Source organism: Vigna umbellata, chromosome 8, assembly GCF_029865625.1.
Source record: "Vigna umbellata cultivar VRB3 chromosome 8, Vumbellata_1.0, whole genome shotgun sequence".
Taxonomy (NCBI): Eukaryota; Viridiplantae; Streptophyta; class Magnoliopsida; order Fabales; family Fabaceae; genus Vigna; species Vigna umbellata.
Genome location: NC_142172.1, coordinates 40,636,778 through 40,770,351, shown reverse-complemented (window position 1 = coordinate 40,770,351; position 133,574 = coordinate 40,636,778). Strand labels below are relative to the sequence as shown.

The window sequence follows — 133,574 nt, the reverse complement described above, 5'->3', positions numbered from 1 at the left end:
ACTTTTTAACTCCATTTAGACGTCTGATCCCGCGAATCCGACTTCTACAGTCATATAGACGTATGATGTGGGGAAACCGACTTCTATATGGCTGCATTAAAACACCGCGAACGTGAGACAACAATTACACGCACTTAATGTTCATCATCTTCCTCGCGTTTTCTCTTTACGGGTTACATTTTTCAGGTTCGTTTTCTCACTTTTGCACCGTTTTAAATTAAGTTTACTTCGATTACATCACTCTTTGATGCATTATCTTTCATTCGAACCGATTAAAATGCATTTTCGTTGGGTTTTGGTGCAGTTTTTCTCGTGTCCTTGGGCGGCGATTTCTTGTATTTTGCACTCCTCCAATTCTCTCCACTACGTTTTTAAAACCATCCAATACAAAAAAAAACGTACAATACATTCTCTTCAACTAAAATATAAAGTTGAAAACTCGAATCACCATGAGTCAGGAGAAACCCGAGAGGCCTCAAGCAGAAAAAGATGCAATCAAATACGACAACGTTTTAGACGTCTGATCTATAGTGTCAAACGTCTATATAGACGTCTGACCTATTGGGTCCCACGTCTCATTAATGTCACCCATATAGACGTCAGACAAAGATCAGACGTTAAAAGCCCAAAATAACATACGTCTAAAGTTCTTTCTGCACTAGTGTGGGTCGGGTCAGGTCGGGTTACTCGTTTTGACAACTCTACATCAAAGAAATTAGTAATTGACCTGGAAAAAAAAATCAGAAACACTCGTCATTAAACCATTTCTTACAAAAAATGATTTTATAATGAATTTTCATTTTATAATTTTTGTCTTATCTAATTTTATCTAATTTTCACAAGCACAATAACATCCGAAGAAATTGGTAATTGGCCTAAAGAGTTTTTTTTAGAGATGATAATTCAATATATGTAGATGATGAAATTAGAGAGGTTAGTGAAGATGATGAAATTGAAGAGATCATGAATGAACCTTTGCGTGAAGGTGAATATGTCAATGACTCAATTCTTTACAAAGACAAATTGTTTAACCGTGAGTGTTTCTGATTGATTTTTTCACTTGGGACTACCGTAGGGATGATAGAGAAAATGTTAGAATGAGAGAGATAAAAGAGAAATGGTGAAGAGAAATAAGGGAGGTAAGTAAGAGTTTCAGGGTTTCTTGTTTTTTCTTTTAGTTTTGGGAATAAAATTATTCAAATACTAACCTTAAAACTTAGAATCCATAATATATGAGAGTATTTTTGTCTACTAAAACCTGGTACACATTGCTAAAATGTACCAACTTAAAAACAGGCGTACAAAGTTAGCAAACCCATATATATATATATATATATATATATATATATATATATATATATATATATATATATATATATATATATATATATATATATATATATATATATATATATATATATATATATATATATAATAAATATTTAAAATAAAATTACAAAAAGAAATATGAAATAAATTAAAATTTAATTTAATAAAATATAATTTAATTTTAATTTTAATTAAACTTAATTTAATAAAATATAAATTAAATTTTAAAATTTATCGAAGATAAAAAATTTTTTGAATCGTATTACTTGCGTTATTAATAATTATGTATATGATGTATATGTTTAAACGAACAAAAAAATAATATAAATCAATCGTATTTGTTATCATTCTCCTTATGTATTATTTCTCTTCTCTCCTGAAAATAGTGAACTGAAAAAAGAAAAGTTGGAAAGGAAGATTTGACTTTTATATGACGTTACACCTGTTTCTTCTGTTTTGCATAGTTATTTAAAATCAAGTTTAGGAATTTTGTATAAATTATATTTATTAATTAAGATGAAGAAATTATTGCTTGTTTCATATATTTTTTAAAACTTTATCTATTAATCATTTCTTAAATTTAAATAGTTATTTAAGATATAAAAAGTTACTTTTTAATACTTTTTTTTATGAATTTAAATAATTTTTAATAAAAAATATTTAAATAGTAGAAAAGTGTACAAATTACTTATTTGTATGATTATTTTAATTAAACAAAAATTAATTTATAATTTAATAAATTTTTTATACAATAAAAAATTGATATACATGCATTTTTTCTAGTTATATATAATAATATAATAATGATAGATAATAATACATAGAGATAAAAGAGTAGATAATAGGAAAAAAATTATAAGAACAACAATTTAGAAATAAAATAATTAAATAAGTTAGTTGTTGTTATTATTATAATAAGATAATAAATTAATTCATTTAATTATTGCAAAAATAAAACTTGAACAGATGCAAGATTGTATAATTATAATAATAATATTTTTGTAATTTTAAATCACAATTTTAATTTTATTTCAACATCTTTTTTACTATTTATATTTAATTTTATAATCCATTTATCCTTAAATGTAAAATAGTAATTATCTAATTTTATTAATTAAAATATTTTTTAACTTATTATACTCCTATACGCAAACTTTTATAAACTTTTTTTTGAATTATTTCATTTATGTCTTGAAATTTCTTAATCCAAATAATACCACAATCTCCTTTTTATCCCTTCAAATCTATTTATTCGATCTCGTTCAAATTTTTTTTCTAATTCAAACACTACCTAAATTTATTTAATTATCTTCGTCTTCTACAAAGGTAGAATTAATTATTCCAAACCAAATCCAAAATCATGTAACTTTGTATAATAATTATCTTTAAAAGTTGTTTACTAATTAATTGAGATTATGAGAAAATTCATTGAGAATGTATTAAAATTAAAATGCATTCATTGTCCTAGCATATTCCTTTTAAACGTTGAACTTAGGCATTAGAATTCACTAACAAATAGTAATGATACCAAGACACACTTTTACATTCATTTAACACATACTACAAGGGTAAAATGATCCTAAAAGTGTAAACTTTTGTATTGTCTCAAGAAAGAAAGAATAAAAAGTAAATAAGGATAATGTCAAATGAATGAAAAATATTTAGGTGTGTCAAAGAATCTTTACCCGTCCACAAAACATTTGATGTCAGAACTTGTTCTCCAACTTCGTTTCCAGCTGTATCCAGACCAGTTCGAACATGATTTCTTAGTATTTCTTTGACTAAAATTGGAAATCCAAAGAAAATACAACAACAACTCCTAATGAAACCTTTGAAATGGTTTGGTTTTGGAGTTTGAGATAACTTTGTCATCCTTATTTACCTAAGAGTTTGAAGGGAACCGAAACAAGATAAAATCATGCACTAATTAGTATATTCCACTTAATTGTAATTTAATCAAGTATCAAGAGTTTAAGCTTATTCAGAAGGAGGAATCAAATGTGACTGCGTAAACAGTATTTACAATGTGTTATGATAAGACTGAATCAGATAACAAAATAACTGATCCAAAGGCTGACACCCTCATTGGTACTAAGGCGTACCCATAACTCATCCATATGTTGAACTAACTAACAAAATGCTACACAACATAATTATTAGATTATTATATACAGGAGTCATGTCCCTTCCAAGTATTTTCACGATCCAACTAATCCCTTATTGCGAGCATAGGCTGTAATTATGACAAACATCACAGCAGAAAGTACTCCTGAGACAATAACTACCTGCAACAAACCATAATCGTTTTTATTCCTTAATCACACATCAACTCCAAAATGTTACATGCTCTTAAAAAGAAATAGGTATCTGATAGCAAACTCCACAAGTATTCACTAACATATACTTCCTTGCTTTTTTAACATGTATTTTAAGATAACCTTGATTGCAACTTGCTAATAAATTCTTTTTCTAAGAAAACAAATAGCTGCAATTTAGCAAATTCCATATTATATATAGGCACATGTTCAATGAGTAATCATTTGCATACCCATTTGAACATGTAATCATGGTTGTCGTTCCAAGTGTATGGGATATTCATGCCAAATATAGCAGTCACCAAAGAGTAGAAAGATAGGCAAACAGTTCCAGAACTAAGAAAGAGTTCTAACTGCATAAGAGTTGAAGACCATTTAGCAATTTCACTAACAAAAACATAACAGAATACTGGCAGATATTTCATGCAAGTGCAGAAATACGGAAAGCACCTGAATGAGCTGATTACGATGGTTGTCAAGCTGCCAAATGGAAAATTGTCATTTGAATTTTCGTGTCATTAAACATATACTCAGATATCTTCAGTAAATTGATAGCTACTTACTTGAATATTAATATAATCTTCAGTATCATCAATGTACTCTCGCAGCTTTAAATGAAAAAAGAGAAGAAATAGTTAGGTAAAAGTAAAGCTATCCTAAACAGCACATTCAGAGTTTGAGTAAAATTAGACAAGTAAATAACACAGGCTTTTAAAGAGACCAAACAAATATGAAAACAGTAAACTAGTTTTCAGTCCGGTTTTAGAAAAGTCTAATCTAATTCGCTTAGAGTCTCTTAAATCATCACCCCACAAAATTCAGGAATCTTGACAACGTGAACTAGGCATAGAATCAGAATTATCATAATATTTAATTTCAAAGGCAAAACTGGTACAGCAAAGACCCAAGTATGGTCTACTTAAACCAAAAGGAAAAATAGCACAAATCACTCAATCTCACTCAAGAAGTAATCCAACAAAGACTACATCTCACAAGTTCTTAAAACTAATGTGGAGAATTTTAAAAATTTGCACAAAATACTTCCAAATCAAGATTTTGAACATAAACCACAAAGTTCAACTTTAAAACAGCAGCAGATGGAAGAAGGAAGAGAGCAAAATGAAAATCCGTTTTGTTAATGAAAAATTTCCCAAACTGTTGTATTTGCCAAACATTAACAAGCTTACTAGTATGGAACTAAAAGTCTCTACCCAAAGGGCAAGGCCATGAGTTAACTGTCTAATAATTAGAAGACTAAACAAATAATGGGTTATAAATTAATAAGAAACAAATTTTTTTTTTTATATATTTACAAAGAAACAATCTTCCCAAACACTTTCTATCTAACATGTACCCTCTATGTCTGAAATTTAACATTTACGGCTCCTTACTGCACATGTTTTACACATACGTGATACTTACTGTGGTTAATTTGTTCAACGTATGATCAATTTCACTAAAATAAGCCTGCAAAATGGATAAACACCATTAATAACAACTTTTCCTCATTAAAATAATGGAATATTTTTTCCTACTATTCTTTAAAGCAAGTACAGTTTATAACCTCAAGTAACATTTCAAGCTCTTCCACATCATTTTCATCTAAACGGACTGTTGCTAGACTTGCTCTACTTGCCCTAGATATCCTTGATCCTAAGGTGGGGGAGGAAGCAAACCAATTTGAAGCACCTATTCCACTGACTGGTGATGATGAACCAGCTTTTCTTGACAGGTATAGGTCAGCCATATCATCATCATCATCCAGCAATTGTTCCAGCTCATCTCTGACCTGTTCCAGATATCAAGAATTGGTGATGGAAGAGGAAAAAGGGATGTAAGTGAAATTTTTTCAAAGGCTTAACAGAAAAACTTGACTTACCTTTTGTACTCTAGCCGTCAGCCTTGTCATTGCGCTCTTCAGTTTACGAACTCTGTCCAAATTACGACTACTAATCTGCAGATTACAATAATCCAAGGTTCATGACAAAACCAAAAAAGTCAAGAAATAAAAGGGAGACAGGGAAGTAGAGTATCCACATTTCAAGTCAGACAGAAAAAGAAAATCATTTAAAAATCAGGCATAACTAGAAAAAACACCTCAGCATGATAAGTTATAACAAATGAAAAGGATAGTAACTAAAATGAAGGAAATAAATTTTCCCTTAGCCACTTTCAAGCAGCTTCATAATGTGTTAGCTTATGTTATATATAATGCATCAAGAAATAGACTTTAAACTTAACTCAATCTTAGAAAACCAGTTCTTAAGGTGAAGATTGTCTTTTCCAATATAATGAAAGGATACGTAAACATGAAGAGAAAAAATTAAATGATATATATACCTTGGAGGTAAGTTCATCTAGTGCAGGATAAGCAGCCATCTCCAATTCTGTTGTACGTGCAGCAAGAAAACTGCAAATGGCTTCTAAAGCAACTTCCAGGGCCCGGAATTCAAAGGGTGACTCTACATTGCATAATTTAGATCACTCAGATAACAAGGGCAAGAGATAATGCAAATAAAAAGACATATTTATAAGAATAGATGCAATCATTGAGTTTACTGATTACTTATGGTTCACCATTAGTATAGCATACCATCATCTTCAGCTGCTTCAGCATCATTTTGGCCACCAAGATACTCTTTACCTTGAAGACCGGCACTTGATTGAGGCAACCGCCTTTGCAGTTCCTCGACAACAGGGATCACATTTTCATCTGTTGGATCTCTCAACAATACCTATACCATAATTTAGATACAATCAAGAATTCAGGATGCGGAAGCAATGCCATTGCAATTTCTAGAAACAATTAAGCACTCTACGAAGGACCAAAGGTTTGATACAGGAATTCACAAATATGAAAACCACGTTAGAGAGATAGTTAATGAACCTATTGAGGCTGCTTCTGCAATATTCTACTTATATGAGAAAATGTCCTGTGCTGAGATATTCTTGTAGAAGCCATGTAAGGTATATTCTTTCGCAAGTCATTTAAGGTATATTCTTGTACAAGAGCCACTACGTTAATTAAGCACGGAAAAAGAAGCCAACAAGTAGTTTATTGTCTTCCTACCCATTTTATTCAATGAACTTGACAATAAAAAAAAAAAATTCAATCCATCCTCAGATTAGCCATGACATTAAATACAAGAACGGGATAAAATGCTCAGAGAACAAACCCCCTCTTATCATCCCTCCTATTCTCTTATCTCAATCAGTCAAATGTCAAATGTTAAATCTTGTTCCCAAAACCAGTTTCATGTTCTAATTCATGTTCTCTATTTCCGCCCTCGAGAGATAGAAGTATTGAAGGATAGAAAGTTGACTAACCTCTTCAGCGGTGATAATTGCCTTGATATGCTAAAACACGGAATCAGAAAAAACAAAAAACAAAATTAGAAACAAATTGTAACAAAACATTAAACAATCAAAACTGAGTATATGGCGGACCTCCAAGTTAAGAACAATGGCCTTCTCACGACCGAGAATAGTGGAAGGGTAAGAAAGCAAGGGATCAAGGATTCTGAGATCACGCGCATGAATCTGAACCCGATGCATGATTGCATATTTGTCCGCGTCGAGCAATGAACCCTGCCCTGTAGCATCAAACATAATCCAACTTCTCGACGACTGTGTCTTCTTCTTCACAACTGCCTGCGGATCCGCAGGGACGACGCTCCCATCCCGCGCCATCCCTTACCCGTTTCCACCTCCAACTCCAATCACATGCCCCGATACCAGACTCAATTCAATTCAACAATACCCACCCATGACACCACAATCAAATTTTCTCACACCCCTCTTGCACATTTGATCAACACACCAACTCTCAATTTTTTTTTTTCAAAACCACTCTGAAGAATCAGATTCCCAGAAGAAACAAATATAAGATACCACAAAAAAGGAACTTTTGCCTCTTTTTTTTCCTTCTCCTGGAAAGGTGAAACAGACAAAACTATGTTTGTTAGTTAATTTGTATTAATTTGCGTCTGTCTTTAATGATCTGTGGTTTATACGAAGAGGCGTGAGAAGGCATGAAATACGGGTGAAGAAATAACTGAAATAAGCTGAGAGGAGAATTGAACCACTTCAAAAAACAAACAGCTCCGTTTATATAGAATGTGGTGAGGGCCCACGCCGATGAGGTGACATCAGGGAAAATGTTGTAGAGACATTCCTCTTGGAATATTGTTAAAAAAATAATCCTCTTACTTTAATTAAAATCAATATTAAAATGATTTCATTTATAATGTTATGTTTTAAAAGAATTTATATAAACCTACAAAATTATTTCAAAACTGTTTTAATTCAAAATTAATTTTGAATTAAGAATCAATTTTTCAATATATTAATGTTAATATGTAAATATTTAAAAATCATATGAACTAATATGTCAAAATAAACTAAACAATATTAGTCTTGTTTCCACATTTGAATTGTATTTTTATTTCATTTTAAACTTTAATAATAAAAATTAGAAAAAATACGTGGTTCAATATTCAGAATTTTTCATTTTACTATTTCTTATAATAAAAATATCATATTAACTAATATGTCAAAATAAACTAAACAATATTAGCCTTGTTTCCACATTTGAATTGTATTTTTATTTCATTTTAAACTTTAATAATAAAAATTAGAAAAAATACGTGGTTCAATAAAAATATTGTAACATAACGGAAATAATAATGCAAACGTTGTATTCTTTAAAATAAATTTTCTAAGTAAAATAACTACAGAAAAATAAAAGTTTAAATAAATTATTAAAAGTATTTATTATGAATTATAAATAAAACATTTGTTAAAAGTGGATTTCTGGACACTTGAATGTAAAAGTTCATTATCTATATTAAATATTAGTGAAAAACATATGTATCCATTTTTCTTTTACTACAACTTAACTTTTAATTATTGAAATAAAGTATACTAATAAATTATAAAATACTTTTTGTAACATCCGAGATATATAGTAGCATATAATATAGTAAGTCCACATTATAATAAAGGAGAACAATGAGAGTAGACTGTAAATAAAGTCGATAAGCTTACAGTCATCCCAAATATGGTCGGAATTTAAAACTTTAACATATTAGGGTATTTCAAAATACAGGAAGGAACTAAGAAAGTCCTATGAAGACTAAGTAGCGGCATCATCTTCTTCCAAGGCTTGCTCCAGAGGCACCTCATCCATCTCTGCTCACATCCAAGTGGATGATCATTGCAAAAGAAAGCATACCCAAGCAAACACAAATACACAAACAAGGGTGAGCTAGATATAAAAAAATCATGTTATACCAATCACACACAATATGCAATTAAAGGCAGATATAATAGACCACGCAACATAACTTCTTACACTTTACACTTGACTCGTCTGGACTAGAATGATTGCCGAGCTACGGCGGGTTATGCACTCGTGGTGGTCTCTACTGCTTTGCAAAGCCATTGCCAATGGGTTTCACCCTACCACACTCACGAGGTTAGTCCGTTATCACTCACCTTGGGCCATACTGGAAGCACCCAAGACTAGGACCTCCTGTTACTCCTTACCACATGGATCAATCCTCTCTACTTGAGAATGAAAGACCATTGGAGCGTCAGGAAAACCCCCAAAACTGAGCTACCATGCAATCATTCCAAACACAGAGGGCACCACCATGAATCCTCACCTTGAGGCCATGGAATTACGTCCATTACACATAGGACACCACCATGTGACCTCCCTTGAGATCCATGAAATTACGTCCATTACACATACTTGTTACATTCAACCACCAAACATGTCTCACACATTCACATACTTTCAGTATAATAACATTACCACGATCATACTATGCATCTCAATCATCCCACACACTTAATTCAACCCAAAACAAGAGCAAAAGAGACTGGAACCGAACACTATGAGCTTTGGCCGAACGCTTAGGGCCTTGACCGAACACCTAGAGCCTTGGCCGAACGCTATCAAGACCACCACTAAGACCGAACGTTACCAAGACCACCCACTAAGACCAAACGTTACCAAGACCACCCACTAAGACCGAACGTTACCAAGACCACCCACTAAGACCGAACGTTACCAAGACCACCCATTAAGACTGAATGTTACCAAGACCACCCACTAAGACCAAACGTTACCAAGATCGAGCACCATCAAGACCGAACGCTCAACTGCAGCGTTCTGCATAATTCTGCAGAATCATGACAAAACTTCCCTTGACCATTTTTATCAACTTCTAACACCCTTAATTCTTGTTTTAGACTTAATTAAACTTATCCAAATGATTTTAAACATTCCTACTCCCATTTTCAAGTGATTAAAGTTCAATTTTAACTCTAAAACACTAATTTCAACAACTTATGGACCCAAATCCGATTCTACTACTTGGCACATGTTTTAGACCACTTTTATGCTTCTAACAAGTCACAATGAACTTGTCTAGGCTGCCCCAACAGTCCAAGAACACTGCAGCCCTCATTTACTCAAAATCACTACCTCACTTCCTCTCAAAATGACCTAAAAACTACTAAAACCCCAAATTTTCTACCCAATTAAAGTATACCATATTTTCACACTTAAATCACTTCGAATTGGTCAATTATAGCAATTCAAACCCATCCAAATCAATTCCAAACAACTCAACACAGTTTCATGGATTTCACATATCAACACATACAATACAACATACTCAATACGCAAAAACACAACTCCAAACAGAGCACAAAGTCAAAATCCAATATACATACACTTCATGTAAGAAATTTAAAGAAGTATTCTACCTCCCCTTACCTTAGGGTTTCATAGCTAAGCTCACAACTTGATTCAAGAGTGCCCAACTCAAAGAGAACCCAATCAAACCCTACAAACCACCCAATGGGTGATGGAACAACTCTTTAGAGCTAAGTTTGACAAAAATATGAAGGAAAAGGCTTCTAGGCACATGCCCTAAGTTCCCAAAAGAGGAGGAAAAAGGGGAAACAACTTACCCGTTGAAGAACGAGAATCTAATCGAATGGTTACGAAGCTCTCAACTCCATGAACGAAAGAACACCATCTATTTATCAATGCAACTGTTGAAATTTGTGTAAGGGTAGAAAGAAGGTAGAGCAAGGTTAGGGAAAATAAGAGTTCTATAAAGAGAAGGGAAAATTGGCTACTGAATTCAGATTTTTGAAAGGTCCTGTTTAAGGTCATGATGTCCTTAGTTTCATGGGTCAGACTGCTTCAACATAAGGCCTAACTGCCCTATATTCTTAGGCCCTTACAGTTTTTATAATTATAAAAATAAATAACTTTTATAATTTTATTATAAGTTTTTTTTGTGTAAACAATTTTTTAATTATGAGTAATTATTTAAATTCAAAATAATAATATTTAAAAAATAAAAGTAAAAAATGTTTTTTAATAATTATTTAAATTAAAAAACAGTTACTAAAAAAGTAAAATTATAAGTAAATTGTGTAAAACAAATGAATATCAATATTGATAAATCAGTTTAGAAAAAATGTAAGCAAATCTTATTATATGATATGTTCCAATAATTATTAGTTAATAGTATAAAAAGTCTGTAAGATGGCAGCATGTAACAATCCAGAGTATCCGAATTTCCAGAGTTTCTAGTAATGGCGGCTCTCGCAAAGACCTACAAGATGGAGGTGGTGGAGTGATAAGAAACAAATCTTTTTCAAAAAGTTGAGTATGGGTAAAAAGATACCACCACAGAAGATAAACTTAACCATCGTCCATGTTTATAATTATTATTATCATATTGACCTTTATAATTATTATTATTAATCGTCAAATAATTTTGGCTATAAAAAAAATATTGTAAAGTATTATTATTCTTTTGTACAGTATCTGTAGGGATGCAAAAGATTGATAGAACCCTTTGGTTGGTGATGACAAACCAACCAATTTTCGAAAACCAATAACCAAGAAAAGTTCAGGGAACGTAAGAATCAAAGAAAGATGAATGATAAAAAGTATGACAAGACAGAAAGCAATGACACATGGGTATAGGAAGGCCTTTTTCACAACAGAGAATCAAGCCTCAAAGCCATCCAATGAAAATGAATACTCAACATATTAGTTCAGTAGAAACTTATTGGAGGATCAATATGCACTGATGGTGCCTTGTTCATGTGTCTTTTTATTTTCCTGTTAAGAATTGAGAAATTCTGGAAGGAGTTGGATCATTTACAAAGGGCATTTCTTATTGCATGAACGGTAGAATGACCATATGGTCAACAGCAAATTGATGATAGGAAATTAAGATTTTTCATGATTTGCACACACATTTAAATTGCATAGAGATCTCACTGGAACCCTTGTCTACATCTAATCCAACTTCTCTCCATTTCAATATTTTTTTTAACCTAAACTCCACCTTTGTAGGTTCAATTCGTTTTTTTGTAATCTACAGGAGTTTATGAATTAATCAGTTATTATTTTATGGAAGTATCAATTTATTTCAAATTTTAATTTTGTTATGGGAGTAATGTTTTTCTTTTCTTTTTGGTATATATATCATATTCCTTTAGTTTAACTTAAAATTTAATATTATCCAACAAAACAAATTCCTACAAATATTTAAAACATTAACCACTCCAATTTTATACATTATTGTTCTAACTCATTTATGTGAAAGGCTACTTGTCCCAGGAAAGAAAAAACATGATTCAGAGTAGAGACAATTATAGAAATGTTGAATCTGATGTGAAAATCGTCAATATATTGGACAGTATCTATAGGCAATTTTCTTTATTTCTTTTCAAAAACTTTCCTACCAGTTTAGCTGTTAATTTCTAACTCGCCATAAGTTATTATATAAATCCCAAGTTAGACCTTCATTAATCACTATTGTCGTTGTCCATCAGAAAAAGAAAAGCTGATAAGTAAATATCTTATTGAGGTGAAGTGACTATCAAGTTAAGGCTTATCTAGTTTAGGTGAGATGGTTGTCATGTCAAGATATTTAAGGAGGGACTTGACAATGAATATAACCATTGGTCTGGACAATAAATCGACATCTATTAAGAAATGACCTATTGATCCATATAATCATCTGAACAAAGATAATTTCATACACATGACTGCACAGTTACAGTCTAAATTAAAGATATGGATACTCCTGCAATTAACAAAAGAATAGGTAACTTTCCTCTGATTCTGACATTTCAACTTTATAATTAGTTACAGCTACAGTGTTATACAGAGGAAAAAAATTCAATTTTTTAAGAAAGTACAAGTCTGCAGTTACTGCTAGAAGAACGACATCGTCCACCCGACAGTAGCGTTGACAGAAGTTGTGATCTCCAAACTAAATCTACTACAGTACTAAAGTAATTTAATTTTGTCTTCTGGTATTACCATATCTGTTCAGAGATTATCCCAAACCTTTTTTAATTTCCTGCAATTATGAAACAAAGTAAATGCCGGAGGGTAAGCCTCATGGCAATCCACTCACATTTGCAAGAACATACCACATGAGAGTCTTACATGCCTTTGGTTCATGAACACCATTGCTATGTTGTCTCACCAGAAATCCCCTTATATTTGTTTTCTGACCTATTATAAAAATAATTATTAACATTTCTGAGTAACTACAAAAAGTGAGAGAAAGATAGAGGTTATGCAACTAGAGGTGACCTTCATTCTTCTCTTGTTACCTGATAAACTTAACCAGAGATAACAGTCTCGGGAGACAAAACACTAACTTCTTAACAGTTAAAGGATTTTGCAACCCTAAGTATTACTTCATGCCTGCTCAAGTCCCAATACAAATGTTCAAAAATCAAAAGGAAAGAGTGTTAAATGCTTGCTTGCCTGTCCCCATGTTGCACTAAAACAAGGTAAGCAGGATCTTGAGCAGATATCTGAAACAGCTGCCGTGCGATGTAGAAGCAAGTAGTAATGCTGAAAATTTTGGAAAGTGAATCAAATGTCAACCACAAAATTTATCCGTCTATATGCATGCGTTGTTAACTGGCATAAACACTAACTCTGCTCTTGCAAGTAAGAAGTAATCAGTTCTACCATAATCTTAACAAGAAAAATATAAATCAATCTTTTCTTATTCTGTGTATTTTCTGGAATATCCCAGTAATAAGCTTTAACACAGTGTACAATCACATTTCTGTTAAAATATATAAATTATACATAATTTTCTCTAAAAGACTAAATTTGATATCCAAATCAATGTATAATTAAAAACTAAACAGTTGTTCATTGGCAACTGGAATCTGTCATAAAACTATAGCTAGTCAAAGTTCTTGAAAGGTATTTCCTGATTATAACTAGTTTTAATCACCAACCAATGAACAAAATTAAAATTGTGAGAACAAACCTGCCAAAACATATTAATAGAATTATCCAGAAGACTGCAGAAACCCAACTAGATTCTTTGTAGGCAACCCAGACCTGATATTGCATGAATAGTTAGGAATAGGATACCTAAACTGATCCAAAACAATATTAATGAAATTAAACTTCAGCATTATAGAATTGAACATAACTTTGCATGAAAAAACATTTTGACGTTGATTATCTCAACATTTTTAGAGGCTCAAATAGATCATTTTCACAACTATTGCCAATGAAAACTACTATTCCTTGACTTAATAAAGTCTTTCTGCTATAGCTCCAAAACGCAATTGGTAGCACAAACATCTAGACGGCTGGCTTCTCTGGTAGGCATTAAATGACCCAAATAGAAACCCCATTGCAGGTAATTTTATATAATCAAATGGCCTCAAATTAGGAAATCAAAACAAATTTCTTTCCCCACAATTAACTTATGGTTTCTGGAAGAAAAGAACCACTTCCTTTCATTCTCTTGAATCTTGTCCCATCTTACTACGACAAACAGCATGCAGAAAATCAAATAACGAGTTGGGAACGTTTGATAATTAAATGCTCAGCATGGATAAAACCAATTAACTAGAATACGTCTAACAGAATGTAACACCAATACGATGCCTTGAATGTGAAAGTAATTAAGAGTCATTTAAAAGATCTTTTAGACTAATTCTCTAGAACAACATTTTTTTAATCAGTTAACAAAGAAAATACACCTACTTTAACTTTAGAGGGGCATAAATGCTTCTAACCAACAAGAATTTTATAAGTGACATGTGATTTTAGTAACAGGGAGGCCAAACATCTATTTTTTCAACAATAAATTTTTTCATATAGAATTTTAGACTTTTACATTATAAAATATGTGATTCCAAGCATATCGATATAAATATTATTAAAAATTGTTTTGCCATTGAATCTTAATCATCCATTTTATGAAATAAGTTTACATTTGTATGATTTAGAGCTGCTAAGATAAAAAAAGTAGACATACTGCTAGAGCCACCACATTGATGTAGAAGTCAATTAGTGTTGCTATCAACCACCTGCAAACATTTTGGAGTTTATCATATTCACTTAAACGAAAAATAACTGGGGTAAGCTGAAATTTCAAAGAAAACTTTCTAACATGAGCGTGCAAATGCACAAAATGTAAATACCTTCTTGAATGAAACGCAGCAAGTACAAGCATTGGTCTTGGTGAATATTTAACTTCGGAAAATGAAGGCTAAAAGTACATGCTAGATTTGCATAATTTAAAATAATGTAGTCCGCACTACACTCTTTGCACAAGAGTTAAAATGTTTATCAACAGATACATTGCTTACTACATGAGCAAGTAAATTATTAGTGCTTTATTATCAGTATTTGGATTGTGCTGAGATCAAGTTAACACTGATAGCTGCGCATTTGGGCACTAAACTCAAATAATGAAGATTGCCACACATCAAGAAATATATCTTCAGCTTCTTCAAAAACTGTTTTTTCTAAGGCTTGACAAGGTTCTTGTTGCATGACCATAAACTTTCTTTAATTTGAAGCCATTACATTAAAATTGAAAACAAAATAACTTGGTCAATGCAGAAGATAACACAAATAAAGTGATAGGTAATAAGGTAATCCACTTTTTCCTAATTAAATAAGTAAAATAAATGAAAAAAAGAATGTTCCATCTGGCGACAAATACAGAAAATTGATACATATCTCATCTATGCAGCTTGAGCTTATATAGGAAGGTTCAATCGTTCTTGTGTTGACAACAAGGATAGTAACAGCAAATAATGCTAATAATAACAAGTATGGAGATCTTACGGAGTAAAAACCTCCATTCGGAAAGGAGAACCATCAGTGACAAGAGTGTACACCAAAGTTCCAAGCATGACAACCCCCAAAATGCTGAAAAGTATTCTTAGGGTCATGACCGAAAAATGCTTTCTCTGTGGTGTTGTGCCATTCCTATATAAATGTGAGTCAATTAGAACCGATGTTGAAAATGTAGAGATTATACACAAAAATCACACAGCTAAGGAGACCGTAAAACTGGATTCTATATATATATCATCCAGTCCCTTTTATTCATATGTCTATTGATATTATTCATATGTATATGGATAGTTTACGCGGCATGGAACAATTTACTTTAGCAACAGGAAAAAAAAGAAAAACCTGTATCGTTTTTTTGACTTTCCAAACTGTTAATCAAACTCAAGAAAGCTGACTATCCGCACATTGATTAAAGGAAGAAAATGAATATATTATTTTCAGAATTAAAAGACTATCCAAGAAGATTGATTGTTCAGAAATTATAAGCATAAGCTGGATGACAGTAGACTTAGAGTGACACCATTAAGCATTGATCAAGAAAATATAGAAGATTTTAGAAAGAATGAAAAATATTGAGAGAACACGACTCTGTAGTAGTGATTCTGTAGATTTACTTGTTCGGATGTCGCAACAGAACATAATACATTGGATCCTGTGAAGATTCTTGAGATGACAGCTTCAAAAATTGCACGACAATATAGGCAGATGTAGCGATGCTGATGAAACAATAGAAAAACATACCAGAAAAACAGTGAAATAAATTAGCACTTCTGAGATTCTTTTGAACGATCATAAACAAGATACAAGATAAGAAACAACTCAAACTAATAATTAATCTGAGATTTTATACATAGGAAAGGAACCCTTACATTTTATATGTAATATGAAATCAGAGTATTGTTGCCAGCTTTCTCCATAGGTGTAATAAATGATAGGAAAACATAAAAAGAAAAAAATTGAATCTAGTAGACAATCCTTCTATCCTCAGGAAGAAATTAAGAAATGTGAAGAGATAACTACAATGTGACTTACTATCAGTTTAGCACAAATAACCAAGATTAACTATAATCTTTACAGGAGTCATGAGAAAAAAGTTATGACGCATTAGGTAATTTCATTTCAAAGATCAAAAAATTTGCTTTATCTATCAGATCCTTAAACCACTTGTTCCACACACAATTATAAGGCACTGAGAGCTATATTTAAAAAAGTAAGAAACAATGACATCTAATTGGATTTTTATTTTGTGTGACACATATAGCTGAACAAGGTAATAGAGTTGGGAAAAAATCATAGAAAAAGTAGAGATCATCTTGTTCAAAAGTTTTTGTTCATAGCTCCGGTAATATGATCTACATATTAATACTTGCCTCGATAAATTAATATTACATATAATCATTCAATCAAAATAACATCAAATAATGAATAACATCAAATAATGACAGAAAACTATACCTTCCAAGGCAAACAAGCAAAATAATCCACAGAATTGAGCTAATCAAGTTTGATTCCTTGTAAGCAACCCAGATCTGATGATGTGATCGACAATGCATGTCAGAGCTTATGAAACTTCGCTCGAGAAGTGATTGTAACATAATATCAAAATTAGGCAATATTCTTTTAAGTATTACCCATGTATTAGAGTGATTTTAAGTCCACATTTGGTTCACCGTATTTTAGAGAAACGATCATAGACTTTTGTCAACTTTATGAGACATTTTGAAAACTAAGTGATCATTTCTCCAAAAACAACCCAACACATGCACATAATTTGAAAATTGCAAGTCAGTTGTTGTACACATAAGTAACATAATATACAAAAAAGAAGTAGGAAAGGAATTATAAAGGTCTCCTCAACTTGACTTGTATTCCTATGAAAAATTATAAGGGCACACAGCACAAGAGATGAGTTTCCAGTGGAATACTGCACTGAAATTTTCAGAGGAAGTTGTGCAATTGAAATTTCACATTAGAACAATTAAACCAAGACAAGAAGTGTCAACTTTATTTCTCACTCCAAGATACGACAAAGATCAGTCTACTGACAAATCCAGTGCAGCACGTGTATTTTAATGTAGAATCTAATAACTTTTCTTTCAAAAAGCTTATCATTGATCATGTCCCTTTCTCTATCTAAAACTGATGTCGGTATCTTAGCATCACTAAATATATTTGTTTATTCTGTCACTAATCACATAAAATAATGTATAGATTCCCCATGAGATAAAATATCACAAGTTTCAATTAAAATTATAAATGCAATACGAGTTGTCACCAGCAGTCTATATAAAATACTGAAGCAATTAACGAAGTCAAGTAGTATGTTGACTTACACCCAAAGCTACAACGTTGATATAGAAATCAACCAAAGTTGCTCCCATCCACCTGAACCAAATAAAATTTGGGAAAAATTTGTTTATGGCGAGAGAAAGCAGTGAACTAAAATACAGAAAAAAAGTACAGATTGGATAACCTTTCCCACTGACACTCACAACAAAAAGTAAAATTAAACAAACTCCGTCTAATTCTAAAAAACTAAGATTCATAAATTGATTTTAATTTATCATGAAAAAATAAGTCTATGATGACGTAAGTGAGACTGAATGCAGTAAGAGATAGAGAGAAGTTACGGTGTGAGAAGTTCTTTACGAAACGGAAGACCATCGGTGAAGAGAGTGTAAAGAAGGGTAGCAAGCATGAGAAGTCCCACAACAGTGAAGAGAGTTCTCAAAGCGGTTGCCACTGAAATTTTCGCCATTGAGATTGAGAGAAAGAAGCAATAGCAAATTGCAGTGAAGAAAATTAAGAACAATGATGCAGTTTGTGGTTTATATGTGACCACCAACACAGGCGTGAAGACACAGTAAAGTTATATCAGTTGAATTTGACTCGTGTAATGTGGATGGAAATTTATGAATATTTTAAATTATAAAAATATAATATAATGAATACGGAAGTGTAATGAAAATTGTCTTCGTTGTTAATATTAAAATAAATCTGAAAATTTGAATTTATCTAAGAAAATTCAGGTGATTAGTTATTTGTAAAAGAAAAGTATGAAATAAATAAATATTTAAGCGATTTATTATAGATGAAAATAGGATGTTCAATCCTTAAATTCAATTAACTCAATTTGGTTTTAGCTTAGTGCGTTTACTTTTAGTACATCTATAACAGTTCCAAATTCATAAAATCAAATAAATTAAATAACATATAATAAAAACAATTCTTAATGATGAATAATTATTTTAATATCTAATTTTCTTATTCTGCGTGAGTAATTATAGAAAGTATCGAAACAATAATAGCTTATTCAATAAGTGGCAATATATTTTTTTTTTAGAATAACGATGTTTTCTGATAACATTTTTTTTATAATATTTTAAATCATACGTATCATTTTATTATTGGTTTATTTTTGTGTTTATATTTATTATTATTGATTTGGAATAATTTTGGATAATGTTAAGATATTGTCAAAAAATATTTTCAAAGTATATTTTTTTAATTTTAACATTTTTTCAATTACTTAATTGAATTATCAGTTGAATTAAAATCAGATGTGGTGTCTAAAGCAGTAAACTCAACCCAACTCTGAGAATCACGTAGGTTTGGATTGTGAATAGGAATAAATTCAACATAATTTGGAATTAATTTGTTAGCTAAAATCAATCTCATTTTTTATGTTCATTTTTCGTTCTTATAAATAGCTTTTTTCTTTACTGTTAGTGTTTTTAACGATGGTGGTGTTCGTTTTTCATTACCTTACAAATAGATTTTCCCTTCCTATTAGTATTGTTAATCATAGATCTTTCTAGAAGTTTTTATCACGAGTAATTCAATTTTTATATTGTTGTTTTTATTAAAAAAAAAACTTTTGATAGAAAAACTTTCGATATAGATAATCATCACATTTAAGAATTTTTTTCATATTATATTTGTCTGATCGATTTTAACATTAATATGCATTTTGCTTGAAACTCTTATTAGGAAAAAAATTTATAGAAAAAATCATTATATTATAAATCTTTATTTGTATTGTATTTATTTGAACTGGTTACTAAAAAAACATTATCAACTTTATCAATAATGTTGAGAATGTTTTATTAGAGAAATTAAACAGAAATTTCACACAAACTCAAATAACTTCAAACTCTATTGCGTTTCATTTTCTTTTATAACTCTCAATAGAGGTGTCAATTTAATCCATGGTCCCAGGCCAACTCAACCCATTATTGAAAAAGTCCAATTTTAAGAAGCTCCTCAAGTAGAGGGTAAAAAAAAAAGCATCAATCCCTAAAACTCCCTCTCAAGTGGGTTAGGATCAGAGTTAAAGTGGGTTCCTCACTGCATAACTTTAACTAAATTTTAGAAACAATATAATTTATATATACATAATTTATTGTAATTTTGTTCTCTCTCTTATATATTATATTATATATATTAAATATTGATATAAAAAATGAGGTTTTATGTAATAAACTTGTTGATATAAAAAATTAATATTGAAAATTTACATTTTAATCTTATAAACAGTCAGTACAGAAATATGTTAATTAATTATAAAAAATTCATTTAATGTCTATCAGTTTTTCATTAATAATTTTTAGTTTATTCTTACATTTTTACTTATTTCTAAACTACTCATACAACATGTTCTATTGGTGGTATTCTTTGACTAACGTGAATACTTATATATATACCTATAAAATAGAGAAGTAAATTTTTTTCATAAATTAAAATTAGCTTAAACGTTATTACATTATTAAATATATATTTTAATTAAAATAATTATCTTATTAATTTCGTTCGGTTGGTAATATTTTGTAAATTAAATGTTATTATTTATTTAATTATTTCTAAAACTTACTATTTTTTGATAAACTAAAATAATTATTTATAACAAAAAATTATTTACAAAATTAATAAAAATTATTTATATTCATTACAATATGAGTTTCATGGATGATAGATATAATTATTTTCTATAAATACATTTTTCTTATAGTAAATGATAAGTTGTAATTCAAATAAAGATCTCTAATATGAATTTGATGATTTCTAGTCTTAATTTGGCTTGTACAAATGCTTTTTTTATTTGCTTTGCTAATGATATAAGATAATTCTTATGACAATTTTTTTTTCTCGCAAAATATAAAATAAATTGAAAGAATTTAATTAGTAGTTACTTAAATTATTGGAGTTTTCTATTCATTTGCCTTTCAACATGAGTTTTCTTTGAATTTCTGTTTTTTTACGTTATCTTTCTTTATTCCTATTTCTTTGTCTTTCAAGGAGGACTAAAATGTACCTTACTTTGAAAGAGAGACTAAAAACAAATTCGCTTGATAGTTTAGGGACTAAAAACATATTTAACCCTTAATTATTTGTTTAACTTTTGCCAGAAGAAATCTAGATTATTATAGGTGTGAAGCAGTGTATGTGGAAAAATGGAATTGTTGTCGAAGATTAGAACTTCTAAAAAAATGAAATATTAAATCATAATTTAAATTCAATATATAGTTTATATATTGAATTTAAATTAGGTAATTTTGGTCTATCAAATATAATTAGATCAGTTTTAGAAATTATAACACTTATTGCAACAAATTAGAATTAATTACACTTTTCTTGTATTTAAAATGAAAAAAATTCTAAAAAAAAGACTTATGTGTAGGCCATAACCCACAGGGTTTTTATAGATATTTTGGTCCTATGGACTTTTTCTATGAAGGACTTTTTGCCCCTGTGAGCTTTTCTGACTCCAACCCACGTAGATCAAAACCAAACCATATTAGAGGAGCCAAATTCACGAGTCTAACTTTGAAGTTCTTTTCTCTCTCATATCTTAAATCTTTTTCAATTACTTATAGCTTCAAACTCCTTCAATCTTAAATTTTGATAAAAGTCACATAAAAAATATATATTTTAAATATATCAAAATTAATATACCTAACTATATAAAAACAATAAAAATTGTATACTATACAGCGGGTCATATAATTAATCAAAATAGGATAAACGTAATATCATTACTGAGAATTCATATTCAGAATATGCGTCTTGATCTAATGGCTAATATTTTTAATATATTTGGAATCACTAAAAACAGAAATAAATTAATTTGACTATATTTACTTTTAAAACGAAATAAATTTATAATCTTTAATAAAATATATTATCTGCATATTAAACTTGATAACTATAAAATTATATTAAAACACGTTTTCTATTACATGTACCATTTTGAGTGAGAATTTCTTATGACATATTTATCAAACTTCAAGTTTAGTTAATTATTTTTATCCTCGAGAACTTCGTTCAAGATAGTTCAACTTTTCTTATGCAACATAAAATTTAAATTACGAAATAGATTTAATATGAGAGTGATTTTAACATTTGTTGGATGATATAGTTATTATTTATGTCTTACAAATAGTGTTTGAATAGAGTTACAAATTGTTATTAATTTTTTATATATTTTTCTAATTTTCCGGAAATATAGTTAGAAAAACATTGTCAATTTACCACATAAAAAAAAAAGTTTTACTGAAAAAAAAGTGATTTTCAATAAGTTATTTAATGTAATAATGAATTAAAAAAGTTGTTTCAATAAGTTGGTGAAAATAGTTGTTTTTACCTTCTAAATAACGTGTATGGATATTTTAGTAATATTTTTACCAACGCGACAAAATTGAAAAAACATATGAACTCCATTGACAAGAAGAGTACACGTGATAATCCTTGCTAAATTATGCTTCAAGTGTCTAAGTCTCGGGAAAACACGCCATCTCATTCCTTTAAACCACTTTTTCACCAAATTTTGTTCTATGTATCTCATGTTCTGGTTAGGTAGGAAAGCAAGTTACTGTTATCTTATCCCCCTAGAACTGTTGGGTAATAATACTGGGTGTTGTCATCAAGCATTTTTGGTACAAGTGGATCTTTTAGATATGATCTAAAATAAAATTTTTAAAACTGCAGTGACCCTATTGAGTGTTACTGTTTTAATCTGATCATCTGTTGCTTTTTTTCAAATACAGACTCCGACCATTAAAATCTCTTCAAACAACTTACTCCTCTACCACCATTGTGCCGCTGTGGTGTTCCTCTCTGTTCCCCCGACCAAAGATCACCTCTGCCATGTCATGTGTCAACCATGTTCGACCTTCCGAACATAGCAAATTCTAAGCGTAATGGTAAGGGTGGAGATTAAATAATGCATGTTAATAACAAACATCGTATGCTCCAAACACAAGCCCGTTTTGCAAAGGAAACAAAAGCCACATCATTCAAACACAGTATAGACATTCGGAGGTCCATGCCACATCTCAATTTGACAATGAACGGGAAAAAAAAAGTTCAAAAATTATTTAAACATTCCATGGTTCATGCCGCATCTAGCAGGCTATAGTTTATCAACTGAACATGGTTTACCTGCAAGTGCAACACTCTGAAGCTCGTCCTTCCTAAAACAGGACTACAATAAATGATACAATGTATCAAAATGGCAACCTCAAGGTACACAGTTTACTCTCACAATCAAGGCATACAGTATGCACTGAATGACCAAAAAGAATTTGAAGAGTTTGAACTACAGCAACAAGGGGAGTTCAGAAAATTATTCAGTATCTCCATATCAGCATGCACATCCACTCCTCTGTTCATTTTCTGGAACTGCTGCCTCAGGAATCCCTTGAAAATATCTGCAATTGAAATTGAAATAAAATAGTTCGGAAATCAGTTAACAGCTATCTCCCAATAAATCAATCTGGAAATAAAAAAATGCCAAACAGAATATGGCATGGGACTCCAAAGAAGGATTAATATGCATATTCAAAATAGCCAATGAAGCGATGTAAAAAATAGAAAACGTAACTATGTTTTATGGGATCAGGAAAAGTGCATAAAAAAGTGGGTGGTGATATCTATCAGCAGATGCGAAGGAGGCTTTCTCACACTGGCTCTCACCACCGCTACCATCCCTGTTCCAACCTTGTAGTTCGGGAAATGGTCTAACAGTACAAAGCTTCCTTTCCATTATCCCCCAAAACAGAAACAATGCAGTAAGATATTCATCAACTTGTGTTAATATTTATATACTCGACCTCCTTGGCTAACAGTACTAGGCACTTTGCATGTATATATACATACTTACATGCCTTTTCCCTATAGTTAAAAATTATGAATATCACACTAAACTAAAGACTGTTGTTTTCGTTTTTCAAAATGGAAAAGCTAAATACATAAACAGGATGTGTAATATTGAGGAGCAAACTCCAACTATCTCCTACCCCTTTGTTCTATATGATTTTCATTTCAAACTGAATAAAAATATATATAACACTGACAATAACTCACAATCTATATAAAAGAAAATATTACTATAAGAATAAAGTTAAAAGCAGAATGTCATGCCCAAACATTCATAACATCTCATAAGAATACGGTTTTTTTAAGCATAATAAACTATTAGCTACAAAAGAAATATGTGAGAAATTCATATTTTTAACCAGACAAAGAAATCATGGAGCAGGAAAATGTTTGAAGACTCTCTACTAGACATTAAGACTCCATAAAAGACCTGATAATTTGGACAATCTATTTATCACAACATTAAAAATCTGTTTGCTTCAATAACTGAACATCGAACTCAAAATTGCATCTAGTAAATTGAACATCAAACTTCCTCAAGTATTAATTGAATTTAACATTTATTGACAATGGAAATTTGAACACCAAAAGAAGCTTTATTGAAATGAGTATCATTTCCATAGCAACAAGATAATTTCTTAGTTTAATTGTGCCTACGGCATTGATACAAAGTATTGTTAGTATGTTGGAAATGAACCAGTCATGATAGGTTAATATCAAGCGACAGCAGTGTGTCATCAAGATAAGTGAAAGGGATCAAATATTGACCGTTGGACATTATATGAACTGTCAAAGTTATAAGTTTACAACTTAAGGGTCAAATGTTCACGAGAAAAAGTTGCATGACTTTAACTTCTGATCTTAACCGCACATGTTCTTTTCCTAAAAACAATTTCGGAACAGAAGACCATGGCGGGATATAAATGGTGACCTGATTAGCTGCAATAAAAAATAGAGCCACCAAGAACATTTGGCTCCTATAAATGATTATCAAACAAGTATTGCATTTTTACATCTTGAAAGTGGAACATCTATCTTAAGCATCAACAGAACTGAACATTTACTTTATTTGTTTCAGAATCTTCATAACTTTTTATCGGTATTGACATTTGACAGCAGGTTTTAGGTTGCTTCTGCTTTAGATGAATCCTAGCATTTTCTTCATTGCGTTTTATCTTGAACAACTTCACTACCATTTTTTTGTAATAAGAGTCTTCCTCACAATTACTTTCTCTCTGAACACTAGACACATATGATTTGAATGAAAATTTACTGAAGATCATTGGGTTTTTTTCACAATAGCTATCATTCCATAAATGGGTTTCATGTCTTGAAATTAGTAATATCAATGACGTCAATGCTTCAATGAATACTTTGAATCTGTTCATCAACCTTTGTTTTTCAACCTCACCTTTTCTTCCAAACTCCAAAAATTTCAAAGTGGTGGTATATTACAATTTTTCATAGCTTTCACTAGAGACGGCAAAAACATGATGGAACCAACAAGTCAACTCATTTAATGCACCTTTTCTACCCCAGATTTGGAGGAAGGTGAAAACTCGTAACTTGGAACACAAGATGCTATGATTTGACCTAAAATGCAAAATTACACTTATATATAATATATATGAATAAAAACAACATAATTTGAGAACATTACCTCTACATCACAATATTTAAAACAAATTTAAATTGAAAAATCGTAATCATAATGTCATAATATCCAGATATATATTAATAATGTCATAATGTTCTAACAGTATAATCATAATGTCAAGTTAACCTATGTGGGTGACTCATCAATACAAAGGCAATACTTCTCATAATGCTCAAACACTTCTTCTCCTAGTTTCGTTTCCCAATACAAAGGCAATACAAGTTGATAGTTTAAGATGCAACTATATAGTTGCATGAATAAGATGCAGTTATTGGTTCACAAATTAAGAGTGCAAAAGAAAATGGGTAAAGGTCAAAAGCATTGAATTTTTCTATCCATTATTTCTACTAGTTTCAATACTACTACTTCAATATAAAATTTTCAATTAAAAAAAAGAAAAATGACATAATCTACTTTCAATTAGTATGATACACACAAGAAGAAATGTCATTGTCTTTAGCCAATTCCTTAACAAAGAATCTGCAACTAGAAGAGAATATCAAAGAGAACTAAGAATAAAAAAGATTATCAAGAGAAACGGCTTCCATTGCATATGCCAACAATGGAGGAGTTTGGACATTGCAGAAGCTATGCACAATAATAGCAACTCAAAACATGTCATCAACATGGAAGTTGTTGTGAAAAACTGAAATTCTAAAAGAGAAAGCCTTAGATGGAGATATTCTTTCCGATGCTCTAGGTTTTAATGTGGCTAATCAATTTCTCATGAGATCATTTATTGCCTTTAATGAACACAACCTTTTAAAGAAAATGGATGAGTTTAGATATTGCCTGCATCAATGCCAAAAGCAAATCTAAGATGTAGTCTTGTGATTGCCCATGAGCAATTAGGATTGACTTGTACAAATACAAGCCACTAATGTTTGGAAGAAGGGAGCAGATTTGGGAATTTCTTTATAAGAAACAGTAATAAAATTCACATTAAATAAAGAACTTAGGCCAAAAACAGAAATATGAGACATGAAACGCATACCAGTGAACCATTTTCTATTTCTATCACTTCATTGACATTCCAACAGTGATAGTCTGTAGATATGCCTTAATGCATAGTAATTGTATATTAAATCTTAAACTGCAAGTGGTACTAACATCATTGACAATAGTTGGTACATGTCCGGTACAGTTATATAGTAGTACAACCTATATTCATGTGTATCTGCATGACAATCGAGAGTGAAACTTACATGTCTTGTTCGTGCTCATTGGCAAGAGCAGCCTTGGCAATACACAGGAATGCAGCATCAACATTGAAATCTTCTTTTGCGGATGTTTCAAAGTAGGGAATATTCCCTTTTGAAGCACACCAATCCTTTGCTTTCTTCTCAGAAACCTGCATGTGAGATAAATAAACATTTTACACTCAGAGATAAAGTGAGAAAATGTCAAAGTGTAATAATATTTGCCTACCACTCGACTATTCCCGCCATCAATATCAATCTTGTTTCCAAGCAAAATAAATGGAAATGACCTTGGATCGGGTGGGTTTGCCTGCATCACAAAGATACAACGAGAACATAAATCTGAACAGAAAGCTTATCCAGCAAATTCCAACATTGGTAGGTTATAAATTAGGGTTAGACAATCTGTGAATGTTGTGAGGACACACTAGCTAATAGATGCATTTGTCCATGTGAAAAAACACCACACCCTAGACAATAGTCGAAGCAGCAAGAGATAAAGCATTTTGAAAAGGACAATAATTACCTGTTTGAGAAACTCCTCATGCCAGTTGTCAAGGGTATCGAAAGATTTCATCACATTAACATCATACGCAAGAACACAGCAATCCGCGCCTCTATAAAATGCAACCCCGAGACTTTGGAATCTCTCTTGCCCAGCAGTATCCCATATCTATCAATCAGACACAGAAAATAAACACATTGGAACACAACACAATCTTCACTACAAGCCTAAAACAGAAAAATTCAAAAGAACACTGAAATACCGTTGGAATAGGAAACGAAACCCACTTGTAGAGTGACAAGTCTGTCGTCAATCTGAAGCTCTTTAGTGACAAAATCAGCACCAATGGTAGCTTTGTATTGCTGACTAAACTTCTTGTGCACGTATCTAGACAGTTAGTTAAGGTCCACACAGCTAAATTCCAAAAAAAAAAATTAAGGGACGTAAAGAATTGTCAATAACTATAAAAAATATCATCAAAATAACCAAAAACACAAATCTGATAAACTTTACAGATGCACTGGCTATGATTACAATTACAATTATAATAAATCATTGTAAACCAAAGTGAATCCGAAAAGCGGTGAAAAAACTGCGACACGCGGCGCGTGAGGATACTGATTCATCAACGAGGTCTTTCCCACTCTGGCAATGGCAAAAAACGAATCAGATAAAGCGTTTTCAAAAGCGGTGTTGCGGGAAAAACACCAAGAACGTACCCGCTATCGCCGAGAACAATGACCTTGAGCAAGGTTCGCCTGCGCAACGACATAGCTGCTTACGGTGGGGGCGCAACGCACTCGATTGTTCCTTCCTTCGCTTCTTTATCGAGGGATTTGATTTAGAGGTCAACTACGAGCACAAAAGGGGAAAACAAACGCCATTTTCGATCGCTTTCTGCACTGTTCTTGTACTAGACAGATTTCGCCAAAAACAAAAAAAAAAAAGGAAAAAGGGAAAAAAGGGAAAATTAATTTTCCTTCAATGAATAAATTTCATGGACTAAAAAAATAACCGAAATAAAGTTTCTTCCTTACAGGATATTGGTATATCTCTCTTTATGTGGATGTTTAAAATTTAACTACGACAAGTTAATTATGGAATTTTTCTTATGGAAAGTTAATATATGGGGTGTCCTAAATTAAATTAAATAGATTAAAAAGGTAATTAAGTGAAAAATAATTCAAGTATAATTATAAGAGAGGTGTTGCGAGATAAAGTTACGAAGCGTGCATGAATGATGGCACATTGTGGGTGATCTATCAGATCCAATAATATCGCCCTGAGTTGTTTGGGAGAGAGAAGAAAAGGTATCATCAAAATACGATACACCTAGAAGATTCCATCCTAATTATTTACGTCAGAATTGAAATGGACTATTCAATCAAAAAATAATTAACAAATCCAGTATTTCAATTATTAAAATTACAAAATCGACTTCTCATTGAATTGATAAATCGGTGTAAATATTATTAAAAGCCACTTAAAAGTTATTTATAAATTTAAAAATTTATAAACATTAATATTTTCTTTAAAGTAAAAAATATATATTTTTTTATTGTTATATAGTACTGGACCTTCATGATGAGGTGAGTATAAAACAACATCGTCGTGGGCAAGCACACAAAACACATTATTATGCTAAGACAGCTTAAATAAAATTAATCAAGGATTAGCATATATAAGACTTAATCAACCAATGTCGATCCACGTAAGCCTTATTAACGTAAGTCACATTTCACAATATACACATGGTTCATTGATTATTATTCTATTTACAGTGTCCTGCGATACGTTTTGCTAATTTAACTTTGAAATGTTTTACAAACACTCTTAGTATCTTAACTTGAGGAGGACGAGTATCAAAAATGGTATTATCTTGGTTTTGAAACTAAGGATTACGAAAATAAATATATCATAAGTACATATTGACCCTCATAGAACAATTATATTTAATATATATATATATATATATATATATATATATATATATATATATATATATATATATATATATATATATATATTCGTCTTAATAAAAATAGTTCTCTCTTTTTTATGATCAATATATCACTCAAATAACTCATTATAAGTTTGACTAAGATAAACTGAAAAATAAGTTATGTTTTATTTAAATTCGTAGCTTGTGGACAATTTGTTGATAAAATATTTAAGTGAAATAATTTCTCATAATATTATGTTTTTGTTTAGTATGTTTTTGGAATAATATTGTTAAGTAATAACATCTCACTCATTATAGTATATTAAGTGATTTGATTTTGAGATATATATGGTAAATGTTAAAGATGTAAGAGTGAGTCGATGTAATTCATTAGGATTGGCTCACCACAAAATATTTAACTTAACCTGTTTATTTTTGGTAAATCAAAAATTTTGTAATTGAGCTGGATCCACTTGTTAGTTGATTGGTAAAACGGTGTGAATTAATGGATTGACCGAATATTTTGTTTTTTCAATTTATTTTATATATTTCGTTACATTAAAATTAAAGTTTTCACCTAATTTTTTAAATAATATAAAGATAAATTAAAATATCAATATATATAAATTGATAAACAAAAAAGTTTAAACATAAAAAACTATTCAAATATTATTGAATAATATTTGAGTACTTGAAATAATCAAATTGTAAACTTATATGATTAGAAGTAATAAATAATTTTAATAAAAAATAATAAATAAAAATACTAATAAAACAAAGTATTGTTGTTGATAAGTTATTGATAAATCTCTACATTCAATCTGACTTAAACTCATTTAATCTTCATTTAATCTTTAAGTTAAGTAAGTCAAACTACCTTAACCCACATAAAAAATTAATTATTTTTCAACCAACTCAACTCAAACTTATGATAAGTGGATGGTTTGCAAATTAAAACTCATTTTAAAAGGTTTAGTTAATGTTGAGTTAAAGATTTATTAACTGTAGTTTTATTAAAAGCAACATCATATAAATGATTAAATCAAGCAATAAAAAATTAATTAAAAAAATTGTTATATAGTTAAATGATGTGTGTTTTTTAATACACTTTATAAACCCAATAATGAATTACACATATCTAACTAATTTTGCCATAATAAAAAAGTGATAAATTTAATATTATATTAGAAAAGCGAATTTTAAGTTTAATACAGTCTAAAGAACATTCAGTGCTCATATCCAATACGTCCATTATAAGAATAAAGAAAAACCAATCAGTTAATAAACTTTTATCACGTCTCAAAATATTATTCTTATCTTAATAGATTTAAATTTAAGTTTAAACAAAAGTCACAAAATCATCTTAATATAAAATATGTATCTTTCTTATATTATGATTTTTGTCATATATTACTAAGGATATGTGAAATCATATTAATGACACATTATATATTGTATTAATAAAATTAAGATGGCGATCAGGTATTCAATCAAACTCTCTCACATTAAAAGTCCTGATTTATGTAAAATAAATTTAAAATATAAAAATTAAATATTCAATTAGACATTTTCACATTAGAATATAATAAATTTACATTAAAATCTGAATGAGATAAACTCATAAAATGAAAAAAAAAACGTGCTTAAAAGACAAAATAATTAGGAAATAATTAGAATTTCAAAACATAAAGTCGTTTTTAGTGGTAAGTTTTAACTATACGAGGTTATGCAATCCTTGTCTAGTTAATGGCATTTCTATGAAAATAATATGCAGAACTTTAAACAAGATTGAATATTTATTTAAAAGGTTTTGGAACATGGTAAAACATTTCATTGAAAATCTTATATCGATATTATTTTATCAATTAGTGTAATATAAAGAATAATTGATATTTTTCAACTACTTTTAAAAGAATTCACCATACAAATTAAAGTATTACAATACAAATACAGAAATTAAAACATAAATTATATTATAATTAATATAAAAACATTTCAATAACAATTTTCAAATAATATGTATAATATAAACTAGGTATGTAGGCAAATCGATGGTGTAAGACTCAAAGAATAAATATGGTCTTAAAAATAAAGTTTGATTATTTTATTGTCTCTCTAATATTATTTGTTTTTCTTTCACTTTTTCTTAAAATTACGGTGATCTACCACATTGTTTGATGATAAGAGAATATCATAGAACTTACGGTGTTGAGATTATAATTTTATTCGATTAATTTTTTAAGCAAAGTTAATATTTTGTCATTTTTTATGTGTAACATTTAAAGACTCATGATGAATATTTATTTAGTTAAAATTATTAGAATGTGACGGAATTTTTTGATCAGTTATAATGGTAACAAAATAGTTTGGTAAAAAAAGGTGTACCATTCATATTCTTTTGTTTGATAGAGGGTGTTGCTCCCTCCACCACCACATCTTTCTCCCTCCACCTTTCCAATTTATTTTAATTCCAATTATATCCTCAGATTAAAATTTTTTACTTTTACTATTTTAATTTATTTCAAATCTAGCTCTCCTACTTTACTCCTGCACCCAATCTTTCCATCTCTCATTTTCGTTTAATAATTTGTCTTTCGTTTTACTCTGCAATCCAATTTGTCTTCTCTGTTTCACTTCTCCTCCTCCGTTTCTTTCTTCTTCATTTTCTTTACATTATTAAAATACATTAAAAATATATTAAAAAATAATAAATCAAAACATTTAAGAATAAACTAATAAAAGAAACCCTAAAATAAAAAACGTAACTTTTAAACGGAGGTGACATCCTTCAACGGATGTCAACATTCGTTGAAGGAAAAACGGATGTCAACATCCGTTTAAGGTAAAACGGATGTCGACATCCGTTTTACCTTAAACGGACGTTGACATCCGTTGAAGGATTTTGACATCCGTTGAAGGATGTCTTAAAGATTACGTTTTTTATTTAGGGTTTTATTTGAAGGTTTATTTGAATACGCAGCTTGAGGAAGCAACACACTGCACCACTCCACACACTACACTACACTACCAGAGCGACACTGCACCACGAGAGAGACTGTTTGATCATTCTTTTCACCACCACCAACCTTTGCAACTTGTAAAAAAAAAAAGGAAGAAATATAATGTTAAAATGAAAGAAAAATATTTTACTCATGTACTAGAAAAGGTTATTAGTGGAATAGGTTGTAAATGGATAAAATTAAAAAATAATCCTAAAAATAAAATTTTACTTAAGGACAAAATAATAAATGGAAGGTGGAGGGAGAGAGGTGTGGTGGTGGAGGGAGCAACACCCTGTACATTATTGTTTAACCTAATCTAAAAATTCATTTTTGTAATACAAATTAGAAAAAAAAACGTTTCAATTCCTGATTAAAGGTATCGGTGAGTTTCATTTTTTCTTCTAAATCCAATGAACTATATTAATAATTATCGGTAACTTGTTTTAGAGACTAATTTATAAATTAATTATAATTTTAATTTTCAATAATGATTATTTTAATATTTAATAATTTTTAGTTATATAAATGGATATCTAATTTTTATAATGATTTTTGTCATATCTAAGGTTAGTTTTTTTCTTTTTGCAGTGAAATAACTCAAAACTAAATAAAACCTAATTATCTTGAATCGAATGGTATCGTAGGTTATTTTCCTAGAAAGGATTCCATTAATCGGATCATTAATCCACAATAAGCTCTGTAATTAATAAGTTAATATGTAGCACCGATTTGAGGTTTGAAAAACTGCACCGAACTGCAATACAGTGTTTGTTCGTGTCTTGACCATGGCGACTCAACCGAGCGATGCAGAACTCATAGTCAGCTTGCAAGCCAGGGTCAAGGTATTTTCCATTCAATTTCAGCCAATTGTCGATGTTTTTCTTTCTTAGCCTGTAGAGTTATTTTTATTTTCTGCTATTCGGTCTGCGTTTGCATCAATATATCCTAAATTGCTTTTGTTGTTGTTTGTCTGTTTCTGGAAGCTCAGATAATCTTGAATAGGAAAACCAGTCACAGTGTTTTGTTAGGTTTAGGTGGTTTTGTCTTGCATTGCACCTTTGACATGTTTTTTCCTACTGATTTGTGTTTCATACTATCAGGAGCTAGAAACTGAGAATGCAAAGCTGTTGGCTCAACTTGCTGATTGCCACAGTCATGAGGTTAGCTGGTAGACTATTTCATATTTTTGTTTGTATTTTATATTTTGACAATACTGGAGCACAGTTATTCTGGAAAAATTAACCATGAAAAGGAAAGATATACGGGGGGAAGCTGCTGTCTTCAATGAAATTTGTTTGAATCTGTGATGCAGATGGAGGAAAAATTACATGGCCCTGACGGGAAAGACAGGGAATCAAAAGAAGGCAACAGGAAATTCGAAAAGAAGATAGAGAAAAAAGAGTCAGGTTCCGTTCTGGACACTTTCTTTAGGGGAGTAGCTGTGGCACCTGTGACATGGGTCCTAAGAGATTTTTTTTTAATAAATAATGTCACGATAAATTTCTGTCTTTGCCCCCTTATGTTTTTTTGTCAAAATTATATTAAAATTTAAGTTATAAGTTCCACTTTCTGATCTTCAGTAGAATCTCTGTACTGTGTTTGATGGTTGTCTTAACTTCTTGATCTCAGTGGTTTTTTACGTGTATATCTTGTTTCTGTTTTTCAGTTCCAATGGTGTTTTACTTTTAAATTGTTTCTTACCTGTGTATACGTGTTTCCTTTCTTTGGTGTAGCTACTATTAATTTTGTAAAAAAGATCTACAAATTTAAATCAGCTTTTACATCATGAAACAGGTTATGACACAGGGTTTATGAGCCATCACAGCAAGAGACACGTAGCTTTAAAAGTCATGTACTTTGGAAAAAGGTATATGCTATCACTGTAATATTTGCCTATGTTTTCTGTCTTAACAATTTGCCTCATAGCTACCGTCTTAGCTGTCCAGAGGTTGAGAGTCAAACCTTTTTCACCTCAGCCTATATCCCCCACCGCACCCAGTTGGAGCTAGGAAAGGATTTGCTGTTGTTTTCCATCTTATCAATTTCTGCTGAGATGCTGATCTATATTGAATTTTTTTTTATTCCTTATTATTTTGCTTTTTCGGTTCTTTAAACTTCTGGTGTATATTGAATTAAATTCAACATTATAATTAATATCAAGGTCTTCTAACAACCTGTGGATTTCAGGTTTTATGGTTTTGCGTCAGAGGCACAAATGCAACCAACTGTTGAGGTTTGTTTTTTCAGAAACCCAAGCCAATAAATTTCAATCTGCATAAATTGATCATGCATACCACGAAGCTGAATTTTCAATGTAATCACATTATTATTTGTTCCGGAAGAAGTATTCTTGTTGTCAACTGTGGGGATAATTTGGTAAAACCATTGCATATGCTGTATGTGAATACCTCTGTTTATTTATCATTTGTCATTTTTCTTGCAGTCTGAACTTTTTAAAGCTTTTGAGAAAACAAGGCTATTAATTGGCAATAAGAAGGAGTCACAGTATTCAAGATGTGGTAGAACAGATAAAGGGGTTTCCTCTGTTGGACAAGTAAGTACAGGCGTGGAAGAGTAAAAAAGAATAGAAAGGAAGTGTTGTCTATTATGATACATAACTTGATTAGGAAAAGATAATACAACAAGTTGATCTTTTCCATTTCTGTATTAGGACATCCCCCAATAACAATCTTTGTGCTTCTTAAGAGTAAAGGCCTATATGGAAAATGCAATGCTAGAAAAGATAAGATACTTTTGTTGAGTGCCTCAACAGAGATAGAGAGGAAACTTCTAAACTAGTAAAAACATTATAATTATTATCGAGACTCTTTATCTTTGGGTAAGACCTATGTATGGGGATTTATACTTTGCTGATTCTCAATTGACTTTATTCCCTTCCACTCTATCACATGCAAGGTTCCATAATTTCTTGGGACCTTTATTTTTCTTGAAACCTGGATTAAGAGAAGTAACTGACTTGGAGTTTCTGTTATTGTTGCTAGACTCAATTCACTTGTATTCTTTAAATGGTAAAAATAGTTTGGAGCCTTTCTTCTGGGGTGTATATATGTAGGTTATTTATCCAATTTCCCATCAAGTCCCCAAACCATGAGAAGTTATCTTTAAATAACCCTTTGGAAATCTACACTTCCTTGAAAGGTTTAAAGTCTTGAAGCTGGACAGAATTTCTTAGTAAGACGAATAGTATACTGTATCACTGAAAGTATGTAGCAGCTTCATTGACTGAATTTGGATTTATCTACTAGTTAGTGTGGCTGTGCTATTGTGGGGTTGAAATGAAAAAGAAATATTTATGCCCATTGTAGAGTTCCCACTTCAAATAGAGATAAAACCATCATAGTCCTTATAAATATTGGGTAGTCCTCTCCTTACTAGCTGCATGTAGAGTTTAGTTAGGTCCAACTAAGCCTAAATTAGAGGAAGTTATTTAGGACCTCTTAATTTGGGGCCTCCTATTAGGTTATGGTTTGGAGAATATGTATTCTTCCTGTCTCTAGGAAATTGTGTTCATCTAACTAAAACAATAAAACCTGAAAACGACAATGTAAGTGTTCCACAATCCTTAATATATTATTGTTTATAATCTGTTCATAGTAAATCAATTACAAGGTTGTTTTGTTGTTTGAGGAAGTTGGAGGAAAGGGAGAGGGAGAGCAAGAAGGACATTTGAGGAATTTGTAAGAGGGATCTCATGGCAAACAATATCTCTTAATATTTAGCCTTTAACCAAGCTTAATGGTGTACATGACCTTAACACTTTTGTAGTTGTATTTATTGTACGAGGTCACTGACGTGTGTAGGTTAAAAGCTAGTGCCAAATTTCTAATTGTTATATTCCACTATTTTACTGTTGATAACTGGAACTTCGTATAATCTGCCAGTTCATTGTTTAATTGGTTCTGATGATAGCAACATCTTGAAGCAGGTGATAGCTCTTTTCCTAAGATCAAACCTCAAGTTATCTGCAATAAATAATGGAAATTCTGGAGAAGTTGTTTTGGATGAGAAACATGGTTAGTAGAATAACTTTTTAAAAACAAAAATTCTTTGTTGCTTCTGATTTTCATAATTTTTTAGTTGACTTAATCTCGTTTGATTTTCTTATTTTGTTCGCTTTTGCATCATAAAGTGAATCTGGTAGAGCATTGACACTTGGGTGATATAAGAGAAGAAAGGAGGGTGAACCCAGTGAGATTTGGGTAGGGGTGGAAGAGGCGGGATGGGGGGCGATGTGAAGGGCGTCACATGAGGGAAGAGGAGCCCAGAGAAAAGGTTATGGAAAAATTGTATAGGTTTTGAGGGTAGACCGCACCGCTGTATTGTCTTTTTTTTTTGTTGCTTCAAATGTTCTATTTCCAGTCCTTTAACTTTGTGTAAGGAGCCTTTTCTCTCTTTGTTTAGAGCTAACACTAAGAATTTTCAGTTTATATCAGAGTCACATTTAATCAATGAAGCGAGTTAATGCTTGTGAAATTAGATTTGTAATGTTGAATCTGATATTGCCATTAATAATTACTTTCTTAATTTTGCTACAAAATTTTATGTAATAAATTTACAACTAAAATTCAAGTGACCAAACACTATAAATATGTGTACGGTCAAGGGTAGTTTGTGTTGCTGTATTGGTGACTGGATTTTATTTCCTGCATTCTCTTTTCTCTCCTATGAAAGATTAAATTTATAAATAACACCAACACCAATTACTTATTCTGAATTCCACACCATCAGTAGGAATGTCCTTCTCTTACGTAATAATAATCATCTTTTTTCTTCCCCAGCTGGAGAAGGTTAATTCAGTGATGTAAGGAAAGTTGAGTTTTTCATGATATTTTAATCCTTATTTCTTGTAGTATTAGTTTTAAAGTTTTAGAACCCGACTTTAAGTAGAACAGGATGTGGGGATCTATGATTGATGGTCATCTATCTTACTATTATGAATTGAAAATGTCACGTAGAGGTTTATTAAGTTTTATTATATGGTAATGTTAGTGACAGCTATCATGTTTAGTACTGACCACTGACACCTTTTTTATGTAGAAGGGGAAATAGATTATGTTAGGGTGCTAAATCGAGTCCTTCCAAATGACATTCGAATTTTGGGCTGGTGTCCTGCTCCTGTTGATTTCCATGCAAGGTTTGTATCTATTCTTTAAAATTTTGGCTTCAATAGTTATTAGTTATTTATTTTATAATTATGTTTTGCTTGTTTTGAATTTTTTTTTTGTTTCTTAAAACTTAAAAGCAATGGATATATTTATGTTTTTTGATCAATTTATTATGTGGAATTTAAATTCAGATTAGTGTTTTGTTGCTATGTTTTAAGTTATGAAATAACACTTTGTTGAACTAAAATGAAGGTAATAGGTTTGAGTATCATTACCCAAGTAACCCATCAGGTATCGGAATGGATGCTAAAGTTAACATCCACATGCTTATGCTTTAACAAAAGGTTTTACCAGAATTAGATTACCGATCCCTTGCATAAGCACAGTGGGCAAAGATAAAGGGAAACAATTTCAATGCAAATATAATAATAAATCTAAAAGATAAAAGTAGGTGGGGAAAAATTAAAGCAGAGATGGGCACTTGTCTGGGTAGTTTTATTATATATTTGGATGGGCTGAATCAAACATGAACATTTTTCTTACGTTATTCCAGTTGATGTTGCAAATCAGCCTAGTGACAACTGAAGTTCATTTTAGTGATCTGTAACTATAACATTAGTGAGTTAGAATTTCCATTTTGGAGGGAGGAGGGTTGCGCTTTTTAATATTGTGGTGGTTAATATTGTATTTTGATAATAAATTATTTTCAAAAGCCCATAATCTTGTTCGGGACTGCCAGACAAATGCACTTGGAACTCGGCTCATTTTAGAGTTTTTCTTTCATGGGCAAGTGGATTATCTATTTTAATTAGATCAGAAATAGAGAATTTTTCATTTCACTTTACACCGTAAGTTGATACAGATGGGGAGGTGAGGTTTGCACCTCACTTATATATTATAATTTGACCTTATATCTAGTCGATGTGGGACTTCCAACACACCCCTTTACGCCGAGGTATAGACATCTCGAGCGTGAGAGTAGAATTAATGGGTGATCGATAGTGGCCCGACAACGGGTGGAACATAATACCCACATAGATCTCGCTAGGATAGGCTCCAACCTGGCTCTGATACCATATTGAAAATATGACTGATTTTATTATTCTCAATCATGAAAAATACATTCTCATATCCTCTATTTGTAATAATCTAATTCTCCTAAAAAGGGAAATAGGGAAACTAGGTAAACAAAATAAAATAGAAGATTATATATCTATTTTCTCTAATTAGGAAGATTCTAAAGATATCTTCTCTAATTACAACACTCCCCCTCAAGTTGGTAAGTGAATATCAATCATTCCCAACTTGCCTACAAGATTTTGAAATCTACTCGGAGGAAACCCTTTTGTAAAAATATCTGCTATTTGAAGTTTTGTAGGAACATGAGTTGTAATCACAAAGCCTATGTCAAGATTATCTTTGATGAAATGTCTGTCAATCTTAATGTGTTTGGTTCTGTCATGTTGACTGGATTATGGGCTATGCTCATAGCAAACTTATTGTCATAGTGTAGTTGCACCGGGTTCTCCACTTTGACTTTAAGATCATCCAAAATGATTTTCATCTAGAGTCCTTCATACATTCCTTGAGCAAGACCTCGAAATTCAGCTTCTGCACTAGAATGGGATACTCTATCTTGCTTTTTGCTTCTCCATGTTACCAGACTATCTCCAAGAAACACACAATACCCAGAAGTAGATTTTCTGTCAGTAATAGAACCTGCATAGTCAGCATCAGTATATATCTTCATAGTCAATGTGTCTTCCCTTTTGAATAATAGCCCCTTTCCTGGACTTGACTTCAAGTATTGGAGAATTTTGTCAACTGCTTGTATGTGTCTCTCTCTTGGATCATGCATAAATTGGCTCACTACACTAACTGCATAAGCAATGTCTAGTCTTGTGTGTGATAGATAAATCAATTTTCCTACCAATCTTTGATATTGGGTCTTCTCTACATGAGCACTTTCTTCACTTCCAATTCTGTGATTATGTTCTATAGGAACTGTTGAGGTTCTACATCCCAACTTTCCTGTTTCTTTGAGGAGATCAAGTACATATTTCCTTTGACCAATAGTATTGAGACAAATCTTACCTTTTATGGACAGAGTACATGATCCAGAGGGCTTACTCATTGATTCAACCATTGCTTTCAAGTGCTCGAGATCCTTTAATGAAAAAGTACTCTATAAATCATCCCATATTTCTTTTGCAGAAGAATGAAACATATAATTTCTACTTATCTTAGGAATCATGGATTGCCACATCCAAGTCATAATTAATGAATCTTCATTGTCCCAAATTGAAAAATGAGCGTCGTCTGGTCCTGGCCCTCCTCCATCTATGTGATCAAGTCTTGAATGACCCTTGAGAGCCCTTCAAATAAATTGGCTCCATTGTAAGAAATTCTGACCATCCAACCGACAGGTAGCCCCTATATTTGGTAGGTCATTAGGATCCAAAGGTATAATTTTTACTTCAGACATCCCGTAGAACGCAACCAGGAGTCTCCAGTGACCTTTTCCGAGACGACGGCGGCGTTTGGGTCACACTGAGAAAAGGAGCAAAACTTAAAACTCAGATCTACTCAAATATAGGCTGGGTCGTCACCGACCCTAGGAACAGACTCAGGAGGCTCCGACGACCCTATCTATTGCAGCGGCAGCAAGTGGGTCTTGTCAGAGGTGGGCGCGTGGGCTACACGAACTAGCGACGGTGGCGGCGCGTGACGGCTTCTCTCACGGAGTGTCTTCCGGTGTTGTGGTCGCAGTGTTGGGCGCATCTTTCTGCCCTATCAACGACCCCAATTGGCGACGGCGGCAGCGGCGGTGGTCAGACAGCTGCGGCAGCGCAACTGTGCAGCGGAACGGAGCTCCAAGATCGGGATCTCTGACACCAAGTTAAGAAGTGGGCTTTAAGCCTAACTCAAGCCCACAAAACCGGCTTGTAAGGTGAGGTTTGTACCTCACTTATATATTATAATTTGGCCTTATCTCTAGTCGATATGGGACTTCCAACAGGTAGGATTGTGACTCAGGCTGGATTGTCTTTATTTACTGACACTAACCTTCATCTTGTGAAGATCTTGCAATAAATAATTTAACTCTTTGCTTAATGAAGCTTCATATATTGAATTATTCTATTTCGTTTTCCTGTTCCATCCATGTGTGCTTTGTCAGGTTCAGTTGCTTAAGCAGGGAGTATAAATATTTCTTCTGGAAAGAAAAATTGAACATCCCGGTAGGAAATCAATTTTTCTATTCAATTCTCTAATTTCTTGAACCTTGTTTTGTTTTTCTTTTTCTGTTTTCTGTTTGCAATCATTTCAAAGATTTTAGAAGCACGTGAACTGTAACACTTCTCATCTATTCATGTCCCATTAGGCTATGGAGAGTGCTGGAAACAAACTTGTTGGAGAGCATGACTTTAGAAACTTCTGTAAAATGGATGCAGCAAATGTGCACAACTACAGGCGGCACATCACATTGTTTGAGATTTCTCCTACCGATGTGAGGTTAAGATTGGTAGACATTTTTCTTACTCTCATCCTTGTGTTTCTTCGGGTGCATTTTTACTGGCAAGAAGTATGTAGGAAACAACACTTAAAATTATATAAATTGGATGTTGCAAATGTGCACCACTGGTGTTAGCTTATCTTAATATTCAATATATTTTGTTAGGCTAAGATTAATGGAAATTTAACAAGGTTTTTTGATTGAAGTCAATGTTTTTTTCCCCATTTACCTGCAGGTACAATGGTAATCAACTTTGGGTGATTAAAATAAAAGGCAGTGCTTTTCTATGGCATCAGGTTCGCTGCATGGTTGCTGTTCTATTCATGGTTGGCAAAGGTCTTGAATCTCCAAATGTGTGTACTTGACACCCTCTTATATAAATCAATTTTAAAATTTTAGTTGTTTCTTTATTGATTCTGTAGAATTTAAAAGTGTAGATAATTTTGTTTGATTGTCACAATAATGAATCTTGGCTCTTCTAACATTATTGTAGATGAATGTGGCAATCAAACAAAACCATGTAATTCTGTTGTGTAAAACTAGAGTTGGTGTTAGGCATGTAAATAATGAGGAAGAGTGGAATAGGTATTATAGAAGGAATGATAAGATACGGAAGGTTTATTGTAGAAGGAAAAGTAAAAGGAAGCGGTGAATAAAGGAAGGAACAGAAAAGTGGATGCAGTGATGTCCGTTGGGAGTTGGTCTATTATAATTAGACCCATCATTCCCTTGGAGGGGAGGACGATAATTTTGTAGTTTGAGCTTTAGCTCTTTGTGAAGGAGAAACCCTTGGAGGAAAGGGTGATTTCCTATTTTGTGTTCTTTTCTGTCTATTCAATAAATAAAGAATATTACTCTTATTTTGGGTTCCCATCAAATTAGTCCGACCTACCAGATTCAAAAAGAAGGGGTAAGTTTGGAAAGTTTGGCCAGCAAGCAAGGAAGAGTTATGGCAGAGATGAAAACAAGTTTGTCTATTACCAAAGAGATCCTACCGGACTTGAGGGAGATTAAAGAACTTCTTCAAGATATCAAGAAAGAAAAGAAAAAGGTAAAGACTGGTTTGGGTATTGTGAAAGATGGCTTGCAGGAAATAAAAGAGATCAAAGATCTTCCTCCAGACGGAGGAGACAATTCAACCGAGCAGGAAAAGCAAAGAGCAGAGGATGCCTTTGACAATAATGGACTTAATAATGGTGAGAAAGAACCACTTTGCCCTGGGGTTTAAAGGGTGGAGTAGCCCACATTGGAAGGGAATGACCCCCAAGGTCAGATTGCAAGGACAGTGTTTTGGAAGTTCAAAAAAATCAAAGGATCAATAAAAGTACATCCAACCCTTATCAACATGGAAGAAAATGCAGTCCAGTGGATAATCTGGCAACAAAAAATCAAGAAATTTTCCAAATGTGGGGAGAATTCAGGGAATGTAGAAGAGAAGGAAGAACTGTGGCAAGATCTCAAGAAAAGCAAGAAACTATCCAAAGGGGGAGAAACTCAATTAATGTTGAAGAAAAGATGGAAGTAAGCTGTGTACATGGTAATAGATCAAATGAGGATGGAGAAAAAATGCTAAAGCCCTGGACTACAAGAGCCGAGAAATATTTTGAGGTTCAAAAGATCACCTCAAGGAAAAAACTGGGTTTGGCTTCCATCAGCATGGAGGAAAATGCAATGATAAATTTTGAGGGTGATGATAAAGTAGATAAGAACAAGGAACCAGAAGCAGGGGATGAATCACATGATTTATGTTTACCAAAAAGAAGTTCTGACTCGGGTGATAAATCTGATGATCAAGAATTTGAATTCTTTACCTGTAAGAAAAAAATTCATTGCAAGCATTTTGCCTTCTGAGATATATGAAGACGCTCTTGTAGGGGTTACTTATCAACATTCTGCAAATTTGACTCGTGTGGAGGCTGGTGGATATGGGTGATGGATATGGGTTTTTATAGGTAGTGAGTAAAGGTACTGATATTGAAGTATGTGAGTTTGGAAAAAAACTATTGTAGCACCTATGTTAACCTACTCGATGTTATCCTCAGTTCCTCAGTGTCACCTTGTCTCTTTAATATATATATATAAAGAGTCATTGCATTACATTGCAATATTAAATCCTAGGAAAATTTATCTCTACATATGGATTTCTTATTTTGCAGTTTAAGATAACAAGTTTCCATGCTTAAACTTGAAGGTGATTGATATGCTACTCGACACTACTAGGATCGTAAGGAAACCCCAGTATACTATGGCTTCAGAGGTTCCGTTGGTTCTTCAGTGCTGTGAATTTGATGACATTAAGTTTATATGTTCATCAGGTATTTCTGATTTGTAAGATTTGAATATGGTGGCTTATTGGTTGGTTGGATTCCTTTCCGCAGATTTTACACTACTTAGTTAACATATTAATGCCATAAACTTTGGTTGAATATATTTAATTGATTGCATATCTAGATGCTGGAGATGCTTTGCGGTCACACTTGGTGAATGAATGCCAAATTTACCAGCTTCAAACTACAATCTTTCACGAAGCTCTTCTTAACTGTGTGCCTCTTTCAAATGGTGCTGCAAATGCGTTAGCAAATTACTTTTTAATTTCTTTTATTTATCGTGAATCCATGATCTATTTTGCTTATAACCCTTCATTTTCCAGATCAAAGCTTGCTGCCTTTTCAGGCAACCAAGAAGAAAGTTTCCCATGTTCCTCTTATGTCACGTCCTACTGAGCGTGAGTTCTGTATCCTGAAATATTTTTTAAAATTATTTAAAAATTACTTAATGCATGTTATAAATGGAATATGAATGATTTGTTTTCTTCCAAGCTCCATACCAAATTTTTTTCACGAATATACTTCTTGGCTCCTCTGATCTGACTGCTTTCTTGTTTAATTAAATCTAGCATCATATGAAGAACGCCGTGCCAAACTCAACACAGTTGCATGAAGATTTCGTTGGTGAACTTTGTTATATAATGTGTTTGGGTGAGCATTTGCATACTTAATTTTGTATGGCTTTTTAATTTTGTAAAATTATTTTTTGGTTAAAACTTATAACTGAGTTTGAAGGGTGTAATTTTAGTATAATGTTATTTAATACTTTGGTAAAAATAATTTTTAGATGCGTAAATTGTCAAAAAAGGGTATCTATACACTATTAAAGTAATTATAATATTCAATTATGGGATTACTTTTATCCATGCAAGCACTATGGGATTTTTTCCACTGCAAAAGTAACAACGTGCTTCCATCAAAACCATGATTTGGAATGCTGAATTGATTCTGCACAATTTTATCGAACACGGCAAAATGAACAAGGTATATTTGCACGTGGTGAGTAAATTTTACGTTTTTCCAGGCTCGGATCTGGATCGTTCAAAGTGAGTAATTTACTGTTTTGTTTTATTCTTAGAGGGTAGAGTAAAAATTCTGCCCAATTGAGTGCTAAAACATTTTTTGAAATTTAAAATGACCTTGTAAAACGGGAATAAAACCGTTTATGCTCAATTTATAATGGGTCAAAGAAAAGTGTTTAATATGTTTCCATTTTTAAAAAAAAAAATCACTTTAAAGATTTTTTTTATTCTATATGTAAATATCTTATTCTTAATGACGATTGATACGTATTGTTGGAACTTAGACTCGTGTACTGTAGTATATTTGTCAGACCATATATAAGTGAACTAAAGAACTCATGTACAAGGTTAATCAAAACGTGAGTAGATTTTAATTAATTTTATTGTATTTAATGATATCTGTTCTAAAGTAATTTTCATTTAATTGATGTTTCAGTTTCTAAATTGCACGGATTTCTTCCTTTTGTTTTTCCAATTCTACTAAATGTGGTAGTAATATATGAATTTATTTTATTAAAGAGTAAAAATCAAATTTGGTACATGAAAAGCTGAGAAAAATGTAAATGGGTTTCTAATTAAATATTTCATGTAAATAGTTTTTTAAATATTATTTTTGTTTGCATGCTAGTCATTCTAATGGATGAATGATGTGTGTCAAGGAGCAAAGTTTTCTCTAACTTAAGTGACAACATATTACATCTAATTTAGTTATGTAAAAAAATCTGGGCTTTTAGAGTAAATACCTGATTGGGTGTCTGAAAAATTAAGGTAGTGACCAAGAGGTCTTTGAATAGGATTTGTAATATAAATGAGTTTTTGTATATTAACAATATTGACTCGTTAGTTGTTCCATTAATAAAAGAACAATTAATAGCACATAAATGGATGAAAGATCCGGCAAGGAAGAGAGTTTCTTTTTCTCTTATATGCTTGATGAACTCTTATATTAATGGAGTTTTTACATTTGTTGAAGTAAAAGTTCCTCTAGTTTATATGATCTAGTTTTACTAATACATGGTGTTTTTTACTAGAGATGGTTCTGAATCCAAGTGTAAGTCTAAGTCTCACATTAGATAAAAATGAGAAAGTAGAGCACCTTATAAAGGTGAAAGACCCATTAACTCATTGTCTTAAGGTTTTGGGTAAAGAGTGATGTCGATCCTTTATATAGTTGGTTTAGATGTTATTGGTGTTTATGTAACCTACAGGAAACTTATTTAAGTATGTAAGTAAAGAATTCTAACAAACTTATACTACAACAAATCAACAACAATAACGGTTAACTAAATAGACCATATAATGCGATGACCTCAAATTAATTATAATATTTAACACACCTTAATAATAGAAAATGATTTCAAAATCAAATTGAAAATCCATTTTTCCTTAATGCGTTTCACACATTTGTCATAGTTTGTGAAGCGAATTGAAAATGATATGATAGAGAAATTGGCATAATTGTGAGGTGAAAAAATAATTAGAATGGTTGTGGAGGTGGGATGACTTAGGTAAAACAGACAAAAGCTAGTTCCCAATAGTTTGCTTGTCCATGTCTCCAATGTTGGGTGCCTTCAAGCTAACTCCTAATCTGGCAATCACCATGTGGCAAACCCTTTTCATTCCACTTTCTCGCTGATGGCGGGTTAATCATGGCCCTATGCTTGCTATCAAATGGAAATCCATTATACCATTCTTTCAATAATGATTCCTCAGTGGAACCCATTTCCACCCTAAAGTTTCATATTACCGTCATTTCTAAAATACCTAAAGTCAATAACTTATCTTAACAAATTTCTTTACATCAATATGTTTATTAGCTTTCAATTTCGATTATATAAAATAAAATATGTATGTTCTATAGCCTTCAAACCAAGATACTCGTATTAGTATATTGGATTTCTTAAACAAATACTATATTTTTCGGTCCAGGTAAATATTTATAAGGAAATTATATTATATTATATTCTTTTGATGCAAGTAGAGAGAGAAGGGGATAGAGGAAAATTCGGATAATAATAAAAATAAAAAAGCGAAAACAAACTTAAAATCTCTTTACACGAATTGTCGCGGACTGTGATATGATATGCATGTTTGCGTTGTGTAAGGTCTGAATTTGAAAGAAGAGAGAGACATGGAAGCCGCGATGGGACTGATGCGGAGGATTCCGCCAAAACACACGGAAACTGCTCTCTCTGCACTTCTCAGCCTTATGCCTAACAACTCCTCCGATCTCCTCGCTCAAGTCGATCAGCCTCTCCAGGTCTCTCTCTCTTCAATCTTTATCCCAATTTCTGCAATTCACGAAATGCCATTTCTGGAACCATAAATAATTCAATTACGATATTTGCTCTTTCTTTAAATAGGGTTAAGGATATTTTTTGGGTGGAGTATGAATGTTGTGTCGCGATTTGCTTTCCCAACTTCTTTTTTTATTAAATTGTTGATGACAAAAGCAGGTTCTTTGCGATGTGGAATGCGGGAAGGAGTTCATTTTGTGTGAATACAACAGAGATGCAGACTCTTACAGGTTATTTTTTTCATAAACATCGCTATATCTGATTTCTGCTGGATTCAATATGCTTAGTGTGTGTTTTCAGGCATCTTTCTCTCTCTCTCTCTCTCTCTCTCTCTCTCTCTCTCTCTCTCTCTTTTGTGTGCGTGTGTGTCTACTTGATCGAGTAGCTTTTGTTTCCTCTGAAGCTAAATTGGGTGTGACCTTTATTTAGTCATTCTTTTGGTTGGACTCATAGCTAGGAGCTTGTACTGAGGGAATGTTACATCTAGTATGCCTCAACTTAGTTTGCTATAGCGTTTAAACATTTTTCTTTTAAAAGGGATTTAGCTCTATTTATGTCGATGTAAAGATATAGAAAATTGGTGGTGTCTGGAATCAGAGAACGAGAGGGGAAATGAAAGAAATTAATTTTCTTTCGTGAATGGTATATTGTTAATTTTGTGATTTTTTAAATATAAGGAAAAGACCATTGAATGCATTTACTGGCCTTTTGATGAATGTGGCTGTGTAGTAGAAAAACAACAGAATATTTTATGGAAAACTCGTTCTTCAAATGGAGACCGGTACAAATGTTTAATTGTGTGTTGCTAACTAGTTAAGTTCCTACCCCATAGACAGATCTGTAATTTATTTCTCTTGATTGTTCCCCCAAATTTTCCTTTTTAACGTGTTTACTATTTACGCACGGTTTAAACTTATTGTTGACTGAATGTCTCTACAGATCACCTTGGTCAAATATATACCATCCACCATTAGAAGATGGGTCCCTTCCTTCTTTAAGGCTGCGGGAGCTGGAAGTTGAAGCAAATGACATATTTGCAATATATCGTGACCAGTGAGGTCCTTTACTTACCTCATCTTTAGAGCTTATGTGCTGTTTTTAGATGTCTTTTTAAGAAATCTTTTGTCCGTAGTAACTTATTTCCTAAGTTTGTGTGTTCTTGCTGTCTATCTGAATACAATTATTTAGCTATTTTGTTTTAAAACAATATGCACCATTAATGGATAATGTCATAGGTATTATGAAGGAGGCATTTCGTCAGTTTACATGTGGGAAGATGATAATGAAGGTTTCGTAGCATGCTTTTTAATAAAGAAAGGTGGGCCTGTTATTTGAGTAAACTCTAATGGAAGACACTGCTTACACTTGTGACCTTGTTTCTGATGTGATTTTTTTGCAATTCCATGATTAAAGATGGCTCAAAGACTGGGCAGGGTAGACGGGGATATTTAGAGGAAGGAGCATGGGATGCTATACATGTTATAGAGGTAAAGTATCATTCCATCGAACACTAAGCACTGACAAATACAGCTGTATAACAACTTTTAATGCAATGAGGAACTATAACATCCCTATTTAGCTCTAAATTTTCAGAATATTTTCAGTAATTCTTAGCCCTACTTTTTTTGTTAATTTAGGTGGGACCAGAGGATGAAAACAACAATTATCGTTTGACCAGCACAGTTATGCTGACTCTGACTACAGATAACGAGTCATCTGGAACTTTCAGTTTATCTGGATCAATTAGACGTCAGGCATGTTCAATCAGAATTAGCTCGTGTTGCATGTTGGCAATTAGATCATTTAATTATCAGCTGTATGCTAATTTTCCTTTTTCCTTTCTTGAGAAGCCACGTCATGAACAATGTACCCTGATTGAATTACACGGTTTTTGTTTGATTAATGAAGAGTGCTAATATTCTTTCTTGCCATTAGCTCGAGTCATCTTTTTTTCTTTAGTTCTAATCCTAAATTAGTTCTCCTTATATTTAGATGAATATGAGACTATCAGTTGCCGATGGACATCTTTCTAACATGGGAAGGATGATTGAAGAAATGGAGAGTAAACTGAGGAACTCACTAGATCAGGTAATTTTTTTATTATAGAATTCAAGCCTCAACTGCATACTTGTATTTGAGATTTTCTTTTTCCTGTTCTGTTACTGTTCTTTGGTAGGGGAAGAAGGATTTGGGTATTTGTAAATTGCAGGTATCCGTATGTTAATAATACACGTTACAGGTGTACTTTGGGAAAACAAGAGAAATGGTTTGCACACTGAGACCACCTTCTGAAGTGTCCCAGATGAGAATGCCCGAGAGCTGATGTGCCGTTGCATGGTGTAACAGAGAGAAATTACTGTTTCCTTCGTATGTTTTGGGTTATTGGCTGGTAACTTGTGTCACAATATTTGCAGTAGGTAGTTTTACTACGGTTGGTGGTTCGGATGGCCATCTTTTTGTAGAGGTAGTTGTGTGTGTTGTTTGAGTGCCAATTGTTGCTTCTGTAGTGGATAAGCATCATGTTTGTTGTTGATACTTGAATGTTCAACGAAACAGTGAAATCCCCAAACTTGTTCTCACGAGAAATGCCCCATATGATGGATTATTTTATCATTGTTGGTATTATTAACCAGAAGTAACATATGACCGTGGGAATGAAAACGAATACCAGCCCGAGTAAGGTAACATCGTCCAGAATCATCATGGGCACGGCCAATTTTGATACCAATATATATTCAATAGATTTGTAATACTTAGATATACTAATTGCTTATATTCAAGTAGATGAAATGTGTTTTTTATTTTGTATTTTTCTTCAATGTTATCCGAATTAGAACAAATCGATTGGATTGACTAGGAATCAATCACTGGACTAACCTCCCTATTCGGTTATCTTGTAAAGAAGTGTAAAATCAGTTTGGTAGATTCCCATCTGGGCATAATTAGTTCTACTGGCTTAGTGGAAAAAAAAAATTATTTAAATTTAAGCCGTTTAACTGCTTTTACATTGTTTTCGTTGCATCGGTCGCCCATTTGAAAATCCTAACATTTTTATTAACTAATACTTCAGTAATATTTTTCATTCAATTAATTATAAAATTAATAAAGTTCGTTAATATATTTTAACTTTTTCTAAAGTTCTGTTTTAAACTATTTTATGCTAGAAAACCTCCTTATTCATCACATTTTAGCGGGATATCCATTAGAATTACATTTTTTCATCCATGATACTCAAATTTAAGTAATTTCTTAATATGATCAAGTTCAATATCACTTAATCAATTAATAGTTGGTCTTAAAAGTGTACTTGAGAGCATTTATGTGTCAAAGATTAATATATTTTTTTTAGAAGTAATATTAAAATATTTAATTTATTGATCTGTTCGATATTAAGACGAAAAGTAAAATATATTTATATTCTGAAAGTTGGGTTTTGCTCACTTAAAAGAAGAAACTTTAATTTTATTTCTTCTTCCTTCAGAGACTATTATCTTTCTATCCCTTACAATAAGGCGATAATAATTATTTCTAAACCTATTAACATAACTTCTCACTAGCATAAAAGGGAACAGATTGAATGTTCTTAACTAAAACAATTGCCGTCTACTTTTTGCTACAATTCTTATATATAATATATATACACTATAATATAGAAAAACAAATATATATAACAATCATATTATGATAATATAATAATATGAATTCACGATTCATCAATTAAAAGAAATTATGATAATTATATAATTAAAATAAGCTATATAGGTTTAATTTGCGAGGGAATTCGGTCCACCACGAGTTTGAGCTAGGTTGTGGTTGAAAAAAATGTAATGCTTTTCTGCGGATTAGTTTTCAACCCGACTCACTTAGAACCTGACTCACTTAGAATCCAACTCATTCTATAGTGAGTCGAGTTGGTCCACCAACCCACCTAATTTAATTTAATTTAATTATTTATTATTTTGTGTTTCAATATTATTAGTTGGCATTTTTTTTATTATATTGCACATGAGAAAAAAATGTTTCAAGAGAAAAAAAATATATCAGATTTATCTATTCAAAACTTTAATATTATGGATAGACAAGTGATACAAAAATTATCAATATTAAAAACTTATTTGTTCGCCTTTTGTGTTTGTTTTTATATTACGCTTGAATTGTATGATATTTTTTATTTATTTTGAATTATCTTTAGAGTTAGAGTGAAATTTATTTAGATTTAAATTAGAAAAAAATATAATTTAAAAAAACTTATAATTAAGTAAGTTAACCGTGGTTAGTCAGACCGGGTTCGAAGTTTTTCAGCTGATAAGTGAGCCGGATTGGGTTGGTTCACTAAGTTACCAACCCTTGATAGGCTGGATCGGATCAAGCCTAATTATCTATTTTGACAGCTCTAATTTATAGCTAGCAGGCTGATTTTATGGTATAAATAAGTAGAAAGTAAAATCAATGGAGGATTCAAAGCTTTGTGGATAAAAAAATAACCTATTAATAACACACATTGAATAATAAAATTTTATATTAGTGAGACCTGGTGGTGTTCATCTTTGACATTTCCTTTTGAATAAATGCATGTATTCATGCAAGCTACCTTATTATTGCTAAAACATCTACTGCATAAAAAATATACAGTCAAACCATTTTTTTTTTCAATACAATAGTTTTTTTTTTAATATTTATCTTTTACTTATAACAGAGATTAATAGGAAATAAAGATTTGATGAATTTGATAGAAAAATAGGGGGAAATGAATAATAAAAAAATGAAAAGTTATTATAAAAATAGTATAACCCGAGTAAAATATTTTTCTGTCATAAAACCAGCGATTAATTAGTCTTAATTATAAACTATGGGTATCTTTTGTAAAATATAAACTATTTGAGTCAAATAGAATAATTATAGTAATTTGAGACTGGTGATTAAATTTAAATAATTCTATGTCAATTGATATACTTAATGGTAATGATTGATTAGTCTTACTATATTTTTTAATAAAAGAAGCCTTAGGAAGACAAATTCGTACTTAGCTTGTCCTTTAACTTGAATTTTAATAACATTTTGTTTTTTTGTTCTACTGATCATTAGGTTTTGAATTATGATAATAAATACTGTTATGAACTAGATTTGACAATGATAAGATATTATCATTTCAATCTGTTATTATAGCAAGAATTCAATTGTTTCTCAACTAATACCAGTGTTTTTTATTATTTAATAGATTTTTTTTCAACTATATTTTTTGGTTCGGCCCCTCACCACATGGCATAATTTCATTTGCATCAATTATAAATTTTTGTAGTGGTTAATTATTCAAATTATACTTTAAATAAAGTTTCAAGTTTATTTTTTTTCATGTATTGAATTCAGAGCAGCCTTGAAAGGTAGAGTTGGCGAATTCGTTTTAGTCAAAACTGTGAAACTATGAAATCAAAATTGTTAAATTAATAAGAACGCCAACGCACAAGAGTCTCTTTCAAAGAAGCTAATCATAATAAAATAATATAATGAACTGGATTTGACAATAAAATAATATAATGTCCTGGTTAAATGTGTTTTAGTATTTGAATTTCATTCATACTTAATATCTTTTCCAATGAAATTTAAGTTTTAACTTCAAAATGTTATTTATGACAAAATTTTCTCCAATACCATATACCATATTTTACTGAACATCCCAAAAATATAACACACAACTATATACAGGTGCAACATTTAATAATATGATAGAACAGTTACTACAATAAAAAAGTCAAACTTACAGTTATTACAAAAATAACCATAAAATTTTTCGAACTTTACAAGAGCTTCCTATACTACTACTGAACGTTCATCATATAACCGAACGGTTATATTTACAGAACAAAAATAGTGAACGGTCGGTTCACGAAAACTATCTATACTATATGACCGAACGTTCATCTCCTATTCAGCAGGAGTCTCACCGTCTAGCTCCTATTCCAACATAAGCCCTTCCCCTTCTGCTCACATCCAAAAAGGATGATCATTGCAATAGAAAACCAAACAACAACATGGATAAAAACATAAAATAAGGGTAAGCTACTATAATTCAATTAAGCATGCATTCGTACATGAAATAAAACTACAAATCATTACAGACCGAACGCTATAGCATACAAAAGCCAACGTAGATATCACACATAACTTGAATATCATAATTCACGTACGACTGACACTTGACTTGACCATCCGGATTGTATGAATATGTAGCTTGAGGTCGTTCGTGCACTCGGGTGGTGTAGCAACTGGAAAACCATCAGCTGCCACCCGAGATTAGTCCGTTATAACTCACCCAAAAACCTATGGGCTAGGACCTCCTGCCATTTTCACACAATGACTTACTCATCTCTACTTGAGAACTGGTAATCATCAGAATATCAGGATGAACTCCGTGAATTTCACTATCCGTATTCATACTTTACCACAACATTATCCTTACACTGAGACATTCCTCCCCAGAATTCTCTTCCACATTACTTGAAACATAAACTTTTACTTGAATACCAATAATATTTCCCATACATAATAGATCATTGTTATAATAAGCAACCAGCACCAATCCATAACATCAGCATTGAAAGATCAAACCACATTTCATATCAGAAGATCAAACGCTCAAATAACACCACCCGTAATTACAAACTAACGGAAAGGATCTAAACAACAGACGAATATAACCGAACGTTTATTTAATAGATATGACTTTGACATGAGCCGAACACAGCTTAAGAATAGAACACTCTAATTAAACCAAATACTTAATATAAGACCAAACCATATTTAACTATCCTCAATACTAGAACGAACGGTATTTCACTATCCTCAAAGTAATAACGAATGATATTCTACTATTCTCAAAACAAGAATGAACGCTATTTCACTATCTGACAAAACCGAACGCTTAAAGCTTATACTGAACACTTATAATTACTCTTACAAACTATTCATCAAACCTAATACTTTTAAGGAAACCGAACGTTAATACATTTTAGCTGAAATACACATAAACTGGTATTCGATCATAAACGAACGTATTTTAAGCCTAGTCCAAGTACGAAGTTTACTAATAATAATATATGAGCTATCACAAACTAAAATACCTAATCCAATAAGACTGATTATAAATGTATATAACCATCAACACTTGATATATTAATCACTTCCTATAAACCGAACTATTATACCCTGGTAAGGCTAAAATGCTAACTCTATTGATAATTTATTCTCTGACCATAACCGAACGGTTGAGACCGAACACCTAACTATTCTACACAATTTTTCAGAATCCTTATAGACTTATACAGAACCACCAAAAACCCAGAAACATGCATTTCATACACTCATATACAAATCATCAATCAACTCATTCCATATATACACAAAATCATGACATGCATAATTAAATTTAATAGCTTCTCTTACCTCTTAACAGACTGATCGCTCACAATACCGACTTTGCACCACGACCAACACTCAATAACCAAGATTCACTGTTTTAAAAAAACGAACCAACCCAAGGACCAAAAATATGATCAGATTTGAAGGAAAGAAGAAGACAACTACATGCAACCAGAAACTAAACTTGCATGTACCCAAAAACTAGATTTTCTTAGAAGTAAAAGAACCTACCAGTTCAAACCACTAAACGATCGGTTGAAAGGAGGATCCTTGCCACCAGCAACCTTACATACACTCTGATGAATGATCAGATGGAAGAAAACCTGAGAATTAATGGAGGAAAAGATGATAATTTTAGAGAGAAGGAGGAGAAACGAGTTCAGAAGGTTTGGAGGAGAAGATTGCATGCAGAAAGTGGAACCAACTTTTAAAATTTTAGCTTATATATTCCCTCCGTAAACCGATCGTCCACTCTCCTGCAGCCACCTGTCTTCCACTTCCTGAGTCTCATTCCCCTCTTGCAGACACACGTTTTCCACTAAGATGAGGAATTTAATGGTTTTGACATTACACATGATGTATTGTTTTTTTAGGTTAGAAATGATTTTTTTTTTCAAAAATAGTACATTTGAAAATTCTTTTTCCTTAAATAAAATGGTTTATTGTAGTAATTTAGAATTTAGTTTACAAAAATATAAATTTACAATGTAATTAAATATATTTTTGTCCCCAAAAAAAGTTTAGGATTCGGTCCCAATGTTGAGCTGAGTTTTAGTTTTTTTTCATTTAAAAAGGAATAAAAGAAAATTTATAATTTTTAGTTTTAAAAATTAATTATTTAAAAAACATATATTGCAAAAAATAAAGAAAATATGTAAATGAAAAATATATTAATAAAATTAATATTTACAAATTTTGAAAATAATTTACTTTTCTAAGTTTTATTACAGATAAAATTGTTCGTAAATTAGACCGATTAAGTCACAATCGTTAATAATAAGGATTTGAGTCAACAATTTTGATTTAAAAAATTTCATAAAGAAAACAAAGATAAAACGTAAAAACTAGTAAAAAGTGTTTTACATAATTTAAATAATTTAATTGTGAATACGAATATAATAGTCAAAATATTTATAAATGTAGTATTTAATCTTTAAATGATTATTTAAAATATTAATATTAAAAAAAAGAGAACAATATCTCTATATTTTTCCATATTTTTATTATCATAATTATGTTAATAATTAAGTGTATGATTGAAAACAAATTTTAAAATTGTATAAATAAATAAAAATTTAAAATTTATATATATATATATATATATATATATATATATATATATATATATCGTGTAAAATTAAAAATTTGTTTGTTAACTTTTCTTAATTAAATTATCACTTGTAACAAGTTTAAATAAACTAATTATAAACAAGTAGAAAATAAAACTTTTTTTTAATGAATTGAAGTATAGACCAAAGTATTTTATATTTTCTTGTTGTGTTGTTCAATCATGAATTAATGTATTATAAATAATTTTTTTATGATTATATATTAAATGAATCAATTACTGCAAAATACTAATATAAGTACATCAAAGCATATTAAACTTAACTATAATTCATATAAAATATAACAAAAAACATACTATCATAACTTTAAACTCTACAAATAAACTTGTCTATAAAATTTATAAGAATAGTTTTTAATGGTGTTACAAATAGTGTTGTTAGTAAAGATAAAATAGGTGTAGGCTTTATTTTTTCAGTTTTAAAAGTTTAGACAAACATAATCAATTTGTTACAAATTTCTAACAATCAAATTTTAACACCAACTTAGAAACTTTCAGTGGTTGACATGTTAAGTTGGATTTTCGTATTATTTTTAGTCACAATTTAGTTTTGTATAATTAAATTATTTTCAGTAATAATATATAAAAGATATTAAAGATATTATATGTTAATTTGTTATTTTTATTAATCTTTATTTTAAAAAAATCACATATCACTTTAAAATTATATTACAATTACATAATATTATTAATTTAGTCTCTATATTTATTTATTTTTATTTAATATAATCTCAATTTTTATATTAAAATAAAATTTATTTTTTATATACATCTTAAGTGATATTTTTTAAATATTTTTAAAATTGAATTTAAAATCAACTCTAATATTTTTATATATAATTTCGTTGATTAAAATAGTGTTTTATTTATTTAAAATTATTTAATTAAATATTATATGTGTAAATTTTTATATATAATTTTATCTATATTAATAAATTTAATCATTTTCGTATACTTAACATATTTTAACTAAAATTAGAATGAAAAGACTGATTTAACATTAATAAAAATTTGTTTAAAATAATTTATTTAAATGTAATCTACGTTAAAATTAGTTTAAAAATATTTTTAGAAATATTTAATAAAAAGTAACAAATAAAATTTATACAAAATTAAATTTAATCTCAATTTAAAAAAAATTACATTATTGCATTTTAGAAAAATGACTTAATCACGTAACTGACAATATCAATCACAAATTAAAACATGACATTGCCTTTAAGACTATTTATATAATACTAAAAAAAAGAACTTAATTACATCATTTTTTATAAACTAGAACCAAATTAAGACTAAAGAAACCTGAAAGACCAACCTGACATTTTTTAACCAAAACTGAGACAAAAAAATAATTAAACCTATATATTTAATCTTTAACCATTGAAAAGTAAATGAACTACATAATGATATCTTCAACCCAATGGTGTTCTGGATAACAATAAAAATTCATAATAAATGAAATGATACAGGTGAACCGGTAGTAGCAGGAATAACAAATAATGACAGCGTAAAAATCTAGTACTCTTTTAGCAACTTACACCTTCAAAAATTGTTTTAAGTACATAATAATAAATAATGAAAAAAAACTCCTTAATCACATCATCATAGTTATGCTACACAAGGTGGGTTGGCAAAACCTACAGTAACAAGATGAACTGAAAAAAAACAACTAAGCTCCAATCAACTTGAGAAATGCCTATAATAAACCTCTGGTCTGGTCCTAAAGAAAAAATATGCCTTGTGATGTGAGTTTGAACAATTACAATGTGACTATTCCTTGGCTAGCCTTGCCTCAAACCCCCCTCCAGGCCTCTTTACAAGATTGAAAGGCATGTATGTCCCAAGAAGTCTGTCCCATATGGAAAAGAATGGCTGAGAATAATTGTACTTCAGCCCTTGTAGTTGATGATGAATGTCATGGTAAGCTGTGTTGTTCTGGAAAAGCAAATGGAAGATGTTGCCAGGTAACCACAGTCCACAGTGATCATCAACAGTTTTCACCACGCGAAGCAGAAGAATATAACTGCTGTTCTTGCAGTCATCCCTGAGACAAGAAATGAGATGGCACCACCTACAGTGTCAAGTAGAAGACCCTCAATAGGGTGATTGTAAAGGGCTCCTATTGCATAAGGAACAACCAGTCTGTGATGCTGGGAGTGGATATGGCGATATAAAAACTTGTTCTGATGCATGTACCTATGCACAAAGTACTGCCATGTATCCATCACAAACATCGCAATAACGATCTGCAAGATTTGCTTGGGCATAGAAGGCTGCACTATAACCCCAGATGCATTCGTCGTTGTAGTCAACTGCAAAGTTGCAGGATGCGTATCATCAGACACTCTACCAGAAACAGCTAAAGAATTTGTCTACAGAAAACTGTTTAATTTCTAGCACACCATAGGTAATTTCTCTCTCTCCAGACATTTAGTATGATAGGTCCACTATAATTTTTATGAGCTATCTAGAAACTCCTAAGAGTTTGTTTGATTATTTAACATACATATACTTTGGAAGTTAACTATTTAACTATTTATTATGGTCATTAATTATTTAACATACATATACATTGCTATTACTTCTTTGAGTTTCTAGATATGTATATGTTAATTATTTTACATATACTTATCTACTAATATAATAGCCACTATACTTCAATTCCTTAGAATTCCTTCAAGCATTAGAGGCCTGGGTTATCAATAACTGGTTTACATGGTATCTTCATCAGGTTGCCAAACCAAACAGGAAAGCCTAGAGTAAAAAAAACCAATGAAAATGAAATAAGATCTGCTCAACTGACACTCTATAAATCTATAAAGATGACCAATCTTTACCCTACTAGATGATAAAACTTAAAGATAGATCCACAATGTTTTTAACAGAACACAAAAACTCGCTAGTCAGAGTTATAGCTAGAGCAAATCTTGGGGTCCGTTAAATTTTATTATGAAGGAAGTTGTCAAGAGGGATCTCACGGTAAATACATCTCCAAAAAAATCGGTCCGTAACCATTTAATGGCGTTGGGAAATCCATGCAGCCAACTTCACCTAGTGGGATAAGGCTTTGGCAGTGGTGGTGGTGTTGTTCCTACACTATCTCCAAATGTGATTTCTCTTTCTTCCTTATAATATCTCTTCTTTTGCCAGGGCTCGAAAAGTTTATTACAAACTCAGATTAAATTTTAGACTTAGGTGGAACCTAAACTCCCATGAATGAAAAGGCCGAAGGCAGAGTCTCAACTGAAAGCCAAACCTAATTCACAAGAAAATATTCAACTAAAAATTATAATGTAGATTGATTCTTCCAAATAATCAAGTATTATATAGCATGGAACAAAAAGACCGAAAGAAAGAGGGAAGAGAGAAGAAGAATAAAACAGAAAGTACAAATATAAGAGAAACAAAGAGAGCAGGTGCCAAATACGGCACTTCCGTTATTGTTTCAGCCTGCCCTATATACAACAGTCCTACTTTTTTTATAAGCAGATAATCAACAACTATGAAATCATATCTAACAGTAGATTACTAACTAATATTCTTTTCTTATTTATATTTTTATATCACACCTTCACTGTTGATATGCCACCTAACATGTCTAGATGGAAGCTCATATCTAAACATCAAACCATTCACATATCAAGCAATTGGACAGACCACTCCATGAACAAGCCACACCATGCAATTTGTTAGATCCCATATAGAGACACGTGACACCCTGCCAAGCTGAAAATATATTTTACCCAATAAAGAGCTTATATTTGAAGCTGATCAATTCATGAAAAACAAGGATGGATCACTCTTAATGTTAGCAAAAGACTATTGTTTTGTGATGGACAAATCAAACTCGTTACATGGTGGGAAATGACTACATAAAAATTAATTCAGAGTTTTCACGCTAAAAAAATTGTGTGAGAGCATGAGAGAGCAACAAAAACAGAAATGGATGAAAACGATAAAGAAGCAACTACCTAATTGAAGTCGTTAATCGCTCTTTCGTATTCCCAAGCATTATGCTTGAAAATATATGTTATCAAAATCACTTTGCACTAATAGAAGAGTCACTTGTCCTCTTTTACTTTTCGGGCTCGGTTTTCCTAATATTAACTCTTTCATTGGTCTAATTTTGGGTATTGAAATTTTTAATCAATTAATTGAGCCAAAGGTATTTTATGAAGCGCCTTCTCGTTTAATGCAGAAGGTGTAGCTTCGACATAAATAATGCCATATCATTTTGCAAACCAATCAAAGAGGCTCTTCTTATCCTTTCAAGATGGGAAGAGAGGCTATGAGAAACATCAAGGGTCATTTGTCCAAAAAACAAAGTAGATGAAAGCAACAAAGGAACAATTAGAAGTAGGGATAATCAAACTAAACCGAAACTAGAAAATGGAATGACAGAGTTATTTTAAAAATGCTATTAACAACAACGAGAAGAAAAGCATCAGCAAGAAACAGTGCTGAAACTTGAATAGTTCTTTCAACTAAAATACTATGTTAACAACAAATGCTATTTGTAGAAATTAACTGAAATGTAGAAGAACTGACCAAGAATAGAGCAACAATTGCCTGAACAAGCTGCTGAAGCAAAACACCCTTCACAACTGTTGAAAAGGGAACCAAATTCTTCTTTTCCTCGTCTTTCATAGTATGCAAGCGATACTTCTCTAAAGGTGGGAGCAAATGATAAAATCCAGCATATACCCAATAAAGCACAATAGGGGCAAACGTGCCCATCAATTCATCGCTCACATATCCTTCCCAGAAAACCATTGTACAGATCCAAACGTGGAAACAAGTCAATTTCCAGCAAAAACAAACCAACCCAGAAACAAACTCGGCAAGTCAAAGCTGCATTACAGCTAAAGATCTTAACTTGGACAAGCTCCTTCACTCCCTGAAAATAAAATTCAGAACTGTTCACTTGATAAGCAGACACAAGAAGAAACAAGAATAACTAACAGCTTCACATATGTTTGTTTACATTATACTAATACTTCGAAAAAACCAAAATAAAGAAAAACAAAAAGAGAAACAGAGATTTTCGTTAAACGGCGTTGAATTCCAAAAACCTGAAATTGTGAAGATTTTGAAACTTCCCCACAAGTTCTCAGAAACCAAGTTCAAAGCAAAAAGCTTTCCAACAACACAGAAAAAGATAACCCATAATAGATTCTAGAACGATAGCTTACCCGGATACCCAGACGCTATAAATGTTTTCAGCACATTGCTCGATCAGATCTAGGGCATAATCCGAACGGGATAAACAATGGTGACAGTTGTGAGATTCCGAAGATCTCCAAAAGTTTGAATTTTTATTTCAAACTTGAGCTAATTTTATTGTTTTTTTGCACTTTATCTTCTCTCCCTTCTCTGTACCTTCTCCCTTCAGAGAGAAAAGAAACGTTTTTGGGAGACGCGAAAATGATTGATGCATTTTCTTTTTCGCCCCTTCGAGACCTAATTTTGATGCTAGGAAATGAGAGAAATAGTGTTGGATCCACGTGTTGCAAGCCCGTGATCCCGATCAAGCTTCCTTCCATCACGAACGTTCGAAAAGAGGTTTTTGCCATTTTTCGTAATTGGACAAACAACAACACGTTTTCTTACTTAGTTTGTACTGTCACTTAAAATTTTCGTAAGATTAAAATGTATATATAATAATAACATGATAAATTACGGAAACCATATGTTTAGGGTTGACGAACGGATTTTTAACGAGAGTTCAGTTTGTTTTTAAAATTACCAATATAAATTTTTTAGAATTTTTTTTTATGAAGGGTTAAGTCCTGCTATAGAAATAAATTTTTATTACGAAGAAGTTATGTTGTGGGTAACTTTAAAATATAAAAAAGAATTCGTTAAAGGGAATGATGGTTTTTCATAAACTAAAGTAATAATTTACCTAAAATTTTAGGTCGATTTGATCAATTATTTTTCAAAAGATGATGCAAACTAAAAAAGGATAGTGGTGTATGTGTTGCAATTCTCTAATCCACTAATTTGATGGTGCCTCACAAATTAGAAGAGGCGTTATCTGTATTCATAAATCTGTCCTGAGTTTTGATTGAACAATTTAAAGTCTCTTTAATTAATTTTTAGTTGAAATTTCATGTTAAACAATACTATTCTATTAAAAAATCTCAAAATCATTACAATTAACATACACAAACCATAAAACTCATGATTTTAATACATCACAATATATAAGAAAAACATGCATCTAAAACATATTCAGTTTATATCACATTAAATTCTAATTCAAATATATATATATATATATATATATATATATATATATATATATATATATATATATATATATATATATATCCAAACAATTTAACTTAAAACAAGTATAATTATCTTTTTTTATATGTGAAAACAATATTTAACAATTCTAAGTGTCTAAAACACATTTTATTAGTTCTGTCTATATATAAAAACATCAAAAAAAGAATATAATCTATTATAAAGATCACTGCTTAGCAAAGATCGTATTGATGATTCAAATAACGCATGCAAGCAAGAAAAAACTACATGCAAAACAAAAAAAAAATAAAAATGGTCTTACAAAATAAAGAAAAATAGATTTAATCAGACATCCCTATTTTTGCAGAAACGTTTCAAACAGGTCATCGTATTTAAATGTTCTCAATTAGGTCTCTTATTGTGGAAAATTGCATCAATTTAGACATTACCGTTAGTTATGTACTAACACCGTTAAAGGAGGTGACACGTGTCAGTTCATGTTTTTTTTTACTATTTGAATTATTATTTTTTTATTATTTCATTTTATATTTATTTTTAATTTAAAAAAAAATAAAAATGTCACGTGTCAAACTGATATTATGCCACGTGGCAATGACAGCGTGACATAGCAATGACAGTGCCATGTGGCATTGTCAGGCCATGTGTCATTGATTAGTCTCAATTTGGTCCCTGTATTTTTATTTTGTCTAAATTTGATTTTTTGTATTTTTATTTTGTCTAATTTAGTCTTAATTTTAAAAATTAAACAAATTTTGTCCCTCCTCAAATTCAAACAAAATTTAAATTGTATATAAATATTAACAAATACTTTTAACAAGATTAAGTTTAATTATATTTATATTACTTATGTTAATTATGTTATTTAAATATACCTATAAGGGTTTAAAAAAGAGTGACATAACATGCATGTGTGAATTTTCGTGGAGAAAGTTTTCATAGAAAATCATGAAAGAAGAAACTACCTTTAATTACCGTTTTCCCGAAAACATTCTCCAATTTTTATCTCTTATAAGTATATTTAAACAACATAATTAACATTTATATATTTAATTAAATAAAAATATAATTAAACTTCTTGTTAAAAATATTTAATAAAAATATCAATTTTATTAAAAATATTTGTTTAAATTTATATACAAATTAAATTTTGTTTGAATTTGGAGAGGGACAAAATTGTTTAATTTTTAAAATTAAGACTAAATATAGACAAAATAAAAATATAGAGATCAAATTGAGACACAATAAAAATATAGGGACTAAATTGAGATTAATGAAATGACATGTGGCCTGATGACACGTGGTATTGTTAGTGTCATGTCACAGTGTCATTGTCACGTGGCACAATATCAGTTTGACACGTGACATTTTAAAAAAATAAAAATAAATAAATAATGAAATCATAATAATTAAAAAAAAAACTACAAATTGACACATGTCACCTCCTTTAAGGATGTTAGTAGGAAACTAACGAGGTATAAATTGATTCATTTTTTCACAATAAAGATTGAGAGCATTTACAATACAATGATCTCAGACAATCCTACATAGATAAGAATGTCCAAAATGATTAAAAAAAAATAATAACTTACTAATTCAAATAAATTAATAGATTCAAATTAAATAACTCGTCTTAAGAATATTTTTATAATATATTTTAAAATAATGATCCATTTATACTAAATACTTTTTAAGAATAAAAGTAAAAAATATATATAAAAATTCAAACAAATCAAAACCTAAAATATAGAATCTAAATTACTAATTAAACTACTGTATTTATTCTTAAAAAAAATATTTTTTATGTGTGATTTTTTAAATTTAAAATATATTTTTTTGTGATTTTATTTTTATTTTCATTTTTTTATGCATTGAAAATTATTTGAAGAAAAAAACTGAAAATGATATATAAATAACTTATTTAAACTTTTGTTGAAAATAAAAATAAAAATATCTTCACTAAATTGAGTGAAGGAACTTTAAATAATCATTACATACTAAAAATAGAGTAACAGTTAATAAATATTACTCCCCCGAGGTTCTTCGGAGAAATAAAGCAATAAATAGGTTTTATTGGATAAATTATGTGTAAAAGATTTTTTTAATTATCATAAAAAACTATTAACAGATTAACAGTCACAATTAATAGTCAAAAAGGGTATGAGATAAGAAAAGTATGACTTGTGTATGATTCCCAATCAGAATGTTCACACCCAATATCCCAATCCCATACACCCCGATTATTGTGTGACCGGTACACCTTTGACCCCAATGCTCTAATCACTGCACATCACCGAACTGTTGAATCTTGAGACACACGCAGTCGCATCACGTGGATGATCTCACACTCTCACTACCTCACTCAAGGGCACTTGATCTGCCTCAGAGGAAGGTTCCTCCAACCACTGATATCAGCTTCCTTCTTTGACCGCAACACTATCCCAAACCGAAACGAAAACCTCTCACAATTTTCCCAATTCACGCGTTTCTTTCCTTTTCTAACACCCTTGGCTTAGGTTTTTCGTTCCGCAGCTCGGTCTTCGAATCCTCTCACCCAGAGGTTCGATTCGTACCATGTAATTGTGGGATTTTTGCTTAGCCACTTCTTTATTCCCAAATTTTTGTTCTCTATTTCCCCGGTTAGGCTTTTTCATTCCAGGATTCGATCGCCGGTTTCGAGTACACGAGGCTTGGGTCGTGTCATATTGTTGGGGTTTTGGTTTTGATCTTGAAAGTGGTAGTTTTTGCTGTGGGTGATCGACGTTGTTTGGTTTTTGCTCACGATCGAGAATGGGTGAAGCTTCAGGAGATGGTTCCGCTGATTGTTTCAGCCAGATGATGTCGTCGATGCCGGGCTTTCGCTTCCATCCTACGGATGAGGAGTTGGTGATGTACTATCTGAAGCGGAAGATTTGTGGGAAGAGGCTGAAGCTCAACGTTATTCGTGAAACCGATGTGTATAAGTGGGATCCTGATGAGTTGCCTGGTATTTGATCGCTCCTCTTTATACTTCATGATTTTTTTTAGTCGATGATTGACTGATTGTTATGACGTTGACTTGGGTTTGTGTTTCTTTTCATTTGGTTGTTTTTGTTGTTCGATTAGAAGTTGATGTGGGGATGGGTATTCAGATCTTCATGTTGTAAATATTTGTTATGACTGGTCTTAGTATTTTGATGAAGTGATGCTTTGGGTGCGATTTTTTTGGTGCAGTACCAATCGTTGACTTGGGTTTACTTCGATGAGTGTTATTTGGTGTTTCATTTTTAGCTCTAATAAGCGGTTCAGGTTATATTTGTGTTGCTGTGAATATGTGCTGTTTTTTATGTTAGGATGCTCACAGGGGTTTTGTTTTCCTTAGCTTTGTAGACTGATGATTTCATTTACGACAGCTCTAGCTATGTTCTCTCTTTTTTTTATATATATTCGGGGGGTGGTTCGAGATCTCTTCATTGATATGGTGGGTATTTCATAGGAATCAATGTTTCAATATTGTGAATGCTTTGTAGTTCTAAAGTTTTGGCTTATCTTACACAAAAATTATATAGATTTTGATATTATGTGCATATATACTTATCTTTCATATTCAGTCTCAATATTTCTTTAATCTGATTCATAAAATTTTGTCTGCCATTCAGTTTATTCTTGTTTCGATACTAGCTAATTAATGGCTTATAATATTTTGCAGGGCAATCCATACTGAAAACTGGAGATAGGCAGTGGTTCTTTTTCTGTCACAGAGATAGGAAATATCCTAATGGTGCAAGGTCTAATCGAGCCACCAGACATGGATACTGGAAGGCAACAGGAAAGGATCGTAATGTGATATGCAATTCTAGGGCAGTTGGAGTGAAAAAAACCCTGGTTTTCTACATAGGCAGAGCTCCTAGTGGAACGCGGACTGATTGGGTTATGCACGAATACACCATGGATGAAGAGGAGCTTAAGAGATGCCAAGGTGTTAAGGTACCATTTTAAGTACCCATTTTGCTTCAAACTTTTTTATTTGTTTTCCTTGTTGTTTTGATGATGGTAAGAGTAAATGTACTGACTTTCAGTTTTTATATAAATTCATTATCAGGACTACTATGCACTTTATAAGGTTTTCAAGAAAAGTGGACCTGGTCCTAAAAATGGTGAACAGTATGGTGCACCATTTAATGAACAAGAGTGGGCAGCGGATGATGACATTGTGGATTTTAATAATAACATAACTGATCAGGAGGATCCAAATGTTGTCCATGAGAATGGGAGTGCACTGCTTCCTTTGCTTGATGATGAAATCAATGACATCATTAGAGAAATTTTGGATGATGAGCTTGTCCTTGATCAGCAGCATGTGAATGGTTATCTTGACTTTCCTCAGGTCTGTAATCTTCTCATTTTTTCTTACTTGATTTATATCCACCTTCATTTCCTTTTTGTTTATGATGTGGGTAGGGTGAAGGGGTAGGAAACCTTTAGGAGCATATACTATATATGTAATTATTTATACTTTTCCAAGTTCTGATCTTTTTGTCTATAAACTGATTTTCCTTACCTGAGGGGATAAAGATTATTGTTGACGTTGTTGGTGATAAACTGGCTTCTGATATGACTGCAAAAATTTGTGAAAAGCTGCTATATGTTGTGGTTTTGGATTTGTGAATGCTGAAAAATAATACATTTTGAATATCTCTACTGAAATAAAGAAACTAGAAGGCAGTCTCATTTATTTTGTTGATTGTAATGTTGGTCTTCCTTTCTACCTTTATCAGATTTTTCCTAGCTACTGATGATTCGTTGCCCTTTTAATTTCTACTTGTCATTTCTGAAAGTCATTTACTGATGTTTGTCCTAAAATTGTGTAGGTTGTTACTGAAGAAACACAAAGTACTGTTGTGGATCAGTTCTCTGAGGTGCTTATGTACCGTGAGACAACCGATCCTAGCTGTCAATATTTTGATGTGCAGCCCAGCTTTGACTTCAACCAGCCAGTTACTTCTCATTTACAAGTTTCTGAAGCTTCTGAGGTTTCTTCTGCCTCCAACATCCAAAGAAAGGGGCTTGACTTGGATAAGGTTGGCTTTTTGGAAATTAATGATCTCATTGATAATGATCCTGCTTTGGCAAATGTGGAAAATCCGGTGGAGTACCCGCATTTTGAAGATGGGTTAAGTGAACTTGATCTGTACCAAGATGCAGAGATGTTTCTTCGTGACCTGGGGCCAATAATTCACGAAACAGATTCACATGCATATACAAATGCCCTTGTCAGCAACAATATCGAAAGTCAAAGTTACCAGTTGCAATCCGGTTCTGAGGATGCCAACCAAACTGTTGGTGAATTCTGGATGCACGATGAAAGAAACACCCTGATTCCATCAGAAGAAGGCTTTGTCGATTCTTTCTCACTATCATCCCCAGGTATAGCCAACAGCACACGATACAGTGTTGCTCCCCTGCCAAAAAATGATTTTACTCTTTGATTCGGATGGAGATGCAAGCTTCCCATCTCATTTGTTCTGAGCTCTTCACAGTTTAATGCTCTTGATTGACATGCCAGCTTATATGCATGGCAGGAACTTTTCTGGAGTATAAAATTTGTGCCATTTTGATAGCTTTTAAAACTCAAATTAAGTTTTCTGATTTTATGTTCTCTCTGGAAAAATGAGAGCCGAGCCAGTTTCAAGTGTCTGTTTTGTAAAATCTAAAACAAATGTCTTAGGCTATCCCCTGATATATGCTAGTTGTTGTTTTTTTTGGTCATGTTTTAGGTGTTGTATGTGAATCTCTCAGCTTTCCTACGGAAGGCAATTACAGTCAAAGTAGCACCGTGGAAGATGTTTCTACAAGTAGCTTCTCCTCTTCTCTCTGGGCCTTTGTTGAGTCAATACCTACTACTCCTGCATCAGCTGCTGAAAGTGCTTTGGTGAATCGAGCTTTGAATCGAATGTCTAGCTTCAGCCGGGTAAAGATCAGGCACACAAACATTACTGCAGGTAAAGACACTGCAACTACGAAGAAAGCAGGCAGAAAGGGATTTTCATTCCTTTTCTTCCCTATTCTTATTGCTTTATGTGCTTTTTTGTGGGTTTTTGTTGGAAACTTAAGATCATTAGGGAGATGTATCTCTCCTTGATTATTATATACCATGTAAATCCAAAGTTTTGCTGCTAGGTATATATTGTCTGGGATCTCCCAGTTGTCTGGTACCTCCCGTAACTGCCAAGCAGTGCTGTTCTAACATATTCTCAAAAATAAAAAAATATATAGTTATCTTTGTGAATATTGAGGTCATTATAAGGCGTAGGGTAAGCCTGATGAACCTTAATTGAAGAGATGGCAATGTACAGGAGTTTGCAGGGTGATATGGTAGCCAAGTTTTCAAACTCGTCTAATCTTATTTTTTTATTGGTTTATAAAGTTTTTTTGGGCCCATGTAAATCTTGTTTTTATTAACCTGGACAACATTTTATTTTGGAGATTGATTGTTCATGGATAATATCTCATTTTGTGGAATGTGTCTTTGGATTTGTGATTATCTTTGTTGGTTATAACGCCTCATTATCATTAGATTGTTATTGTTTAAAAAATAACCGGTCTGCAACTAAGTCTGAGAATCTGGATGGTTGGACAGAACAGGTTTGTTCATTAAACCTGAGCAGATCATGAAACTTAGTCAATGGATCAGGAATCGTCTAAAATTGGTCCAATCATTGGATGGTTTCATTAAAATTAGTTTGAATTGCTTTTATTTCCTTAAAAGTGTTTCTTGTATTTTTTAGACCATTTCATTACTTTCATTAAACCAGTGTTTATATTTGAAATTTATCAGTTATTTATTTATTTTGTTGTTAAAATACAAGTATTTTTGGTAAGATAAAATTAGTTAATAAATAAATTAAATATAATAATTTATAAAAGTTGTGCTCTAATTTTTTGTAAATTACTTTATTAAAAAATTAAAAGTAGTTTAGAGACAAGGTTGTAATGTTTTTATTATAATTTAAAGTGTTTATTAAAAAGCTTATTTAAATAAAGTCACTATTAGTACATTTTGTTTACTCAATACTGAGCGTGGAGATGTTATTCGAATGTAAATTTTATACAATGCTTTTAAGTTTATTAACTTTATTATTGAACGTGCAATCTTAAAGATATGTATTTATTTGTTTTAATTAATTATATTATTGATGAATTAATGAAAACACGTGCGTCTAAGTATGTTTATTCTTTATGATAATAAAAATAATAAAACTATTGTAATTATAAAGTCAAATATAAATAATTTTTATATTTTATTATAAGGAATTTTTATTTTGTAAGTAATTTTTTAAATAAAAAATGTTTAAATTTAAAAGAACGATTTAAAATTTTAATTTTAAAAAATATTTAAAGAATAAAATTAGAAATTAACTATGGATATAAAAAAGAGGAATCATCTTATACATAAATATAAATTATCGAAAGTATATTTTATTTAGTGGATACATCTAAACTCTGGATCAAACAATTGTTTCTCGACCTTGTGACGGGGAGTGACTAAAGTTTGTGTTTTAATTTGGTTTACATTCTTTAATTTTTAAATTATTGTTCTTAGCCACTCAGTTTTTCTTTTAGAAAATCAAACTGTTAATTACTTTTTGTTTATTGAAAATGGGATCAAAATAACAAGTGCATCGGTGAGGTGACAAAAGTCATTCGATCATATGGAAGTTAATAGTTTAATCAAAATATTTTTTGCATAACTATTTTTATACCAAAGCGTTATATTTTTCAGTTCATGTTTACCAAAGTTGTAGTAAAACATTCAAATGTTTTCGTTTTTTTTTCGTTAATCAATTGATATATTTTCTGCGCACAGTGTTTCGTCTCATTTTAATGTGTCAAGATAATATTACATTACTACCAAATATTTCTAAGTTATTATTCATTTAATATCTTAGTTTAGTTTGACTGCTCGAATTTTCCTCAATTTTTCTGTACTTGTGTACTGTATTGACGGTGTGTAATGCAATATTGGATTGGTTTATCTGTGTTATCTTTTAAGCAAGAGCTTATTTATTAATATAAGTACATTTGTGTTTTTTATGTATTTGTTTAGTTTATTTATTTTAAAAGTAAATAATTGTTTTATTTTATTTCAAAAAATAATCCTTTTTATTTCTTAAATTGGTGATTATGTTAGTAAGTGTTTATTTCGAAAACACTTGTTTTAAGTTTAAACAGAATCATCCTTATTATAATAACAATGTTTTGACCACACTGTTTTATTCAAGTTAATTTCATATACTCATGCGCATGGATTATATTCCTTTTTTAAAATTTATTTTGCATACAGCTTTTATGTGCATAAGTTGATGCATATAAATCATTTGAGTGTGAATATTCTAAGGGCTTGTAAAATTAATAAAGGGACCTTTGGACCTTATGTGGGACATCTAGACCTATCAGATCAAAGGCATATGACCTTAGCAAGGTCTTTCTCCTAAGTCAGCTTTTCACTCTGTCAATTTTTTTCTTCTCTCTAAAACTCATCTTCTAGCTTTCTTCCTAAAATATCATCCTGTTGAACCGTTCAATTTTTGAATAGGTGGTGCTCAAACGTTTACCGCGTCAAGGGCTCCGTAACGGACCGAATGAGTTCTTGTTCCAACAGGTAAGTCATTTTCTCCTTTACTCCACCGTTTCTATCACCTAGGGCATTGTTATTTTACTTAATGCATGCCACTAGAAGTGTTCTACTTCAAATTTGTGGTAATTTCTAGCCTAAAAAGCTAATTCTATCACCATTGGGTGATTTATAGGGTGTCTTTGAATTTTGTTGTGAGAAGCACTATTTAGATCATCCCTGTCAAGTAAACTGTGAAGGGAGCTAATTATTTTTGTATGACTTTATTTGATACAAATATATGCAGGTTGAATGTTGAACTGGTGTGTTCTTGTGAAGTTGTTCTACGATGTTAATTTTTATTGGATAATTATAATTGAGACTATGGAATTGTGCTTAAATAATTTATGCTTTGGTGTTGAACTGGTACATGTGGCAATTATGTTTGTAAGTGTCTCTGTTGAAATTAATCTGTTTTGGTTGAAATTGTTCTGGTGTGAGGGTTTGGAGTAAGGGCTCTGTGATAGCATGTAGTTAGTGTGAGGGGAAGGGTGATATATATAATTGGGTATTTGATGTCTAGAACACTATAGGACAGTTTTAATAACTTAGATAATTAAATCATAACTTGTTAAAAGCCTTTTTTGTTGGTAGGATAGAGGGGACTTAAAAACCTGAGTTGGCACATCCCTGATCATAGAGCAGCCCTGGTCTAGTCCAGTACGTTGTGACTAGTCATATGTGCTAGCGCCGAAGGTGAGTCTGATGCGTTCAGACATCTGAACCCTCTTCGGTGACCAATTGGGGAAAAGTAAGATCTCTACTATGATGAAAATTAGACAAGTAGTTTACCAAATAAGAACCATGATATTATATATATATATATATATATATATGAACGTAAACTGGTGCATGGAGGGGATCTCACTCCTTTTTCTTCTTCTGTTTGGATTGATTGATGTTGTTTGACTGCCAGGATGTATGTATGGTGTTGTTGAGTGGTTGTAAAGCATATGAATGTGAACTACAATGATGTAATTGAGTATGAAGTGGACATCTCAGGATGAGATGATTGAAAGAGATGTGTGGGGTGTTGTTGTTGTTTTGTATAACTGTATGGAGCTTTGAAATGATATGTATATCCCTACACTCGAAGCACTGTTCATGCTTAAATATAGGAGAGTAGTGTAAGTGGTGAGAGTAGAGGGAGGTTCTCGTCTATAGTCTTAGAGTTTAGACATAGACAGATGGAGGATTTACCTTGCATAGTGTTGGGGAGTGCCAGCTGAACTACGCAAGTGCAAAGACGACCAATAGTTCGACAGTTATACCAATGAGTCGTGTGAGTGTTTGAGTCATGGTTTAAAGTGATATGCCTCGATTGTTCTTTATATGTAGCTAAGCACGATGATATTTATTGATTGAACTATATGATTACTGCTTGTTTATCTTCTTTGTTGTGTGCTGCTTGTGTATGTTTCCTTTGCGATGATCATCCACTTGGATGGGAGCAGAAATTGTTGAGGAGGTTCCTTGGAGCAAGAGTTGGAGGATGCTGATGATGCAGTATAGTATTTTTAGGATTTCTAATTTTAAGTTGGTGTTATTTTGAAATACTCTAAACCGTTTAAGTTTACTATTCTACTTTGACTGTTCTCTTTATTGAAATGTGGACACTTAAGTTATATGATTGTGATTATTATATATTTGGGATGCCACAAATATCATATATTTTGTAATAAAATTTCACCATGTAGTGTTACTTCTTCAAGCTATCTATAGTGTTTGTCACTTAATTTCTCCTTTTGTCATAAATTTATTCTTTATTTAGCAATGATTATTAAATTTATTCAATTAAAACTATTTACAAATGTTTAATTGATTAAGCAATATTTGCAAACAAAACTAAATGTCGAAATAAAAATATTATTAAGTACGAAATACTTTTTAGATGTATATTTTAAATTTTAGTATATCCTGTTAGGGTTCTATTTAAATAAGTTCCAATAAATAATATCAAAAATGAAAAAGAAAAAGAACTTTTTATAATCTAAAAATAATGTATAAATAAAATAAAATTTCCAATGCAGCTTGATGTGGGAATTTATCCAATGTTAAAAGCATACCTAGTTTTAGACCTAGATCTTAGAGTTTGAAGTTTTGTTGAATAAATGATGTTAATAAGTGTTTATGTTTTCATTGAGACGGTGCAGGAAGAACTCTTTTTGAATGACACATGTTCCAATCAAGAAACTCAAACAACACTTCAAGAACTACAGTAACATGTTGTTAGATGTATTACCTCAAAATAAAATGTGTTAATGTTAGCAATATTTTTGTAACATCAACCATATATGTGTCTATTATCACACTCCAGTAAATTAGTTGAATATATGTAACTAAATATAAAAATTTTATTATATTTTGACGCATATAATACTAGCTAATAAATGACTCGAAAAATATTTTATTAATCTCAAGAATGTTAAATGAAAAGTAAATTGTGATAGAAACAAACACACACACACACATATATATATATATATATATATATATATATATATATATATATATATATATATATATATTTTAGTTTAGTATTATTTTATCGTTATTATTATGATATTGAAAATACATTCTAATTTAGTTTAATCTAAATTTGAAATAATTTTTTGAAATGTTAAATTTCAACCAAAGATACTTTATAAACTTATGAAAAAACAACAACTCAAAAAACGAAAAAAAAGAGAGGAAAGGAAGTTAATAACTCCGAACAATTTGCATAAAAAATCCTAGGACATTATACTATGTTTTTTTTTTCATAGGAATTATAACCACGAGTGAATTGTAAAAATCTATAAATAACAATAATCACAAAAGACACTACAACTATTTTTAACATAAAAAATATTCTCTTAATATGAGAAATAAAAATATATCGATACAGGCCATTAAATCAATTACTATTGGGATCAAATACGAATAAAAAAAAGTAAAATTAAAAATACACACAAATGTCTATAATCAGGTATGAAAGTAATTTTGTTTTCAAATATGAAAAATAAAGAAATATAAATTTAAATAGAGTAACAATGTAAGATTGATTTCTCTAATCCCAAATCTCTAATGACAATTTAAATGGTCATAATAAAAAATTATATTCTACGAATCTTTATCAAAATTTCAACCCAATGTAACCATGAACGGAGAAGAAACCATAATTTTATCCACTTTGTGAATATGTTAACAATATTTTTTTCTTTTTACAAAAATAACACTTCTCTTGATTAATCTCAAATCCTTTATCCATTTAATTTAAGTGAGAGACATAGACTTTATTATATTTAACTTTTTAGACACAAAGTATAGAGTCCAATCCAAAACGAACATATTTATCTAAAACTTTTATAAAGAAAAAGTTCAATACAAAAAATTCATTAAATTTAGGATTTATCATCTTTTATGGTGTGTTTATCCAAACTAGTTATCAAAACCATTAATTTGGTACTATTATTAAGTTTTTTTTAAATATATTAAAGAGATTTAACACCAATTAATCACGAGAAAAGTCAAATAAAAAAATCAACAACACCATTTTCAATATTTTTTCTTATATATCACTTAATTTGTCTATTATTGACTAATATGAGACTTCTAATTTGCACTTTGAATCTTAACTAATTCAAATGTTAAAGATAAAATTGTTCTTTGATTATGAAATGATTCATGTTATTTGGTAACTTTGATTAGTTGTGTTTATACTTCATAATATTTAATGTATGCAAACTCTCCCTATGTCACATTATACATGTTTCGATCTTTTGACAATAATTTACATATCACTATTTTATTGATGCGTTTGAATTTATTTGAAAAAAATATTTGAAACTAACAAATCACAAACCATCATTGTAAAAGAATTAAAAAAAAGTTGTAAAAAACATTTTTCTTTTTTTTTCTCTTCTTTCACACAAATGAGCTATACATGGGTGACTACATGTTTATACTCTTTCGTATGTTTTGCACTGTATTTGAAGAGGGTGACACTTCATAATGAAGCAGTTTTGATTCAAGTAACAATGATACCAAAGTTATCAAACTTGTTAAATTTTAATAATATCATACAATGACAGACTTTCAGTGATGTCAAATAAGCTTATATGTGTTATTTTTAAAATTGTCAAAATAAACTTGAACCAAAAGAAATTACAAAATGGGTCTCAAACTGAAAAATTGTGAATTAAATTAAATCAACCAATGTTTTACCTATTAGTTTGACTCTCAGTTAACTTAAGTAGAGTTGACAGTTTAAAAAAATAACAATAATAAATAAGTTTTAAAAAAAATAAAAGTAATATTTATTTAAGAAGTTTGTTAACTTAATGTAACTTCTATATCATATTTTAATTAAAAAAAATCTCATATATGAATTATAAATTTTAAAATTAAAAATATTTGAATAATTTTTGATTTTTTTTATTTAAACACGTATATGCATCATAATTTATATTTATTTATATAAAATAATTACATCTAAAATTTAAATTCAGAAATATAACTAATTTTTGAAATAAATAGTTACTTTTCATTTTTTATACTTTTTAAGTGGACAAAAAAGTTCATTAAACTGTAATAAGGTTAGACCAAGTCAACAATATAAATATTTATTTATTTATCGAAGCACCGTATCTTGATGTAACTCTCATAAAGTTGTTGAAGTTGGAACTGAAATACCCAGAGTTAGAAGAATTCCTTTAAGAAATTTTTTTTTATAAGAGATTGATATAGTTAGAAAAAATATGTACATAAATTTTTTAGGAGTTAGTAATTTGAGAAATAAAAAAGTTGACTGATAATTATTAAATAAAAACTAAGTAAAATAAATACTACACAATCAAAATATATAAGGTTCTCACACAATACTCGAAAAAATAAAAATAATAAATGCCTGATAATATGATATTTAGAACTTGGAATACTGAAATACGTCTGTATAACTTAACAGCAAATAATTCATCAGTCATTTTGTTTTTCTTATGAAAACAAACCCTCACACACTTTTACACTTTCATTTTTTTTCACCCATATTAAATTTTAGTACAAAATTATCAAGAACAAAATATTAAATTTTAGTTTCTTTAACAAACTTTTTATTTAGATTTTTTATCTTATAATACTTACTTTGGAATTTACTCTTTTTAAAGTGTCATATAAGTTAAACAAAAACAACAACAGGAAAGTATGATTCCAGATATTTTTATTTTAAATTTAATTACAACTTAACAACAAAAATTACGATTGAAATATTTTATCTGCAAATAAAAGTTACAATTTTTTTTTATAATTTATTGATCATTATAATGGCATTGAAATTTAATTAAAAGTTTTATGGATTTTTTTTAGGCGGAATAGAAATAAATAAATAAAAAAAAGCTGTTCCCCGTCTCACAAAATCTCTATTAAAATTAGAACCAAAATGGGTTGCGAATATTAGTATTAGTCATAAAGAACGGTGTGCCAGAGTTTTTATTTATCATTTATATATTTATAAAACAAAAACAAAAACCCTTTCACTAACACAACAATAGTGTCTTTGCCAAAGAAGAAGAAGATTGAATCGAAACGCGGAGTTTCTTTGTCTCTCCCCAACAAATTATGGTTCTGAAGAGGAAGAAGATGGAGCAGCGCTTCACCTTCTTCTTCTGCTGTTGATTTCATGGCCACCTCCCAGTCCCAGCATCGCTGCGTTTTCGGTATCCCCTCCCTCTCCTTCTTCGTGTTTTTCTGGTTATTGACCATTTGGGTGTTAAAGAAATGGGAAATCGAATTAGTTTCATCTTTAAATTTTCTATCTTTGTGGCTTCTTGTTATTGCAACCTTGGATGCTGTCAATTTCAATCAGATTGGAATTTTTGTAATTCATGCACGTTGGTTGTTGGGTTATGACAATTGTTGTGATTTTATTGTAGTTGGGAATATACCGTATGATGCCACAGAGGAACAGCTTGTCGAAATCTGTCAGGAGGTTGGCCCAGTAGTGTCATTCAGGTAACTTTGAAAAAAGTTCTTAGCTGTTCATGAGTTTTTTTTTTTTCAGGTTTATTTTTTTTGTTATAACAATTCGTATTTTCTCCCACCCTGGAAATAGGGCATTAGTTTCTTATAAGCACTTACAGTAGAGAAAAATGGTGAGAAAAAATGAAATGAGTTTATCCCACAATTTGAGGTGTATAAGCTTCTCTTCTTATAAGATCTTATGAAGAAGTTTATGCAAGAAAATCAATAGTTGTGGCTAGAAGTTGCTTTCCAAGTCTGTTTTAAGGGACAAGTTTCATTATGAGATTTTTCTGTAATTTTTTGGAATTTCCTTTTTGCTTCTTGACCAATGTTTTATTTGGTTGAAGACTTGAAGCTTTCCCATCTTTTATCTGCAGATTAGTTATTGACAGGGAAACCGGGAAACCGAAAGGTTATGGATTCTGTGAGTATAAGGATGAAGAAACAGCTTTAAGCGCTCGACGAAATCTTCAGGGTTATGAAATTAATGGCCGGCAATTGCGTGTTGATTTTGCCGAAAATGACAAAGGGACTGACAGAAATAGAGAACAGGTATATTATCAAATTTTTTTGAAATAGTGACTAGTTATTCTTCCGAATCTTTGTCATGTTTACTATAAAGATAGCACCGAGTCACCATTGATATGGCATGCACCCATACACTCACGAATAATTGGACATTCGTTGTCTTCTTTATATTTATATTTTTCAAAATGCAAAGTTTAATCAATGTGAAACTAAAAGGGAAATACATATTAACTCATACAAGTATTTCGCTCACATTGTTCAATTTCTTTTACTTGATAGTTTCATTTTTGACCAATTAAATCATGTCACGCATAAGCAAGTACTGGATGTTGGTTTATTACAGATTAAATTGTTTATTTTTCTTTTTTGTCACAGGGTCGTGGTGGGCCTGGAATGACAACAAATGTTGGTTAGTTGTTTTCCTCTTGCTATTATTTTATGCTGTACTAAATAATTTTGCACATTTAATCACTGCATTGCCTTTTTTATCCTGTGTTTTTCATTTTCTCCTCTGTATTAAAGACCCTCAGAAACAAGTTGGTGGCCCAGCTGGGGAAGCTGTTCAGCATCAGCCTATTGGTCTTCATATTGCCATAACAGCTGCAACTGTCATGACAGCAGCTCTAGGCGGTGCTCAGTTTGGCATCCAGTCAAATCAAAATAGTTTGCAGAGTCAGTCAGCATTGGCACATGATCCTTTAACCCTGCATCTGGCCAAAATGTCCAGGAGTCAGCTTACGGAGATGATATCTGAACTCAAGGTAACTATTGGTTATGGGTACCTTCACTTCCCTAGAAAACTTTCTCTTTGGTTGATCATTTCGTTTCTTGTTATGATTGCAGGGAATGGCTACACAAAACAAGGATCTGGCTCGCCAGCTGTTGCTTTCAAGGCCACAATTGCCCAAGGCTCTTTTCCAGGTGTGTACTATTTCTCCTATATCAATTCCCCTGTGAATTTGTTCTACCACAGCATTCTTTTATGACAAACTTGTCTCTTTTTAGTTTCTACATGTGCTCATATGATATAGATATTCATTATGGTGGCTATACCAGAAAGTTCATTGATCTGACCACATGTGACTGTTAGAAATGAACTAACGAGATCATGCAAAATAAGATAGTTGAGTAGTAGAGACTGGAGAACAGTTTACATCTGACTGATACACTTTTGTATATAAAATGACTTTTTGGATGACCTTTTCTCATTTTTCAATTTAAATGCAGCTGAACTATGAGTTTTTTTTTGGGGTATTATACTTGATTCATAGCAGTTTTGTAAAATCTGTCTGCTTCATGGAACTGGATCATGGCATGTCTGGTAGGGAGATACATAACTTTTTCTATCTTTTGCTACAACTTTTTGGAGGAGGGAAGGTATAGTTTTTGTTTTGCACTAATTGGGAGGCCAATCCATTTGGTGACTAGAGTTCAACAGGACATAGTTCGTGTAATACACATGCTGCTTTTGCATGATTTGCTAGTTTTGTGGCCTTTTTCTTGTCATTTTACACATTCCGTAAGTTGGAAAAGTCAGCCTACTATTTACCTCCAAAATCATGATTCATAATAGAGTTAGTCATGGCTGTGTAGGTCATGGTTACATGGTATGTTAATAGTACTTGACTCCTGCTATCAACCTCTTTCATTCTGTTTTCTTTTGAAGTATTCCTTAATCCTTATCCTTGACTTGTTATTTCTCTTTCCATAGAATTACAGTCTAAAAAAAATATATCAATGTTCATTGTGTGGGCTGTAATTTAGAATCTTTCAATTTTGTGTGCTACTTTATCTTTATTTTGACAATTAACGTCTAGCTGATCACTCTTTCCTTCGATTATACTTTGTGATGTGTTCTATACCATCCAAAATATTTTCAACTCGCAAAAAATTTACCTTTGGGGGTTTTTGTGGATCTATTTATTTGTATATGATTTGGATAATTTCTTTGATCATTATGTTCACAATTTTATATGCAGGCTCAAATAATGCTAGGAATGGTGTCTTCCCAAGTGGTTTGTTTCACTATCTTTCTGCTTGATGTTCATTTGTTTTATATTTTATGCCAAATCTTTGTCATTTGGGACTTATAATTTGATTTAGGTTGCTATAAATCCCAACTTCCAAGGCTGTGAACTGAGCCTTTTAACTTGTAGATTACAGCTAGTGTGTTCTGGGACAGTTGGAAACAACTAACAGCTATTTTTTTTTTTAATTTTTTTTATACTATTTTATATATTGCCTTGTGGAGAACAATATGTTTAGGCAGACTGAGAAAGAGAAAGGGAATAGACTTTATTAAGCAATTGATTATCTTTCTTGTCTAGGTAGTCGGAGTTATCTGGAATTGATTTCATGGAAGCTGTATACGCCAATTGTATTTGTGGATCAGACAAAATTTGGGTAGCAAATATTCCGAAACTGGAGGTCTCAAGATTAATAACTTACCCTTAATAAATAAAGCTCAAATAACTAAAACAACTTAGGGAAAAGACATGGAAGCTCAGTTGCTGACAAGCTTTAAAATACTTAATTATAAAATTAATAAGATGACTCTAGGACTTATATGACATCAACAGAAGCAAAACCAAATAGCCCTAAACCTAAATATGATCATTCAGGGTTTATGTTATATCAAATTAGCGTTAAATTTATATTAGACTACTTAGACTTTTGTTCCTTAAACTTGCTCCTTCTAGATCACTAATTTTTTTTGTCATGATAATTATTGCAGTTACAAATGCCAAACCTTAGGCTGGTTTCAGATCAACCCTCACAGTCTTTAATGAATGAAGGTCAGCTGGCTCAGCCACCATTGGTTCAAACTCTGCCAGGCCTTCCTCCTCATGGGCAGAGCAAATTGCAGTCTGGTTTGACACCTTATGCTCAAGAAGGCCAAGTCAACACCATACTTCATAATCCTCTGGCTCCTAATCAATTAACTGCTCATCCAAAGCCTCCAGTGCAGCCCCGAATTCCCGTTCAACAACATCCAAACAACCCTGTACTGCCTGGAACTTTGTCAGGGCAGCCTAATTTATTACTTCCTTCTTTGCGCCCAGGTCTGGGAAGTTTGTCTGTCAGGCCTCCAATTCAACCGACAACTTCAACTGCTCTAAACCAGCAAATGCATGTCTCTTTGCTACAAAATTCTGCACATGTTGGAAACTCAACTGTCGGACATAATATTCAAATGGTTCGTCCAGATGCCAACTTTCAGGTGCCAAGTTTTGCTTGTTTTTTAATTCTTTTATGTTGAGATATGTTTTTCTTTAAAAAAAAAAATCCATGCATTAAAAGTTAATATTAGGACGTACCATGCTGGTTTAGCCCCACCTTTCTTTTCATGGGATGATTATTCTTGCTTTCTGCACTTTGTTATTGCTTTTTATTATTTTAGTTGCCTTTTGTAGTAGAGAAAGAAAGTAGATGTCCGTAGCACAGGATATCAGAAATACAAAAACTAGACAATAGGAGAAACCCACATTAAAGCTTTCCGTTCCTGCAATTCTGTCAAAGAAGAAACGTCTTTTTAGCACCATAAGGAGGCCTGATATATCTCTATACCCCATCAAAGTGCAGATAGAATATTTATACTTTTTGGCCAATATGGGAAATATTTCTGCAGCAATGTGGAAAATTGAGTTTGTCCGCTACCAGCTCATTCTACCCATGATAGACTGATTTTCCTAACAAGTTGGCTTGTTTTTCAACCCTAAACTCTCTCAACTAAGCTAACTTGTGAGTTTAACAAACAACACTGATTTAAAGTATTACCAATCAAGCCAAACACTTAACCTTTGAGGGAGCTATATCCTTCCTAAGTTGCTAGAGCAGGGTTGATTTTAAAATGAAAATATTAAAGAGTCTAAATTCAGTACCCCTTTTGTATTTTTTGTTATAAATAGGTGGGTACATCCCTTTAGTTTTTTTTCCTTTCTTATTTGCTTTAGTTTGTGAGGACTTTCTTTCCTCTTGCATTTGTATATTAATGAAGAAAAAAACATCGAAGAACTTACTATTGAAACATCATTGACATTTTGTAGTATTTTCACATTATTTACCGTACATAGAAATGTCCAGTCATTGGTTGAGCATCCCTTTGTGCTCTCAAATTGAGATGCTATGTAGCTGATAGTGTGCAGAAGTTTATTTTCTCGTCACTTCTGCGTAGCTGGCTACAATTTCTATATTTATATGCTCATATTTTTAAATAATGTATTTACCTTTATTTATTGAAACAGCCTGGTCCCTCCATATCGGTGTCTACTTCTCAGTTATTGAGTAAAGGTGATAAATCTTCTAATATAACGTATTCAAACATGCCTTTGGGAGTAGAGAAAAAAAACAATGTTCGTGATTCTTCAGAATCTTTTTCTCGCCCATCAAAGCTCATGAAATTGGATGAGGGAAGGAGTACACCCCTTTCTACTGGGATGTCAGACGTGCCTGTCACTGATGGACCGTCTCATACCCTTGGAAGAAGCTCATTGCCTGTACTTGCTACTCCTAAAGCAGAAGGGCAATACTCTGAGCTACAATCTTCTCAGGTATGTATGTGACTTGGTGATTCATTGATGAGATGTGAAGGTGAATTATTGTCTTATGAATTTATCGAAACATTCATTGTTATTTTTTGACTTTGGATGCAAAAGTTGTTGTAAGGTCATCTCTTTTGAGATTCAGTATTTTGAATAGTCTTTCATTTGGTTGCTAAAAAAGATAGTCTAACCTTTAAAAAGGGTTCCTAGAATACTTCGGAATTGTGTAATGTTGCCTGTTTTCTTAAATGAAGTTTGAAATTTACATAAGATTATCTGCAAATGGTCAGGTACATTTAATTGGGGTGCATCTAGTAGGAACTGAACTTTCAGATTTGTCAATTATTTGACTTACGCAATCAGTATTTATGCTGTGAAGTTTCCTTATCTTTTATTTTGAACTTTGAAATATCATAAGCAAAAAAACTATGCTCTGTTTACGCCACGAGTCTTAACCATCTTTTAGATCACTAGTCTGGTAACCACTAATTGGCGTGGAACTAGAGATTAGTATAACGGATCATGTGTGTACTTTAGGGATCATGATGACATGACTCTGCCATGGTTACAAGCTTATATAGTCTGTAGTAATCTGAATTCCATATTAGGAGAGGGATTTTATGCATGGTTAGTGCAAAACGCATCTTATACCTTTTATTCAAATGATCGAATATTTAGTCCCTACCTTTTAGGCTAGCAAACTTTGCCTGAAAACAATGCTTTTAAATGTTTCATATTTACATTTACGTTACTTTTACTGTTTCGAATGTTTTGTTTTAATTCTTTTTACCACAATGGACCCTTATCTTGTTTGGTTATAGTAACCGATCGTACTGGATATATATTCATTATTTTGTTTTCATTACGCATCCCAGCTTCCTCCTGATGTGGAGTCTGTTTTGCTGCAACAAGTATTGAATCTGACACCAGAGCAATTGAGTTCCTTACCACCAGAGCAGCAACAACAGGTAATTCAGCTCCAGCAGGCTCTTCGGCGAGATCAGATGCAGCCCTCATAACAAAGAGAGACTCATGAACAGTTCAGATAGCAACAACTTATTGTATACTAGCATTTGCTGTAGATTAGATTCAGAATATTAAAATTCTTTCTACTACTATTGCTTCTTTTGTAATTTGTTTTCTAGTTCATTGCCCAAATAGTTGATGTAGCATTGAGGAGATCCACATGGGCGCTTCTTTAATCCCTTAGAAGAGATATATTGTACAATAATAATTTTGGCGATAATTTTTTTTTTGCTGTTGGCAAATCTCTAGTGTGGGCTGAATAACTTTGCCTTGTCGTTGGAGCTATTGTAAGCATGCATATGCTTGAATATGTTGTCTGCACTATGTATTATCGCTGATCCCCCTCAATTTAGACAATAAAATGTCTAAGCTCAATATCCAGCATATTAATTCTCATTTCAATAATTTTCCTTGTTTTCGTTTTCTTTACCATTCACATCATACAATACACAGTACAGAGCAATTGCCAGGTCTGAGATCTTATATGAGTGCTTTGTTTCGTTCAACTATCTGGAGCATTGTGACCGGAAATGGTTGGGTTGTCATACAATACACAGTACAGAGCAATTGCCAGGTCTGAGATCTTATATGAGTGCTTCGTTTCGTTCAACATAGTGCCCACAAATATCTGGAGCATTGTGACCGGAAATGGTTGGGTTGTCATTGACAACAGTGAACAATATTGTACTAGAAAGAAATGCATCCCTTTTCTTACGGAATAAAGAAGAAATCAATTTGAAGGCATGAATTTTTATGAAATGGTTTATTTTCCGTGGCACTGAAATATGCTTTGATTTTATTTCTATAAGATTAGTGAGCAGTGACATTTGTTCTTTATACTAAAACGATGACAAACTAATTAGTTTATTTTAAGATCTTTGATTACCCTATCAATTGTCTTTCCTTTCCTTTTCCCGCACAAATAATTTTGTATGTATGTACTCCAACAAAATGAGGTAGAACTAGTAATCCCTGTGGTCTAGGAATATTTTGTTAAGAAAACTGATGAATCCAAACCACACCAGAATCGTTTTGCGAGTAGAAATGAAGAGTGACTTAGTGGGAGCAGAGGCTATTATACATGAAAAATTTCCCAGTGGGAGTTTTGGCTACCAAGATAAAAGAGAAAACCAAACATTGAGAGGAAGGAACCTAGAAACCAAGTGCCCAACTTTGCAGTTGCAGGGTAGATCAGCAAAAACCATCTTGTCATCAGATCTTCGGAAACATCTGAAGTTTCAGGTATGCGTTCTTTGAAATGAATTTGTGAAGAGAAAAGGAAGAAGATTTGCGAGTTTTTTGATTTTGGCTCAAAAGAAAAGATTTACCGTGAAAAGCCAATATTACCTTTCAAAAATAATTTAAAACGATACAATCACGAAGAAGTTTATTCGATTCTAACACAAGCTTATATCCATAAAATAATATATTTTAAAAATAATTATTTCGTTTCATTTAAATACAATTTTTTTTTCATTTTAAAAAATAACTTTTATTTTTTTATAATAATTTTTACAATTATATATTATTAACAATTATATTTTATATCGTTTTTATTATATTAGTTTTGCAAACATTTTAATAATTTTTAATTTCTATCTATTAAAATATTTTTTTTATTAAATCGTTTTTCTTCTATGTCACATTGATAAATTCTATTATAATTTTTTATAACTTTATTTTCAAATCCAATATCCAAATCCAATAGAGCCTAAGGGTATTCAAGAAAAGATCTGAATTAAGAGATATCTTGCAATGCCTTCAGATTCTACAACCACTTGAGAATTGTCATTTCCTTTAGAGGGACACTTTGTACTTTTCTGCAGCAATTATAATCTGAAATTAAGCGGACCTAACATAATATTTTGCAGTGTGGAAGAAAATACATGATTTTAAAGAGAAAAGGGATAATGGAAATTTGGAGACACTTTCAAATCCAGGCAGTAGTCAATAAAACCGTCATTAGCTTCAATTAGGAGTGACAATGAGTAGATATCCTAATATTTTTAAACCACCTGACTCAAAACAGAATAAACTACCCTAAATCTGAATCCTCAAATAACTAGAAATAAATTTACATGTGCCCACTTAATCCTAAATACTGGAAACATCCATTCAATAAGCTGCTGCAATGGATCTTTGATTGAAATTCCAATTTTCTGCCCTGACAGTTAAATGTGTCGTATTCTGTATTAAAACTAAATGTGTGCAACCGAGAAATGATCCCGCAGTAAAATAATCCACATTATGATGATTGAATAATTTTAGAAATACTCTCGTGTTGGTAGAGCAACATCAAACAAGAGCCTAATATGTTCAATCTTGTCCTTTGAACTATAAAAATCAAACACTCCCGTTGGAAGAACATTATCAAACAAAGGCCTAATATGTTATGAAATGACAATATCTCATCACATTCATCTAACTATGAGTCCATGGGTGAATAAAGGGACCCCATTCCCTTCTGAATTATCTCTCTACAGCCACAAGCAACATAAACACAAGAGACACAAGTATGAGTTTGGCATGGATCCTTTAGATTCTTAGAAAGGAACACAGTTAAAAATCACCTTAAATTTAACTCATTATTTTTTATTATGGTCATCAATTCCAACAAACAATTATATATAGAAACTGCATTCGAATTAAATTCACAACAAGGTGCATCACCACCAATGAAGAAAGTCATGGAATTACAACAATAATAACAACAATGGCAATAATCATACATACAATACAAGAATAGCCGTGTGGTTAATTTACAAAAGAACCTCAAAGAATTGAAAAAAAAACCAAAACCATAACACCGTCTCTGATGGTGGAAGATACATACACAAACCCCGTCAAACTAAAAAAGACCGAACAAGACGGAGAACCCCAACAAGATGAGCCAAACAATGTGCACCAAGAGGAGAGCCTGTCCAGGAATCGGTGCCGATCCCCCATTCCCCTCTACACAGTGACCCATTCTCTCAACCTCCACGCCGGCGCACGCTGCCTCAGCACAACCGCACCAGTAAGTTACGCCGTCCGCGCCGCACACCGGGTCGGCGACGAAGCACTTAACGGGGCACGACGACGGCGTCGATTGGATGCACAATTTTAGCGGTGGCTGCTGACTCGCCATCGAAATGGGTAGAATCATGCAAAGTGCAACGACGGTGATCGCGGCTGCGAGGAACCGGTGGCGAGAGGGTGGGAATTTCCACATGGCCATTGTCGGAGATCGCGAGCCGCGAGAGCTCGCCGTGTCAGATTTGAGGACTCTGTTAGAGGGGAAGTTTTGGGATTTGGAGGATTGGAAGAATGGAAGGTTTCGGAATTGAAATTGGAGTGAACCCTAATTGAGGGAATTTGGGGTTTTGTTTTCCGTGTTAGCGAGGATAAAGGGAAAGAAATAATCTTTTGTCTGTGGGAGAATAGGTATGGTATTTACAACTAATTTAGGAAAACTTTTGAAAATGAAATTGTTATATTGTATGTATGCAAGAGTTTTCGAAGGTGAAAATAGTAAATTGCTTTGAAATTGGGCTCATGATCATAGAGTCCGTTATGTGGCTTTAGCATTACTGAATCTACCTCCAAGATCTCATCCTGCACCTCCAAAAATTTCATTTTTAACCTTCTGACATTTCATCATTATCCTACACCTTTAACTTTATAGAAAATTTTATTTTTAATTTTAATAAATATATTCTTATTTTTTTCTTTTTCTTATTAAAAAGATTCTATATCACCTTAATAATAACTAAATTTAAAATTCAAATATTATTTAATATAATTTTATATTTTAATAATTATTAAAATATGATTTATGTTATAATAATAATTATATTAAAAATATAAAAATAAAATAATTAAAAATAAAAATAATAACAAAAAAGTAAATTATATTAAATAAAATATTTAATATATTTAAATATATTAAATTATATTAAAATATTAAATTAAATTAAATAATTATTAAAATTTAAATAATAAACAAAATTTTAAAACAGTTATTTATCAAATAATAAATAAAATTATATTAAATAAAATATTTAAATATACTAAATTATATTAAAATATTAAATTAAATTAAATAATTATTAAAATTTATATATAAAATAAAATTTTAAAAACATTCTTTATCGGATATGGACATCCGATTTATAACTTATCGGATCCGATTAACAAATTTTTCAAAATTTTGTTTTTTTAAAATTTTAATAATTATTAAATTTAATTTAATATTTTAATATAATTTAATATATTTAAATATATTAAATATGATTTTAAGTATTGTTTTTATTTTTATTTTTATTCTTATTTTAGTTATTATTTTTTAATTTTCTTAATAGAACTATTTTAAAAATATAAATTATATTTTATTAATTATTAAAATATAAAAATATAATAAATAATATTATAATTTTTATTTAAGTTTAATATTTATTAAATTTTAAATAAAAATCAAAGTATTAACATATTTTATAGATTTTAATATATAAATAAGCTTTTTAAAATTTTTATTTTTATTTAAAATTTAATAATTATTTAATTTATTTTTAATATTTTATTATAATTTAATACATTTGAATATATTAACTCAAATTTATTTTTATTATTATTTATTATTATTACTATTTTTATTATTTTATTTTTATGTTTTTAATATAATTATTATTATAATATAAATTATACTTTAATAATTATTAAAATACAAAATTATTTTAAATAATATTTAAATTTTAAAATAAATTAAATTAAATTATTATTAAGGTAGTGAAGATTGTTTTTAATAAAAAAGAAAAGAAAATGAAAAAATATTTATTAAAGTTAAAAATAAAATTTTAAAAAAGTTAGAGGTGCATGATGATGATGAGATGTCAGAAAGATAAAATTGGAATTTTTGGAGGTGTAGGATGAGATCTTGGAGGTGTAGGATGAAACACTCATCAGTAAATGTTTGTTAAAATGTCACAATAATGTTTAAAGGTACAAATATGCCTTTTGAGCGGCTTCATCTTTCTCTAAAGCATTTTGGAGTCTTGTCTTTTATTTGTTTTAGTATATTTAAGTCGGTCCATCCTGAAATTTAAGAACTAACCTGTTTTAAAAATGAATGCTTTTATTTAAAATACTTGTATAATAGGTTATATTTATTTATATATGAAATAATTGTACATAAAATATAAATTCAATGACGTGATTTAAATTTTAAAAATATATACTTACTCTTTATCCAAATTTATTTGTTTTTTATTTTTTAATATTTTAAATCGGGGCTGAATAATCCATTAGTCTAATTTACGGTTGCCAAACAAAAAATAGCATCTGTTTCAAAAATTGACCGGATCTCTCTCATGTAATTTTTTTTAAGTGATATAGTAGGTCAGACCGAGTCAAGTCAATGTGTTTGACAACTCAAAGTTTAATGTTTGTTGTGAGATGTTGGTGTATTTTTCGGTTTTTGATTTGTAAAATGTATATTTTACTGAGTCATGATGTGGTCATATAATGTATATTTGGTGTAGGTTAGAGTAAAAAGAGTATGGTATTTATTTATTCATTTTATCGTTTTGGGTTGGTCATACATTGTTTGTTATCTTTTTGGTCTTATTAAAATCTAAATTTCGGATGGAAAGTGCACCACAATAGACAATGTGTGTGTGAAGTCCTCAACAAGGCTTTTACTTCCTGCCCCCACAATTTTTTTCCTGTACCCCTCAAAACTTTCAAAATGAACATTTTATTCTCCAGAAAAGTGATTTCCGAATCATGAAAATTTTTCGGAAGAAACTTTTTGGAATTTCCGAAACGATGTTTCTGGAACAAAATTTGTACAACGTGATTTTCTGAACAAAATTTCCGAAACATATGAAATGTATTTCCGAATAAATTTTCTGAAATAGAATTTTCAGAAAAATCCTTTTCGAACCGAAGTTTTTTTTCTGCATTTTTCTCCTCTTTTTCCTGTGCAGCTTTCTTCCTCTCTTCTTCTTCCTCTGCAGCAACGGTGAAGCACGGTGGTAATTGTGGAAGCGGTGACATTGGTGGTATGGTGTATGAAATATACCGGTGTGATTAATTTTATAACATGTTCTCCAACAAAATGAGGAAGAAATTACGTCATTCATAAATTTCAAATGTGTAAGCTAATTGACTTGCTGGGAAAGGAGAACTAGTAATCCTTGTGGCCCTACTAATATTTCGTTAAGAAAACTTAGCAATCCAAACCACACCACAGGAGTCACGTCCACACCAGCAAGAGGAGGAATCACTTTGCGGGTAGGAATGAGGAGTGGCTCAGTGGGAGCATACGCTATTACATATGGAAATTTTCCCACTGGGAGTTTTGGGTACCAAGACATGACTATTCTCAAGATAAAGAGAAAACCAAACACCGAGAGGAAGGGCCCTAGGAACGCAATGGCCAATTTTGCTGTTGCAGGGTCCAGATCACCAAGAACCAATCTTGTCATTGGATCTTTGGAACCATGTGAAGTTTCTGGTATGCTCAGCCTGAGAGTTTTCAATAGTAGATCTGAATTAAGAGATATCTTCGTGGTAACTGCATCCGATAGTGATGATATTGCTACGCCTGCAGATTCTCCAGCTTCTGTGTATTGTGAGCAACATTCCACGACTGGAGAGTTGCCATTTCTTTTAGTGGGATACTTTGAACTTTTCTGCAACGATTAGAATCTCAAAATTAGGCTGACATAACATGATATTTTCCAGAGTGGAAGAAAATACAGGCGTTTCAAAATGGAAAGGCGATCATTGAAATCTTGAGACACATTCAAATCTAGCCAGTAGCCAATATAAACCGCCGTTAGCTTCAACTAGGAGTCAATCGGTAGATACCCTTATATTTTCAGCCTATTGACTCCAAACAGAAGAAACTACCCAACATCTGGATCCTCAAATAGCTTGAAATAAACTTATATTTTCCCACTTAATCCTAAATACTGGAAGCATCCATTCAATAAGCTACTGCAATGGGAATTTGATTGGCATTCCAATTTTCTTCACTGACAGTAATAAAACGTGCCGTAAACTGTATAAAACATAAAAGTGTGCAACAGAGAAATGAATAAGTATGACCCAATTTTGGAAATACTCTCATGTTGGTAGAGCATCATCAAACAAAGGCCTAATATGTTTAATGGTGTCCTTTGAACTTTAAAAATAAAATTCCTCACTTTGCTTATTATGCACACCTTCAAAGTAAAAAACAATATAACAGAGAGCAATTTCAACGTTTCTTTCCAAACTCTTCAAAATAAATCAATAACAAGCAAAGGACCCCGATTACATGACTATTTGTTGCTAAACCAATCAACATATCACTTAGCAAAAACCAATCTACCATAACTGAAACACCAATTCCTATCACATGGCTTCTCTTCTGGCTCTTCTTACAAAATGGTTTAGGCCTAACAATCCTACAAAGCCGGGTTGTAGGTGATGATTACTCTCACTTAAAAGTACTATCTCCAGTAGGCGTTGGATTTGAGGTTTTCTTCTAATAATTCTTTCTAAATTGAAGTAAAACATAACATGTATATTTACACCTCAATTTTTTATCCACTTTTGATATCATTTAAAACAAACATATTTGACAACAGGATCCTTAAATTAGTATTGCCATAAATGGATGAATTCTATGGCATAGAATATTCAGCCATTTGAACCATATTTTTCTATTCATGCTATATTATCCTGAAAACACTATCTACTGAATATTCATATCAAACATTATTTTTCCCTATTTTTCCTACCATTCCTAGTTAAATCAATTTGTATCATTCATATTGCACCACAAATCCATCCCTAAAGGAACTTTGCTAACACAACAAATTCATATTGCATCAATTTGTATCCCTTAATTGTAGCACAATTGGAACAGCCCAGTCTCCAAGAGTACAAGGCCACAATGATGGTGTGGATTTGTCATCCACTAACCCACCTATCCCTCTCCTTGTCTCAGGCACTTGCACTTCAATCTACCAACTAACGAAGGGCTTCTACTGGTTCTAGATTCTTGGTTTCGATTGAGGCTAAACATTGTTTTATTTATTTGGTTACTATGCAGAGATAAAGAAAAACCACTCGAATTCGCTACCTATCCCTCCTGACCTTCTATTATTACCGCCAAACTGATCTTATATCTATCATCTCACAATATCATATATGTGTGCACGATTAATTCAACATTGAAAGTTGTTAAAAGTGATATAGAAGGAACTTTCAATTTAATACATCGTCCTCAAATTGCAACGCTAAACTGAATTCCCAAATATCTAGAATTTCAAAAGAGATTTGAGCTCTCAGAGCCAACATCAATGTAAACACCCATTTTTCCTTCCAATTATTTTGGCCACACTTACAGTTGAATTCTTTTACTTTATTTCAGTGACATGTTTTGGTATAGTACAGCATAGGGGATGAAGGGATATTGTTATAATAAGAAATATAAAGAACTCCTTATTTAATTATTTACAATTGTTCAGACAATAAAACCACTGTTCTGCAGGTTCTAGAACTCCCCTGAAATCCTGGGTATGACTGCGTTTTTTTTAAAGGATTCAAGAAAACAGAGGTCAAACGAAATCAAAACGGTAACAATAATCTAAGAATTCCAAGCTAGCTCTTGTTTAACACAAAGTAAGGATCTCTCTGTTTTATTAAATCTTACGTGTTACTGAATTCAGGAGCAAACGTTAGGCCTTATAGCCTTACATCAATCCAAAAAAAGGAAAACAATTTCAGCACCCACTAACAGCAAGCAATATTTCGTGGGTGGTTTCCTAAACTCATGGGCTAGATTTTTGCACCACATCCCTTAATATCTGACCACTCTATCTGAACAGAATATAAATACATTTAATTGAAACAGAAACTAACTTAACCTTTAAAATTGCTAACAGCTCTTTCACGCATGTCATTTCCTCTTTCTTCGGCAAAGCGATCAAAATCACTAACCCAGTTCTAAATTCTATACGGAAGGAAATATGAACACGAATTGAAGTAAACTCAGAAAAATCTCAAATTGGTATGCCAAACTTAGCCAATGAAGCATTCCCACGAGAAATTTACAGATAGTAATGCTTACCCAGACGCCAAAGCGAAAATTGTTTGGTTTGAATATTGAAGATTTGCATTGCCGTCCTACAAAATTGTAAAATTTGAAACAACAAAAAGCGTGAAGCGCAGGCTTTGGTAGAATGAAAAGCATACGAGAGTTGAATACTTACCTCTGATTGCAGCATCAACATGAAAAGTGTTCAGACTCAGAAGATAAGATTGCGTTGCCATTGTGGCTCGCTGGAACCTACTAAAAATAAATCCACCAATTTATATTTCTCAGTTTTAAGCCACGTATTCACCTCTAATGCTTTATTTTTACTCCATTTACCCTTCAAAAAGGTTTATTTTTTATTTAATTAAAACTAAAATTAACTTTAAAAAATGTAAATAAAATATATTTTTCTAATACGTTTCTTTATGGCTCAATCATACGGTGGATAAAATGTAGAGTATTTTTCATTTCAAAAATAAGTGATCTACTAATATAAGAAGAGTTTAATTCGTATGTGCACTAAGAATAAAGTTTAAAATATTAATGAGTGATGAAAAAGATTTGATCGATGTTCAACTTTTATTCTGTAGCCAGCATTCTTTTAGTTTATCCTAGCTTTTATGTTCAACTTGTTTGGTTATAAGTTGCAACTGATGTTTTATTTCATAAGTTTATTAAACTATTGTGTCCACATAATGAATCATAGGACTTATGTTGACTATATATATAAGAACTTTATATTGGATATATAGAATTTCTATAATAATTCATACATAGAAATTAATTTTATCTCGTAAATTTTTTTTCTATCCGATCACTCCTAAATAATAATAACAATTAATCGATTGATAATAATAAAGATTTCCATTAAACATTCAAGCAAAAGAACAATTATTGCAGTAGTTTTGATTTTTTTTTTTTGAGGACAATAATAGTCCAATCCGACAAATTTTAAATCAGCTCACTAGTGTGTTACAATACAACTTAGTCTCACTTTTTTGCTGTCTTTCATCACTGATCTGTTAACCTGGCATTGACCGAAAATGGCGGAGACTCTTATCCAGATCGGCATTGTTGGCTGCGCAGACATAGCCAGGAAGGTCTCCCGCGCCATCAATCTCGCCCCCAACGCCACCATTTGCGCCGTCTCCAGCCGCTCCCAGGAAAAGGCCGCCGCATTCGCCGCCGCCAACGGCCTCCCTCTCTCGGCCAAAGTGTACGGCTCGTACGAGGCCATTCTGGAGGATCCTGAGGTGGACGCCGTGTACATGCCACTCCCCACGAGTCTCCATCTGAAGTGGGCCGTGCTAGCGGCTCAGAACAAGAAGCACTTGCTACTGGAAAAGCCCGTGGCCCTCGACGTGGCCCAATTCGACCGCATTCTGGAGGCCTGCGAATCGAGTGGGGTGCAGTTCATGGATAACACAATGTGGGTTCATAACCCCAGGACTGCGGCCATGGCCAACTTCCTCAACGATACGCAGCGTTTTGGTAACCTAAAATCGGTATTCACTCCGTTCTTTATTCTTTGCATAATTGCGTTGCAATGCAACTGCTTTTTTTTTTTTTTTTGCTTTCTTCAATTCTATTTTAATAATCGTCCTGGTTGGAAAAATGGTTAGAGACTTTTATAACAAGGATTTTACTAAGAATCAATGTTTTGATGATTCAGCGAGTGAATGAGGGGCTGAATGAAGGAATTTTTATTGATATTTTTGGTCGGGGAATGCAGAGAAAAATAGAGCCTTTATTTAAGAGAAGGTGGAGAAAGATAGTGACTTAATTTCAATCTAGTCTTTTCTTTTTGTAAACAACAAGATCGGTTCCTTATTTTTTTAGAGTTTTAGTCTTTTGGGTTTAGAAAAAATGTAACTTTGTTCTACTTATTATGTATTTTTTATATTTTATTTTGGTTTTAATGGAATCATAAACTGAATATATTCGTTAAAGTTATTATTGAAAATAGTTTAACTAATTAGAATATGAAAATAAAAAATAAACAGGCAAGATTAAATATTTAACTACAGAAAATTTTGTAAAATTTAGAGACTAAAATCATCAAAAAAATAACAAGATGTGAATGAGGATTTAAGCACTAAAATTTTAAGAAGTAAATTTGATTTAATATAAATTTTAGAGTGTATGTCATAAAACATATATTCATTGGCTACTTTTTATGTTGTTTTTAAACAGAATTAAAAGTCATTACCTTATGTTAATAATTAATGTCAACTTTAGTACACGAATTTGCCAGAATTAAACCACACGTGTGTGTGCATATACATGTATATCCTTTCCCCATGCTTTTTACCAAGACAAATTTCAAGTTTTGCTGATAAAAGTTACCACAGCTGAAATCTACATCTTTCTGAAATGGAGCAAACTAATGAATTTCTGTATTTTGGCATTTTAAGCGAAGGAGATGTATGTTTTGACAGATAGATGAGTAGTGTTGTGTTGTTCGTTGTACAGGTTCGCACCTGCTTTACATCTGCAGCCGATTCAGATTATCTGAGCAGAAACATTCGTGTAAAGCCTGATCTTGATGCACTTGGTGCTCTGGGTGATCACGGGTGGTACTGCATTAGAGCAATCCTGTTGGCTGCGAACTATGAATTACCTAAAAGAGCGGTTGCTTCATATGAACCTGTGGTGAACAAAGATGGTGTGATATTAGAATGTGGAGCTTCTCTCTACTGGGAAGATGGGAAAGTGGCAACCTTCCATTGCTCTTTCTTGGGAAACTTAACAATGGACATAACAGCTATTGGGACAAGAGGAACTCTACATGTGCATGACTTCATCATCCCTTATCATGAAAAGGAGTCGTCATTTCTCGCCGGTACAGAAACCACCTTTGATGATCTTGTCACAGGCTGGGCTAAACAGCCAATCAAGCATACAATAAGCACTGATCTCCCTCAGGAAGCGCTTTTGGTTAAAGAATTTGCTCGCTTGGTGTCCGAAATCAAATTCAAAAACTCTAAGCCTGAAAAGAAGTGGCCAACAATTAGTAGGAAAACCCAACTGGTATTGGATGCTGTTAAGACTTCCATTGAAAGGGGTTTTGAGACTGTTCATATTTACGAGTAAACAGCTCTCTACTAAATCTTGTTCTTTGTCTTCCAGAAGTTAGATTTTCTGTTCTTCATTGAAATAAAAGTTCCTCGTGCAGTTCATTTCTATAATATTAATTTCGTTTTTTTATAGAATATTAATTATTAATATATGTATGCAGTTACTTTTCACAATATCTTCAAGATCTTCCAAATTTTAATTTATCACAAATTTTCATTTATTTTAGAAGTGGAGGGGGAGTTCAATTTTTATGTTTGAAAAAAGTGGTGAAGAAACTTTTTATGGTAAGCCAATGGTTGGGATATCTATTCCTTAATATTCATCTTCAAATAACTTGTTAGGTTATTTTCGTTAGGTTTATTTTATTTTAGAAATTCTGATTGTCTTATTAGTTTTAAGATTTTTTTTGTAACTTCTGCTGTAATATTATGGTTTTATAAGTTTGAATATGTTTGTGTACCTTTTGCTATGATATAAGAACCTTGAATGGTTTAAATATGTTATTAAATTTCCAAAAATGTTGCCACTATTCTTTTATCTTCAAATTACACATTTTTATTTTTTTAATCCTTAAATTTTGCAATTATTTCCTCATTTAAGAATGATATAGTATACTGGATTGTGCTTCCATTGTTAAGCATTATTACTACGTATCAACAATACTAAAATTAAATTATTAAGGCGAGTGATTGTAATTAAATTTAAAGTTAAATATATATTTTTGTTATCAAATTATTATTAAAATTTACATAAATTTTTTCGTCGTACGTGAACTTGATTTCTTTTGTGGATTATAATATAACTTTTATGCATATATTTTTTTATATATTGTTGGTTAGGGAAAAAAAATTACGTGATTTTCTTAAAATAGGTACTAGATACAATTTTTATTTTTATTTTTACTTTTATCTTTTAAGTTAAACCTTCTAGAAAAATGTGGAACTCTTTAATTAATGTTGGTACAGTTATTTGTTTAAGATTTAGTTTTAATAGAACAAACTTATATAAAAGACAATTATTTATAAATGGATTTCAATTTGCAACCATACAAACCTTTTAACATCTAATTATATTTAACTTTTAATACACGAGTAATTTAATCACTTTTAAATATACTAATATACTTCTATCATATCAATGAAATTAATCTGAATTTATTTACTTATTTATTTTCACATTTTCTTAATTAAAAAACTCTACTGTTTACATTTTTTTCATATTTTTACTGTCTGGCTTTTCACTTTCTAACTAAGACAAATGGCAAATGAATTTATAACTCCAAAAAACAATTAGTGATATCTCTATTCCAAACAAATAATAAACTAATGTATAACGTCTAAACAACCTTTGCCATGTCAAAGACTGTGTTTATTGGTTCATTGAAATTTTTGGATTAATTTAACTTTTGTCTATAATTGAGGTGAACATACAATTCTTTGAATGATTGAATCGAAAGTGGTGCGTTCAATTAATGGCATTTATCATTGACAAAGTGGTAACGTGGTTATTAGAGCATACACTTTTGTATTTGAGAAAAAAAAAGCAGAGGAAAAAAAAGTAAAATAACGGATACAGAATGATATAAAAAGTTAATGGATGTCAAAATATATTGAACGATTGTGCAACCAAAATGTAATAAACATATACACCATCACATGATTAAAATAATTCATGAAGAATTTTAAATAAGTTTAAGATATTGCCAATCATGTTTTGGTAAGGTTTAGGTAAGGTAGCGAAAACGTGTCAATAATCCATCTTAGTGTCAATAATCCATCTTAGTAAGTCTTTCTTTTTTTTAATTTATATAAAGAAAGTTAGGAATACATCCCTTTCGGTTTTTTAATAATGATTTCAACCTCTTAATCCACTACATGAAGAAAGACAAATCTGACCAATAATTTAAAAAAAATAAAAAATAATATATTAAAATTTTATATATTTAATTATTGTTATTTAATTATATGATTGTCTAGTCAGTTACATTCCAAACAGTTTATCATAACTTCAGTGATTAATCAAAGAGTTCGACTAGTCGTTAACCAAGTCTTTCAGTCATGTATCAACCCAAATGATTATCCCACAATCCGAAACATAAACTAGTGAGTTTAACCAAACACTAAATAAGTCGGTTGGTCATATGTCGGTCCTAATAAACATCCATAACTTAGAGTGTGCGTTCCACAATGTAGAGTGTAAGTTACCAAGGCCGATTGACCACCAAACAGGTTGGCACCCATGTACCATCTATGATAGTAATTGAGGATAACGAGATGACCATCAAATATATTAGCTAACTATGAATTGGATTGATCGAGATGAACAATGTCATAATAGATTAACCTTAAAGCTAAACAGAATAAAGTATAATTACTCACAATTAGGTCGTAATTATGCAAACTTTAATAAAAAGTTCATCACGAAATATATAAATAAAGGTTTGAAGTAAGAAAGTATGTTATCTACATTAAACTGTTGCATTAATTGTTATTTGTCACATATTTAGCGAACTTTGACATTAGAGTGTCTTTTACAAAATAATCTTTACTGATTTTGACATACAAGAGACTTCTTACTATATAATATTTGAACTTTACAACACAACGCAAGTGAGACCATTAATCTTAACATCACACCGAAAAAAGTTATCAATATATAATTTATTATATTTTTAATTATAAAATAAATTACACATATAAATTATTGTCATTAGTTACTTCGTATTTTTTAACTCATCAGTACTTAAATTATAAGTAAAATTTCCAGTTTTTTTTATTTCAATATAAATAATCGTGTGAGCAAAAGAAAATCGTTTTCCATTTTATTTCTCAATCTTGTTTTCATAATCTTCAATGTAAAAAATATATCTCTATTATAATTGTAAAAATAGGAAAAATTAAATTAAGACAAATTAAATTATCATTCATTGTTTTTGTGGTTCTTATCAAATATTGACGTAATTCAAACATGATTAATAAATTCTTAAAATTTGGATGATTAAAAACATCAACATAAAATGTTGGAGTTGAAATTTTAAACTAATACTCTCTTGTTTAATATAAAAGTTTAAAAAACAATTTATCATAACATAATAAAAAATTCAAAATACATAATTACTTAAAGAAAAAAATTATAATAATCAAGCCATAATTAAAAATCAATTATAGATAATATATTACTATTTTTTTATATTCATAAAAAATAATATAAAAAGACTCATAAAATACAAAAAATATTACTAACTATTAAACTAATATTTCACAATTGATTTAAAAAAGAGTTACATTTTTGTAGAGAACATATGAGAAATGAAAACAAAAATAATGAGAAAAAAAAACATGTGAGAAAATAGAAGATAAGTACAAGTCAATAAAAAACATGTGAGAAAATAGAAGATAAGTACAAGTCAATAAAAAACATTTTAATAAACATTTTTATTTTTTACTATATTTAATTTTATATTTTATTATTTATTAACATTAAATATTTTACTTTATAAAGAAATAAAAATATATGTAATTTAATTTCCATCAATTTTTAATATATATAACGTATAATTTAAAGTTTAAAAAAAAAACGTTGATATTCTCAATATAAAAACTTAAAAAGTTTGAAAAAATTTGGGTGACGATGTCACCTGCCCTTAAAAGATCCGCAGTTGATTACATTACGATACTAAATAAAGCCTAGAAAACAATGGTTATCATATTCGAATCCATTCATTAACTACCCTACTTTTATCTTTATATTCTTATACCTAAATGTCAAATAATGGGATACAAAATTACACAAAGAACCAGTAATACACGATAGTCGATATTTGGTTGAGTTCTTGTTATTTTTCCACACAATAAAAAAGAGCACCAACCATTTATTTTCATATAGTCTCAATTAAATACATAATAATAAAAGTAATCACTTATTAGCACTTTATATATTGAGTTCATTTCAATTTTTTCTCTATTAAGTTATATTTCATAAGGATGAGTATAGTAGTTGTTTTAATTAGTTAAATTTTTATTTTATGAGGAAGTATTAATGTTTGAAATATTCAGAGTTGAGAAGAAAGACATTTTATCATTTTTCTTTCATTTCATTTTTCCTTCACAATTAAATAATAATAATAATAATACATAAACACTTAGCAATATACAAATTAATATATGCTCATATGAGTTGTTAGTTATAACTCTCTTACAACTCATATATATGGGATATAGCTTGACAGAACATGGACCAATTATGTTAGTAGGTTTGAATCACGTCACGAGAAAAAAAAACTAACAAATTCTATAATGGACCATTTCATCTTCCTGGTACTCCTTATACTGTTTCTCATCACCATCAGGTTCATTCTCAACCGCCGCGTTAAGAAAAACCAAGCCCCCGGTCCAACCGGCTTCCCCATAATCGGAAACCTCCACCAACTGGGCCCCAAGCCCCACTGCGCCCTCTCCTCTCTGGCCCAAACCTACGGCCCAATCATGTCCCTCCGTCTGGGCTCAGTCACCGTGGCCGTGGCCTCTTCTCCAGCCGTGGCCCAAGAAATCCTCCAAAAGAACGACCAAGCCTTCGCCAGCCGCCCCATCCCAGAATCCGTGGCGGCCCAGCCCAACGTGGGAGACACCCTAGCCTGGGCCCCCGCCGACTCACGGTGGCGCAACCGCCGCCGCGTCTGCACGACTCAGATTTTTACCGCCCAACGCCTGGACCTGCTACAGCACCTCCGGCACGGGAAAGTACAGGAACTGGTTGAGCACCTTCGGAAGCAAGGTTCGAATGGAAAAGGTGTTCCAATTGGAGATTTGGCATTCGCGACGATGCTGAACCTGGTATCGAACACGGTGTTTTCGGAGGATTTGGTAGATCCGGAGTTCGAGAGTGCGGGGGAGTTTAAGGAGCTGGTGTGGAGGATCATGGAGGATGCAGGGAGGGTTAACCTCTCAGACTACTTTCCTTTGCTGAAACTGTTTGACTTGCAGGGCGTTAAGGGACATGTGGCGGTTTCATACGTCAGGTTGCATGATATTTTCGACCGCATGATTCGGAAACGTGTTGCAGAAAGAGAGGGTCCACGTGTCGCCAAGGGGGATTTCTTGGATGTGTTGCTTGATCAGTGTGAACTAGGTGAGGAGTCCCATTTCACCGTTGAAAGCATTAAGCCGTTGATTCTGGTAACACCGTCCTCTTCCATCATTAACTCTTTTTCTTTTAATCCGTAAATTAAAATTATCTCATATAAAAAATAAGTAATTTTAATTTTTTTTAACTTTTTAATTTTTTACGTGTTAAATTGTAATTCATATTATTATTTGAAATTAAATATATAAAATAGAAGGTTAGTATAATTGAATTAAAATGTTTTTGTTTTTAATTTTAGTGACTAAAATGTAAACTGGAAACATTCAAGGTGTCTTTTGAAGTTTGTTTGTAAAGATTAAAATAGTTATTCTTCACCTTATTACTTATTAGTTAGAAATAGTCGAGTAATAATATTGTTATTAATTTTTTTTTATTCTAAATGGATTACAAACTTAATATTTAAATCTAAATAATATCAACTTATTATACTTTCTTTTATCATCAGAACCCCAATTATTAATTAAAAGTTAATATATAAGAGCATTTTTAGCATTGATACTTTGACAACAATATTTTTCATTTGGCACTCAAATAAATTAATATTTTACTATAAATTAATATTTTATTAAGAATAATAAATGTCAAATCTTTTGAAATTAATGTATTTTTACATAATTTTTTATCAGTAACAAAATTAATTAATTAATATAATATAATAAAACACTTATGAAGGGTTATAACCCTAAAAAGATATAATAACTTTATATATAAAGGATGCAAGAAATTAACATAACGAGATTCAACCAAAATTAAATACGATAACCGAATCATTATCCATCTTGGATACAGGATAATAAGTACATGAAGGACTAACATCTTAAATTTCTGACTAACATCATAAATTCCAAAGAAATTTTAACCCTTGTCCACCTGAATACGAAACAAACTCACATACATATTCAAAGTGTAAATATGAAAGTTATATTATTACCACGTCCTTCATTAATAATTTTATACTAAAAAAAGTGATATCGATAAGAATAAATAAAGATATAAATAAAATATTTAAAACACGGTTAAAAGATGAATAGTAGTTTTTGTTAGAATAATGTGTTTGTTTTTAGAAGCTTGGAAGGCGGTTGTAAGGTTGAGTTATTGAGTGTGAGCAGGATTTGTTCATAGCGGGGAGTGACACATCAGGATCAACAACAGAGTGGGCAATGGCAGAGCTTCTACGGAACCCAGAAGTAATGCAGAAAGCAAGAGGGGAACTGATGGAAGTGATTGGATCGTCGAATGTTGAAATAACAGAATCAGACATCCCTAGACTTCCGTACATGAGAGCAATAGTGAAAGAAACCCTTCGGCTTCATCCACCTGTTCCCCTTCTCTTGCCGTACGTTGCAGGACACGATGTTGAAGTAAGTGGGTACACCATTCACAAAGGGAACCAAGTTCTCATCAATGCATGGTCCATTGGGAGGAACCCCCAGTTTTGGGATGACCCATTGTCGTTTCAGCCCGAAAGGTTTCTGAGATCCAACATAGATTTCAAAGGCAGGGATTTCGAGTATTTGCCTTTTGGTGCTGGTAGGAGAATTTGCCCTGGCTTGCCACTTGCTAATCGGATGATCACTTTGATGTTGGCTGCGTTTCTGCACTCTTTCCGCTGGGAGCTTCCTCCGGGTGTCACTCCTCAGACCCTTGACATGACTGAGCAGTATGGAATCACCTTGAAGAAGCTTTCTCCTCTTTCTGCTATTCCCATTCCACTCTCAAATTCCCTCTAGTTTAACCTTCTCTTCGGTAAAAGCTCAATGTAATAAGTTTCGTGATTAATATTGCATAATAATACGGGTTAAATATGTTTTTAGTCCCTGAACTATCAAGCGTTTTTATTTTTCGTCCCTATTTCAAACTTTGCACGATTAGATCCCTGTCCTTAAGGAAACTATTATTTTTGGTCCTCCAATACAAACGGCGTTAAAATTCGGGTGATGTGGCTAACGTATAGGCATGTGGGATGACATTTATCGTTTGTAACATTTGCCACGTGTGTTTACATTTTAAATTGAAATTGATTAGTGATTAAATGAGCTGACGGAGATAAGGGCTTATATACTTACTAAGGGACTGGATCTTCTTAAGTAAATCAAAGACGAGGGTTGATAAGCACATAATTTCAGCTGGGAAGAAGGTTTCGGTGAACCGCAAAAGGTTGGATTTCATCTTCTTCAACATTGGTGTAAATGGTCACGTAAGTTGATTTTCGTCTTTCGTTTCGTCTGAATGGATGGATTTGGGATATAGGGTTTTTGTTGGGAGTAGTCGAAGTTGATTTACTTTGGAAATTACTGTATCAGGGAAATGGAAGCTGACAGAGGAGGAAATGGTTGCACGCGAAGGAGTATTGGTTCTGGAATGTCCCAAACATGTGGATCCTCCTCTGACTTAGCTGCAAGAAATTGTGGTTGTGGGGAAAGATTGTTGCTGTTGAAGGCAACTACATTGAAGAACAAAGGGAGACTGTTTTATAGATGTAGAAATTGGGCAGTAAGTGAGATAATGTTTTACTTATTGTGATGAAGTTTGTATTCGTGATTTGTAATTTCTTTTGCAGAGTAATTCAAGTTGTAACTACTTTGAATGGGTTGATGAAGGAGACTCGAAAATTGAAGGAAGCTTACAAAGGAGGAGTGAAGAAGTTGAAGTCTGTATTGAAAATGTTGTGTTGGATCTAAGGAAGAAGAAGGACAAGTTGAAGAGGAAATTAGAGCAAGAGAGAAAAAAGTTCAAAATGATGTTGGTCTTGTTTGTATTGTCATTATGGGCATTAACAGTGATGTTTTGTTTTATGTTTGTGCTGAAGATAAATTGTAATTAGATTGGTAATGTTGTGTTGTGGATGTACTTTCAAGTTTTAAATTGAATAAAATGTGGACATCATACGTGATTACGTTGTGTTATGTGCATTTCTGTTATGTGATTATAGTTGTTATTTTAAATCAAAGAGTTTTATAGCATAGTTTATAAAAATCAGTTACACTCAAAATGTCAACTAGTAAAAGCATTATACTGGTATGCGTAATTGAGCCAGTAAAAGCATTATAAAAATGAAGTCTTGTACCAGTAAAAGCATTATAAAAATGAAGTTGCCAAGACATGTGAATGAAGTCTTGAACCAGTAAAAGCATTATAAAGAATGACCAAGTATCATTGGATGTGGATGGTTTATATAAAAATGTGACAAAAATACTTATCACATCAGAAAGCACAATGTGACAGCAGAAAGCACCAGTGTTGAACCTGATAAGGTTTTTGACTTATAACATCAATCTTGCAAGATTATTATGAGATGCCAACACCCTACTGCTTTGAAAAAAACTAATCCAACAAGTAATTTAAAGCACAATGACTGAAATGGACAGGGGACAATGAAGAGTAAAATGTCATCCAAGTTAAGGCATTGCATTCAACAAAACAACACAAGAAATTACAGAAGTGGTCCCCGAGCAGTTTAATTAACACAAGAAGTGGTCCCCTAGTACTTTAATTAACATTGGATGTGGTACACTATATGACAAACAAGTTGTCCAAAAAATACTGTGCCCATTACAAATGGTCTCCCGAAGTGGGTCCCAATCAGTACATTATAGCATTAAAAAAAGTCTGTGGATGTCAATTGCAACTGGCTTGAGACCCTAGAAATTGTGCAGCCAATCTTGAGGATGTTCTTCTTCCCCCTTGACGCATATGTGCAGCCCCTCTAAGTTGTGATGTTCTTTGACCTTGTGAGGTTGATGCAGATGGTTCAGCAGCCGTTGCAGTTCTTCTTGCAGATCCTCCCCTTGCAGTTGATGCAGATCCTCCCCTTGCAGTTGATGCAGATCCTCCCCTTGCAGTTGATAAAGATCCTCCCCTTCCACCTGATGCACTTCTTGTTGCAGATTTATTCCTTCCAGTTGTTGCAGATCCTCCCATTGTAGATGTGCCTCTTGTGTCCTGTGAAAGGCTTAAGGTAGTTAGATTTGACATAAATATAAATAAATGAACTTGTAAATAACATGTTCAGGAGGAAATACCTTGCTTTTCTGCCCCTTTTTACAACTTCTTACATTGTGTCCATATGCATTACAACTGCTACACTTCATACCAATATTTTTCTTGGACAACTTTGAATGGCTGACATATTCATCAGCTTCTCTTCTTCTTAACTTTTTAGGCCTTCCAGGAGGTGTTTTATAAGTGGGTGGTAGTAGTGGGGCAGTGTCGGATGTAGGCCAAAGTTGTTGTCCATTGATTGGAATTATTTCAGGTGCATAACAAGTGTTATAAGCATGTTTCTTGTAATATGGATGAACATAATCTTCTGGGTTTTCTAATTTATAATGTATGGCAGCAACAGCATGTCTACAAGGTATTCCAACCAAATCCCAAAAGTAACAACTACAACTATGATTACTTAGATCAACTACAAGCTTGTCCATTGTAAAGCCATGAGTGACCTTAAATTTAGCACCCCCTGCCCAAACTGGAAGCCAATTCCCACTCTTTTCAACTTCCTTATCAAGTCTTTTTCTCGGTTTAGGCATAACATCACCAGGATAGTTGATCACTTTTTCTCTAAGTGTTGCAAACCTACTCATAATATATGACCTAATCCATTCCATCATAGTAATTATAGGTTTGTCTCTTGCCAGCAAAATAGTACTATTAAATGACTCAGACAAATTATTGATCAACACATCACATCTAGGATAAGCACTAAATGCATGTTTACACCAAGATTTAGTTGGAATTGTCATTAACCAATTATAAGCATCACAATTCACAGTCTTCAACTCACCCATTTTTTTTTCCCAGTCTTGAAAGTATGTTGCCTTGGCAGCCCCCATCATAAGGTCTCTAATGAGTAGTCCTCCACCAAATTTCTTCTTATAGTTGTTGTACAAATGCCTTAAACACAGCCTGTGCTCCACCCCATTCAAAATCTCATCAAATACTGCCATTAATCCCTGCCAACAAATGCCAACAGCCTTTACTAAAGTAACTTAACAATTTGAATAAAAGAGGGAATAAAAAACATATTGATGTATAAAGTAACTTACCTTTTGCTGATCCGAAATAAAGATCCACCGTTGACAATCTATTCCCCCAATATCACCCAGCAGCAGGCTCAAAAACCATCTCCATGTCTCTTTGCATTCATTTTCAACCACAGCAAAAGCTAGGGGGAAATATTGGTCATTAGGGTCTCTTGCCACTGCCACTAACAACTGACCTCCATATGTTGTCTTCAAATGACAACCATCTACCCCAATGAATGGCCTGCAACTACCTAAGAACCCCTCTTTACAACCCTCTAAACACATGTAAAATGCCCCAAACCGTGGTGGCAAAGTGGGTTGGGGTTGATTGACCTTAATCTTGAATGTTCCAGCCTTTACCCTTAGCAACTCAGCCACATAATCATACAAACGTCCATACTGTCATTCTCCATCACCCACTAAAGAATCCATAGCAATTTCCTTTGCTCTTCCTGCTTTCCAAGGAGTAATTCCAACACTAAAGGACTTTTTGATTTCATCTATGATTTGGTTCACTGTCATGCCTCCCACATTCACAAATCTGTCTACCAATACTTGTGCAATCCATTGCACACTTGCACTTTTGTTACTAAAAACCCTTCCACACTTGTGACGTCCAACGAGAGTTTTCACTCTAAAAGTTTCCCTTCCTCCTACCTTGCTAGCCATAATTACAAAACCACATCCCTTTTTACAAACTGCCCTCACTCTCTTCAAATCATTCTTAACAAACTTCACTTCTTTGCCATTTAATACGCCATGCTCCTGTAGGGCACTTTTAAAATCTTTCAATGACTTAAACTCCATCCCCAATGTAAATTTGAAACTCTTAGTCATTTCATCTGCTCTGTACTTTGGAAACTTCCTCCTATTATCACTAATAGCCTCATCACTATCCACATTTGAAGACAATTCATCAGTATTGTAATCTTCATTTATCTCATGCTCATGGTGTCCAACATCTTCGTTAACCACAAATGACCCCTCACCACCACCGTTTCTTCTCCTCACACTTTTCTTCCTCTTTTTCATTGTACTCCACCTCTCTAAAACAGGATTAATATTTCTTCTTTCTTCCTCCACCCTCTGATCCTCCATCCCAAACCCATCATCATCATTTTCCATTCTGTTCTCTTCACTATCATCCACATTTTCCACCACTTCTTCCTCAACCACATTGCCCTCTTCCTCACCCCTCTGTACATATTCGTCCTCAACATTCCCCTCTTCTTCTTCGTAATCCATTAGGACATCTTCTACTTCCACATTCCCCTCCACCTCACCAACATAACCATCTTCTTTATCAACTGTATCATCTTCTTCAGCCACATAAGCATGTGCTTCACCAACATAACCATCTTCTTTATCCACTGCATCATCTTCTTCAGCCACATAAGCATGTGGTTCACCAACATAACCAACTTCTTTATCCACTGCATGATCTTCTTCATCCACATAAGCATGTGCTTCACCAACATAACCAACTTCTTCATCCACAATAGCATCTTCTTCAACAACATATGCATGTATATCTTCCACCTCTTCTTCCATATTTACCTCTTCCTCCGTCTCCTGTACTGCCTCTTCACCAAAACACAAAAACTTAACTTCATCTGGCTGACTAGGTTGTACATGTTGGACATAGATTTCAACCTCATCATTATTTGCCTCTGCATAGTTAGCCAAGAACAGTGCTTCCCTGTCATCACTGAGTAATCTCAGGTTGTTCATCGCCTTTTGTTTTGCCCCCTTCCACCATAGCTTGAACTCTGCATCATACTTGAATTCTTTAACATATCCCACTGCTTCAAAGTAAGACCACCTGTCCGGATCAATTCCTTTTATAACATGTATTTCTCCTCCCACATATTCTATTCCCTTATTCTTCACGAACTTCCCCATGTGATGCAGAGAAAAATCAAAAACCATTGCTAATCCTACATTGTAAAATGCAAATTTTACTCACACAATGCACAACAAGCAATGGAGTGACAGTAAACATAAACGAAAATAACAAAATTACCTTCTTCGAATCGCCTTCCTGACACACACAATGCAAACGAACACTGGAGCAACAAAGTTATCAACCCTAATCGCGACTCACGTTCAAGATAAAACAAAGTTATCAACCCTCGTCTTTGATTCACTTAAGAAGATCCAATCCCTTAGTAAGTATATAAGCCCTTATCTCCGTCAGCTCATTTAATCACTAATCAATTTCAATTTAAAATGTAAACACACGTGGCAAATGTTACAAACGATACATGTCATCCCACGTGCCTATACGTTAGCCACATCACCCGAATTTTAACGCCGTTTGTATTGGAGGACCAAAAATAATGGTTTCCTTAAGGACAGGGATCTAATCGTGCAAAGTTTGAAATAGGGACGAAAAATAAAAACGCTTGATAGTTCAGGGACTAAAAACATATTTAACCCTAATAATATTTACTTTTGTTCTTACAATTTGATCCAAAGTTAAAATTTTTACAAAAATATCATTCCACAACCTTTTTTTTTCTAAATAATTTTTTAATTTTTTTACTTTCCTAATTCAATTTCCGAAAATTACTCTATCTTTAATTCTTACCAAATTATTATGGTTAGATATCAACTACTAGAACAGTTAAATAGCTTACCTTGTAGTAACATATTTATTTGACAATCATAAATATTTTTTTCTTTTGTTAAATTTTCTTAGAACATCTTCTATCAAATTTATTATCTCTAGTTGTCTACAAAAGTAACTTATTTCGGTAAAATGACTTAATGTACAATTATTTCAACAAATTAATTAATTATGAGGATATTTATAGAATTTGGAAGTGCAGGAAGGGTAAGATAAAACACCCTTTAATTAATTAATTATCTCTAGGGAACCGCGGCATATACCCCCTGTAACTTCTGAAATTCTCTGACTGGCAGAGAAGTTGAGACGTTACAGGGGGTATATGCCGCGGTTCCCTAGAGAACCGCGGCATATACCTCCTGTAACTTCTGAAATTCTCTGACCCAGTCAGCACCTGCAATAAATTGGCAGGGTATATGCCGCGGTTCTCTGGGCAACCGCGACATATACTCTGTTATTTAATTTTTTATTCATACGTGGCGTCAAAGGCAATGGTTGACTGGAGTATATGCCGCGGTTGGGAGCAGAACCGCGGCATATATGTTCGATTTATTTACAAAACTGTCACCGCGCACCATTATGCTGCGGTTTTCGTTGAACCGTGGCATAATGTGCGCTGTAAAAACCCAATTTTTTACTAGTGATATTCATTTATACACTCTGTTTCAGGTTGAAAGTGCATATCTCTGTGACACGAAACTTTTATTAAATTTGAAGAGTGATAGAGGGCATTCCCACCCCAATTTTTTTTTAGTATAATCTATATATATATATATATATATATACATCTATCTAGATATTCTCAATAATATTTTTTTACCGATGAGGATATACAATACCATAAAACCTATATAAAACATCGATATATTTTTTCAGTCTATAAAACCTTAAGACCATAAATTTTAACGTTTTTTAATCAACTTTTTTCCTTTTTACTTTATAAACTTTAAATTTACACTTAGAGATAAACTTCTACTTCAAACAGCTAATATATTACTACAAACCACTAATTCAAACAGCTCTTTTATTGTTGACTAGTAACATAATTTATTCACATTTAAAGTAAAATTTATTTTCATTATAAATAATTTCACTATATGCTCTGTCTTCATAAATATTTAACCATAAATGAAGTAGATAAATAAATTGAACGTGAATCATCTGAAATCGACGGGGCAGTGTGATTTCTTCCTATAAAAGTCGGTGGAAACCTATAAATAAATATCTTGTTGTGAAGTATAAGCTTATTGCAAAAGAAAAGTTCGGGACGTAACCTATTCTCTGCTTGTTTGACTGATCGTATATTCTAACTTAAACTTGACCACTAGGGTCGTTAAGAATTGAAGTTACGTTGGATTATTTCGGAATACGATGCATATGTTCTCGAATAGCCCGAAGTCACGTGAGGCGAGGCCTCGAGCAACGTTCACACGTATGTGCAGCCTTGCTTCCCGCCCTACCACACGTCCATGCATGCCTCCCTCTAAAATAAAATCCTGTGCTCCATGATCCGACATTCAAGGGCGCAGTGGCGGTTGCTCCAAATTCCTCCACTATTGTGGCCGCATCTGTGCATGCAATATAGAAAGAAAGACATAAAAAAATCTTAAATAAATGTCTGTAATACGAATGCATAGGTCCTTTCCCACTGCATATTATATGCAGCTGCTAAGGCTACGGCCATTCTAGAAGAGTGTAGAAAGCTATTATGTGTAACAATAAGTAGGAAACCTTATAACCACCAAATTAAGCCACGTATCTCTAACCCCACTTACACGCATCATGACACACTTTTTGTACTTTTAAAATACACGATATCTTCAAACTCACCTAAGCTTCTTGTCCAGTCCATGCAACCACGAAAGCACACCTATTTATACCGAGCCCCTTCCCTGCACTTCACAACCATCCCATCTTCATCACTCTCTTATTGCTTCAAACTCTGTTTCCATTTCCCTCTGCACTGTAATGGGCTTACCTTCCTCATCATCAGACACTAGCTGGTGGGTGTTTACACTTCCAGCCATAGCAGGAACACAAAACTTAACTCACAACCCACTCTTGCTCATAATCCTCACTGCAATTCTTTCCATTGCCCTTCTGGCGTGGGCCTTCCCAAGAGGGGGAGGAGGTCTTGCATGGAGAAACGGAAAGAACCAAATGGGCCGGGTTCCTGTACCCGGGCCCAAAGGAGTCCCTTTCTTCGGCCTCTTGTTTAGCTTAAACCATGCCCTACCTCATCGCACCCTCGCTTCCATTGCTTCAGCCCTATCCGCCACGAAACTCATGGCCTTCAGTTTGGGGTCAAGCCCAGTAGTTGTAACTTCCGACCCTCACGTGGCGCGTGAAATCTTGAACTCGCACCATTTCGCTGACCGTCCCGTTAAACAATCCGCTAAGAGCCTCATGTTCAACCGTGCCATTGGGTTTGCCCCAAACGGTGCGTATTGGCGCTTGCTGCGGAGGGTAGCCTCAACACACCTCTTCTCCCCGCGCCGCATTCTTGCCCACGAGCCAGGTCGCTTGCTAGACTGCGCTGCCATGTTACGGGCTATAGCTCAGGAGCAGTCCAAAAACGGGTTCGTGTGCCTAAGAAAACACCTCCAAGATGCAGCGCTCAATAACGTTATGGGAACTGTCTTTGGAAGAAGGTACCACGACCAAGATGAGTGTTATAATCGGCGTGAGATTGAAGAGGTGCGCGACATTGTGCGGGAAGGTTTTGAACTTTTGGGAGCTTTCAACTGGTCTGATTACGTTCCTTGGATACGCTTCTTTTATGACCCTTTACGTGTTCGAGAACGGTGCTCCGTTCTTGCTCCGAGAGTGAAGAAATTTGTAAAGAGGATTCTGGAGGAGCACCGAATATTGGCTCCATTCAAGGAACTTTCTGATGACTCGGACTTCGTGGACGTGCTGCTCTCTCTAGAAGAACATGACAAGCTCGAAGATGATGACATCATTGCTGTTTTATGGGTTTGTGTTTCTTTCATCCCTACAACGTACGGAAGTTTATTGCCCATGCATGTTTTAACACGTGCATGTGTTTGAAAAACCTACTGTAACTAAAGTATATAAAATCCGGGAATGTGTCGCATGACTCTAATTAAAAAATGATAACCCAAACATAAAAGATTCTCCAAATTTAACTGGGCAGAATGTTATATGTTTTAGAAGATCGATACATTTTTTTATTCATCTGCATTTTCTATTTAGCAAAAGAAATAAAAAAGAAACAAAAAATAGAGACAACCAGATAAATATTTAAGCACACTCCAAGGTGACACTAATGTCACGGTAATCATCTCTTATTAAATAAATTTTATTAGCTTGTAATTAATAATCCGGTAGTGTGGTTGGTATACAAACAACTTATATTAATATTTTTAAAACAACTTGATTGCACGCAGGAGATGATATTTCGTGGCACGGATACAACAGCACTTCTTACTGAGTGGGTCATGGCCGAGCTTATTTTGAATAAGCAAGTGCAAACTAGGCTTCGCAATGAACTCCGCAGGGTTGTGGGAAAGAAGATGGTAGTTACAGATGCTGATGTGATAAAATTGCCATACTTAGAAGCCATATTGAAAGAAACCCTGCGGTTGCATCCAATTGGGCCTCTTCTTTCGTGGGCCCGATTGTCCACGTCAGATGTCCATCTGAGCAATGGAATGGTGGTGCCAGCCAACACCACAGCAATGGTGAACATGTGGGCCATCACTCATGACCCTAGCGTGTGGCACGAGCCACTAGTGTTCAAACCAGAGAGGTTTGTGAAGAGTGAAGGAGGGGTCGAAGTGGATATCAGAGGTGGTGACCTTAGACTCGCACCATTTGGAGCTGGACGAAGGGTTTGCCCCGGTAAAAACCTAGGTCTTGTGACTGTGAGCCTTTGGGTGGCTAACTTGGTTCATCGTTTTCATTGGTTTCAAGACATGGCTAACCCAGTTGACCTAGCCGAGGTTCTGAAACTATCTTGTGAGATGAAGAACCCCCTCAGAGCCCTGGCATCTCCAAGGTTTACTAATTAAACCTCAATAATTATTCTGAGATTTGGTGTGTAAGATATGTGAGGGCAGTGTTATAAATATGTTTTGTATTTCAGGAAAATACTATTTTTCCTATAAAAAAAGTGTCAATAAGTGTGAGGATGTTTTATCTAGCTTTTATACAAGTGAGATAAATATCCTTTTTGTTGTAATAGTAAATCTTTACCAGTTTCTGTACGCAAATATAATTTATATAAGTTGATATTCAGCAGTATATGTCAGCAGAAACAAGTTAGCCATCGAAGAATGAGAAAATTTGCTAAAATTAAGTACACATTAGACTAATCTGATCCTCAATAAGAAAATAAGTGTTATGTCGTAAAAAAAATGTGTTAAATTTTTTTTTTCAAATAAAAAAAATGAGAATTGTACATCGAGAAAACAGTTGGTTAAGCAACATGCTAAAATTGATGACATCGATTTTTTCAATGTGCAAAGCTATAATAGCTACTAACTAGGACGGTTAACGATTTAATCTCCCAAAGACATTACAGAAAAGAGAATTGCAAACACTTCTCACACACACTTCAACCAAGAAGTGCAGTTTTTTGTTTTTTTATTATACTTATTTGACACAGTAACTTAACTTCATTACTCATTAATGTGGTAGTAGGAGACAAATTAGTTGAGGATTAGGTTTGTTTCCTAAGATCAAAATCACGTTAAATATATAATAGTTTAACTCAAAGCACATGGTTCTAAAACTAATATTAGCTTATAAAATGTTTTGTAATTCTTATTATCTCTAATTGCAGCTGTCTTCCTCAAATGGGGCCACTACAAGTAATTAGCTTTTTTTTCTTCAACTGCTGCTCTTCCGATCTATTAAGTGATGCCACACTATTTATATTTTTTATTTATTTAAAATCTATTAGGCAATAATGGTCACCACACCCCCATTTGGTATTGGGGCAAGAAAAAGGGAGGATGTGTTATCATTTGGGATGAATTTAACGCATGTAATGAAAATGTACAATATTAATTAATTTTTTCGTTGTAAGGTATATATATGTCAATTATTTTGTGATAAAAGTGATGTAAGTAAAATTACAATCAAATCGTCATGTTTAAACTCATGTACTGTGTTTAATAGAAAAAGTTGCATCCTACTATAGTCAATATAACTTTATGATGAGTTATTAGTTCATGTTTTTATATTATTTGGATTTAAGAAAATGATTTTTTTTCTTAGTTTTACTGGTTAAAATTGATTTATGGTATGAAGTCAATAAATTACTAGATTTACGAGTATATCCACCACCGCTTGTAATCTTTATAAGAACCATGTAAGTTTTCTTTATAATTTTTCTTTACGATATTTAATATATCTTAATTCAATAGATAGTTGACATTGTAAGTGATTTGTTGACATTGGGGATAGTTTTCTTGAAAAGTATAAATTTAACATCATCAACTAATTATAATAAATCATATACGGAAAAAAAACGTGTGCATTACACAAAGCAGTAAAATAGAAGGCATAACATAATCAGAAGTCAGAATCGGGAAGCGAAGAATAATCGAAAGTTAACACTTTTTTGATTAAGCAATCTTAACTATTCGGAGGATGGAATCTCATTCCAAAGTTAGCCATTTATTATGGGTTTTTAAGTAAAGCTGTTGTTGCAGTGTTTTCGAAGAGGTGCAATACAATCTGTATCATACTCACCAAATAAAGCAGTTTCCAATATGTACGCTACCTTCAACTCAGATTGCTTTTTGACAAATTCCTCTTTAATTTCCTTTACAATTTTCTTACAATTGATTAAATGGCTAGATTGACGTGTTGACTTATACATTAGTGGTAAACATGTGACAATGAAGCCGCACCAATTTTTGAAGAATACAAGTAATTCATGCACACTCAAATCAATAGCATTGTGCATAAAACTTTTTCCTATATATGTAACACTAACTATTACCAATAGCATTGTAGTACGACTTGCATAACCTTTTCTCTTTTGTGAAAATGTCGTGCAGCAAGAATATTTTCATCCAAATTCTGTGGTGTTTTTCCTTGATCACTCTTAGTTCCCAAACACAGAGTCATTACACTTTTGAAGTGAGTAACAGAAAGTGGTGAAATGTTATTCGCCATGGCGTTCATGAATATAAATTTCTGTTCTTTTGTTTACTTTCCCCAGCATAACTCTTCAACACGGATACCTTTTCACAGGAAAACATTTTTTTTTTCTATAAAATTATCATATTTTGCAGGGGAGATTAAATGGGTTTGATTAATCTTGCAGGTTAGAGAAGCCCAGTATACCAGACTTTGTTCCACAAAAAGTATACTGACAGTGAATGGAAACTTTCCAGGACCAACTATCAGAGTCAACAGAGGAGACACAATCTACGTTGATGTTTACAACAAGGGAAACTCCAACATTACTTTACACTGGTAATTTTCTATCTTAAGCAATTTTGAAACCTATGAGTGGATGAAAATTAACCATTACCGATTTATGGACAGGCACGGAGTGAAGCAGCCAAGGAATCCATGGACAGATGGTCCATCATACATCACTCAGTGCCCCATCCAACCTGGTATGAAATTCAGACAAACCTTGATTTTTTCTTTTGAGGAAGGGACCATATGGTGGCATGCTCACAGTGAATGGTTAAGAGCCACTGTCTATGGTGCTATCTATGTCTATCCAACCAAGACTACTCCCTACCCTTTTCCTCAACCCGATGCCGAGATTCCCATCATATTTGGTATGAAAAATTATCCTTAACAGTTTTTTTTTTCTGCAATTCACCAAATATAGCTAGAACATACTGATGCAAGTATGTGGGAAAAATGCAACGTTTTTATTTACTTATGTATATGCAGGAGAGTGGTGGATTAATGATGTCAACGAGGTCTTCAGACAGTCTTCTGAAACCGGAGCAGCCCCAAACATATCTGATGCTCTCACTATAAATGGTCAACCCGGGGATCTCTTGCCTTGCTCAATTCCAGGTACGCATCAATGTTCAAAGTTGATGAAGTTAATGATGAACTTTCAACTTCAAACATTTGTAACTTTGAGGTTTGGCTCTAAACGCCACAATTTCTTGTAATTTTCAGAAACGTTCAAGTTTAATGTAGAACAAGGGAGGACTTATCATCTCCGAGTTATTAACGCGGCACTGAATCTGATTCTCTTCTTCTCCGTTTCCCAACATAACCTCACTGTTGTTGGTTCTGATGCTGTATACACCACGCCATTGACAAGGGATTACATTTGCATATCACCAGGACAAGCAATGGATGTGTTGTTGCACGCCAACCAAGAACCTGGTCATTATTATCTAGCTGCAAGGGCATATTCAACTGGGCTTGGTGTTGCCTTTGATAACACCACAACCACTGCTAGAATAGAGTACAGTGGCAATTACACTCCACCTTCATCTCCTTCATTACCCAACCTCCCCGACTTTAATGATACACAAGCAGCTTTGGACTTCATCACAAACTTGAGAGGCTTGCCTGAGAGATCCCCCAGTCCAGTCCCAACAAACATCACAACTCAAATAGTCACCACTATTTCTGTCAACACTTTGCCATGCCCTAATGGCAGAAACGACTGCCAGGGGCTAAATGGAACCATTTTCTCTGCTAGCATGAACAACATAAGCTTTCAAACCCCCGACATTGACATTCTAAAAGCCTATTACTATCATATCAATGGGATATACGAACCGGGATTTCCCAGATTCCCACCTTTTACATTTAACTTCACTGCAGATCTTTTGCCTATAACGTTGAATACACCAACGAAAGAGACTAGGGTTAATGTGCTGAACTATGGTGCAACAGTTGAAATTGTTTTCCAAGGAACAAACGTTGTTGGAGGGATAGACCATCCTATCCATCTCCATGGGTACAGTTTCCATGTTGTTGGATATGGATTAGGCAATTTTAACCAAAGTCAAGATCCCTTGAATTTCAATCTCGTTGATCCTCCTTACTTGAATACTGTGATTGTGCCAATAAATGGATGGGCTGCCATTAGATTCGTGGCTGTGAATCCTGGTATGTAACACCAAATACGAGTTTATATTTAACTTTTTTTTTTCAAATTTTAAAATGGAGAGCTTATGTAATTTTTCTTACACGAACTGCATGCATGTATTTTCAATTGCAGGGGTATGGTTTATGCACTGCCATCTAGAACGCCACCAATCTTGGGGCATGCAGACAGTTTTTATTGTGAAGAATGGAAACTCTTCAAGTCAAATGTTGCCACCGCCGCCGCCAGACATGCCCCCATGCTGAAGAATATTCTGGACTTTCTCTGTTTAAAGAACTTTACATTGAAAACAATAAGTTAAATGTTTGTTTTACCTTACCTCTCCGGAAGGCATGTGTTCCAAATTTGAGGAAATGAGTTCTCCGAGTGTATTGCTTTTTGTAATAATTCACTTGTTCTTTTATTATTTTTGTTGCAGGGCATTATTAAACGGTCTTTTAATTAAGATTTTCTTTCGGCTATTAATTGCTTGGTGTGTGTAGTCTTTGGTTTTGGTTAAGTGTCACATGACCATCGCCAAGTAAAAATGACAGCAGACTCAAAACATTATCGATTGCTGGCTATATAGAGCTAAGGTGTTGTAATTTTCAAAATCCTCCCATCCAATAACTTATATCGAATTTAAAATTTAGATCTATTTTAACTAATAAATTATGTTAAATCCAAATCAAATAAAATATACTTTTTACCAATAAAAACATTGATTTTGATTTTTTTAATTTAATTTAAATCAAATTAAAACTACTTTATCAATTAGAATGAGTGAGAGACATAATCAATTATGAGATCCAAATTTAACTTGAATGTTAACTTATGTATGTTTTATGTATTGGTTAAACATAAAGTTGCTTAGAATTTAGTCAAATTCGACTTGATTTTGTTTAGTGTGACTAATCCTAATTAGACCAATCACTCAACTTGAAATGAGATTAATCCAACTCATTTTAACACCATCTCAACTTAATGTTTAGGCCCAACACAAATCTATATTGACTTTAGTAGAGTTAGGCAGTCTACTTAAGTCAGACTAGACTCAATTAACTTGAACCTAATTCAATTTAGATTGAACATAACTTTGTCCTGACTTGTGTCAATTTGGTTCCAACCAACTTGATTCAACTTAAAGAAACTCGACTTGAACTTGAATTAACTTAATTCAAGTTATACTTAAGATAACTTAACTCACGTATCAATTTTACTAGACTTGATATAAGTTGGACCAGCTTAACTCAATCTGTATACGAATCTACACGTCTTAATGAATGTTCGAATATGATTAATCTAACATTAAAATAGTTTAATTAAAAAATAAATTTTAAAATTAACAATGAAACGTCTACTTATTGACCTTCATAAGTAGGTCTTAACGAATTTACTTAAATTTTTTACTTGTTTGTGTCGATTGTTTAATATTATATGTGTACGTTTCTTTTAGTGTTAGTTAAAGGGGCAACAACACCCTTGTGACACGAGGAAAGACTTGCTGGTTATCTAAGAAAAGAATTTTGTGTTACTATTTTTTTTTTCTAGTTATGCGATGCAGATTTGGATACTCATAAAAAAGTAATAAAGTAAAAGTAACTCAAAATAATAATACTTGTTATTATACTTATTTATTTTTATGAAAGGGGTCTGAAAATATCCTTTTTCTTTAAGAAATAATGTCCTTCCACCGATCCTTTTCTTTTTTTTTTTCTTTCTGAAAACCTTCCACCAGTTACTACCTGTATATATATTTTGTATTATGTGACTAAAATTACACTGACTGTTCAATAATTTTTAGTTATGCACCAATTAATTTAAGAATAGTTCTTGAGGCAATATGGATCATAGAAAATACATTTTAAATGGAGATTTTCTAGCTTATAAAAAAATGGAAAATTACTGTAACATTTTTTATGTTCTTTTTAAATATTTAGAAATTATATCAATCATCTGTCATGTAAGATTGCTCTAACCATAGTTTTACTAGAATAAATTAGACAATCTCTTTTAAATGACGTTGGTAGCACATTTTTTTGTTGGTGAGAGATACGAATTGAGACATTTCCATGATACAAGTGATATGAATCCCAGGTATAGTGTCGCTCCTATATGGAAATGAAACGTCAATAAGACATATAGAATATCACATATCGAAAAGCAACTCCTTTTGAAGTTGTACTAGTTAAAAAATATGGAGAAAATACGCTGATATGTGCATTTGTAAAATGTACAAAAAGTAGAAAAACATATCATATTGGAGATCCGTTGATAGTTCCAGAAGTGTAGATAGAGGAAGGCTTTGTTGCACTTGAGGTTGAAAAGGCAGTGCAAGAAAATATAGAGCAAAGCGTTGTTGAGACTAGCTAGACAGAAAAGGACTTATTAGTACTGATAATTTGAGTGTTCAGAAATTTGTGTTCATTGGTTCATCGCGTGTACAAACGAAACCCAAACATGTGCAATGAAGATCTTAGGATCTTTGAAGAATATTATGAGGTATTAAAGAAAGGAAAAGAGTAAGTTAGCTTAATATGTTAGAATTTAAGATGAGTATGTTTAGCGCTTCTACTAACTTTGTTTGTTTGAGTTGATGTACTCTTTTATGTAATATATTCTTTATTAATAATATATATATATATATATATATATATATATATATATATATATATATATATATATATATATATATATGGTTTCTTAACTTATGTAACTTTTTTTTAATTGATATATTTTAATAAAAGTATACTAAATTTTAATAAACAAAACTCATTCATTAAAAAGATATACTTTAATTCCTAATCCATTTTTCTTATTTATCTTATTTGTTTTTTTTTTCATTTTCGTCCTATCTTTTCCACATCGCAATTTTTTACTATGTTGTTTATTTGTTTATCACTTTATTAACAAAATAACTAATATTCTCACAATCTCGTATCAATAAAACCAAACTTTCGGCATATACCAAATTTTCAGAAATTATTAGTAATCATGTTTCATTTCCTAATAAAACCAGTGCAACTGTACAGTATGTTAAATAAAATCCAAAATATAAAAGTGATAAAGATAAGCACAAAACACAGTGTCACAGACGTTGGGCAACATGTGTAGTAGCTACAAATTTTGGACAATTCAGTTTGCTCAAATCCTTTTGAAAAAAATTCTTCATTTCCAAGAAAGTGATTGAGAATGATAAGTTCTAAGGTCTCCGTTAGTCTTTGTTCACTTGAATGGGTTTGGGAGAGAATGATTGAGAAGATTTGAAGGTAAAGTTTTGATTGTTTATTTGAGTGAATTTAGAGGTAAGTGAGAGTGAATTTGGAAGTAAATTTTTTAATCTGTCACATCAATCAAATCCTATACTAATTCTCACAAACTTTACTTCCAAATTCACTCTCACTTACCTCCAAATCCACTCAAATAAACAAAAAAATTTACCTTCAAATCCTCTCAAACCTCCTCAATCACTCTTCCCAAAATCCATTCAAGTGAACAAAACTTTACTGAAAACCTTTTTGGAAAAAAGAAAATTATCAGGCAGCAAAGAACCACTCAGAAACTTTTTTTGCTGATTGTTGACATTTTATTGTAAGGAAGAACTTCCAAAATTTTCATTTCCATATTCATGATCTAGATCTCTTGGATTATTGTGACTTTAATAACAAAATAATTGATGATGTTGATTTTTTATTTTTGATTGAAAGGTTGTGTTATATCTTTTCTTTGTTATTAAATTTCGTTTTTGAATTTTAGAATTTTAGAATCATGTTGATTTGCAAAAGAATCGTTACTAGTGTGAAAAATCATTATTCATATTTATTTTATTTTACTATATTTTTAGGTTGGACTTTTCTCTAAATTTTCATAAGCATAATTACATCCCAAGGAAACGGTAATTGGCCTAGAGAGCTTTTTAGAGACGTTTCATGATCTTCGGATGTGTGAGTGAAAGAGAAACAAGTTCGATAAGTGAAGAATGTAATTAGAGTTAGGTGAATGTTTCTGATTTTTTTTTAAATTAAAAATAAAAATTATTAAAATACTTATGTATTTAAAATATGTTTTTTATGAACGATGATTTTTTTTCTACTAAAAAGTTAATACACTTTCATCATCTGAAAAAAAAAACTTAGATGTAAGATATATATATATATATTTGAATTTACTTATAAAAATAAGTTTGTTATCCATTAAAGAAATATACACAGAAGATTTAGTGTATTTATATTTTTGAAATTCATTTGAAACATTGGATGTTGTGCATATGAAAATATAGGGTTGATTTGGTCGAGTTGGATATGGATTGCGAGTTAATTCGGTCCGATTTTTCGAATTACAAATTTATATTAAATTCATTTTTTTAATGAAAAATATATTCTTATTTTGAATAAATGAATCTTTAAACATGTATAATTCTAATAATGATTATTATAATGATTATCATTTTATATAATTACTACTAAATTGGAAAAAAATAATATCATATTAAAAATAAAGTTTAAAATTTAAAATATATTTCCTAATTATCTAATTTACTCAATTTGATTTATCAACATTACTCGTTTATCTAATTTAACTCTAATGTTTAAATTTACTTCGAATTTTTCATAATCGGTGGAAAGGATTTTGTTGTTTTTGGCCTTAAAGTGAAAATGATTTTGTGATGTTTGATTTTTGAGCATTCTCTCACTTTTGACTTCAATTTGTAATATGCGAATATACTATATGCAAGATTAAGATTAGGGACCAAATTAAAGGATACTATTAACATTGAAGTTTGTAAATAACTCAAATGTGCCAAAAATAATAAAACAAAAAATAAACACTTTGACAAATGACAAAACACGGACAATCTTTTTCTTCAAATTTCTAATAAATGACTTCTAGAAAGATAAAGATATGTTGTATTAATTTAAGTATGTTTTTCTACTTTTAAACTGTTGTGGTTTAGATTCTTGTAGAATGTATACATAATAGTCATTTATTCTTTTCATACAGTTAGTAAATAATATTTCTTATCAAAATTTTTTTCTTTGAGTGTGTATCTTCTGTTTTGTCTCCTCTTTGTTTTCTCTCTTTCAAACCAACAATGGTACCTAGAACAAGATTGGTTCTAGATGTCTTAATGGGCTAGTCTGACTCTAATTAATGTGGGGGCAACAATGACGGGAGAGGCATTATTGAGTTTTTGTTCAAGTTTATGGGTGCATCGATCTCCTAGTATAGTAAAAAGCAACAAGTGATAGCTTTATCCACCTATGAGATTGAATATGTAGCTGGATCTTCCGCTGCAAGCCAAGTTGCTTGGTTTGCATCTATTTTGACAACAATAAAGGTGGAATTTAGGAGACCTATCCAGTTGTTTGTAGATAACAAATCAACAATCAATTTGGCTAATAATTCAATGTCACATGAAAGGAACAAACATATAAAGACTAGATTTCATTTTTTGAGGGAACTAGTTAACAATGGAAGATTAAAAATTGATTTAGTGCCTCCACCCACTTACATATTAAACTTATTTTTCCTAAACCTTTGAAGAAGGACAAATTTAATATCCTAATATCTGAGTTAGGCTTGGTTAACTTTAATACTTGAATTAAGGAAAAATGTTATATTAATTCAAGTATGTTTTTCTATCTTTAAATTGTTTTAGTTTAGAATCTTGTACACTCTATAAATAAAAATCATTTATTCTTTTCATACACTTAGTGTAAATAATATTTTTTATCATCAGAATTCTTTTCCTTGAGTGTGTATCATCTGTTTTGCCTTTCCTCTGTTTTGTCTCTTCTCTGTTTTGTTTCTTCTTTGTTTTCTCTCTTTGAAACGAAAAAGATAAGATAAAATAAAAATGTGTTTGTTTTGTGACAAAAAAAATAATTAAGAATAATATTTGAAATGTGCTATTGTTCATGTGAAAAAAATATGTTCAATGTATTATAAGTGGAGAAACCTTAATAGTAAGTCCCCATAAACTCACTATCTTGCATCATATCCCATCTTTGTTGCAAACTTTTAAAGTATTGTTTTTCAGTATAAAAAACACATAATAAATCAAAGGAAAAAAAAATCAATAAACATAAAATATCTTGGATTACTGTGATTTTAATAACAAAATAATTGATGACGTTGATGTTAATTTTTTATTTTTGATTTTTGAATGAAGAGTTGTGTTATATCTTTTCTTTGTTATTAAATTTTGTTTTTAAATTTTAGAATCATTTTGATTTGCAAAAGAATCATTACTAGTGTGAAAAATAAAATTATTACTCATGTTTCTTTTATTTTACTGTATTTTCAGGTTGAACTTTTTTCCAAATTTTCATAAGTATAATTACATGCCAAGAAAATGGTAATTGGCCTAGAGAGTTTTTTTAGAGACGTTTCATCATCTTGGTGTGTGGGTGAGAGAAAAACAAATTTAATAAGTGAAGAATATAACTTAGAACTAGGTGAATAGCTAGGTGAATGTTTCTAATTTTTTGTTTTTAAATTAAAAATAAAATATGTTTTTTATCTTTTATGAATGTTTTTTAAAATATGTTTTTTTTATGAATGATGATTTTTTTTTCTTCTAAAACTTAATACTTTAATCATCTGAAAAAAAAAACTTACATGTAAACCATATATATATATATATATATATATATATATATATATATATATATATATATATATATATATATATATATATATACATTTGAATTTACTTATAAAAATAAGTTTGTTATCCATTAAAGAAATATACACAGAAGATTTAGTGTATTTATATTTTTGAAATTTATTTGGAGCATTGGAGGTTGTGCATATGAAAAGATAGGGTTGATTTGGTCGAGTTGGATATGGGATTGCGAGTTAATTCGGTCCGATTTTTCGAATTACAAATTTATATTAAATTCATTTTTTTAATGAAAAATATATTCTTATTTCGAATAAATGAATCTTTAAACATGTATAATTTTATTATAATTACTATCATTTTATATAATAGTACTAAATTGGAAAAAAATAATATCATATTAAAAATAAAGTTTAAAATTTAAAATATATTTCCTAATTATCTATTTTACTCAATTTGATTTATCAACATTACTCGTTTATCTATTTTAACTCCAATGTTTAAATTTACTTCGAATTTTTCATATTCGGTGGATGGATTTTGTTGCTTTTGGCCTTAAAGTGAAAATGATTTTGTGATGTTTGATTTTTGAGCTTTCTCTCACTTTTGACTTCAATTTGTAATATGCGAATATACTATATGCAAGATTAAGATTAGGGACCAAATTAAAGGATACTATTAACATTGAAGTTTGTAAATAACTCAAATGTGCCAAAAATAATAAAACAACAACTAAACACCTTGACAAATGAAAAAAAATGACAAAACATGGAGAATCTTTTTCTTCAAATTTCTAATAAGTGACTTCTTGAATGACATGTTATATTAATTTAAGTATGTTTTTCTACTTTTAAACTGTTCTAGTTTACATTCTTGTAGACTCTATAAATAAGAGTCATTTATTCTTTTTATACAGTTACTAAATAATATGTCTTACCAATTTTTTTTCTTTGAGTGTGTATATCTTCTGTTTTGTCTCCCCTTTGTTTTCTCTCTTTCAAACCAACAGTGGTACCTAGAACAAGGTTGGTTCTAGATGTCTTGGTCTAACTCTGATTAATGTGGGGACAACAGTGACAGGAAATGCACTATTGAGTTTTTGTTCAAGTTATGGGTGCATCGATCTCCTAGTACAGTAAAAAGCAACAAATGGTAGCTTTATCCACCTATGAGGTAGAATATGTAGCTGGATCTTCCGCTGCAAGCCAAGCTGCGTGGCTTGCATCTATTTTGACAACAATAAAGGTGGAATTTAGGAGACCCATCCAGTTGTTTGTAGATAATAAATCAGCAATCAATTTGGCTAATAATCCAGTGTCGCATGAAAGGAGCAAACATATAACGACTAGATTTCATTTTTTGAGGGAACTAGTTAACAATGGAAGGTTAAAAATTGATTTAGTGCCCCCACCCACTTACGTATTAAACTTATTTTTGCTAAACCTTTGAAGAAGGACAAATTTAATATCCTAATATCTGAGTTAGGCTTGGTTAACTTTAATACTTGAATTAAGGAAAAATGTTATATTAATTCAAGTATGTTTTTCTATCTTTAAATTGTTTTAGTTTAGAATCTTGTACATTCTATAAATAAAAGTCATTTATTCTTTTCATACACTTAGTGTAAATAATATTTTTACCATCAAAATTCTTTTCCTTGAGTGTGTATCCTCTGTTTTGCCTTTTCTCTGTTTTGTCTCTTCTCTGTTTTGTCTCTTTTTTGTTTTCTCTCTTCTTTGTTTTCTCTCTTTCAAACCAACAAGATAAGATAAAACAAAAATGTGTTTCTTTTGTGACAAAAAAAATAATTAAGAATAATATTTGAAATGTGCTATTGTTCATGTGAAAAAAATATAATGTATTACAAGTGGAGAAACTTTAATAGTAACTTTAAAATAAATCCGGAAATAATTGTTACTTTCTTCATTCATCTTTTCTTCTCAAATGAGATAAAGTATACAAACACTCGTACATAAAACTAGGAAACAATTTTATAAAATAAAAAACAACTTATAAAATTAAAATTGAGTCTAACTAAGCGTAACAATAATTTAAATTCAAATTCTATCAACAGTAACTCCCCATAAACTCAGTATCTTTGTGGCAAACTTTTAAAGTATTGTTTTTCAGTATAAAAAACACAGAATAAATCAAAGGGAGAAAAAATCAATAAACATAAAATGCCTAGGATATTCTTCAACATGGGGGCATGTCTGGCGGTGGTGGTGGTAATGTTTCATTTGAAGCCTTTCCATTGTTCACAATAAACACTGTTTCCATGCCCCAAGCTTGGTGGCGTTCTAGATGGCAGTGCATGAACCATACTCCTGTCATTTAAAAGGTACATGAGTTCATGCAACAAAACAGTGTCCGCTAATAAAATTAGAAACGGAGATTAAGAATTATATACACGCACACAAACACAAACGCAGTATCCCACGCCACATACCAGGGTTGCTAGCCACAAACCTAACAGCAGTCCAACCATTAATTGGCACAATAACTGTGTTCAAATAAGGAGGATCAATGAGATTGAAAGTCACGGGATCCTTGCTTTGATTGAAATTGCCTAACCCATATCCAACGACATGGAAACTGAACCCATGGAGATGCATCGGATGGTCTATCCCTGCAACAACGTTTGTTCCTTGGAATACAATTTCAACCGTTGCACCATAGTTCAGCACGTTAACCCTAGTCTCTCGCTTTGGTATATTCAATGTTAAAGGCAAAAAGTCTGCAGTGAAGTTAAATATAAAGGGTGGGAATCTGGGAAATCCCGTTTTGTATATCCCATTGACATGGTAGTAATAGGCTTCTAGTATGTTAATGTTGGGGGTATCGAAACTTATGTTGTTCATGCTAGCAGCAAAAATGGTTCCATTTGGTCCCTGGCAGGTTCTGCCCCCAGGGCATGGCAAAGTATTGACAGAAACAGTGGTCACTGTTTGAGTTGTGATGTTTGTTGGGACCTGGTGGGGGTATCTCTCAGGTAAGCCTCTCAAGCTTGTAATGAAGTCAAAAGCTGCAGTTGTGTCATTAAAGTTGGGAAGGTAAGGTAATGAAAGAGATGAAGATGGAGTGTAATTGCCACTGTATTCAACTCTAGCAGTGGTTGTGGTGTTGTCAAAAGCAACACCAACCCCACTAGAGTATGCCCTTGCCGCCAGATAATAATGATTAGGCTCTTGATTGGCTTGCAATAACACATCCATTGTTTGTCCAGGTGATATGCAAATATAATCCCTTGTCAATGGCTTGGTGAACGAACCATCGGCACCAACAACAGTGAGATTGTGCTGGGAAACAGAAAAGAACAGAATGAGATTCATTGCCGCGTTAACAACACGGAGATGATAAGTCCTGCCTTGCTCTACATGTAGCTTGAACGTTTCTGCAAATTAAAAGAAAACATGGAATTCAAAGCCTGACCTCAAAGATACAAACAGTTGAAAGAAGAAACAGATTACACTATGTTTCTGGACATAATTATAGATTGTATCTTATGATTATCGTTCTATAACCTGTGAGTACCTGTCATTGAGCAAGGAAAGAGATCCCCAGGTTGACCATTTATAGTGAGAGCATCAGATATATTTGGAGCTCCTCCGGTTGCAACAGATTGAGTGAAGACCTCGTTTACATCAGTCTTCCACCATTCTCCTGCATATGAATGAATAACACATATTGTTCCATTTTCAACCATGTTTCCATGCATTTGTTCTGGCAATTTCGATCAAATCAAAACAACTTTTTTCGTACCAAATATGATTGGAATCTCGGCATGAGGTTGCGGAAAAGGGTAGGGGCTATTCTTGGTTGGATAAACAAAGATAGCCCCATGGACAGTGGCTCTTGCCCAGTCACTATGAGCATGCCACCAGACGGTCCCTTCCTCGAAAGAAAAAACCAACTTTTGTCTGAATTTTCTTCCTGGTTGGATGGGGCACTGAGTGATGTATGCAGGACCATCTGTCCATGGGTTCCTTTGTTGCTTCACTCCATGCCTGTGCATAAATGAGTTAGAGTTAGCTATGCATTTTATTAAGCTTTATCCATGGTGTTGTATTTTCCATAGGTCATGAAAATGGTTAAGATTGGAAACTCAATACCAGTGTAAAGTGATGTTGTAGTTTCCCTTGTTATAAACATTAACAAAGATTGTTTCTCCTCTGTGGACTCTGATAGTTGGTCCTGGAAAATTTCCATTCACAGTCAACATGTTTTTTCTGGAACACAGTCTTGTGTGCTGGGCCTCTTTCACCTGCAAGGGAATCAAACTGATCAGTTAATATCCACTGGTTTATTGCTGATTATTTGTGAATAAAATCTGTGCTCAATGCATAAATATATGTTAAATTATAATTTTTTGAAAAATACAATAACACCCTTCTTGAAAAAATAACTTACGGATGAATAAATATTACAATAAAAAATACCATGAAAATAATAATATAGTTTAATAAATTTATCTATATTCTCAACTATATATGATTACAAATTATTATTAGCATAAATTTTAAAAATAAACGAAAAATATATATTTCATTCTATAATTTATAATTGGCAACATAAAAAAGTTTATTTATTATTACATTTATTATTTATTAAAAATATTCACCATTTTAACTGATTAATCATGTATTTATGTTATTATATTATTATAAAATAACATTTTATTATGAAAGTGTTATTTTTGAAAAATATATTCACAAGCGTAATGGTTCGTATAACAGTTTCACCAATTTCTGCAACAGTAATAGGATAGGATGTGAAGGTACTCACAACAAAAGTGTAAGGAGTCGGTGTTTGGGAACTAAGACCTATGAAGGAGAAACACCACAGAACTTGGAGGAACAGTTTCTTGCCAAACGACATTTTCATGAAAAAATCCTAATTATGCTAATAGTTTTTGCTATATGCGGAACTTTTCTGCAGGAAGGGTTTGTATGGGATGCAAGATTTAAATAGAGTTAAAGCCTTCAAATATTGGTGCAACCTCACTGTCAGATAAGAATCTTCCTAAGGCAGTTTGAGCTGAAGAGTTCTTGAAAGCACTGCAATAACAACTTACTTAAGAACCCATAATGAATTACTAATTTAGATGATGCCATAACCACTAATAGTTAAGATGGTTTAATCAAAATAAAATTTGACTTATTATTTTTAATTCTGACTTTTAGTTATGCGTATATTATCATTTATACTCTGTATGTAATTTCATGTAGAGGGTAAATGATCCAATTACTTCTCAATTATTCAACTTTTATATGTCAATTATTGGTTAAATTCAATGAATAAGTTTAAACTTTCGATTAACTTTAATTGTTTAAATGAGTCGAAATTAATTTTTAAAAAATTTAGATTAAGAACTATCAACTAGCTTATATATTGTAAAATTGGTTATCGACCCCGGCATGCACCATATTTGTTATTTTATTTTTTATTTTTTATTTATATATAGATATTTAAAAACATACCTGTTTAAGTTCAGTTTGTTGTATTCTAATTATAATCATTCTTTTCAATTTTAACAATGACTATTTTCAATTCAAACGTCATTGATAGCTACATGTAGTTTATCTCATTGATCACATTATTGTATGGTTTTACTCGATTTTCAAGATCTTCCCTCTCACACATACATCTCAAAAGTATTTGATTTGTAAGAACCTCAATTTTATGTATTTTCATTGTTATATAAACGGATTTAACTAGTGTATTTTTTGCAATTCATTCAACGAATATAACACAATGAGAGGCAGATCAAGTGCAAGATAAAAAAAAAGTTGGCATAGTTGTCGTTCAAGGTTAGTTATTTTTTTTCCAATTATAATTGTGTGATTCGTTGTTTTTCTCTACATATAATTGTGTTGGTATTATGTGATAAATAAACTTACTCATATTAGTTTGACTACTGTGTAATACAATGAATAATAATCATTGTTCGTGTTCGTATTCAAACCGTCGAAAACAAATAAAAAGTTTCCCAAAATAAACTGTAATGAAAGCACTGCAACAACAACTTTCTTAAAAACCCATAATGAATTTCTAATTTAGATGATACTAGAAGTTATGATGGTTTAATCAAAATAAAAGTTGACTGTTTTATTGCTATTTTTAATTCTGAACTTTCATTATGTATATTATGATCTGTACTTTGAATGTACTTTCATGTAGAGGGTAAATGATCCAAATTATTTCTCAATTATTCAAAGTTATATAGGTTAATTATTGGTTAAATTAAATAAATAAGTAAACTTTTTCGATTAAGTTTAATTGTTTAAACGAGCCGAGTTTAAATTTTAAATAATTTGGATTATGAATAATCAAATAACTTGCTTATATATAAAATATGAAAAGTATTATATCACTAAAAAATATCAAATTTTATCACGATTTATTTTTCATATTACCGTTGGTTTTAACATTCAAGTTTATGTTTTATTGATACACCTATTTTAACATTGATCATGTTTTATTAATTAATACTGAGTTGCATTTGAATAAAATAATAACATTTTTTAATGTCTGAATAAATTTTCTAAGAAAAATAAAGTTTATACATATTTATATTAGTAGATTATTATTAAAATAATTTTAAGACGATGTATTAATAAAACTTAAAAAAAAAATACAAAAATATTAGTCAAATTCTAAATGAAATAAAAATGAACAAATTTAAATTTAATATTTTTTAACAAGTCAAATTTAAGCTTCTATTGAACTAGATTGAATAAATAAATCAATTTTAAATAATTATTTGTTTATCATAAATTGAATTGTCTCAACTCACGTACACTCCTATCCACACGATTGCAGTGAAAAAGATTAAATATTTTCCCCTGATGTGGGCCATATGGACGTCGGACTGGACAGGATATGTTTTATATTTTGATTCTTCTTAAAAGTGTTTAGATAACTAAACTAACTTTTATAGTTTTCCAGTTTAGTTGAGATGTCACAGCTTAATTAATTACATCTAATATAAAAGTTAATTAAGATGTTAAAGTTTAAGTAATTATATTTAATTCAAGTTTCATAGAAAAATTTTATTATAATAAAAATCTTATATAATTCTTATTGAATCATTTGATAAAAGAATAAGTATAATGTATTATTCTTCATTTTTAAAATGTATAAATGTTTAGGGGAATATTTATAATTAATCAATCATATTTTAAATATCATAATTATAAGGATGGATTATTTCCTTATATGAAAACACCTTTTTATCAAACACCCCATAAAATAAATTAATACAATGTGCACTAAGATGAGTTTTTTTACTCAAATAATAATGACAATTATATATATATATATATATATATATATATATATATATATATATATATATATATATACGGCATAATTTTATTAGCATCTAAAATATATAATTTTTTATTTAAAATATTTAATAAATAGGCCTACGGGTCTCAACCTCAACCTGTATTTTGTATGGTTGGATAGCTTGTGTACAAATTCCTCCACTCAACCTTAAAAAGGAACATAATATAAAGTCTACATAAATGTTTGCAAATTAGTTTTCAATAACTATATATTATTGCAATTAATTTCATAATGTACCGAACTATATACTTTCTTTTTTGATAGCGCAAATATCATTTGCCAAACGAATTAATGAGAAACCATATGTATATCAATGGATTTCTTACGATGATAACCTCGTTCTCGACCTAGTGTCTTAATAACTAGAGGGACTATAACCTCAATTAAAAGCTTAAATTTAAAATGAAAAAGATTTGTAAGTTTTTTCAAGTAAACAATCAAGGTTATCAGTTCAATTTTGATGAGTCTTTTACGCTTTAAAATGTTGTTTTGTAATTTAAGTCTTTGATTATTTCAATCATCAAATTCGTTCGTCCAAATTGCTTTAAGAATATTTAGAAAAAGTATTACGATGTTAAAGTTAACAAAATATTAATAGTTCAGATATTAATTTTCTTAATTTAAGAATAAATACAAATTATTTATCTTCTTATCTCATATATTTATATGTTTTAAAATACATTTTGATTACAACAACCTAATTATGATTCAATTATAAATAATTATACTTTAACTATAACTTAGTTAATATTAAAATTAATTACATTTAATTACATTGACTCTTTGTTTACCAGTCCTTCAATATAGAAATAAAATATCAATACTCTAACTATACATTTATTTGTAGAATTTTGAGAGGAAAATAATTGGAGAAATCTTCCCCAATGGATCATAAGACAACAAAAAAAACATCATACCACCAATCTAATTAAACTTTAATGCCCTGTTTACTTAAATGGAATGGATTTGGGGAGAGTCATTGACCGAATATTAGAGGATTTGAAAGTAAATTTTTTTTTTGTTTATTTGACTGAATTTGGGGGTAAGTGAAAGTGGATTTGAAAGTAAAGTTTTTTAGAATTGGTGTAGGATTTGATTGACGTGACAAATTAAAAAAATTTACTTCCAAATTCACTCTCATCTACCTAATTCACTTAAATAAACAACAATAAAAATTTTCCTCAAATATTCTCAATCATTTTCCTCCAAATCAGTGAACAAAACCTAAGACCTTTGTAATCCTTTTTACTTTTAAGATTTAATATTTGCAGATTCTGTTTTTCTTATATATGAATTGGATTTTTTCATCAATTTCTATTATGATAAATCGATTATAATAAAACATTCTTGATTCATCCATTTATCTCAAGCACTAAACCAAAACCTTTGTTACATAGCTGCTAAAGCTATTGAAGTGGTGTTGGGTTTAAATTTGACAAAATCACCACTGTCGTTATAGAATCCAGTTTCAATTATAAAAGGATCAAAGAACAATAATATTCCATGTTCATGTATTCTTTTGTTGTCTTTTCCTCCATTGCGTCTTTTCTTCCAGTTAATTTTAAAACCAAAATAATATATCTAAATTAAACATACGTTTAATAATTTCAATATAAAATCATTATAATTCATTCTTCATAAATCAAGGATAATATGTGACAATTTTTTTCCTCTCACACACATTACTTTTCCTGTTATAAATCACTTTTAAATTTTATTAATGTGAGTAGATTATCAGATTTTTTTTTCTAAACTAAACCTTTTTACTATTTACAACTCTCTTTTTTTTTTGTGAAAAACTAAACTCTCATCCCATTTTTTCTAATTTTACAAGTTGTTTGTTACTAAAATTCTGTTTTTAAAGAACGAATTCTTTACAACATCTTTTTCTCGTTTTATAGATTTGTATATTTATTTATAATAATATATTTTATCAAAAAATTATAATTCATGTAAATATACATTTTAAAAATATATTTAATTTAATATTTATAAATTATTTGGAAATAAAAAATTTGAAGAATGAATATAATAAACAAAATTATTCAAATATACTGTAATTATGGTATATAGAAAAGGTATCATAATAAAATATTATAAATATTGTTGTTGTTTTTTAATTAAATTTGATAAGTGTATATTAATTTTTTTTTAAATAATTTATGTAGTAGATTTTTTTGTGTAATAAGTTAAAAAAAGTAAAATTAAATAATAATATGATTGTAGGCGAAAATATTTGACATTTTTGTTTCCACCAAAATTTTAATAAATTAAATTATTTTAACTCTATAAATATCTATTTACCAAATTTAATTCAAATAAATTTCCATAATTCATCTTATTCTTTATTCTTTGTTTACTAGACATCTATTACTATTTTTTTTTTCAAAAAAAAATCTTTATTAATACGTAATTTAGTTTTTCTAATTATTAACTTTATTTTAAATAACTAATAACTTCAACAAATAGTCATCTAATTTGAATTTGAAAATAAATTTTAATTTTTGAATTTTATACCTTTTGTATATTAAATTTTTATAAAATTCTATTGAAAATTTTTATATTTTGATATATTTTAAATTTATATATTTTTTCTAAATAAAAATTTATTAAAAAAATCTATACTTTTTTAATACTTTATTAAAATAATATTTTTTATGAATAAATATATATTTTTCTAAATTCATATTATTGATTTTTAACTTTACATTAAATTTATTTTCAAATATTTCCACCTACAATCGTATCATTATTTTATTTTTCTAACTTATTAAACTCAAAAACATTATTAACTAAATTATTTTAACCGAATAAATATATATTTATCAAAAATAATTTTAGAAAAACAATCATAATTACTATATTTTATTATGATAATTTTCCTATTATCATATTTACAATATATTTAATCATCTTATTTATTCTAATCATGTTCAATTTTTTATTGTTGATTAATTTATAAATATTAAAGTAAATATGTTTTTTAAATTTATATTAACATGAGTTTATAGAAATTTATAAATTTTTAATAAAACAACTTATTATAAATAAATATATAAATGTATAAAAATAGAAAAACACGTTAAGATTTTGTTCCTCAAAAAAGTAAAATTTCCGTAGTAAATAACCTGTCAAATTAGAAAAAACATGACGATAATTTAGTTTTTCATAAAAGGAAATTGTACTTACACAGTTAAGTGGTCTAGTTTGAGAAAAGAAATATATGTTCTACCATCCATAAACAATGTATAAAAACGAAGATTCATAAACCTATTATATTAAATAACATTTTAGATTAAAGATGTGTTATTAGTGTTGTATATTTTTTTATATTTTTTAGAACACGTGATAGTCCTCATAACAAAATTAAGATGTTGAAATTATCTATTCTTTATTAAATTACGTCTCTATAAAACAAATCATCATATATAATATCTGTAAACGAAAAACGATAGAAATTGGTTCTATGAAATAAATTCATTCATTCCAAATAAATTTATGAGGTAAATATGATTTCTCTTTGTTTTTGTCTATTAACTTTTAATAAAAATGAGTTGTTTATATTCACACATTTCCGTTTTAATGTTAAAAAATTTGATTAAAATAATTAAATTTATGAATTTTTGAAGTTGAAAAAATAAATTAAATCAAAATTTTAAAGAAAAATTAATTTAAATTTTTACTTAAAATTGAAAAACTAAAAATATATTTAATTTTAAAGAGCAAATTCTTACAATAGTTTGCATCAAAAGCTTGCTAATTTTTATTTTTATTTTCATTTTCTTGAAGACAGTGTTTAGCAATTATAGGCGTCTAATTTTCCAACTTTGATATCTTAATCGTAAGATCATCACGCGTGGTTAATATTAAACAAAATAAAATTTAACTTTTATGTGCACGAATGGCTCATTGATAAACAAATCCAACTCCGTTTAGATCAACAAAACAAATAATGAACTATAAAATTATATATCCCTTTGCATTATTGTCTAAGAAAACATAGAAGGCTTTGGATATATTAATAAGTAGTTAGTGAGCAATTATAGGATAGTTAACAAATAATGAGTAAAACTACAACCAGCAGCAATATTGAACCATTAATCATGAAAATCTTGATACAAACTCAATCAATTTTAAATAAAACATAAACTATTAAAAATATATAATAACAACTCCATTTTCCATTATGAAGGTACAAAATACATTATGTTTTCTGCCTGCCAAAGAAGTCATCATGATCCACTTTTCAAACATAAACCA

General features: G+C 31.4%; 15 protein-coding genes and 1 pseudogene across 29 annotated transcripts; 8 read left to right on the top strand and 8 right to left on the bottom strand.

The window, feature by feature from the left end:
- Nucleotides 1–3,262: 3,262 nt before the first annotated feature.
- On the bottom strand, nucleotides 3,263–7,707 carry LOC124838019 (magnesium transporter MRS2-2-like). 4 transcript variants are annotated; one of them, XM_047313524.2, is made up of 11 exons: nucleotides 7,092–7,707; nucleotides 6,972–7,001; nucleotides 6,238–6,379; nucleotides 5,985–6,106; nucleotides 5,524–5,598; nucleotides 5,209–5,433; nucleotides 5,067–5,111; nucleotides 4,208–4,252; nucleotides 4,095–4,124; nucleotides 3,878–3,997; nucleotides 3,263–3,614 (listed from the first exon to the last, which is right to left on the bottom strand). In XM_047313524.2, exons 1-11 carry the CDS (start codon nucleotides 7,332–7,334, stop codon nucleotides 3,528–3,530), a joined length of 1,164 nt encoding a protein of 387 aa, XP_047169480.1. In that variant the 5' UTR covers nucleotides 7,335–7,707; the 3' UTR covers nucleotides 3,263–3,527. The 4 variants fall into 4 exon arrangements, 3 of the variants coding, with proteins under 3 accessions (XP_047169480.1, XP_087953485.1, XP_087953484.1); XR_015781716.1 differs by having other exon boundaries at nucleotides 3,596–3,614; nucleotides 5,056–5,111; XM_088097359.1 differs by lacking the exon at nucleotides 3,878–3,997 and having other exon boundaries at nucleotides 5,056–5,111.
- Nucleotides 7,708–8,642: 935 nt separating this feature from the next.
- Nucleotides 8,643–18,672, bottom strand: LOC124838015 (uncharacterized). 9 transcript variants are annotated; one of them, XR_007028796.2, is made up of 10 exons: nucleotides 18,453–18,671; nucleotides 18,156–18,207; nucleotides 17,278–17,351; nucleotides 16,437–16,538; nucleotides 15,811–15,954; nucleotides 14,993–15,044; nucleotides 13,988–14,061; nucleotides 13,468–13,557; nucleotides 13,125–13,204; nucleotides 12,779–13,051 (listed from the first exon to the last, which is right to left on the bottom strand). XR_007028796.2 is itself a non-coding variant. In XM_047313520.2 (10 exons), the coding sequence occupies exons 1-9, from the start codon at nucleotides 18,578–18,580 to the stop codon at nucleotides 13,192–13,194; spliced, it is 729 nt and encodes a 242-aa protein (XP_047169476.1). In that variant the 5' UTR covers nucleotides 18,581–18,671; the 3' UTR covers nucleotides 12,779–13,051; nucleotides 13,145–13,191. The 9 variants fall into 9 exon arrangements, 7 of the variants coding, with proteins under 7 accessions (XP_087952873.1, XP_047169476.1, XP_047169473.1 ...); XR_007028797.2 differs by having other exon boundaries at nucleotides 13,141–13,204; XM_047313520.2 differs by having other exon boundaries at nucleotides 13,145–13,204.
- A 4,456-nt stretch (nucleotides 18,673–23,128) lies between these two features.
- On the bottom strand, nucleotides 23,129–28,517 carry LOC124838005 (ras-related protein Rab7). Of its 2 annotated transcripts, none has more exons than XM_088096552.1 (8): nucleotides 28,375–28,517; nucleotides 28,057–28,250; nucleotides 27,956–27,982; nucleotides 27,625–27,724; nucleotides 27,359–27,505; nucleotides 27,062–27,142; nucleotides 26,839–26,984; nucleotides 23,129–23,528 (listed from the first exon to the last, which is right to left on the bottom strand). In XM_088096552.1, the coding sequence occupies exons 2-8, from the start codon at nucleotides 28,107–28,109 to the stop codon at nucleotides 23,462–23,464; spliced, it is 621 nt and encodes a 206-aa protein (XP_087952678.1). In that variant the 5' UTR covers nucleotides 28,110–28,250; nucleotides 28,375–28,517; the 3' UTR covers nucleotides 23,129–23,461. The 2 variants fall into 2 exon arrangements, with proteins under 2 accessions (XP_087952678.1, XP_087952679.1); XM_088096553.1 differs by lacking the exon at nucleotides 28,375–28,517 and adding an exon at nucleotides 23,782–23,855 and having other exon boundaries at nucleotides 28,057–28,324.
- A 4,407-nt stretch (nucleotides 28,518–32,924) lies between these two features.
- LOC124838008 (uncharacterized) lies at nucleotides 32,925–44,036 on the top strand. 2 transcript variants are annotated; one of them, XM_088096560.1, is made up of 15 exons: nucleotides 32,925–33,123; nucleotides 33,382–33,441; nucleotides 33,594–33,687; nucleotides 34,076–34,148; nucleotides 34,469–34,514; nucleotides 34,725–34,835; nucleotides 36,228–36,315; nucleotides 37,343–37,436; nucleotides 40,586–40,646; nucleotides 40,790–40,920; nucleotides 41,157–41,274; nucleotides 43,113–43,236; nucleotides 43,373–43,480; nucleotides 43,572–43,646; nucleotides 43,818–44,036. In XM_088096560.1, the coding sequence occupies exons 1-15, from the start codon at nucleotides 33,067–33,069 to the stop codon at nucleotides 43,859–43,861; spliced, it is 1,284 nt and encodes a 427-aa protein (XP_087952686.1). In that variant the 5' UTR covers nucleotides 32,925–33,066; the 3' UTR covers nucleotides 43,862–44,036. The 2 variants fall into 2 exon arrangements, with proteins under 2 accessions (XP_087952686.1, XP_087952685.1); XM_088096559.1 differs by having other exon boundaries at nucleotides 37,340–37,436.
- A 2,252-nt stretch (nucleotides 44,037–46,288) lies between these two features.
- CPB (Subunits of heterodimeric actin filament capping protein Capz superfamily) lies at nucleotides 46,289–49,180 on the top strand. 2 transcript variants are annotated; one of them, XM_047313516.2, is made up of 8 exons: nucleotides 46,312–46,530; nucleotides 46,727–46,797; nucleotides 47,507–47,620; nucleotides 47,803–47,885; nucleotides 47,981–48,054; nucleotides 48,205–48,321; nucleotides 48,560–48,655; nucleotides 48,807–49,180. In XM_047313516.2, exons 1-8 carry the CDS (start codon nucleotides 46,402–46,404, stop codon nucleotides 48,888–48,890), a joined length of 768 nt encoding a protein of 255 aa, XP_047169472.1. In that variant the 5' UTR covers nucleotides 46,312–46,401; the 3' UTR covers nucleotides 48,891–49,180. The 2 variants fall into 2 exon arrangements, with proteins under 2 accessions (XP_087951977.1, XP_047169472.1); XM_088095851.1 differs by lacking the exon at nucleotides 48,807–49,180 and having other exon boundaries at nucleotides 46,289–46,530; nucleotides 48,205–48,383.
- Nucleotides 49,181–56,831: 7,651 nt separating this feature from the next.
- Nucleotides 56,832–60,783, bottom strand: LOC124838006 (very-long-chain aldehyde decarbonylase GL1-9-like; annotated as a pseudogene).
- A 3,240-nt stretch (nucleotides 60,784–64,023) lies between these two features.
- On the top strand, nucleotides 64,024–68,124 carry LOC148194701 (NAC domain-containing protein 17-like). The gene is made up of 5 exons (XM_088097781.1): nucleotides 64,024–64,587; nucleotides 65,290–65,567; nucleotides 65,683–65,967; nucleotides 66,452–67,007; nucleotides 67,358–68,124. Exons 1-5 carry the CDS (start codon nucleotides 64,392–64,394, stop codon nucleotides 67,720–67,722), a joined length of 1,680 nt encoding a protein of 559 aa, XP_087953907.1. The 5' UTR covers nucleotides 64,024–64,391; the 3' UTR covers nucleotides 67,723–68,124.
- A 7,618-nt stretch (nucleotides 68,125–75,742) lies between these two features.
- CSTF64 (cleavage stimulating factor 64) lies at nucleotides 75,743–82,742 on the top strand. The gene is made up of 10 exons (XM_047313502.2): nucleotides 75,743–75,947; nucleotides 76,164–76,242; nucleotides 76,629–76,803; nucleotides 77,155–77,188; nucleotides 77,302–77,540; nucleotides 77,623–77,700; nucleotides 78,759–78,794; nucleotides 79,514–79,999; nucleotides 81,024–81,329; nucleotides 82,196–82,742. Exons 1-10 carry the CDS (start codon nucleotides 75,911–75,913, stop codon nucleotides 82,337–82,339), a joined length of 1,614 nt encoding a protein of 537 aa, XP_047169458.2. The 5' UTR covers nucleotides 75,743–75,910; the 3' UTR covers nucleotides 82,340–82,742.
- A 2,210-nt stretch (nucleotides 82,743–84,952) lies between these two features.
- LOC124837998 (uncharacterized) lies at nucleotides 84,953–85,787 on the bottom strand. The gene has a single exon (XM_047313498.2). It carries the CDS (start codon nucleotides 85,561–85,563, stop codon nucleotides 85,195–85,197), a length of 369 nt encoding a protein of 122 aa, XP_047169454.1. The 5' UTR covers nucleotides 85,564–85,787; the 3' UTR covers nucleotides 84,953–85,194.
- A 2,654-nt stretch (nucleotides 85,788–88,441) lies between these two features.
- LOC124838018 (protein COFACTOR ASSEMBLY OF COMPLEX C SUBUNIT B CCB3, chloroplastic) lies at nucleotides 88,442–91,699 on the bottom strand. Its single transcript, XM_047313523.1, has 3 exons — nucleotides 91,589–91,699; nucleotides 91,447–91,502; nucleotides 88,442–89,017 (listed from the first exon to the last, which is right to left on the bottom strand). Exons 1-3 carry the CDS (start codon nucleotides 91,647–91,649, stop codon nucleotides 88,484–88,486), a joined length of 651 nt encoding a protein of 216 aa, XP_047169479.1. The 5' UTR covers nucleotides 91,650–91,699; the 3' UTR covers nucleotides 88,442–88,483.
- Nucleotides 91,700–92,334: 635 nt separating this feature from the next.
- LOC148194700 (putative oxidoreductase At4g09670) lies at nucleotides 92,335–94,601 on the top strand. The gene is made up of 2 exons (XM_088096037.1): nucleotides 92,335–92,918; nucleotides 93,886–94,601. The coding sequence occupies exons 1-2, from the start codon at nucleotides 92,457–92,459 to the stop codon at nucleotides 94,504–94,506; spliced, it is 1,083 nt and encodes a 360-aa protein (XP_087952163.1). The 5' UTR covers nucleotides 92,335–92,456; the 3' UTR covers nucleotides 94,507–94,601.
- A 4,042-nt stretch (nucleotides 94,602–98,643) lies between these two features.
- LOC148194699 (geraniol 8-hydroxylase-like) lies at nucleotides 98,644–101,455 on the top strand. The gene is made up of 2 exons (XM_088096060.1): nucleotides 98,644–99,665; nucleotides 100,743–101,455. The coding sequence occupies exons 1-2, from the start codon at nucleotides 98,787–98,789 to the stop codon at nucleotides 101,361–101,363; spliced, it is 1,500 nt and encodes a 499-aa protein (XP_087952186.1). The 5' UTR covers nucleotides 98,644–98,786; the 3' UTR covers nucleotides 101,364–101,455.
- Nucleotides 101,456–103,251: 1,796 nt separating this feature from the next.
- On the bottom strand, nucleotides 103,252–104,582 carry LOC148194698 (uncharacterized). Its single transcript, XM_088096258.1, has 2 exons — nucleotides 103,656–104,582; nucleotides 103,252–103,575 (listed from the first exon to the last, which is right to left on the bottom strand). Exons 1-2 carry the CDS (start codon nucleotides 104,580–104,582, stop codon nucleotides 103,252–103,254), a joined length of 1,251 nt encoding a protein of 416 aa, XP_087952384.1.
- Nucleotides 104,583–109,257: 4,675 nt separating this feature from the next.
- LOC148194697 (cytochrome P450 78A7-like) lies at nucleotides 109,258–111,360 on the top strand. The gene is made up of 2 exons (XM_088095680.1): nucleotides 109,258–110,265; nucleotides 110,700–111,360. The coding sequence occupies exons 1-2, from the start codon at nucleotides 109,258–109,260 to the stop codon at nucleotides 111,321–111,323; spliced, it is 1,632 nt and encodes a 543-aa protein (XP_087951806.1). The 3' UTR covers nucleotides 111,324–111,360.
- A 1,945-nt stretch (nucleotides 111,361–113,305) lies between these two features.
- Nucleotides 113,306–115,772, top strand: LOC148194696 (laccase-15-like). Its single transcript, XM_088097517.1, has 6 exons — nucleotides 113,306–113,403; nucleotides 113,591–113,742; nucleotides 113,815–114,059; nucleotides 114,178–114,306; nucleotides 114,415–115,362; nucleotides 115,475–115,772. Exons 1-6 carry the CDS (start codon nucleotides 113,311–113,313, stop codon nucleotides 115,603–115,605), a joined length of 1,698 nt encoding a protein of 565 aa, XP_087953643.1. The 5' UTR covers nucleotides 113,306–113,310; the 3' UTR covers nucleotides 115,606–115,772.
- Nucleotides 115,773–124,064: 8,292 nt separating this feature from the next.
- On the bottom strand, nucleotides 124,065–126,891 carry LOC124832361 (laccase-15-like). Its single transcript, XM_047306551.2, has 6 exons — nucleotides 126,750–126,891; nucleotides 126,077–126,228; nucleotides 125,727–125,971; nucleotides 125,499–125,627; nucleotides 124,414–125,358; nucleotides 124,065–124,291 (listed from the first exon to the last, which is right to left on the bottom strand). Exons 1-6 carry the CDS (start codon nucleotides 126,846–126,848, stop codon nucleotides 124,161–124,163), a joined length of 1,701 nt encoding a protein of 566 aa, XP_047162507.1. The 5' UTR covers nucleotides 126,849–126,891; the 3' UTR covers nucleotides 124,065–124,160.
- Nucleotides 126,892–133,574: the final 6,683 nt, after the last annotated feature.

What these genes read in the sequence shown, in the direction of transcription:
- LOC148194700 (XM_088096037.1), top strand. Translation starts at nt 92,457, where the DNA reads ATGGCGGAGACTCTTATCCAGATCGGCATTGTTGGCTGCGCAGACATA. An exon ending in GTTTTGGTAACCTAAAATCG is followed by an intron (nt 92,919 to 93,885) that starts GTATTCACTCCG and finishes TTCGTTGTACAG; the next exon opens with GTTCGCACCTGCTTTACATC.
- LOC124838015 (XM_088096745.1), bottom strand. Translation starts at nt 18,580, where the DNA reads ATGGCGAAAATTTCAGTGGCAACCGCTTTGAGAACTCTCTTCACTGTT. An exon ending in TTGCTTGTTTGCCTTGGAAG is followed by an intron (nt 16,539 to 17,277) that starts GTATAGTTTTCT and finishes TTGTTTCATCAG; the next exon opens with CATCGCTACATCTGCCTATA. An exon ending in CTGTTGCGACATCCGAACAA is followed by an intron (nt 15,955 to 16,436) that starts GTAAATCTACAG and finishes ACATTTATATAG; the next exon opens with GAATGGCACAACACCACAGA.
- LOC124838005 (XM_088096553.1), bottom strand. Translation starts at nt 28,109, where the DNA reads ATGTCGTTGCGCAGGCGAACCTTGCTCAAGGTCATTGTTCTCGGCGAT. An exon ending in ATGAGGAGTTTCTCAAACAG is followed by an intron (nt 27,143 to 27,358) that starts GTAATTATTGTC and finishes TTTGTGATGCAG; the next exon opens with GCAAACCCACCCGATCCAAG. An exon ending in AATGAGCACGAACAAGACAT is followed by an intron (nt 23,856 to 26,838) that starts GTAAGTTTCACT and finishes GATAATGGAAAG; the next exon opens with GAAGCTTTGTACTGTTAGAC.
- LOC148194699 (XM_088096060.1), top strand. Translation starts at nt 98,787, where the DNA reads ATGGACCATTTCATCTTCCTGGTACTCCTTATACTGTTTCTCATCACC. An exon ending in GCATTAAGCCGTTGATTCTG is followed by an intron (nt 99,666 to 100,742) that starts GTAACACCGTCC and finishes GAGTGTGAGCAG; the next exon opens with GATTTGTTCATAGCGGGGAG.
- CPB (XM_047313516.2), top strand. Translation starts at nt 46,402, where the DNA reads ATGGAAGCCGCGATGGGACTGATGCGGAGGATTCCGCCAAAACACACG. An exon ending in AAGTCGATCAGCCTCTCCAG is followed by an intron (nt 46,531 to 46,726) that starts GTCTCTCTCTCT and finishes TGACAAAAGCAG; the next exon opens with GTTCTTTGCGATGTGGAATG. An exon ending in TTTGCAATATATCGTGACCA is followed by an intron (nt 47,621 to 47,802) that starts GTGAGGTCCTTT and finishes ATAATGTCATAG; the next exon opens with GTATTATGAAGGAGGCATTT.
- LOC124832361 (XM_047306551.2), bottom strand. Translation starts at nt 126,848, where the DNA reads ATGAAAATGTCGTTTGGCAAGAAACTGTTCCTCCAAGTTCTGTGGTGT. An exon ending in TACAACATCACTTTACACTG is followed by an intron (nt 125,972 to 126,076) that starts GTATTGAGTTTC and finishes ATTTATGCACAG; the next exon opens with GCATGGAGTGAAGCAACAAA. An exon ending in CTTTCCTTGCTCAATGACAG is followed by an intron (nt 125,359 to 125,498) that starts GTACTCACAGGT and finishes TTTAATTTGCAG; the next exon opens with AAACGTTCAAGCTACATGTA.
- LOC124838019 (XM_047313524.2), bottom strand. Translation starts at nt 7,334, where the DNA reads ATGGCGCGGGATGGGAGCGTCGTCCCTGCGGATCCGCAGGCAGTTGTG. An exon ending in CCATTGTTCTTAACTTGGAG is followed by an intron (nt 7,002 to 7,091) that starts GTCCGCCATATA and finishes TCCGTGTTTTAG; the next exon opens with CATATCAAGGCAATTATCAC. An exon ending in TGAAGCAGCTGAAGATGATG is followed by an intron (nt 6,107 to 6,237) that starts GTATGCTATACT and finishes TATGCAATGTAG; the next exon opens with AGTCACCCTTTGAATTCCGG.
- LOC148194696 (XM_088097517.1), top strand. Translation starts at nt 113,311, where the DNA reads ATGTCGTGCAGCAAGAATATTTTCATCCAAATTCTGTGGTGTTTTTCC. An exon ending in AGAGTCATTACACTTTTGAA is followed by an intron (nt 113,404 to 113,590) that starts GTGAGTAACAGA and finishes TTAATCTTGCAG; the next exon opens with GTTAGAGAAGCCCAGTATAC. An exon ending in ATTCGTGGCTGTGAATCCTG is followed by an intron (nt 115,363 to 115,474) that starts GTATGTAACACC and finishes TTTCAATTGCAG; the next exon opens with GGGTATGGTTTATGCACTGC.
- LOC148194697 (XM_088095680.1), top strand. Translation starts at nt 109,258, where the DNA reads ATGGGCTTACCTTCCTCATCATCAGACACTAGCTGGTGGGTGTTTACA. An exon ending in ACATCATTGCTGTTTTATGG is followed by an intron (nt 110,266 to 110,699) that starts GTTTGTGTTTCT and finishes GATTGCACGCAG; the next exon opens with GAGATGATATTTCGTGGCAC.
- LOC148194698 (XM_088096258.1), bottom strand. Translation starts at nt 104,582, where the DNA reads ATGGCAGTATTTGATGAGATTTTGAATGGGGTGGAGCACAGGCTGTGT. An exon ending in AAAAGGGGCAGAAAAGCAAG is followed by an intron (nt 103,576 to 103,655) that starts GTATTTCCTCCT and finishes AGCCTTTCACAG; the next exon opens with GACACAAGAGGCACATCTAC.
- LOC148194701 (XM_088097781.1), top strand. Translation starts at nt 64,392, where the DNA reads ATGGGTGAAGCTTCAGGAGATGGTTCCGCTGATTGTTTCAGCCAGATG. An exon ending in GGATCCTGATGAGTTGCCTG is followed by an intron (nt 64,588 to 65,289) that starts GTATTTGATCGC and finishes AATATTTTGCAG; the next exon opens with GGCAATCCATACTGAAAACT. An exon ending in GTTATCTTGACTTTCCTCAG is followed by an intron (nt 65,968 to 66,451) that starts GTCTGTAATCTT and finishes AAAATTGTGTAG; the next exon opens with GTTGTTACTGAAGAAACACA.
- CSTF64 (XM_047313502.2), top strand. Translation starts at nt 75,911, where the DNA reads ATGGCCACCTCCCAGTCCCAGCATCGCTGCGTTTTCG. An exon ending in AGATGATATCTGAACTCAAG is followed by an intron (nt 77,541 to 77,622) that starts GTAACTATTGGT and finishes TTATGATTGCAG; the next exon opens with GGAATGGCTACACAAAACAA. An exon ending in CTGAGCTACAATCTTCTCAG is followed by an intron (nt 81,330 to 82,195) that starts GTATGTATGTGA and finishes TACGCATCCCAG; the next exon opens with CTTCCTCCTGATGTGGAGTC.
- LOC124838008 (XM_088096559.1), top strand. Translation starts at nt 33,067, where the DNA reads ATGGCGACTCAACCGAGCGATGCAGAACTCATAGTCAGCTTGCAAGCC. An exon ending in GATAGAGAAAAAAGAGTCAG is followed by an intron (nt 33,688 to 34,075) that starts GTTCCGTTCTGG and finishes ATCATGAAACAG; the next exon opens with GTTATGACACAGGGTTTATG. An exon ending in GTCATGTACTTTGGAAAAAG is followed by an intron (nt 34,149 to 34,468) that starts GTATATGCTATC and finishes TGTGGATTTCAG; the next exon opens with GTTTTATGGTTTTGCGTCAG.
- LOC124838018 (XM_047313523.1), bottom strand. Translation starts at nt 91,649, where the DNA reads ATGGCAACGCAATCTTATCTTCTGAGTCTGAACACTTTTCATGTTGAT. An exon ending in TGTTGATGCTGCAATCAGAG is followed by an intron (nt 91,503 to 91,588) that starts GTAAGTATTCAA and finishes ACAATTTTGTAG; the next exon opens with GACGGCAATGCAAATCTTCA. An exon ending in ATTTTCGCTTTGGCGTCTGG is followed by an intron (nt 89,018 to 91,446) that starts GTAAGCATTACT and finishes TAATCGTTGCAG; the next exon opens with AAAAGTTCAAAGTATCCCAC.
- LOC124837998 (XM_047313498.2), bottom strand. Translation starts at nt 85,563, where the DNA reads ATGGCCATGTGGAAATTCCCACCCTCTCGCCACCGGTTCCTCGCAGCC.